At 43.4% G+C, this 144179-nt stretch overlaps 1 long non-coding RNA gene across 1 annotated transcript; it reads left to right on the top strand.

Annotated features, from left to right (window-relative positions):
• The first annotated feature begins 40146 nt into the window (after positions 1 to 40146).
• LOC130307342 (uncharacterized) lies at positions 40147 to 119885 on the top strand. Its single transcript, XR_008856533.1, has 3 exons — positions 40147 to 40323; positions 111609 to 111662; positions 119438 to 119885. It is a non-coding gene; the product is annotated as an uncharacterized LOC130307342 (long non-coding RNA).
• Positions 119886 to 144179: the final 24294 nt, after the last annotated feature.

Here is a 144179-nt window from a genome sequence, read left to right as displayed (position 1 = left end):
TGTCTTTCATAGCTGAGGTATACCTATGATGACAATTACAGGCCTCTCTCATCTTTTTAAGTGGGGGAACTTGCACAATTGGTGGCTGACTAAATACTTTTTTGCCCCACTGTATATGTGCCTGGCGGGAGCAATAAGTGAGTGACTACACAAGCTGGACAGTTTCAGACTCACTGTTGTGCAGAAATTTGGGAGAGGAGTCCCTGGGGTCTCCCCCGATTTCAGGAGTTGGCAAATGTGCTGTAATTTGTAAAAGTCTAGTAGGCAAGCACACTATGCCAAATATAAAGCACACTGTTATGGAAAGGCTTATACTTTTGTCTTTTACATCAAGGGACAAGGTTACCTTCTTTCCTAGCACAGAATTAACCTTATAAAGTCTGCATATGGTTAAGCTGTAATAATAGCATACACAGCAATTATATACATTGTGCTGTTGTAGAGTTAAAGGAGAGAAAGGAATTAAATCACCATTTTTCAAGCGATGTTACTTTAAGCAACACTCCCATAGTCTTAAGTGTAAAATTCAGCGTTGAAAAGCTGGGTGTAAGCGTAGTATTATTCTGTCCTTTTATTTTGTTTATGGAAACTAGATTGGCCCAATAAGTCTGCAGAGCTGATGGCTACGTTACAAGTTCTTTTTATGCATGTGTATTATCCGGCATTAAATGTAAACGCAATTTTCCCTCCTCTTTGTGTCAGTGATGTATGCATAGGGCTGAAATACTGTAAGTCACGTGAACAAGTGTGACTGCAAGGTGAAGGGGCATCTGAGGATCCCAGCTGTCAGAATGTAGTTATGGCATTGAAGAAAGCATGAAGCTTAAAGGAGACGGGGTTAGAAGGAGATTTGCTGAGGTGTTTTTGCAGCTTTCATACAGAACGGAGAATGCTAACCACCAAAAGACAAACTCTCAAAAAGTCTTGAGCATGAAAAGAACTGTTCTTCATTCTTCCTTTTGCTGTTTACAAAGCAGTTAGGTTTGATAGGATGTATTTATAGGGCCTTTTGTGTAGACATCATTTATGTTCAAATATTGTTTTACGGTAATCCACCATTCCACCTCAGCTATTTCATAGTACTGTGTAGCAAGTAAAGGCAGGTCCCTTCATCCCGCCAGCTATGCTGTACACTCAGTGCTCAGTCCAGCTGAATTATTTGTCATAGGAAATAGCTGTTGACGCTGTTAAAATAAAATCTGTCCAACACATGAATTCTATTAAAAAGGGGGGAGTCATTTACAGTAGTCCACTACATAAACACTACTAGACTAGTGGGATTCGACTCTTAGACTAGGTTCACAGGGGGACATGTATCATTAGGCGTCTATTGTAGACGCAGATCTACCCCTTTACACTGCTGTCTAATTTACACTCAAGATTTACTAAAGTTGTGCACGTCCTTGATGAATTTTGTGCAAATATAGAAACACCCCCCTCGCTCCACCGTGAACTCCTTCTCTACTGCTCACACTTCACAGAGCTGTGACATTTTCCCCAGTACACTGCTCACATAGCTAGAAGTGCCGGAGCAGCAGTGTGCGCCGAACAAAACTCTGCACAATAGTAAAATCATAAATCTTTATAAAGTACACAGAGGGGGAGTTTCTCAAAGAATTTTATGCCCCAAAAAAATAAAAAATTATTTTGACGAGAAAAGTATCAACCACATTTTCAAAGAGCTTTGTGCTGCAGTTTACACTGTTCGCGTCAGTTTTGTAAAAGTGGGCGTGTCCACGTATATTGTCTACTTTACATGAAATTTTCAAAGGGGTGAGAGTCCAGTTTACAGCAAAAATTTCACACCAGCTTTTTGATAGTGTAGAAATCACAGAAATGGTTGTAGTTTTATTGTTTTGGGTTTTTTGTTTTCTTTTTTTTTTGGGGGGGGGATGTGTTATGAAAGTAATTTTTAATATATATATATATATATATATATATATATATATATATATATGTAATTTTATTTTTTTTTCCTTGGTCACTGCACCTGCACTCACATTTAATCTCAGAAATGTTTTATTTATACAGTTATCGCTTGTCTGGACTCTAGTAACCATGGAATATATCGTGAGATGTTTCCACCAGAATCTTCTTGGATGTAAAAGTTGGCGTAAATATTTTTAATTTTGGCACCAAACTTGGCAATTTTGGCACAAAAAAAAAAAAAAAACAATATGGCTGCAAAAAAAAAATTTGGTGCAAAATTTTTTTTTTTAAAGTGGCATGAAAATGAAATGCAGCAAAAGAGACCTTTCAAAATGTGAGGCGAAAAAGAAATGGTGTGAATAATATTGCTGGAACAGAAATTACAGTCGTTTTTGAGAATCTCCCCCAGAATGTCTGGGTTTAAAAAATATGTCATTTTGCCAAGCAATCTGTCCCCTTACCTCTATATCAGTGCTTACCAACCAGAATGCCTTCAAGTGTTGCAAAACTTGGCATGCTGGGAGTTGCAGTTTTGCAAAAGCTGGAGGCACCCTGGTAGCAGAAATTAGTATGCGACATGGGTATGCAGCAGAGCTGAATGTGTGATTATGTGTAAGCATGACCACGCACACACTCTACCCTGCTACATACACCAGATCACACACTCAGTTCTGCTACATACACTTGATCACACTCTTAGCTCTGCTACATTTACCTGATCACTCACTCAACTCTGCTGCATACACACAATCACACATAAACAAAGACCTAACAGCTGTACCTCCTTCTCCCTCCCTGCACCTACAGTGGTATTTTCTTAGCTGTACGGTCACCCTGGTTACACTACACAGGTGCAATCTCCTGCTCTCATCAAGAACAGTGGGGAGTTTGAATTTTACACAGTTCGAAGTATGAACTGTGTCGGCAAGTATTTCACCCGCACTATAACCCAGTGTATTATCTCGGTGTATGGGGTTAGACTGCGGGTGAAGGGTGATCACAAGTGGTCCATAAACGTTGCATTGTTTTTAAAAGGTACATGGAAAGGTTTTAAGTATCCCAAAGATAATCTGACTGGTGGCAGAGGCATAGTAATCTCCTTGGAATCGATGATTTAGAGCATCTTGCTACGTGCAGTCCAAGATGGCAATATTTCTGCAGGTAAATGAAATGTAGGCAGTTAATAAATGTGTGCATACTAAATATGTCACTCCAAGGTACACCGAAACATACATATCTGAAGGAAATGCTCCACCAGAATGTATGCAAAAAAAGACGCAAAAAAACAGCTTGTGCAAAATTTTGTGCAAAAATTTTAACACAAAACAGGGGTAAAATCTTTGACAGAAAAAACTAAATGAAACAAAAATGTAGCCAGCACCTAGCCCAATACACGGGTGCACGCTGCTGTGGCAAGTACAAGACATGTAAAAAAAAGAAAAGAAAAGGGCAGCAGCACACTTGGTCAACAAAATGGAGGCTCTTAGTGCACTTTTTGATCAAAATGTATCCCCCATCCACCATGTGGAGGTGGCCTCATATAGGATGGGACCCTAACATTCACTCACCTCAGGAGGTGGTTTTGGGTTGTTCGTGGATCCAGCATGTCGCCCAGCCTGAGGTGAGTGAATGTTAGGGCCCCATCCTATATGAGGCCACCTCCACGTTGTGGATGGGGGACATGTTTTGATCAAAAAGTGCGCTAAGAGCCTCCATTTTGTTGACCAAGTGTGCTGCTGCCATTTTGTTTTTGTTTTTTACATGTCTTGTACTTGCCAAAGCAGCATGCACCCGTGTATTGGGCTAGGTGCTGGCTACATTTTTGTTTAATTTTGTTTTTTCTGTGCAATATGGGGGGAGTGGCTCCCTCTGTAGCCGTGCATCCCCTCCCCTATTTCACAGGAGGTGGTTTTTGGTTGTTAGTGGATCCAGCATGTCGCCCAGCCTGAGGTGAGTGAATGTTAGGGTCCCATCATATATGAGGCCACCTCCACATGGTGGATGGGGGACATGTTTTGATCAAAATGTGCCCTAAGAGCCTCCATTTTGTTGACCAAGTGTGTTGCTGCCATTTTCTTTTTTTTTTTTTACATGTCTTGTACTTGCCACAGCAGCGTGCACCCGTGTATTGGGCTAGGTGCTGGCTACATTTTCGTTTCATTTTGTTTTTTCTGTGCAATATGGGGGGAGTGGCTCCCTCTGTAGCCGTGCATCCCCTCCCCTATTTCACAGGAGGTGGTTTTTGGTTGTTAGTGGATCCAGCATGTCGACCAGCCTGAGGTGAGTGAATGTTAGGGTCCCATCTTATATGAGGCCACCTCCACTTGGTGGATGGGGGACACGTTTTGATCAAAAAGTACGCTAAAATCTTTGAGACATGTCCCCCACAGAGTGAATTTTCAGGGGTATTTTATTGTAAAAAAACAAATGCATCCATAACATTGTGTAAATTTTGTTGTCTGTGCACACACTATATGTAAAAAAACGGATGTAAGCGTCAATTTTTTTCATATATTGTGTGTATAGACAACCACTGTTCCATAGACTTACATACTGTAGATCACATTCATGTTAAAAACACTGACATAATTTTTCTGCAATTTAGCAGATGCATTTTTTTTTTTACAATTAAATACCCCTGAAAAAACACTGTATGAACATAGCCTGGATTTTAGTAAACTGTTACATTTTTTTTCTAAGGCTATGTTTACACAGTATATTTTTAAGCATATTTTATAACAACAAAAAAACGTGTACATAAACCCCCCCCCCCACCACCACCCTTTTCAACCTCTGCAGCAATGCTGACAGTTCTCATTTGTCTATTTTCCAAAGACAACCTCTAGATATGACGCTGAGCATGTGCACTCAACTCCTTTGGTCAACATGGCAAGGCCTGTTCTGAATGGAACCTGTCCTGTGAAACCTCTGTATGGTCTTGCCCACTATGCTGCAGCTCAGTTTTAATTGTATTTTTGTAATTTTAGAAGATTAACAACAGCAGTATATAACTTATCATCTATCCACAGGATAGGGGATAAGTGTTTGTTCACGGGGTGGTCTGACCGCTGTGACCCCCCGTGATCTCTGGCCTGGGACCCTGGCTCTCCCCATGCAGGAGGTGTGTCGGCCTCCTCCATGTATCTTTATGGGAAAGGCGGAGATGTAGCGTTCGTGCAGCCCCACCTCTCCCATAGAGCTGAATGGAGGGGGAGTGTCTGCCGACCTCAGTGAGTTTAACAACATAAGCACTAGCCGGCAGTGCTGGGTCCCCATATGGGAGATCGCGGGGGGTCCCAGCAGTCAGACCACCCCGTGATCAAACACTTATCCCCTATCCTGTGGATAGATGATAAGTTATATACTGCTGAAGATCTCCTTTAAGGGTGTACTCACTTTTGTTGCCAAGGTTTAGACAGTAATGTTGAGTTATTTTAACTCCTTAAGGACAATAAACAAAAATGTACATTCTGATGCGTTGGTACTTATCGCACCAGGACGTACATTTATGTCCTGTACATGACTCGAGCACCGGACCAGTGCTCGCATCATGCATGACAGGTCCCAACAGCTATTTGCAGCCAGGGACCCACCTGTAATGGCGAACATCAGCGATCGCATTGATATCCCCCATTAACCCCTCAGATGCCATAATCAATACAGATCATGACATCTGCGGCAATGCAGTTGTTTAAATGGATGATTGGCTCGCTTGCGGTGATGTCGCGAGGATCCGATCATCCAACTTGGTGGCTGGTGGTCCCCTTACCTGCGCCAGCCATCCTCCCGGGGTCTTCTGCTCTGGTCTGAGACCGAGCAGACCAGAGCAGAAGATCGCCAACAATACTGAGCAGTGTTATGCCTATGCACAGCACTGTTCAGTATATGCAATCTTAATGATTGTAATGAATAGTCTCCTATGGGGACTTTAAAAGTGTAACAAAAATAGTTTAAAAAAAAGTTTACATTTTTTTTTGAAAAAGCCCCTCCCCAATAAATATTTAAATGGCCCCTTTTTCTTATTTTATCCCAAAAAAGTGTATACAAATAATTAAGAAACATATTTGGTATCGCTGCATGTGTAATTGTCTGAACTATCAAAATATAACGGAAAACATCCCATACGGTGAACGGCGTAAACGTTTTATAAAAATAAATAAAAAGTGATCAAAAAATTTGCCCGCATACCGCCCCTTATACGGAGAAATTAGAAAAAGTTGTAGGTGGTCAAAATAGGGCAATTTCAAACATACTAATTTTTCTAAAAAAAGTTTGAGATTTTTTTAAAGCGGTGCAATAATAGAAAAGCATGTAACAATGGGTATCATTTTAATCGTATTGACCCATGGAATAAAGAAAACATGTGATTTTTACCATAAAGTATACAGAGTGAAAACAAAACCTTCCAAAATGTGCTAAATTGTGGTTTTATTTTCAATTTCCCCACATAAATAATATTTTTTGGTTGTGCCGTACATTTTATGGTGAAATGGATGATGTCATTACAAATTTAATTTGATTACAAAAAAAAAAAACAAGCCCTCATATGGGTCTGTGGATTGAAATATAAAAGAGTTATGATTTTTAGAAGGTGAGAAGGAAAAAACTAAAATGCAAAAATAAAATTGGCCTGGTCCTTAACCACTTAAGGACTCAGCGTTTTTCCGTTTTTGCATTTTCGTTTTTTCCTCCTTACCTTTAAAAAATCATAACTCTTTCAATTTTGCACCTAATAATCCATATGCTGGCTTATTTTTTGCGCCACCAATTCTACTTTGTAATTACATCAGTCATTTTACCCAAAAATGAATGGCAAAACGGAAAAAAAAATCATTGTGAGACAAAATTGAAAAAAACAACGCAATTTTGTCAATTTTGGGGGCTTCCGTTTCTACACAGTACATTTTTCGGTAAAACTGATACCTTATCTTTATTCTGTAGGTCCATACGATTAAAATGATACCCTACTTATATAGGTTTGATTTTGTCATACTTCTGGAAAAAATCATAACTACTTACAGGAAAATTTATACGTTTAAAATTGTCCTCTTCTGACCCCTATAACTTTTTTATTTTTATGCGTATGGGGCGGTATGAGGGCTCATTTTTTGTGCCGTGATCTGAAGTTTTTAGCGGTACCAATTTTGCATTGATAGGACTTATTGATAGGACTTTTTATTCATTTTTTCATGATATAAAAAGTGACCAAAAATGCACTATTTTGGACTTTGGAATTTTTTTGCACACACGCCATTGACCGTGCGGTTTAATTAACGATATATTTTTATAATTGGGACATTTCCGCATGCGGCGATACCACAAATGTTTATGACAGCAAGGAGGCAGGTAGTGACCCTCCGGCCCTCCTGTAAGCTGTTCAGGATGCCGCGATTTCACCGCGGCTATCCCGAACAGCTCCCTGAGCTAACCGGCATGCTTTCACTTTCACTTTAGACACGGCGTTCAGCTTTGAACGCCACGTCTAAAGGGTTAATAGCACGCGGCAGCGCGATCGATGCCGCGCGCTATTAGCCACGGGTCCCGGCCTCTATTAGCCGTGGCCCCGCGTTATAGATCGGGAGCGGACTCATGACGTACCGGTACGTCATGAGTCCTTAACGGGTTAAGGCCAAGCTCGACCTTAAGAGGTTAAGGGGACAGCTACACTAAACCATGTTATACAGGCTGTGCACTCACTACTTTACATTGTAGCAGAGTGTCATTTCTTTAGTGTTGTCATATGAAAAGATATAATAAAATATTTAAAAAAAATGTGAGGAGTGGATTTACTTATGTGTGATACTGTATATTCATTATGGGGGAGATTTATTAAAACCAGTGCAGAGGAAAAGTTGCCCATTTGCCCATAGCAACCAATCAGCTTACTTCTTTCATTTTTAACAAGGCCTCTGCAAAATGAAAGCAACTTTTCCTCTGGACAGGTTTTGATAAATCTCCCCCAATGTGTCTATGTGCATCACAACCTAGTGATAGTAATGCTAGCATGTTGCAATGTGATGAACTTGTTGGAATCATAAGAACCACAGAAGACAGTTGAGGGAATGAAGAAAAAAGTGTGTTAGGCTGCATTCACACCTCGTTTTTTACATACGGGTGTCGGATCAGGCTGGGGGAGGGGAAAACCGGGCACTCCTGTTCCCCAGCCGGATCAGCCTGTGACTCCATTTACTTTAATGAGCCGACCGGAGTCAAACGGTGACTCCGGTCGGCTCAGTTTTGACCCGTAGTATACTACGGTTTTAGGTTCGGTCCAAAAATAGATATGGGTCAAAACTGTCAAAACGGTCAAAACTGAGCCGATCGGAGTCACCGTTTGACTCCGGTCGGCTCATTAAAGTAAATGGAGTCATGGGCTGATCCGGCTGGGGTACGGGAGCGCCCAGTTCTCCCCTCCCCCAGCTGGATCCAACACCCGTATGTAAAAAACGAGGTGTGAATGCAGCCTAATTCTTAGCCTAGACACTCTACAAACTGAGAACATATGAACTAATATTATACAGCAGAAGTGTTACAGGTTACTGATAAATGTGCCTCTTTCCATTTTATTGGGAGCCTTGGTCCACAGTTGACCGGATATTTGTTGTCGTAAACAGTCTAATGTTAAAATGTAATAGTAAAGGGATACCGATAGGCCGACTGAATAATGTTTGCATTCAAATGGCCCAAATAAGAAAATAAGAAAAAAACAACTCCAAAAAAGCCAAATTAACAAAGAATATAATTATCTTAGCATCATAAAAACAAATACCATCTATCCTAATTAAACGAACCATAGTCCTTTGTGTAACCCCAGTGCCAATAAACAGTGTCATTTGTCATATTAATTACAGTCTGTTATTCAGGCCTTTTGGTGTGCAAACATTTTGTAACAGAGTAATCAGTTAGTAACTAAAAACTGGCAGGAGGATGCCTAGTTAAAATATATCACTGGCAGTGAGTTACACATAAGAAACACCAAATACATGTGCACTGCTGCCAACATTTGTATACAGTTTCCAGGGATACTTTGCTGATGGTAGCTTCATCTGTGCTCATTGCAGAGTTCCACAGCTTCCTTCAGACACAAACACCACCTTCAACTGCCCTCTCTTTTTTCTCCTCCATGATGCAGTTTTTGTGGTGTTTTTCCTTTCAAAATAGTGGCCCTTATTTACTAAGACTGCAGAGAAACTTGGAAAAAATACCCTTTGTAGATGGCGCTGCGGCTCCTTCAGAATGATGAAATTGGACCAGAGTAAGGTATAAGGTTCACAGTGGAACCATTTTTATTGGTAAGATAAAATAAAAACATGTGTTTTTTATGTTTTTTTTTATGTTTTTATTTTATCTTACCAATAAAAATGGTTGCACTGTGAACTCTATACCTTACTCTGGTCCAATTTCATCATTCTGAAGGAGCCGCAGCGCCATCTACAAAGGGTATTTTTCCAAATTTCTCTGCTGTCTTTCCAGGACAGTGCCACTGTTTCCTGTTATCCAGAAGGCCCGGCAGCGACTCCACACCTTTAGTACCCCATTATCACTGGGGATATATGCCTGTTACTTCATCTCTAAGGTGAGCGGCCATCTTTATGGTTCCTGTCCAGCTCTGGACCACTCTTGTTACCAAGGGTAATACACCAGGCGTCGGTACCGGTCTCTCCATTTTTTCTCCCTAACAGATTATTTGTGTTGTGTAGTTTTCTTTGTGGGTTTTAATTCCCTAAAATTCTTTTTTCATGGTATTTACTAAGGTTTTCCTACATTTTGCACTTTCCCTACATTTTGCTTTTTTACACATGCTCTGATCTGTAAAGTTTTCCTCAGCTGAAATCCACTACACTTTCTGTGGAAACCTTAGTAAATATGTAATTGTTTTGTGAATATGTCGGGAATTTGATGTTTTGATGTTGTTTAGTAGGTAGGGTCTTTCAATTGTTTTGCCACATATAACATATTCTTTCACTTCCTACTCACCCTCTCACACATTTTTCTTTTTTCCCTTCTTCTCTCCCATATTCAAAACATATATATTTTTTCATGTAAAACGTTAACAGTTTGTATCAGTTCAGTCCAAATGTACTGTATTGTTTTAAAGAAACCACATTTTATGTATTTAAAGGATTACTGTGGTGCAGGACAACTTATCCCCTAAGCAAAGGATAAGGGATTTGTGTCTAAACGAAGGGGGTCTGACCACTGGACCCCCCATGATCTCCTGCTAGGTGCCCGGCTCTCTGCACGAGCTTGTGACATTAGCGGTGTGCTTCTGACTTGTAGACATGCCCATCCTTGACGTCAGACATCATGTGTGTGGCAGTAATTGTTTGTGAATGGTCCCCTGTTTTACCTACCTGTATACCTGCTGCACTGATTCAGAGGACGATGTATGGCCGGAAGAAGGACTTGTTAGTGCGAAATGGAGCTTGTTGCCTTATCTGAACCTCCAGTCCAATATCCCTCACCCCAACATGCCATTTGAGTATTGTTTGCTAAATAAAGAAGCTTGAAGACGTGTCATGGTGAGTGGCCGGCTATCTTCTTTCTCAAGTTATGAACAGTGCTATGTTGACTCCAGCATGAAACGATGGAGCATTGCTGTATCCCCAGCTCTCAAATAGAAATACATTGAGGTGGTGTTTTGACCACTGCTTTGTGTGGGGGGGTCTACAGTCTCCTTTTACAATGCGAATATCGCTCCATACACGAGGAGAGCTGGGCAGCAGGCAGGAGATAGCGGGGTTGTCCCAAGTGGTCAGACCTTCTTCGGTCAGACACTTATCCCCTACCCTATGGATAGGGGAAAAGTTGTTATGCACCACAGAACTCCTTTAAGTCTTGAGGGTAAAACAAAAACTGATAAAAAAAAAATATATATAGCATAATTTATTTCAGTTTAAATAAATTACAGATTACATACAGAGTCAGCCAGTGTGGAAGATTCCCTGTTTAACTTTTAGGATAGGTTTACACCATTTTATTTTCTTGTATATTTCTGCTCCATCATAGGAGCAGAACAACAAAAAATAACCATGGTGCAGTATTCCCTGCATGCCAAACACAGACATCACCCAATGGATCACATTGATTTAATTGGGGTCAATTGAGTTTTTTTCATAGTTTCTGGAATTTTAGCTGTTCTGAATGACACCTTACCAATATTATAGGGGGACATTTATTAATGTTGTCTTTGGTACGTGATTTCTGAAGTCATTTATTTTTTGCTTTAGTTTTGTTTATGTGAAACATATTTATCATACTAACACAGGAGATTGATAAATTTGGAGCACATAAGCAAAGCACAAATGTCACAGTTGAGACTTGAGAAAGGCAATTTTGTAAGCCAGGTCAGACCAGGAGTTGACTTGTGACATTTTGAAGGGTTTGCAATATATATATATATATATATATATATATATATATATATATATATATATATATATATATTTTTTGCCTTCGTGTGACATTCGCACATCATGAATGTGCAACCACTGCAAAGTGAAAAAGGGAAGTTGCTTAGGTAAGGCTGTTTAAGACTTTATGCACACCCACAAAAGTCTCAAAACAGTGCTTAGGTGCACTTGTGACTTTTTGTGTGCCCAGAGTAAGCAAAATAAAGGCTCTAAATACCATGATAAATGTCCCCCATGGTGTTTTGAAAAGTGGTTCTTCAAAGTCAAGCATTATGCAACAGATTACCCTTCCACTTTTCTATTCTAGTTAACAGAGACATTGAAAAGAAGGGTGCCATTCCAGGTTTGCAACCTTTAAAGAATAGTATACACTTTTGTCTTTCTTGAATAAAAAAAACTTGAAACTTTTTGTAAAATGTCTCAAAATGTTTGCGTTATGCCAGTGTCCTGTCACGTTATTAGGTTGTCACTAGGATGGGCTGATCCGGCTGATGGCAGAATCCTGGTAAGTGCAGTCTGCTATCAAGCCCAGGACTTAAAGGGTTTAGTGCTTAGATTCTACCTGTTTCCATCAATTAGCCATCTGCATTTAATTAACATAATGCAATAGCTTCATTAAAACACAGGCAAAGTCATTCTGAATAAGTAATTTCTATCTTACATTCTGCAAAAAGCATTCTGATTATAATTGTTTGCTTTTCGCCATTTAAATATAGTAAAAAATCATTGTGAGAAGTTTTATTCAGTCCTTGGCCAGTTGTTTCTCAGCACATCGTTTTGCACTTTATTGCAACGTTATGAATTCATTGCATTGGCAGATTCTTATGGAAGAATCTATAAACACTGAACTAATTATAGAGTTTGGACTTTGCCATTTTTGAGGTAATGTCTTCTAACTTAAAAGCTGCTCCTAAAATATTAACTTTAAGCTTATGACAATATCTAGATATTCAATAGGACAAAACCTTGTGGTTGGAAACATTGTCTATGCCTGTATATTTCCTGGAAACCACTTTAACCCGATAACGACCATGGACGAGTATAGACGTCCAGGTTGGCGGGCGTTCCGAACCCTGGACGTCTATACTCGTGGGTGCTGCCCAGTGCACACACGAGATCGCGGCAGGGACTCGGCTGTATCACACAGCCGGGACCCTGCTGCACTGTCGGGACCGAAGTAAACTTCGGTCCCGGCAGTTTTAACCCTTACAGTCGCGGTCGGAAGTGACCACGGGCTGTAAGTGTTATGACAGAGGGAGGGAGCTCCCTCTGTCACCTCTGCAGCACCCCGCATCGCGATCGCGGGGCGCTGTGTGTGGCCACGGCTGGCCGGGGCTTGCCGCACTGCCGGGAGTAAAGTTCACTTCACTCCCGACAGTTTAACCCTTACAGCCGCGGTCAGAAGTGACAGCGTGCTGAATGGAGTTCTGACAGAGGGAGGGGGCTCCCTCTCTCTCTCCTGCAGCACCCTGCAGCATCGCGGGGTGCTGCTGCATACCTGGGCAGCCGGGGATCCTACAAAGACCCCCAGGTCTGCCCTGGGTATTGCCTGAAAGGACGTGCCAGAGGCACGTCCTAATATGCTGCCTGCTAGTGAAAACTGACAGGCAGCATATAACTGCAATGCTTTGGAATACTAAGTATTCCAAAGCATTAAAAAGTGTAAAAATAAATAAAATAAAAGTGTAAAAATAAATAAAAATGTAATAAAATATAAAAATGTAATAATAAATAAACGTGTAGAATCGCATTGGCGGACATCCGCAGCATGTAATATGCTGCGGATGTCCACCATGTGATCCTACACATTATGCAGCAGTCACGGTAATGAGCTCCCTGCTGCGGCTGGGTAGCTTTGTGTGTCCACTCACAGCGGCGGATTTCCCGCCGGCAGTCATGAGCGGACACACTGAGCTACCCAGCCGCAGCAGTAATGAATATATTCGCCATGAGCGGGTGCTTATTCCCACAACATGGCGGATATATCCATCAGGAGCCTTAACTGTCACAGACAGACGCGTTATACTGCTAGCCGACCAAGGACCAATCAGAGAGGGTGTAGGGGTGCAGTATATAAATGGGGTCACTTGTGGGGGTGGGGGTACTGTTCTGCCCTGAAAGCCAAATGGCGCTCCTCTCCTTCTGAGTCTTACCACGCGGCCAAGGAACCATATATGGCCTAAGCGGGGGTATTTCCGAACATGGGACAAGCAGCTAAATAAAATATAGGGTGTATTTCTTTCAATATCAGAAGTGATGTACAAAAAATACGCCCCCCAAATGATGCATTTGTGAAAAATTGCAAATTTTGAATTTTTTACACTGACTTTGTAATAATTCCTGCCAAAAAACTATGGTGTTAACCCCTTAAGGACGCAGGACGTAAATGTACGTCCTGGTGAGGTGGTACTTAACGCACCAGGACGTACATTTACGTCCTAAGCATAACCGCGGGCATCGGAGCGATGCCCGTGTCATGCGCGGCTGATCCCGGCTGCTGATCGCAGCCAGGGACCCGCCGGCAATGGCCGACGCCCGCGATCTCGCGGGCGCCGCCATTAACCCCTCAGGTGCCGGGATCAATACAGATCCCGGCATCTGCGGCAGTTCGCGATTAAAATGAACGATCGGATCGCCCGCAGCGCTGCTGCGGGGATCCGATCATTCATAACGCCGCACGGAGGTCCCCTCACCTTCCTCCGTGCGGCTCCCGGCGTCTCCTGCTCTGGTCTGTGATCGAGCAGACCAGAGCAGGAGATGACCGATAATACTGATCTGTTCTATGTCCTATGCATAGAACAGATCAGTATTAGCAATCATGGTATTGCTATGAATAGTCCCCTATGGGGACTATTCAAGTGTAAAAAAAAATGTAAAAAAATGTAAAAGTAAAAGTAAAAAAAAAGTGAAAAATCCCCTCCCCCAATAAAAAAGTAAAACGTCCGTTTTTTCCTATTTTACCCCCAAAAAGCGTAAAAAACATTTTTTATAGACATATTTGGTATCGCCGCGTGCGTAAATGTCCGAACTATTAAAATAAAATGTTAATGATCCCGTACGGTGAACGGCGTGAACGAAAAAAAATTAAAAAGTCCAAAATTCCTACTTTTTTAATACATTTTATTTAAAAAAAAATTATAAAAAATGTATTAAAAGTTTTTTATATGCAAATGTGGTATCAAAAAAAAGTACAGATCATGGCGCAAAAAATGAGCCCCCATACCGCCGCTTATACGGAAAAATAAAAAAGTTATAGGTCATCAAAATAAAGGGATTATAAACGTACTAATTTGGTTAAAAAGTTTGTGATTTTTTTAAGCGCAACAATAATATAAAAGTATATAATAATGGGTATCATTTTAATCGTATTGACCCTCAGAATAAAGAACACATGTCATTTTTACCAGAGATTGTACGGCGTGAAAACAAAACCTTCCAAAATTAGCAAAATTGCGTTTTTCGTTTTAATTTCCCCACAAAAATAGTGTTTTTTGGTTGCGCCATACATTTTATGATATAATGAGTGATGTCATTACAAAGGACAACTGGTCGCGCAAAAAACAAGCCCTCATACTAGTCTGAATGAAAATATAAAAGAGTTATGATTTTTAGAAGGCGAGGAGGAAAAAATAAAAACATAAAAATTAAATTGTCTGAGTCCTTAAGGCCAAAATGGGCTGAGTCCTTAAGGGGTTAAAATACTCACTGTACCCCCTAGCGAATACCTTGAGGGGTCTAGTTTTAAAAATGGGGTCATTTGGGGGGGGGGTCCTATGTTCTACTACCTTTTAATTTCTGCAAACCTTGCATAGCACATAAAAAAAGATGTACTTTTCAAATTTTCTAGTTAAATTGTTAGGCTTCTAACTAATTTAAAATGTTAATTAAAAACAAAAAAAATGACGTCAAAATAAAGTAGACATCTGGAAGTATAAGATTCATAAACTATTTGGTCAGTAAATATAAATATATGCAACCTATTAGTGTAAAAATTGCAAAAAATTGTAAATTTTTGGAAAAATTTCATGATTTTTTGCATTGTAAAGAAAAACTACAAATGATATCGGCTTACTTTTACTATGTACATTAAGGACAACTTGTGACAAAAAAACAATGTCAGAATTATCGTGATCGTGATTACATTTTTGCCAAGCATAATAAAAATGCATTTAGATTTAATCAATTAGATGTTCGGATGTCATGGGTTTCTTCTTTGGTCTATTATGTTTTACTTGGAGGTGGAGCAGCTCTTGTGACTAAGAGAGAAGTTGAGGGAGATTTATCAAAACCAGTGCAGAGGAAAAAATAGAGCAGTTGCATAGAGCAGCCAATCGGATTGTTTATTTTATTTTATTTTTTTAACCCCTTAAGGACACAGGGTTTTTCCGTTTTTGCATTTTCATTTTTTCCTCATCACCTTCTAAAAATCATAACGCTTTCAATTTTGCACATAATATTAACTATGATGGCTTATTTTTTGTGCCACCAATTCAACTTTGCAGTGACATTAGTCATTTTACCCAAAAATCCACGGCGAAACGGAAAAAAAATTCATTGTGCGACAAAATTTCATTTTGTAACTCTTGGGGGCTTCCGTTTCTACGCAGTGCATTTTTTGGTAAAAATAACACCTTATCTTTGTTCTGTAGGTCCATACGGTTAAAATGATACCCTCTTTATATAGGTTGGAAGTTGTCGTACTTCGTAAAAAAATCATAACCACATGCAGGAAAATTTATCTGTAAAAAATTCTCATCTTCTAACCCCTATAACGTTTTTATTTTTCTGCATACGGGCCGACATGAGGGCTAATTTTTTGCGCAGTGTTCTGAAGATTTTATCGGTACCATTTTTGTATTGATTGGACTTTTTGATCACTTTTTATTCATTTTTTCATGAAATAAAAGTGACCAAAAATACACCATTTTGGACTTTGGAATTTTTTTGCGCGCACACCATTGACCGTGAGATTTAATTAACGATAAATTTTTATAGTTAGGACATTTTCAAACGCGGCGATACCACATATGTTTATTTTTATTTACACAGGTTTTTTTTATGGGAAAAGGGGGGTGATTCAAACTTTTTATTAGGGAAGGGGTTAAATTGCCTTTGTTAACTTAGTTTTTTCCACTTTTTTTTTGCAGTGCTATAGCTCCCATAAGGACCTATAACACTGCACACACTGATCTCCTATGCTGATCCCTGCAAAGCAATAGCTTTGTATGGATCAGTCAGATAGGGGCTTGATTGTTCAAGCCTGTAGCTCAGGCTTGGAGCAATCAATCGACGACCGGACGCCACGGAGTCAGGTAAGGAGACCTCCGCCTGCGTCCCAGCTGATCGGAACATCGCGATTTTATCGCAATGTCCCGATCAGCCCGAATGAGCTGCTGAGAAGCGTTTACTTTCGTTTTCAGATGCGGCGGTCAACTTTGATCGCCACGTCTGAAGGGTTAACAGCGCGCGGCACAACGATCGATGCCGCACGCTGTTAGCCCAAGGTCCCGGCTATGATTAGCAGCCGGGACCGACCCCGTGTGATGCGAGGTCACGGCATGACCCCGTTTTAAACACTAGGACCGGGTGTACGTCCTTCAGGAGTTAAAGTAGCAATTGCATTGATTGCTATTACGAAATTCTTCACTTTTCCTCTGCACAGGTCTTGATAAATCTCCCACCATTGTAACTTTACCAACAAGACAAAGTTAGGAATGCCATATTGGACCAAATCGATAATTTCACTCCAGAATAACAAATTATTTAGAATAACGAATGATGTTGAAAAATGAAAGAGCTCAAACAAGAAATGCACTTACCAAAAAGAAACTAAACTTAACAAAAAATGTTGGCAGTCTAAATGATGGAAAGTTCAGAATATCGAATTAAGTAAAAAAAAAAAAAACAACAGAAAGAAAAAATGTGCTTAATGAAACTAATGCACAATGCACAAATTTGAATTGATGAAGGATTTTAATATGTAGTAATAAAAAAATTATTATAAAAAAATGTATGATGATAGATTTGGTAAATAAAAATTATATGTGAGCAAACATGTATGTTTATGAGTATGTGTTTTTGTACATGTGCACATGAGTTGATACATCTGTGAAGCTTGAAACTAAAATTTACATATTATACATACAAGCCAATAGATAATTACTATGTAGAGATTTGTCACTAGATGGTTTGGATTCTCCATTTATATTGACCTTTCATCAGCTTTTATCTGTGTTTCATTTCTGTCTGATAGACAGACAGATAGACAGATAGAAGGATAGATAGATAGATACACTGCTCAAAAAAAATAAAGGAAACACTTAAACAACACAATGTAACTTCCACTCAGGAAGCAACACTGATTGACAATCAATTTCACATACTGTTGTACAAATGGAACAGACAACAGGTAGAAATGATAGGTAATTAGCAAGTCAACCCCAATAAAGGAGTGGTTCTGCAGGTGGTGACCACGGACCACTTCTCAGTTCCTATGCTTCCTGGCTGATGTTTTGGTCACTTTCGAATGCTGGTGGTGCTTTCACTCTAGTGGTAGCATGAGACGGAGTCTACAACCCACACAAGTGGCTCAGGTAATGCTGCTCATCCAGGATGGCACATCAATGCGAGCTGTGGCAAGAAGGTTTGCTGTGTCTGTCAGCGTAGTGTCCAAAGCATCAAGGCGCTACCAGGAGACAGGCCAGTACATCAGGAGACATGGAGGAGGCCGTAGGAGGGCAACAACCCAGCAGCTGGTCAAGCCAATGAGAAGTTTTCATTTGTAATCAGAAAATGTCCTATTGTTTAAGGTTTTTATGTTATGTTCATATTTAAGAATGTTTAAGAATGTTTGATAGGGGGATAGGGTTTTTCTTCTTCATTATTCACTTCATTACTTAAATTTGGCTGTTTTTTTTAATATAGCTTCTAATCCTAATAATAGGTTGATACTTCTTGTTCTGCAGAGATCACTGTTCTTCACATTATCATAATATAGGATTACAAAGAAAGATAACACTGGTATATGAAAAACACTTGTCTCCAATCACAGCCCTCCTCCTCCCTCAAAACAGTTGAGGAGATTTATCCAAACCAGTGCAGAAAAAAAAGTTCACTAGTTGCCCGTAGCAACCAGATTGCTTCTTTTATTTCTCAGAGGCCTCTGATTGGTTGCTTTGGGGCAACTGCACCACTATTCCTCTACACAGGTTTTGATGAATCTCCCCCTAGTGACTTCTTCACAGGTGGCAGTGTATGCCAAGAAAACTCACCTACAGAAGTCATTGAATCGCTTCCAGGCTACAGATTCATTTGATCCTGTGGCTGCTGTAAAATATAACTCAAGATACTTGTGATCAGTGGCGTAGCTATAGAGGTCGCAACAGTCACCTTTACGACCCTTCCCCTTAGCCATCATGTGAATAAATAAGTATGACAGCCGCTGCTACCAGACCTGTCCTTCCAGCAGCAGCGGAGTCTGCATGAGGACCTGGGGCAGCGGGCAGCATCAGGACCAGGGGTAGACAGGGACAGTGCGGCGGCATCATCACGCTGTGGCTGTCCCACCCCTGCCTTGCCACTGTAGGTGGAGGAGGAACAGGACACATATGGTGCCAAGTCCAGGAATCCCTGCCCTTCCCTTTCTGCAGTGTAGCAGGTCTCTGCCCACCAGAGTGACCGCCCGTTCATCAACCTGATCAGCCTGCAGATGGTAAGATAGAAGCAATGCGCATAATACATGTATGGCGCTGCAACACGCAGTGCTGTTAGTTTACGGCATGACTATGTAGTGAGAGCACGAGCTCCTGTGCTCACTTCATAGTAGTTTTGCAAAGTGACATCCTCTGACCTCAGGAGCCAGTGTTTTCAAACCATGGTGCCTTCAACTGTTGTAAAACTTACAACTCTCAGCATGCCTGGACTGCCAAAGGTTGTTTGGGCATGCTGGAAGTTGTAGTTTTGCAACAGCAGGAGACACAAAACTATTACTCCCAGCATGCCCGGACAACCAAAGTCTGTCTCGGCATGCTGGGAGTTGTAGTTTTGCAACAGCTGGAGGCTCCATGGTTGGAAAACACTGACTTACTGTAAATGTCTTAACTTATAGAAAAAAAATACGTATTGTGGAAATCATAAATCATCTTGTACAGATTAACATTAGGCTGGGGTCGCACGTAACGGACAGCATATTTTACGCTGCGGATCTTCCGGTTACCATATCCTATAGTGTGCCTCCAGCTGTTTCCCCCCTGTGTGCTGCTCGCAGTAGCAATCCGCAGCTTTAAGCAGCCACACAGATTGCTGCTGCAAGCAGGACACCTAGGAAAACAGCTGTAGGCACACTAGAGGGTTGGGTCATGGGTGGATCCGCAGCATAACAAATGCTGCTAATCCGTTATGCGTGACCTCAATGGTATATTTTAATAGTTTGAACATTAAAGGGGTACTCCACCCCTAGACATCTTATCCCCTATCCAAAGGATAAGGGAGAAGATGTCTGACCGCGGGGGTCCCGATGCTGGGGACCCCCGTGATCTCGGCTGCGGCACCCCACTGTGATAGCTGCACAGAGCAAAGTTGCTCTGTGCATAATGACAGGTGATACAGGGGCCGGAGCATAGTGACTTCACCTTTGGATCGGGGATAAGATGTCTAGGGGCGGAGTACCCCTTTAATGCATGCAGCAACACTACATATGTTCATGTTTATAATTTTTTTATATAATTTTATTTAACTCCTTAAGGACCACAGGTTTTTTCATTTTTGAACTTTCGTTTTTTCCTCCTCACCTTTTAATAATCATAACGCTTTCAATTTTCCACCTACAGACCCATATGAGGGCTTGCTTTTTGCTCCACCAATTTTACCTTGTAATCACATTAATAATTTCACTACAATATCTACACCGAAACGTGAAAAAAAAATATTTGTGGGGCTAAATAATAAAAAATAAAATAAAAAAAATTGGCATTTTGCAACTTCTGGGGGATTTTGATCCTACTTGGCACTTCTTGGTAAAAATGACTCCTTATTTTTATTCTGTAGGTTCATATGATTAAATTATGATTTGTGCACAAAAAAACAGTTTTAAGAATGTCCTCCCCTGACCCCTATAACTTAAAAAAAAAATTCGTATACAGGGATGTGTGAGGGCAAATTTTTTGCCCTGTGGTCTGTAGTTTTTTTTCGGTACCATGCTTGTTTTCATGGGACTTTTTGATCGGTTTTTATAAAAAATTTTAGGGTATATAAATTGACCAAAAATACGTAATTGAGGACTTTGGTATTTTTTTACATATACGTCATTGACCATAAAGTTTAATTAACATTTAAATGTTATAGTTCGGACATTTACCCACACGGCAATACCACATATGTTTATTTTTTTTATGTTTACATATTTTTGGAATTTGGGCAAAGGGGATGATTTCAACTTTTAATATGAAAGGGGTTAATGTGTGGTTTTTTAAACTTGTATTAAACTTTTTTTTACAGTTTAGGGGACTTTGATATTCCTCATGTAGGTCAATGTAGTTCCATAGATCTCTATTGATCTGCGCTCGAGTGATAAAGCCTAGACCAGCCAAGCTCATCAGTCACAGAGCCACGGACCGCACTACAGGAGAGGTACCCTCTGGCTACCTCAGCAGTGGATCGCCCCCCCCCCCCCCCCAAAGGATGTGTATACACGTCCTTGGTCGTTAACCAGTAAAAAAAAACGGGAAAAGGGGGGTAGGGGGGCCCTGGATAATTTTTTGCATTGGGGCCCCGTGGTTTCTAGTTACGCCCCTGCTTGTGATACAGCCTCTTTAAAGAGGCTGTGCACATAAATTGAGATTTTACTATCATTAAACAGCTTAGGGTACCCTGATCACATGTTTGTTTAGTTTTATTTAGAATTATACAGTAAGGGGGTGTGAATGTGATACATAAAGGGGTGTGTATGCCTAATTTAATCCTGCCTATCACCTGATATTCCCTCCTGGTATTAAAAAGGAATTACACTAATGAGCTTACTTGCCCTTTGAATCTTAAAGCTTCGGCATGCGTGCACCCTAGGGGATGGGGACACACGAGCCAGAGCAGAGAGGCAGAGGCAGGAGAAACACCCGGAGAGTGACGGACTGGGGCTTGCATGTGGGTGCGTCCCGCGATGCGAGTCCCAGCCCCGTTGACAGCAGCAGGTAAGGGGACCATTCCCTCACATATCTCAGGAACAAGAGAATGTCAAGAAACTTTAAAAAAGGTGTGTTATCCGGGCACACTAAGCTATTTAATGATAATGCTATTTTGTTGGCTATTTTTTGGGACGGTGGCCAAGGGGTACTCCGGTGGAAAAACTATTTTTTTTTCTTTTTTAAATCAACTGGTGCCAGAAAGTTAAACATATTTGTAAATTACTTCTATTAAAAAATCTTAATCCTTCCTGTATTTATTAGCTGCTGAATACTACAGAGGAAATTCTTTTCTTTTTGGAATTCTCTCTGATGACATCACGAACACACTGCTCTCTGCTGACATTTTAATAATAATAAGTCTTTATTTATTGTTGTCCTTAGTGGGATTTGAACCCAAGGCCCCAGCACTGCAAGGCAGTAGTGCTAACCACTAAGCCATCATGCTGCCCTTAGCATACATCTACTATGCACGGTTGCTAAAATGGACAGAGATGTCAGCAGAGAGCACTGTGGTCGTGATGTCATCAGTGTTCCAAAAAGAAAGGAATTTCCTCTGTAGCATTCAGCAGCTAATAAGTACTGGAAGGATTAAGATTTTTTTAATAGAATTAATTTACAAATATGTTTAACTTTCTGGCACCAGTTGATTTGAAAAGGAAAAAAAAAATGTTTTTCCACTGGAGTACCCCTTTAAGGACATTTGAGTTGTCTTGCATAAATATCAGTCATTCTATTTATAATGTAGTGTTTTTTTTTATAATGGAGTGATGTGTTCTAAGAGTGACAACCCAGACTAAATGACCTTTAATGCAGTTAGATATTGACAATCTTTTTATGTTTTCTCAGGAGCATTTAGTATTTTTTTTCTTCAGTTCTGGGAACAATGATATTTGTTCTAGTATAACCAAAATAGGGAATTAGGCACTTTAAGGCTATGTTAACACAGAAAAATGTTTGCACGGAAAATCTCCAAGTGGACATTCCAGACACTGTGGGGCACCGGTATAATATGCTGGTGCTAGGACCGCACAGGAATGCGTCGTGTGTAGATAGCTATGCATTTCGTGCAGACTCTGCACAATGAATGAACGTGTTCATTCTTTGTGAGGACATTAAAAATTGAATTTCCATGCCGGAAACATCTGCCATGGAAATTCCGCCATGTGCACAGCAGTATCCCATTAACTCTGCTGCAGCAGAATCTCTGTGCCGTATTCCAATGTGGAATCCAGCATGGAAAATCTGCCATATGAACATGGCCTAAGGCTATGTTCACCGGCTGGAATGTCAGCACGGAGAATCTTCATGCAAACATTCTGGACACTGTGGGGAGCCGGCATGATATGCCGGTGCTAGGACAGGACAAGAATATGCTATCTCATAGACGGTTATGCATTCCGTGCGGACTCCACACAAAGAATTAATGTGGTCATTCTTTGTACAGACATGGAAAATGGAATTTCTGTGCCGGAAACATCTGGCATGGAAATTCTGCCGTGTGCACAGAGCAGCAGAATCCTAATGAATTCAACGGGACTCTGCTGCAGCAGAATCTCCATGCCGGATTCCAGTGCGGAATCCGTCACAAAAATTCTGCCGTGTGTACATCGCCTCACATATCAACCTTATGTTCTGATAGGCCAAATAGAAGGTAGATACAAGAAGATCTCAAAATCCGAAATCTGTTATCCCAGATCGCCACTTTTTTTTTATTTTTTATGAAATACTTCGAAACCGTTTACTATTGCATACAGAGTTCTGTTATTTAGATTCGAGAAACCATCATTGATTTGAATGTCCTTCAACAATATTAGATAGTAACCAAATCCCCTAAGGCATGTGGTATTAATAGTCCAAGATAATAGGCTTCACTATTAGAATCTTCTCACATGTATCTCTTACATTTTTAAGACCATTTAGATTGGATTTCCCCCAGTCTTCTATGAAATAAGGACAAAATACAAAGAAAATAAAACTTTTCAGCAACATTTTCCTCTTAGAGTTAAATGTGATATACAAGAATGTTATAAAAAGAATTTGCTCATATAAAATGTGCTATAACATTTTGTGTTCTTTGGCTCACTGTGTGTTTCAAGGCCCATAACTCATAAGCCTGGATTCATCAAGTGCCAATACATCCTGCACTCCTAATAACTGCCATTGATTAGAATAGCAATTGCTGCTGGTGTAAAATGCTGTAGCCTATAAACTCACTCATACCATGTTTAAAATGGCAATATGAGTAAAGTCCTTATTGTAAAAGGAGTCTGTTTTTTCATTTTGTTCTAATTAAAATTACAAAGACATAAGCACTAACCCATTTTAACATTCCTGTAATTGTTCATATGTCAACAATACAATTTCAGCTCGAGCAGGATGTTTAAAGAGGGAACATAGAACATGTATACTCCCCCCCAATCATATATGAAGAATGACCATATAAAGTATAAAAACATACACACTCAGTTTTTTTTTTTTCCTTCAGTTTTTCTTTGGCAAACTCATGTACTTCATGTCTAAAAAAAAAAAAGAAAAGACAGACTGTTACATTTTTCAGTGTGGGAAAGAATTATTAATGTAGACAATAGAATAGCATATTGTAACAATGAATATAAAGATCACAAAGCCCTTGCATTGTGATAGATAAAAGCTCATATAACTACTTCACATAACTGCTGTATAGTGTTCAGGATGCATGAAAGCAACCAATATTACAGTTACTTTAGCAAAACTGCAAATTCATTCACAGTCATTATAATTTTTTATTTTTTTTCCGTTAAAAGAAAGTAGATATTATCACAATTGGAAACGTTTTTAAGAAGGCCTTCGCTATTATTTAGGTCATGATAAGCAATTATTATATGGAACTGTACTGATTAAACCCTTAAATGGGCACTGTCAGATACAAAAACTTTTGATATGTTGTAAAGCATGCAAAACCAATTAGAAGATTTTCAGTATTTCAAACTGAAAAAGCCAGTCAAACAACTGCCCCCCCCCTGCCTGCTTGGACACATACTAGTCCTGTTGTGTCCATGCATCACCACCTATGTCATGGACACACCTCCTTGATTGACAGCTGTGAGGACTTGGCTCACAGCTGGAGGAAAATTCCTCCCACTGTCAGCTTGTGTCCCGCAACTGTCAGTGAGGACAAGCTGGGAGTTGTAGTTTTGCTAATGCTAGGGGAGATGTGAGCAGACAGCATACTGAAGGAGGGGGCGGAGACCTGCACAGTGCGGCCACATCCCCTCCCTTTGAGAGGAATTCAGACTAGTGAGCTAAATTAAAAGTGTAATAAAAAAAAAATAAAGGTGCTAGACACATAAAAATTAGATGTACATGGTCAGGATTATGTAATGAGTGATATCTTTAAAAAAAAAATTTGTTGGATCTGATGGGTACGCTTTAAGGACACAGCAGATTTTTGCCTTGAGGACTCAATTTAAATTTTAGCATTTTCAGTTTTTCCCTGCATTCTAGGAGCCATAAGTCTTTTATTTTTCCATCCATAGAGCCATATGATTTGCTTGACACCTTTCATTTTACCATAAAATGTATGACAAAACAAAAAACAGGAAATGGGAAAATAATTTTGTACTTCATTAAAAAAAAACATTTTTGTCAAAATCAGTATGCAAAAAATTGTCCTCTAATATTTTTTTTTCCTGTATGCAGGCCTGTTTGTGGGCTCATTTTTCCATATACTGGGTTGTATGAGGGGTAATTTTGACTATCAGTAGCATTAATATTACCAAAAATACAGTTATTATTTAACTAGCTTAAACAAATACACTGCTCAAAAAAATAAAATAAAGGGACCTCTAAGATAACACATCCTAAATCTGAATGAATGAACTAATCGTATGAAATACTTTCGTCTTTACATAGTTGAATCTGCTGACAACCAAATCACACAAAAATTATCAATGGAAATCAAATTTATCAACCCATGGAGGTCTGGATATAGAGTCACACTCAAAATCAAAGTGGAAAACCACACTACAGGCTGATCCAACGTTGATGTAATGTCCTTAAAACAAGTCAAAATGAGGCTCAATAGTGTGTGTGTGTGTGTGTGTGGCCTCCACGTTCCTGTATGACCTCCCTACAATGCCTGGGAATGCTCCTGATGAGGTGGCGGATGGTCTCCTGAGGGATGTCCTCCTGGTCCTGGACTGAAGCATCCGACAACTCCTGGACAGTCTGCGATGCAATGTGTCGTTGGTGGATGGAGCGAGACATGATGTCCCAGATGTGCTCAATCGGATTCAGGTCTGGGGAAAGGCCAGTCCATAGCATCAATGCCTTCCTCTTGCAGGAACCGCTGGCACACTCCAGCCACATGAGGTTTTGCATTGTCTTGCATTAGGAGGAACCCAGGGCCAACTGCACCAGCATATGGTCTCACAAGGGGTCTGAGGATCTCATCTCGGTACCTTTGGCAAGGCTACCTTTGGCAAGCACATGGAGGGCTGTGCAGCCCCCCAAAGAAATGTCACTCCACACCATTACTGACCTACCGCCAAACCGGTCATGCTGGAGGATGTTGCAGGCACCAGAATGTTCTCCCTGGCGACTCCAGACTCTGTCACATCTGTCACATGTGCTCATTGAGAACCTGCTTTCATCTGTGAAGAGCACAGGGAGCCAGTGGCGAATCTGCCAATCTTCGTGTTCTCTGGCAAATGCCAAATGTCCTGCATGGTGTTGGGCTGTAAGCACAACCCACACCTGTGGACGTCGGGCCCTCATACCACCCTCATGGAGTCTGTTTCTGATCATTTGAGTGGACACATGCACATTTATGGCCTGCTGGAGGTCATTTTGCAGGGCTCTGGCAGTGCTCCTCTTGCTCCTCCTTGCACAAAGGCGGAGATAGCGGTCCTGCTGCTGGGTTGTGTCCCTCCTACAGCCTCCTCCACGTCTCTTGATGTACTGGCCTGTCTCCTGGTAGTGCCTCCATGCTCTGGACACTAAGGTGACAGACACATCAAACCTTCTTGCCACAGCTCGCATTGATGTGCCATCCTACCTGAGCCACTTGTGAGGTTGTAGACTCTGTATCATGCTACCACTAGAGTGAAAGCACCGCCAGCATTGAAAAATGACCAAAACATCAGCCAGGAAGCATAGGAACTGAGAATTGGTCTGTGGTCACCGCCTACAGAACCACTCCTTTATTGGGGGTGTCTTGCTAAGTGCCTACAATTTCCACCTGTTGTCTGTTCCATTTGTACAACAGCATGTGAAATTGATTGTGAATCAGTGTTGCTTCCTGAGTGGACAGTGTGATTTCACAGAAGTGTGATTGGCTTAGAGTTACATTGTGTTGTTTAAGTGTTCCTTTTTTTTTTTTTTGAGCAGTGTACACTGCTTAGCTATAAAGGGTTAATTAAATATAGGACTTAATAAATGATATCCTACTTTTGCAATTTAGTGGCATTTACCTATCCATGACAGAACCTATCTATACCCTACTAGGTAGTGTTTTAAGCCAAATGCAGAAACTCTTCGTTCCCAATGTTTGTGTTGTGCAGTTGTTTTCTCTTTAAATTCATTTAGTTGATACTAAGTAATAAACATATTCACACAATTTGATAGCCCAGTTCTAGTATAATTGTAATTCCAAACATTGTATATTTGTTTCCAACTCTTTTTCTGCTTGATAAAAGGCTGCTCATATTCTTTCTGTTACAGCTCCCATTCCCCTGCCTGACTGGATTGTATGCCTGTCAGCTAACTGGCTTGAAATTCCCTGCCAGGTGGACAGCTTTGATGGCTAAGAGGTGGCGTTATGCCCAGTAAAGCAGCTTTCAAGCCTCGAGCCATGAGGATGAGCTCTCAGTCCCTCTTATGCTCCAGCCTAGTTTAATATGTTAACAGCAGATACCGTCAAACATTGCATTTCATTACATGGAAAGTTTTCAACATCAGACCATATCTCGAGCCCAAGTTTTACCATTGCAATGTTTGCTACCGCTCTAAGATGTAGTCATGTTTGAAGACAACTGTATATATATATATATATATATATATATATATATATAGCATTTGCTGTATTCCACACCACTAATTTGTCATGATTTCAATAATATCTCCTGTTCTGACAGCTGTGACAAGCATGTTTATTTATAAAGAGCAGATGAGTGGTCCCCTCTGAGGCCATTGTCAATGTTAATCTGAGATCAGGAAGCCCTATACACAATCAGGCAAGGCAAGCACACTCTTACATGGCTTTTTTCCTTGTTTTGAGTTTGTGCGACCACAAAAAAATTGTATAAAGTTTGAAAGTAAAGAGAAAAACACAGGCACAAAAAGCATCATCTATATAGTTATCAAGTCTCTTTTTATTGAAGGAATAACAAATATACAATAGAAAATAAACAGTGCGAACCCACAGATATTAACTTACACAGATTATCAAAAGTGTAACAGATCAAATACAAATCAGTAATAAAGGAAATCAAGATGCATAGATGGAAGGGGGGAGGGGCACAGGCCAATAACAGAAATGATCTCAGTATAGTTATACTTAGAAAGATCTTAGAAGGCCCTCCATGGGCCCCCATTTTCTGAAACTTTACATATTAACCTTACAAGTCAATTGTTAAAGGGGTACTCCGGCCCTGAGACATCCAAAGGATAGGGGATAAGATGTCTGACTGGGGACCCCCGCAATCTTGCATTCAGCACCCACCTCGGGGAGCTGCAGGCTGTGCTGTTAGCTCTGAATCTGCCATGTGACGACCAGAGGGCTGGAGTATCGTAACGTCACGACTCCGGCCCCGTGTGACATCACGCTCCACCCCCGCTATGCAAGTCTATGGGAGGGGATGTGATGGGCCAAAGTACCCCTTTAACTTGCGATGCCTTCCAGTCTGTAAACTTAGTCCACCCTTACTGTCCATTGAGCATGAGGGAAAGTTGAGTAGTATGCCATCCTAGTAGTATTAACTGTTTAGCAGTTGTAATAAGGTGGGTAGAAAGGCATGAAGAATAAGGTAGAATTGTCCTGAGGGGGCTCACAGAAAATTTAGCTCAGTTGTCAGATGGATCACACTTTTTGTTTTTATCAGAGATAGCAGACCAAAAACTACTGAGAAGTGGACAGAACCACCATAGATAGAAGAGAGCACCTCTATGGGAATGACACCTCTAACAAATAGAAGAGTGGTTAAAGAGAAAAACTGGAAACTGGCATGCAAAACTATCTGGTATATATACCATTACCAATATCAGTCATTTTATTTTCTTTTTTTACACTCTGTATTGTTTGATTGTTTTTTTTTTTTTTTTTCATTTCATTTTAAAATGTAATTATGAGGGCAGTCATCTTGCCTGAAATGTTTCTAACAGCATTTTGAGATATGCTTTACAGCAGGCCCTATGCACATAGGCAACAATAGACAGGACTTTGTGACCTGTGACCTTTGCAAAGGTCACATGTTGCACTGATCACTTTCTGGTCAGAACCGGACATCTCAGCTTAATTTTATGTTTGGTGTCCAGAGGATTAATTTATAATATAGATAGAAAAATAGAGCATTAGGAAGAACATGTTTAACATAAAAACTTTATTCAAACAATAGTTCATTTTCTGATGACACATTGGCCGATATTTATCAATCAGCCTGAAACTCTAATTGTCTGTTTATTCCCATAACAACCAATCACAGCTCAGCTTTCACTTTTCAAGAGCTTGTTAAGATATGAAAGTTGAGCTGTGATTGGTACTTGTGGGAAAAAACAGACAACTAGGGTTTCATGCTGATTGATAAATCTCCGCCATTCTCTTTAAAGTCTTTAAGGAATACAATTGCAGTGTTAAATAGAAAAAAAGGCAATTTACTATTCTACAGTTTTTTTTCTTTTGTTATACATTTTTTTATTCAAATCAAAGATAATCAATGTTACAATCTAATCTGCTACTATGAATGGAATGACAACAGCTATGTAACATTGTTTAAAAAAAATCTAAGCAATAAACAGTTTGTCATAAAATATATGGATAAAAAAAAGATTTTTTTTTATTTTCAAAAACTGAAAAAGCTAAAAACAATAATATTTAAATATAATAATTGCAAATGATTTACCTGGGATAAATGTTTTATCCTATTTACATGCCAGGTAATTGTTTACAAACAAAATATCCATGCAAGTAAAAAGTAAACTTACTCTTATGTAAAAATCTTCTTCTTCTTCCTTCTTCTTTCTTTCTTCTTCTTTCTTCTTCCTTCTTTCTTCTTCTTCCTTCTTTCTTCTTCTATCTTCTTCTTTCTTCTTCTTCTTCTTTCTTCTTCTTCTTCCCTCCTTCTTCTTTCTTCTTTGATCTTCTTCTTCCTTCTTCCTTCTTCCTTCTTCCTCTTCTTCTTCTTCTTCTTCTTCTTCTTCTTCTTCTTCTTCTTCTTCTTCTTTCTTCTTTCTTCTTCTTCTTATTCTTCCTTCTTCTTATTCTTCCTTCTTATTCTTCCTTCTTATTCTTCATTTTCATAAAACGAAGTCAAAATGCATTTATGAGATTATGCAAAAGGCTGGCTTCTGCCCAGGAATAACAATTCTTATTGCAACTCATGCTCATCTACCTAATCATGATTAAGGATGCCTTGGTGCCAGAAACGCATCAGTTGTTGACGGATATGCTGCAATATGTAATTTAAAAAAACATGAGGATAAAGTCTGAAGTTTTGAACTGGATCTGCTGAGTTATTTTGCTTTTCTGCCACAAGAGTGTATTCGTGTCTAGGATCAAAGACAAAGGGGGAGATTATCAAAATCTGCTGTATTTGTACGTTGTGCTGTATATGTTCCTATATTTTCAATTGGTTTTTGTCTCTCTGAAAATACCTTATTTTTTTTTGCGGAAATTTCTTTTCTCGCCAAAATGTTTAATTCTTGCACCCAAATTGCTGAGTTTTCCGCCACTTTTTAAAGCACGTTGGAAAATAGGTGTGGCCACTGGAGGGGTCTGTAAAGTGTGGCCCTCCAGATGCTGCAAAACTCCCATGCTGGGAGCTGAAGGGAAAGTTGTTGCAGAACTACAACTTCCAGCATGCCTGGACTGTCTGGGCATGCTGCGAGTTGTAGTTTTGCATCATCTGGAGGGCCACAGTTTACAGACCACTATACAGGGGTCTCCAAATTGTGAACCTCCAGATGTTGCAAAACTACAATTTCCAGCATGCCCAGACAGCCAACAGATGCCTGGGCATGGTGGGAGTTGTAGTTTTGTAACATCAGAAAGGCCACAGTGTGCGCCCGCTCTGCTGATCACCGCCTGACCTGAGCACCGCCTGCTGCATATATATGTGCAGAATATGTAACATGAAATCTCAGCAGGCTTTCTTATTGCTTGCAAATAAGCTTTATCCTGAAAGGAGTAGTCGGGCACGCACTTTTTTCATTTTATCCCGTCCGGGCTGCAAAATAAAAGAAAACACACTTTCTCTTACCTGTCAATGAGCCCCCGGAGCTCCGGTACAGGTGTTCAGTCCCCAGGCTGCATTCTTCTTACTTCCTGTTAGCCCGCACGTCACACGGAGCTTCAGCCTATCACCGACCGAGGCGGGACATCGCTGCGGCTGGTGATAGGCTGAAGCTCCGTGTGACGTGCCGGGCTAACAGGAAGTAAGAAGAATGCAGCCTGTCGACCGATCACCTGTACCGGAGCTCCGGGGGCTCGTTGACAGGTAAGAGAAAGTGTGTTTTCTTTTATTTGCAGCCCGGATGGGATAAAATGAAACAAGTGTGCGCCGGACTACTCCTTGAAATGCTGCAGTTTATAGAGTTAACTTAAAGGGGTTATTCACCATAAGGTGATTTTAGTACGTACCTGCCAGACAGTAATGGACATGCTTAGGAAAGATCTGCGCTTGTCTTGGGGCTAAATGGCCATGTTGTGAGATTACCATAATACTGTAGCTAGCTATTTGTGAACTGGTATTTCCTTTTTGAGTTTTCTTCTTTGCCTACAAATCCCATAATTCCATTTTCCTCTCTCCAACACATCAGCCACCCCACCTATTGAAACATAAATGAGCTTCATCCATTCAAAAGACCCGTGGTTTTCAATCAGGGTGCCTATAGCTGTTGCAGATTGATCTCTCTCCCACCAAGCAATCCCTCCACCCATTGAAGCAGACAGGCTTCCTGTCATCAGCCTACTAGTGAGTCAGGTCTTGGCCGCATTGCAACGTGGGAAAAATCTGAGACAACAGTCATTTTGTATGCTGTTAAAAATAAATATTGGGGTGTAAATCACATACATCACTCGTGAGAAAACCGTCACACACAGGTACAGACACTATATTATAAACTACACTAACTTTATAGACCCTGTAGCAAAGTAAAATAAAAAAAATACTGGAATACCCCTTTAAGATTAAAGGTATGGTCACACATGCCATATTTTGCTGCATATTTTCTGCTGTGTATTTGCTGCTGTGTATTTTCCTACCGATTGAGGTCAATGGGTAGCAAAGTACACAGCAGCAAATATGCAGCAAAGCACAGCATGTGTGACCCTACACTAACACTGAGCCATGACACAGAAGAAGTGTCTGGAAGCCGATCTACCCAGCTTCTCACTGTATGGATAGGCTGACTAATAGGTATCTCCTGGCTTTGTGTATAGGGAAATACCAGTCATTAAAGCTGTACTGGTTGTGGAAAGACAGGGAGATTATCTCCAAGAAACAAGGTGCTGGGCTTAGTTTTAAAATAAGTTTGAATTGTGGGTTTCAGAAAGAGACTTTGTTGCTATCAGTGAGGGATTTCATGCCACCTATGGTTCTGACAACACTAAATGGGTTTTCCAGTCAAAAGTTATTGATGGCCAAAAATAGATGATTGGCGAAGTGTTGAAGCCTGACCAACCCCCCTTCCCGAAAACACACACACACACAGACCATCTGACTGCATCACCACATCATTTTTTAAATTAAACAATTTACATGAGCCATAAGTGTTACGCCGAGCGCTCCGGGTCCCCGCTCCTCCCCGGAGCGCTCGCTACACTCTCCTCACTGCAGCGCTCCGGTCAGATCCACTGACCCGGGGCGCTGCGATACCGCCTCCAGCCGGGATGCGATTCGCGATGCGGGTAGCGCCCGCTCGCGATGCGCACCCCGGCTCCCGTACCTGACTCGCTCCCCGTCGGTCCTGTCCCGGCGCGCGCGGCCCCGCTCCTTAGGGCGCGCGCGCGCCGGGTCTTTGCGATTTAAAGGGCCACTGCGCCGCTGATTGGCGCAGTGGTTCCAATTAGTCTGATCACCTGTGCACTTCCCTATATCACCTCACTTCCCCTGCACTTCCTTGCCGGATCTTGTTGCCATCGTGCCAGTGAAAGCGTTTCCTTGTGTGTTCCTAGCCTGTGTTCCAGACCTCCTGCCGTTGCCCCTGACTACGATCCTTGCTGCCTGCCCCGACCTTCTGCTACGTCCGACCTTGCTTCTGTCTACTCCCTTGTACCGCGCCTATCTTCAGCAGCCAGAGAGGTGAGCCGTTGCTAGTGGATACGACCTGGTCACTACCGCCGCAGCAAGACCATCCCGCTTTGCGGCGGGCTCTGGTGAAAACCAGTAGTGACTTAGAACCGGTCCACTAGCACGGTCCTCGCCATCCCTCTCTGGCACAGAGGATCCACCTCCTGCCAGCCGGCATCATGACAGTAGATCCGGCCATGGATCCCGCTGAAGTTCCTCTGCCAGTTGTCACTGACCTCACCACGGTGGTCGCCCAGCAGTCACAACAGATAGCGCAACAAGGCCAACAGCTGTCTCAACTGACCGTTATGCTACAGCAGTTACTACCACAGCTTCAGCAATCATCTCCTCCGCCAGCTCCTGCACCTCCTCCGCAGCGAGTGGCCGCTTCTGGTTTACGCCTATCCTTGCCGGATAAATTTGATGGGGACTCTAAGTTTTGCCGTGGCTTTCTTTCCCAATGCTCCCTGCACTTGGAGATGATGTCGGACCAGTTTCCCACTGAAAGGTCTAAGGTGGCTTTCGTAGTCAGCCTTCTGTCTGGAAAAGCCCTGTCTTGGGCCACACCGCTCTGGGACCGCAATGACCCCGTCACTGCCTCTGTACACTCCTTCTTCTCGGAAATCCGAAGTGTCTTTGAGGAACCTGCCCGAGCCTCTTCTGCTGAGACTGCCCTGTTGAACCTGGTCCAGGGTAATTCTTCCGTTGGCGAGTATGCCGTACAATTCCGTACTCTTGCTTCAGAATTATCCTGGAATAATGAGGCCCTCTGCGCGACCTTTAAAAAAGGCCTATCCAGCAACATTAAAGATGTTCTGGCCGCACGAGAAATCCCTGCTAATCTACATGAACTCATTCACCTAGCCACTCGCATTGACATGCGTTTTTCCGAAAGGCGTCAGGAGCTCCGCCAGGATATGGACTCTGTTCGCACGAGGCGTTTCTTCTCCTCGGCTCCTCTCTCCTCTGGTCCCCTGCAATCCGTTCCTGTGCCTCCCGCCGTGGAGACTATGCAGGTCGACCGGTCTCGCCTGACACCTCAAGAGAGGACACGACGCCGCATGGAGAACCTCTGCCTGTACTGTGCTAGTACCGAACACTTCCTGAAGGATTGTCCTATCCGTCCTCCCCGCCTGGAAAGACGTACGCTGACTCCGCACAAAGGTGAGACAGTCCTTGATGTCTACTCTGCTTCTCCACGTCTTACTGTGCCTGTGCGGATGTCTGCCTCTGCCTTCTCCTTCTCTACTATGGCCTTCTTGGACTCCGGATCTGCAGGAAATTTTATTTTGGCCTCTCTCGTCAACAGGTTCAACATCCCAGTGACCAGTCTCGCCAGACCCCTCTACATCAATTGTGTAAACAATGAAAGATTGGACTGTACCATACGTTTCCGCACGGAGCCCCTTCTAATGTGCATCGGATCTCACCACGAGAGGATTGAACTTTTGGTCCTCCCCAATTGCACTTCTGAAATTCTCCTTGGACTTCCCTGGCTTCAACTTCATTCCCCAACCCTGGATTGGTCCACTGGGGAGATCAAGAGTTGGGGGCCCTCTTGTTCCAAGGACTGCCTAAAACCGGTTCCCAGTAACCCTTGCCGTGACTCTGTGGTTCCTCCTGTGACCGGTCTCCCTAAGGCCTATATGGACTTTGCGGATGTTTTTTGCAAAAAACAAGCTGAGACTCTACCTCCTCACAGGCCTTATGATTGTCCTATCGACCTCCTCCCGGGCACTACTCCACCCCGGGGCAGAATTTATCCTCTATCCGCCCCAGAGACTCTTGCCATGTCTGAATACGTCCAGGAAAATTTAAAAAAGGGCTTTATCCGTAAATCCTCCTCTCCTGCCGGAGCCGGATTTTTCTTTGTGTCCAAAAAAGATGGCACCCTACGTCCTTGCATTGACTACCGCGGTCTTAATAAAATCACGGTTAAGAACCGCTACCCCCTACCCCTCATCTCTGAACTCTTTGATCGCCTCCAAGGTGCCCACATCTTTACCAAACTGGACTTAAGAGGTGCTTATAATCTCATCCGCATCAGAGAGGGGGATGAGTGGAAAACGGCATTTAACACCAGAGATGGACACTTTGAGTATCTGGTCATGCCCTTTGGCCTGTGCAACGCCCCTGCCGTCTTCCAAGACTTTGTTAATGAAATTTTTCGTGATCTTTTATACTCCTGTGTCGTTGTATATCTGGACGATATCCTGATTTTTTCTGCCAATCTAGAAGAACACCGCCAGCATGTCCGTATGGTTCTTCAGAGACTTCGTGACAATCAACTCTATGCCAAAATAGAGAAATGTCTGTTTGAATGCCAATCTCTTCCTTTCCTAGGATACTTGGTCTCTGGCCAGGGACTACAAATGGATCCAGACAAACTCTCTGCCGTCTTAGATTGGCCACGCCCCTCCGGACTCCGTGCTATTCAACGCTTTTTGGGGTTCGCCAATTATTACAGGCAATTTATTCCACATTTTTCTACCGTTGTGGCTCCTATCGTGGCTTTAATCAAAAAAAATGCCGATCCCAAGTCTTGGCCTCCTCAAGCGGAAGACGCCTTTAAACGACTCAAGTCTGCCTTTTCTTCGGCTCCCGTGCTCTCCAGACCTGACCCTTCCAAACCCTTCCTATTGGAGGTTGATGCCTCCTCAGTGGGAGCTGGAGCTGTCCTTCTACAAAAAAATTCTTCCGGGCATGCTGTTACTTGTGGTTTTTTTTCTAGGACCTTCTCTCCGGCGGAGAGGAACTACTCCATCGGGGATCGAGAGCTTCTAGCCATTAAATTAGCACTTGAGGAATGGAGGCATCTGCTGGAGGGATCAAGATTTCCAGTTATTATTTACACCGATCACAAGAACCTCTCCTACCTCCAGTCTGCCCAACGGCTGAATCCTCGCCAGGCCAGGTGGTCTCTGTTCTTTGCCCGATTTAATTTTGAAATTCACTTTCGGCCTGCCGATAAGAACATTAGGGCCGATGCTCTCTCTCGTTCCTCGGATGCTTCTGAAGTTGAACTCTCTCCGCAACACATCATTCCTCCTGACTGCCTGATTTCCACTTCTCCAGCCTCCATCAGGCAAACTCCTCCAGGAAAGACCTTTGTTTCTCCACGCCAACGCCTCGGAATCCTCAAATGGGGTCACTCCTCCCATCTCGCAGGTCATGCGGGCATCAAGAAATCTGTGCAACTCATCTCTCGCTTCTATTGGTGGCCGACTCTGGAGACGGATGTTGTGGACTTTGTGCGAGCCTGCACTATCTGTGCCCGGGATAAGACTCCTCGCCAGAAGCCCGCTGGTTTTCTTCATCCTCTGCCTGTCCCCGAACAGCCTTGGTCTCTGATTGGTATGGATTTTATTACTGATTTACCCCCTTCCCGTGGCAACACTGTTATTTGGGTGGTCGTTGATCGATTCTCCAAAATGGCACATTTCATCCCTCTTCCTGGTCTTCCTTCAGCGCCTCAGTTGGCTAAACAATTTTTTGTACACATTTTTCGTCTTCACGGGTTGCCTACGCAGATCGTCTCGGATAGAGGCGTCCAATTCGTGTCTAAATTCTGGAGGGCTCTCTGTAAACAACTCAAGATTAAATTAAATTTTTCTTCTGCATATCATCCTCAATCCAATGGACAAGTAGAAAGAGTTAACCAGGTCTTGGGTGATTATTTACGACATTTTGTTTCCTCCCGCCAGGATGACTGGGCAGATCTTCTTCCATGGGCCGAATTCTCGTATAACTTCAGAGTCTCTGAATCTTCCTCCAAATCCCCATTTTTCGTGGTGTACGGCCGTCACCCTCTTCCCCCCCTCCCTACCCCGTTGCCCTCTGGTCTGCCCGCTGTGGATGAAATTTCTCGTGACCTTTCCATCATATGGAGAGAGACCCAAAATTCTCTCTTACAGGCTTCATCACGCATGAAGAAGTTCGCGGATAAGAAAAGAAGAGCTCCTCCCATTTTTTCCCCTGGAGACAAGGTATGGCTCTCCGCTAAATATGTCCGCTTCCGTGTCCCTAGCTACAAGTTGGGACCACGCTATCTTGGTCCTTTCAAAATTTTGTGCCAGATTAATCCTGTCTCTTACAAACTTCTTCTTCCTCCTTCTCTTCGTATTCCTAATGCCTTTCACGTTTCTCTTCTTAAACCACTTATCATCAACCGTTTCTCTCCCAAATCTGTTCCTCCCACTCCTGTTTCCGGCTCCTCGGACATCTTCTCCGTCAAAGAAATTCTGGCATCCAAAAAGGTCAGAGGGAAAACCTTTTTTTTAGTGGATTGGGAGGGTTGTGGTCCAGAAGAGAGATCCTGGGAACCTGAGGACAATATCCTAGACAAAAGTCTGCTCCTCAGGTTCTCAGCCTCTAAGAAGAGGGGGAGACCCAAGGGGGGGGGTACTGTTACGCCGAGCGCTCCGGGTCCCCGCTCCTCCCCGGAGCGCTCGCTACACTCTCCTCACTGCAGCGCTCCGGTCAGATCCACTGACCCGGTGCGCTGCGATACCGCCTCCAGCCGGGATGCGATTCGCGATGCGGGTAGCGCCCGCTCGCGATGCGCACCCCGGCTCCCGTACCTGACTCGCTCCCCGTCGGTCCTGTCCCGGCGCGCGCGGCCCCGCTCCTTAGGGCGCGCGCGCGCCGGGTCTTTGCGATTTAAAGGGCCACTGCGCCGCTGATTGGCGCAGTGGTTCCAATTAGTCTGATCACCTGTGCACTTCCCTATATCACCTCACTTCCCCTGCACTTCCTTGCCGGATCTTGTTGCCATCGTGCCAGTGAAAGCGTTTCCTTGTGTGTTCCTAGCCTGTGTTCCAGACCTCCTGCCGTTGCCCCTGACTACGATCCTTGCTGCCTGCCCCGACCTTCTGCTACGTCCGACCTTGCTTCTGTCTACTCCCTTGTACCGCGCCTATCTTCAGCAGCCAGAGAGGTGAGCCGTTGCTAGTGGATACGACCTGGTCACTACCGCCGCAGCAAGACCATCCCGCTTTGCGGCGGGCTCTGGTGAAAACCAGTAGTGACTTAGAACCGGTCCACTAGCACGGTCCTCGCCATCCCTCTCTGGCACAGAGGATCCACCTCCTGCCAGCCGGCATCGTGACAATAAGCCTCTGTCCCATAAATTGTCTGTGGTGGTGGGGCTAGGTTACTGGAGTTTTGCCCAGAAAACCCATTTTATCTACTGAAAGGCTCCCTTTAAATAGGTATAAGCCATAATATCACAATAGACATTGAAAAATGTGCAGCTTGTTAATCTACAAAGTCAGGTTGCTGTAAAATACAGTAAACTGTTTCTGTGTGTAAATGGGAATTTGCTGTCTATAAAACAAATTTTTGGAACAATCTACTGTGCCTATGTTCTTTATCTAAACCAGGGGTCCTCTAACTACGGCCCACGGGCCACATGCGGCCTGCCGAGGACATTTATCCGGCCTGCCGCTGCCTAAGGACATCCCTGTGTCCCGAAAGATGTTTTCGGGACACAGGGATGCGCTCTCGGCGGCCCCACATTTACTTTAAAAACGCAGGGGCCACCAGGAAGGTGGCGCACGCAGGGATGTCACTGACGTCCCGTGCGTGCGCCCATAGCAACAGAGCACGGAGGAGCGGAGCATAGATGAGTACGTGCGCTGGCCAGCTTGGTAAGTGTTACCAGTGGCACGTCAGCTTCGGTGCTCCGACCACCGCTCCTCCAGTCCCGGGACTTACTTCTATGGCCAGACCGGAGGAGCAGTGGTCGGAGCACTGAAGTGGGGCAGTACACAGGCATACAGCCTCCAGCCATACACTGTATAGCTGGAGGCTGTATGTCTGTGTGGGGGAACATACTGCACCTAATGTCGGGAGCTATACTGCACCTAATGTGGGGAGCTATACTGCACCTAATGTGGGGGAACTATACTGCACCTAAAGTGGGAGAACTGTACTTCACCTAATGTGGGGGAACTATACTGCACCTAATGTGGGGGAACTATACTGCACCTAATGTGGGGGAGCTATACTGCACCTAATGTGCGGGAACTATACTGCACCTAACGTGGGGGAACTATACTGCACCTAATGTGGGGGAACTGTACTGCACCTAATGTGAGGGAACTAAACTGCACCTAATGTGGGGGAACTAAACTGCACCTAATGTGAGGGAACTATACTGCACCTAATGTGGGGAGCTATACTGCACCTAATATGTCGAACATACTGCACCTAATGTGGGGGAACTATACTGCACCTAATGTGGGGGAACTGTACTGCACCTAATGTGGGGAACTGTACTGCACCTAATGTGGGGGAACTGTATTGTACCTAATATGGGGGAACTGTACTGCACCTAATGTGGGGGAACTGTACTGCACCTAATGTGGGGGAACTGTTCTGCACCTAATGTGTGGGAACTGTACTGCTCCTAATGTGGGGGAACTGTACTACCAAACCTAATGTGGGGGAACTGTACTGCCAACCCTAATGTGGGGGAACTGTACTGCCAACCCTAATGTGGGGGAACTACAACCTAATGTGGGGGGATCTATACTGCCAACCTAATGTGGAGGGAACTGTGCTGCGCACTTAAAGGGGTAGTCCACTAATAAGATATATGAGTGTGCATAGGAATTTGTTCATTTTTAAAAAAATCTATAGTCCGGCCCTCCAACAGTCTGAGGGACCGTGAACTGGCCCCCCGTTTAAAAAGTTTGAGGACCCCTGGCGTAGAATGTAACTGTTAACTGTAGCGCTAAAATATCATCAATGTATGTTAACTACTCTGTCAATTGTTTGCTATACTCCAGAGCCCATGGACAATACAGATGTGATCAGGCCATGTGACCAAATGGGGCTTTGGAAATGGCAGTTTTAATATTTTTTATTTATGGCCACTGGTTTTTGGCAGAAATGGCTAAAGACAGCATTTATAGGGAACATTATGGCAGAATTGTTACAGAAATGTCTGCAACTGGCTTCTTCACCTGAATAAAGTTTGCAGATAAATATCGGGGAGATTTATCAAAATCTGTCCAGAGGAAAAGTTGCTGTGTTGCCCATAGCAACCAATCAGATCGCTTCTTTCATTTTTGAAAAGGCCTCCGAAAAATGAAAGAAGCATTCTGATTGGTTGCTATGGGCAACTCAGCAACTTTTCCCCTGGACAGGTTTTGTTAAATCTCCCCCAATATAGAACCGATTTTCAGAATTAGAGATGTTTGCCATAAGTTTTTACATATGAATATACCATAAGGCAGTGTTTCCTAACTAGTGTGCCTTCAGCTGTTGTAAAACTACAACTCCCAGCATACCTGGACAGCCTTTGGCAATACTACTGTAAGTTGTTTAATGATTTTCTAAACTGGCTTAAATGATAGGCAAACTTAAAAATATGCTTCTTGTTTCCTTTTTACCTGTGGTGTCAGTGTAAAACTAGCATGTATTCTAATCCTAAACAAAACTGTGTTTTGGCAACCTGTTGGAAACTTTGGATTTGCATCAAGGCAGGGGTTTTCTGGGGTGAGAGTTCCCTCTCTCTGCGAGCCACTTATGAGCCATGATGTCCACTATCGATCATAACATCTATGGGGTTAAATGGCTGGGATCAGAGGTTTCTTCGATCCTGCCAATTAGAGAAGGAGCTTAGGTTTTTGCAGACACCCAAGGGCCTGCTCCACACTTGTGCAGGACCTATGCTGCAATGCCATAAAAACACAACACTGTGGCATAAAGCTGCTATCCACAGTATAGGGAATAACAAGCTAATTGAAGGGGGTCTGAGCACTGGAACCCCCACCGATCGTAAGAAGGGAACACAACTGTCATAGGAACGATACCCACCAAATTCCAGCCTACATGTGGTGGGTATCGTTCCTATGACAACGCCAAGAAAAATGCCAAGAAAAACGCCAAGAAAATGCCAATTCTGCCGCATGGCGTTTTTTCTGTGGCAAGATGTTAGCTGTAAATCAATGATAATTCGCAAAATTCTTTTTACACTTGGTGTTTTTCAGTTTGGCGTTTTTTTGCTCTTTTTTGGCATTTTTCAGCTCCTTGGCAGTCTTGCAAAATCACAGCATGTTGAGCCTATGGCATTTTTTTCCCTGAAATCGTGGTGTTTTTCTCCCATAGAAGTCTATGGGACTAAATAAAACGGCAAGAAAAACGCCATGTGGGTTTTAAGTTTGGTGTTTTTTCAGGCTGTTTTTAATCTCTTTTGGACTATAGCAATCCCAAAAAGTGATGGAGATACCTTTTTTAATAAAATTTCGTAGGGTACCATTATAAAAAATAAAAAAGATACAGTAGTGATCGAAAAAATGGTATTTAACAAAATGTATCTTTTTTATAACAAAATTTTTATTAATTTTTAAACTGGGATCAATTTATGTGTGCAGACAGGGCACTAAAAATTTAGCCGACAATAATAGAAATGTGGTGTGTGTGTTTTTCACTTTTTTTTCTTAATTTTTTAGGTGGTACTACTACTCCCAGCATGGAACACACACTGTTTCATGATGGGAGTAGTAGTTCCTGTACTAATTGACAGATCACCCCGGGTTCCGTTGCGATTCTTCTGTATAATTAATAGATGTGGCTGGCCGCTCTTCTATGGTCCCCTGCACTGTCGTATGTAGAGATGAGCGAACTTACAGTAAATTCGGTTCGTCACGAACTTCTCGGCTCGACAGTTGATGACTTTTCCTACATAAATTAGTTCAGCTTTCAGGTGCTCCGATGGGCTGGAAAAGGTGGATACAGTCCTAGGAGACTCTTTCCTAGGAATGTATCCCCCTTTTCCAGCCCACCGGAGCACCTGAAGGCTGAACTAATTTATGCAGGATAAGTCATCAACTGCCGAGCCGAGAAGTTCGTGACGAACCGAATTTACTGTAAGTTCGCTCATCTCTAGTCGTATGTATACACTGGTGATCACATGACCTCATCACCTACTAGATCTCCTCCTACTAGTTCCCAGACCCCTCTCCACCAAGATCTGTATACTCCTGCAATCTCTATGGTATAAGGGCAGCATGGTGATTTGCAGCGCTGTGGTCCCATTTTCCAATCCTACTTAGGGACATCTGCTAATGAGTTTGTGTGGGATTCCTCCATGTACTCTTGTTTTCTCTCACTCTCTAAGAAAACATACTGATGGATGAATTTAGATTGTGAGCCCCAAAGTCGACAGGGGTTGATTTGAGTGATGTAAAAGCGCTGTGGAATATGTTGTCACTATATTTGGCCGATTCGCCAAATTTTTCGAAAAAGTTTGGTTCGATCCGAATTCATTCGTGGTGAATCTATATTAAAAACATCTATTTCTGGCCTACAGAGAGCCTCAATGGGGGGTGTAGAACATTTTGCTGTGTTCTAACACGCATATGGAGTGTGCTGGGGTAGTGAAACAATACTGTTATTCAGTATGACATGCAGATTACAGGCATTGCTTTTAGAATCACTGCCGCAGGGCGGCACAATGACAGAGCCTGGAGGTGGCATCAGCATGAGGAGACCATATAGTGGCTGAATGACACAGCATGGAGGTGTTGGCAGCATGAGGAGACCATATAGTGGCTGAATGACACAGCATGGAGGTGTTGGCAGCATGAGCAGACCATATAGTGGCTGTATGACACAGCCTGGAGCTGGCAGCAGAATGAATAGACATTAGGGCTTCACAATCCCTAAGATCAAAAGATGAATTCTGCCTGAAGCATGAGGAGACCATATATTGGCTGAATGACACCGCCTGGAGTTGGCTGAAGCAAGAGGAGATCATATAGTGTCGTACACAGCGACTGTGTGCTGCAGCACTGGTGTATACAACAACTGAAAAGCTAATAGTAGCCAGCTCGTTAGGGTGAGCAGAGCATTAAAGCATATTTTCCTCTATTAAGTGTAACCTGTGTGTACATCTAAGTGGTGTACTATTTTGTTCCTGTTAAAGTCTTAAGGGCCTAGATACTGTGAAAGGTGAGGCAAAAATACACAACTGCTGGTGTTGCAGACAAATACTATTTTAAGTGTACTGGAGCGCATTGTCCTTCCCTCATAAGTGCATACCACATGCGTACATCTAAGTGGTGTACCATTTTGTTCCTGTTAACCCCTTAAGGTCCCGCGGTTTTTCCGTTTTTGCACTTTCGGTTTTTCCTCCTTACATTTTAAAAATCATAACTCTTTAAATTTTGCACCTAAAAATCCATATGATGATTTATTTTTTGCGCCACCAATTCTACTTTGTAATGACGTCAGTAATTTTACCCAAATATCTACATCAAAACGGAAAGAAAAATCATTGTGAGATAAAATTGAAAAAAAAAAAAAAATTTTGTAACTTCCGGGGGCTTCCGTTTCTACACAGTAAATTTTTCGGTAAAAATGACAACTTCTCTTTATTCTGTAGGTCCATACGATTAAAATTATACCCTAATTATGTAGGTTTGATTTTGTCGTACTTCAGGAAAAAAAGCATAACTACATGCAGGAAAATTTATACATTTAAAATTGTCATCTTCTGACCCTTATAACTTTTTTTTTTCCACATATGGGGCAGCATAAGGGCTCATTTTTTGCACCGTGATCTGAAGTTTTTAGCAGTACCATTTTTGCATTTATAGGACTTAATCATCGCTTTTTATTCATTTTTTCATGATATAAAAAGTGACCAAAAATGTACTATTATGGAATTTGGAATTTTGCGCAGATGCCAGTGACTGTGCGGTTTAATTAACGATATATTTTTATAATTCGGACATTTCCGCACGCTGCGATACCACATATGTTTATTTTTATTTACAGAGTTTTTTTTTATGGGAAAAGGGGGGTGATTCAAACTTTTATTAGGGAAGGTGTTAAATGATCTTTATTCACTTTGCTTTTCCACTTTTTTTTGCAATGTTTTAGCTCCCATACTCTGAAAAGCCAGCCAAAAGTACACACCTGCTGGTGTTGTAGACAAATACTGTTTTAAGCAAACTGGAGCGCATTGTCCTCCCCCTCATAATTGCATACCACATATGTACATCTAAGTGGTGTACCATTTTGTTTCTGTTAAAATCTTAAGGGCCTGGATACTGTGAAAGGCAAGGCAAAAGAACCCAACTGGTGTTGTAGACAAATAGTGTAGTGGAGCGTATTGTACCACATATACGCACTAAGTATGTCAGGCAGAGAAGTGCCAGGACATGCACAGAGGCGTGGCAGAGGCCTAAATTCATCAGGCAGAGGTTGCAGAAGACTAGTAGCGAGTGGCAGCAGGAGTCGAAGCGAGCGGCCTGAGCTCCCAGTATCAACTAGCGGTCATGTCTCGACCAGCAACCCATCTGCCATCATCGATTGGTTAACACAGTCATCCACTTCATCACAAGTGACATCTGACACCCCCTGTCAACAGTCGGTGGCTTCCTCAGACACAACCCTCAGTAGGCATGACCTCAGAGCAGTCTCTGTCCCCCCATTGCCTATGTCCTCTGCTGTTCCCTCCCCCACAGAAGTATATTTTGCCGTGGGTTAAGCTCCACTATTTAGTGACGACAGTATACTAGAGGACAGTCAGCAGCTACTGTCCAGCCAAGAAGGGGAGGAGACATCGGCCGTAGTGTTGAGCGGCATAGGCCATATTCGAATTTGTGATATTTTGTGAATATATGGACGAATATTCGTCATATATTCGCTAAATTCGCATATTCGTAATAATCGCGTTTTATTTTCGAATATGCGAAAATTCGCATATGCGAAAATTCGCATATGCTGAAATTTACATATACAAAAACTAGCATAAGCGGAAATTTGCATATGCAAATTTTCGCACATGCAAAAATTCACACACCAGTCTCGCACAGTAGTATTAGAGCCTTCTTACACCACACAAGCTGGAAGCAGAGAGGGATGATCACTGTGATGTGTACTGTGAAAAATAAAATTAAATTAAAATAAAAACGAATATTCGTAATTATGAATATATAGTGCTATATTCGCGAATATTCGCGAATTCGCGAATATGCGATATTCACGAATAAAATTTGCATTGCGAATATTCGCGAGCAACACTAATCGGCCGCTTCCTCCGCTAGGTGGGCAAGTAGCGATGAGGAGAGTGGCATGGGAGGCAGTGTTGTGAGTGTTCAAACTCCCGAAGCAGACACTGTTGAGGAACCTGAGGAGGACATCAGTGACGTGCAGGCACAATTCGATGATGATGAAGCCGATCGTACTTGGGAGCCGCGTGCAGAAGGGGCTTCATCATCACCAGGAGAAGAGGGTTGCAGGTTGCCCGTGAGCAGCTGAGCCAGCAAGTTGGTAGCATGGTTGGCTGTCAGCATGGTGGCAGAAGTAAAAAAGTCTGGAGCCAAAGGTGACTGGGGTAGACCACCTGCTTAGCGGCAGCCTACCTTCCTGGGAGGTAGTGGAACAGGGGTTCCTTGAGTCAGCAGCAGTAGCAGTCAATCATTGCGGACTGTTGGTAGGAAAATCAGCTACTCGGCGGTGTGGCAGTTTTTCATCAAGCATCTGGAGGTTGTTAACCTTGCCACATGCAAGATGTGTTGGCAGAAGGTGTAGCATGGCCAAGGTTCCAATGTTGGCACCACGGTCCTGCGTCAACATATACAGCATCACAATGAAGTGGCCTGGGAAAACTGTGACTCCGATATGGTGGTCAAGCCTGCTGCATCACCCAGTATCACGCCACTCCCTGTTACAGCCAGCCAAGGCTCCACCACCTCAGCTGAAGGTAGTTGTGTGTCATACCCATCTTCTGTCGCTCCAGATGCTCCTGTTCTTCCAACTTCGAGTCAGTCATTCCGCCAGCAATCCTTTGGTGAAACCATGTCCACGAGACAACAGTATGTGCCCACTTATCCAACGGCGCAGAAGCTGAATGTGCTCCTGTCCAAGTTGCTGGTGCTGCAGTCCCTCCCTTTTCAAGAAGTGGACTCTGCACCTTTCAGAGAATTGATGGCTTGTGCCGAGCCGAGGTGGAGAGTCCCAAGCTGTCATTTCTTTGCGAAGAAGGCAGTACCAACCCTGCACAATTTTGTGGAAGAGAAGGTTGGCCAGTCCATGAGCCTGTCGGTGTGTAACAAAGTGCACGGCAGCGAAGACATGTGGAGCTGTAACTACGGTCAGGGAAAATATATGTCCTTTATGGCTCACTGGGTAAATGTGGTTCCTGCAAAGCCACAGCAGCAACTTGGACCGGTCACGTCGCTTCCGCCTCAACACTCTCAGGCCATTGGTCCTGTGACAGTGTGTGGCTCCGCCTCCTCATCCTCCACCGTGTCCTCAGCCTCCACTGCACGGACAAGTCTCAGTGCCCCTCCAGCATACCATGTGTGCAGGGCACGGCAGTGTCACGCTGTTCTTCACATGATTTGCTTTGGCAAACAGAGTCATACAGGGGAGGAACTGCTAAAAGTCCTTCATCAAGAAATCGAATAATGGCTTAATCCACGAAAACTGGAAATGGGAACCATGGTGACTGACAATGAGAAGAACATCTATTTTGCGATGCTATAAGGAAGCCTGAGACATGCGCCCTGCATGGCACATGTATTCAGTCTAGTTGCCAAGCGGTTCCTGAAGTGTTTCCCCCATCTGCAAAACATCCTAACAATGGGAAGGAAACTTTGCATGCACTTCAGCCACTCGTACACTGCAAAGCACACCCTTGAGCTGCAGCATCAGAACAGTATCCCCCAACATAGTCTGATTTGCGACGTTTCCATACATTGAAATTCCACTCTCCATATGTTGGACTGACTATATGAACAGAAAAAAGCCATCACCGGTTTCTTGATGATCCAAGCGGATAGGGGGACACCCCTGTGCAACTTCAATGTCAACCAGTGGCAGCTCATACGTGACACCTGCCATTTGCTCAGGCCCTTTGGGGAAGCCACCTTATTAGTCAGTCGCCAGGATTATAGGATGAACAATTTCATTCCACTGCTTCATTTACTACAACACCTGTTGGAAACGATGGCTGGTCAGGGCACTGGAGACGTGGTGCCTACATCTCATGGCCACATGAGCCTTGTGGGGGCTGAAATGGAGGAGGAGGAGGGGCAAAGTGGAGCACAGTTTATGTTTCGTAATATGGGCAGTTTTTCCAGTCATCTGACAGGAGAGGAGGAGCAGGAGCAGCCAGAGGAGCTAGAGGGTTATGACTAAGGCGGGACAGAAGACCCAGACACGCCGTGGCAATATGCAGTGGAGATGGAAGCAGGGAGTCCCTCAGAGTCACTTGCACAAATGGCACGATGCATGCTCACTTGCTTGCGTAGCGACCGCCGAATTGTCACCATTCCGCAGCAGGATGACTTCTGGCTCTCTACCTTATTGGACCCTCACTACCGGCACAAAATGGGGGCCTTATTTACACCCACTGAAAGGGAGGACAAACGAACCTACTACAGAGACATCCTATGTAGTTAGTTGGCCGATGCCTATCTGCTCCATCGTCCATCCTCTCACAGGTCTTACTCGAGGGGCCCTCTGCGCTCACCTTCCACTGCTGTGGCTGCTGGGGGAGGGAATGGGTGGCAGGAGCAGTACCAGCTCCATCAGCAGCAGCCTGAGTCTACGGTTGCTGATGAGTAGCTTTTTTCACCCGCATAGTGAAGCAACTCATCAGGAGCAGGACCTGAACCAGCAGGTGGTGACATACCTTGACATGCTCATACCAATACACCTTGAAGATCCGCTGGACTTCTGGGCAGCCAAACTTGATTTGTGGCCGCAACAAATATGTTTTAACCCCTTAAGGACCACGGGTTTTTCCGTTTTTGCACTTCCGTTTTTTCCTCCTTACCTTTTAAAAATCATAACCCTTTCAATTTTGCCCCTAAAAATCCATATAATGGCTTATTTTTTGCACCACCAATTCTACGTTGCAGTGACATCAGTCATTTTACCCAAAAATCTATGGCGAACTGGAAAAAAAAATCATTGTGCAACAAAAAACAAGAAAAAACGCAATTTTGTAAATTTTGGGAGCTTCCGTTTCTACGCAGTAAATTTTTTTGGTAACAATGACAGCTTATCTTTATTCTCTAGGTCCATATGATTAAAATGATACCCTACTTATATAGGTTTGATTTTGTCGTACTTCTGGAAAAAATCATAACTACATGCGGGAAAATTTTATACGTTTAAAATTGTCATCTTCTGACCCCTATAACTTTTTTCTTTTTCTGCGTATGGGGCGGTATGAGGGCTAATTTTTTGCGCCATGATCTATCGGTACCATTTTTGTATTGATTGGACTTTTTGATCGCTTTTTATTCATTTTTTCATGATATAAAAAGTGACCAAAAATACGCTATTTTGGACTTTGGAATTTTTTTGCGCGTATGCCATTAACCCTGTGGTTTAATTAATTATATTTTTTTATATTTCGGACATTTACGCATGCGGTGATACCACATATGTTTATATTTATTTTTAATTTACATGGTTTTTTTTAAATGGGAAAAGGGGGGTGATTTGGACTTTTATTAGGCAAAGGGTTAAATCACATTTATTAACAATTTTTTTTATACTTTTTTTTTCGCAATTTTAAAGCCCCCATAGGGGGCTATAACATTGCATACACTGATTGCCAGCACTGTTCACTGCAAAGCCATAGCTTTGCATTAATCAGTGTTATCGGCGGTCGATTGCTCAAGCCTGGATCGCAGGCTTGGAGCAATCAATGGACGATCGGACATGCCGGAGGAAGGTTAGTGACCCTCCGCTCGCGTCCTAGCTGATCAGGACACTGCATTTTCACTGCGGTGGTCCCAATCAGCCCCACTGAGCAGTTGGGAAACTTTCACTTTAGTTTTAGACGAGGCATTCAACTTTGAACGCCGCGTCCAAAGGGTTAATAGCGTGCGGCACCGTGATCGCTGCCGCGCGCTATTAGTCCCGGGTTCAGGCTTCAGTTACATGCCGGGACCGACCCGATATATCGCTGGAGCCGCCATGGACGTAAATATACGTCCGTGGTCGTTAAGGGGTTAAACTTCAAAATTGTGTCACTATAACAAAAATATATACATTCATAAAAAGGATAATTTCATAAAAGGACAATATTAGGAAGGCATTGTATTATTAATATATTAAAATAGTATGTTGGAGGGGTGTCCCTGTCATATATACATTTTGTATGTTCCCATTTTAGCAGCACTACAATGAACATCAATTATTCACATTCCAGCAGTGGATCATTTTGAACTGTTTGGGGATAGACGTGTGCAGATCTAGTGAAGACTGGAAGTGCCGGTGAGCTGAAAGGGGTATTCCAGGAATTTATTTTATTTGACTATGCTACAGGGGCTGTAAAGTTAGTGTAGTTCTTAATATAGTGTCTGTACCTGTGTGTGACAGTTTTCTCACAATTCTTCTGTGATTTTCACCCCACTATTTATCTTTTACCACCATACAAAATGACTGTTGTCTCGGATTTTTCCCAGCTTGCAATGTGGCCGAGACCTGACTCACTACAGGGTGGCAATTAACTCAGTTCAAAGGTAGTATGTGTGAATAGTTCCACCCATTTTCGGAGACTCCACTTTTCTCCTTATAACAAACATCATTTAAGTAATATGGGTATAGTGTATGCACAGCTTTACTTCATTCAATTCAAAAGAAGATTCACTTACTACTATGTAGCTTCAAAGCATGTTTCTTTATTTTTTGCAAGTTTTTTCCTCTTACTTCGCACGGCTTCGATGTTACAAGCTGACCGGCTGGCAGAGATCTTACACACCACTGATCGGATCCAGAGGTCTTACGCTACGTTCCGGGGTACGCACCCTTAGTCATGCGTCCCCTTAGTCACTACAGGGTGGGCCATTTATATGAATACACCTTAATAAAATGGGAATGGTTGGTGATATTAACTTCCTGTTTGTGGCACATTAGTATAGCAACACTGCAGGAGAAATGCTAGCACAGGCTTCCAGTATCCGTAGTTTCAGGTGCTGCAGAATGGGCAAAACAAAAATTGGAACAGGACCCTCAGTTTACGCAGAAGATTTTGTTCATAGATGAGGCAAACTTTTATGTGAATGGTGAAGTTAACAAACAAAACCACCGCTATTGGTCTGACACTAACCCACATTGGATAGATCCCTCCAAGACTGTTGGAACACAAAAATTGATGGTATGGTGTGGTATATGAGGTACAAAGATAGTGGGGGCAGTCTTCATCAATGGAAACCTCAAGGCCACTGGATATGCAAAATTGCTACATGATGATGTGTTCCCCTCTTTATGCACTGAAGCTGGCACATTCCCTGAGTTTTTTCAGCAAGATGGTGCACCACCACATTATGGGTGTCAGGTCCGAGCATTCCTAGATGAACAGCTTCCTGGAAAGTGGATTGGTCGTCGTGGGCCAGTTGAATGGGCCATTCAACCAAGGCTTACCGATCTGACCCCCCTAGACTTTTATCTTTGGAGTCATCTGAAGGCAATTGTCCATGCTGTGAAGATGATGAGATGTGCAGCACCTGAAACTACGAATACTGGAAGCCTGTGCTAGCATTTCTCCTGCGGTGTTGCTATCAGTGTGTGAAGAGTGAGAGAAGAGGGTTGCATTGACAATCCAACACAATGGGTAGCACATTGTGGAATTGTGGGATTTGTAGTAAAAAAAAAAAATTCAAACAGGAAATACACAAAAAGCTAGCCCCAGTGTTATGGTAATCTCACAACATAGCCATTTAGCCCCAAAACAAGTGCAGATCCTTCCTAAGCATGTCCATTGCTGTCTGCCAGGTACGTACTAAAATCACCTTATGGTGGATAACCTCTTTAATGCTTTCTTTTTTCATTTAAGATAAGAATGAGCCCAATACTTCAACAAGGGACAATGGTGTAACCAGAATCTGGGATTTTTGGCTTGGGACCTAGGATCACTGGGTGACTACCACTGCATCTGAGTTCGTCAGATATAGATACTGTTAAATTCTGCAGCTTATTAGATGTGGAAACACAGATCACCATATTTGAACCTGGTCTTGTTAATATCTAAAGACCTTTGTTTATTATTCTACATACTTATATTTTCTTTACTGTCAAATATCTGTTTTAACCCCTTAAGGACCAAGGACGTTCTGGAGCGTCCCCGCACCCTGGGCTTTAAGGACCAAGGATGTTCCAGAACCTCCTGGTGTTTCTCTGGTCTCTGCCGCGCGCTGGGCAGAGATCAGAACGGCATGTCTGCTGTAATCGTTCAGTAGGCATGCCGTGCAAATGCCTAGGGGGGTCCCGGGACGCCCGCATGTCGGCGATCGCCGGAGATCACTTGCAAAATCGCGCAAGCGATCTTCGGCGATTCGGGTCATTCGGGTCACTTGTGACCCGATGACCCGGTAATAAATGGTGATCGGCGGTGTACAATTCACCGCCAATCACCTGCCGTTGCTGGGGAGCGGTGACAATACTGTCACCGCCCCAGCAGTGCTGCTATTGGCCGGCGATTGTCCAGCCAATAGCAGTGCGACAGAGGAGGGGTTAACGGTCCCTTCCCGCTGCTGCACCCGCTTTCTGTGTTCAGTCAGCGGGTGCAGCAGTGAGGAGAAGACCGTGGATCCCCCCTCAGAGCTCCGGAGCCCCCTCAGGAGCCTTAGAATAGGGACAGCGGATTGCAGGGACAGGTAGGATTTAATAAAGTAAAAAAAGTTTTTTAAAAAAAAAGTCCCCCCCGCCGACCCCCTCATAGGTCCCCAAGTGTCCTATTAGGGTCTGATCCCTGACCCTGGGTCCTATTAGGGGTTCAGGGAGCTGCGTGTGCCATCCATTTTTTGGGGGGGGGCCCTAGCTTTTTTTTTCTTTTTTTCTTTTAATAAAAAAAAATCCCCCACCGACCCCCAGGGTCCGATTAGGGTCTGATCCCTTACCCCGGGTACTATTAGGGGTTCAGGGAGCTGCGTTTGCCACCCCTTTTCTTTTTGGCCGCAGCTTTTTTTATTTTTTTTTCTATTACTGTTATTACACTTTTTACACCAAGCATCACACACTACATACTTCCCCGCCTTCCCCACACACACCCCCTCCCCCCCCGCCACTGCCCCCCCCCCCCGCCACCATAGAAAAAAGGCGATGGACCGCCGGGCATTTTACGCTTTTTTAGCCTCTGAATCTGCCAGGAGGACGAGGAAGATCCTAAATTTTTGTGTTCTTCCTCGCCCTCCTCATCATCTAGTAGTGATGATGAGTCCCCTGTACGGCGGCGGAGACGCCGCCAGGCGAGGCCACGCACCCCCCATGAGAGTGACCCAGTGGCCGACACTAGTACGAGTGGCAATGCCACTTGTAATAGGAGTCAGGCACCCCAGACATATGCACCGGAGCCCCCTTCCGGTGACCCTGTCTGGAGCCCCCCAGAGGGTTATCAGCCACGGATTCCTGAGTTTGTTGACGACTCAGGAATCCGGATTGACCATGCTGGCTTCACTGATCTGGACTTTTCAAAGTTTTTTTTCATTGACAGCCTGGTCAATCACATGGTGGAGCAAACGAACTTGTATGCCCAGCAGTTCATTGCCCACCACCCCGATTCGCTTTTGGCCAGGCCCAATGAATGGCGCGCCATTGATGCAGCGGAAATTAGGACATTTTGGGGCCTCATACTGCATATGGGCCTGGACAAAAAACCAAGTGCTCGTCATTACTGGAGCGGGGGCGTCCTCTATCAGACCCCGCTTTACAGTATGGCGATGACACAGAGGCGGTTTGAGGCCATTCGGAAATGCCTGCATTATGCAGATAATGCGGCATGTCTGCCCCGAGGTGATCCCGCCCATGACCGGCTTTACAAAGTGAGGCCGGTCATCGATCACTTTGGGGCCAAATTTTTGGAGGCCTACGTACCGCTCAGGGTCCTCTTGGTAGATGAGTCTCTCATCAGTTTTAAGGGGAGACTCATCTTCCGCCAGTATATTAACTCGAAGCGGGCGTGGTATGGCGTGAAACTCTACAAACTTTGCGAGAGTACCTCCAGGTACACTTGCAAGTTTAGAGTATATGAGGGACGAGATTCCCGTATTGAACCCCCAGAATGTCCCCCCACTCTGGGTGTTAGCGGGAAAATCGATTGGGACCTTGTGCACCCATTGCTGGATAAGGGTTTCCACGTATACGTGGATAACTTTTATACCAGCATCCCTCTGTTCAAATCCCTTTCCGCCAGATCCACGTCCGCTTGTGGGACCGTGCGGAAGAACCAGAGAGGCCTCCCTCTAAATTTTGCTAAGACGCCTATCCCCAAGGGTGAGTACCGTGCCCTCACCCATGATAACCTGTTGTTGGTGAAGTATAAGGATAAGAGGGATGTCCTTATACTCACCACTATTTATGGGAACGGCAGCACCCCTGTCCCTGTGCGAGGGACCGTGGGACCGGTCCTCAAGCCCGATTGTATTCTGGACTACAATCGGTATATGGGGGGAGTTGATCTCTCAGATCAAGTCCTCAAGCCATACAAGCCATGCGGAAAACACAGGCATGGTACAAAAAAGTTGCGGTCTACTTGGTACAGGTTGCCATGTACAACGCTTTTGTACTATCCCAGTACGCTGGCAACACAGGGACATTCCTCCAGTACCAAGAAGAAGTCCTAAGGTTCCTGATCTTTGCTGACTGGGAAAGATCAGGCCGGACTTCCCAAGGGTCTGGAGTTATAGGCGCCAGGATCGTCCCAGGCCAACACTTTCCCGGAGAGGTGTCCCCCCCCCCCAGTGGAAAGAAGGGACTATCCCAGAAAAAATGCAGAGTGTGTTACAGGAAGGGGAGACGGAAGGACACCACCATTCAGTGTGACACTTGCCCAGATAATCCGGGCCTCTGCATAGGCTGCTTCAGGGAGTATCACACTTCCATGGAGCCCTAAATTTTCCCTTTTTATTTGAATTTTCCATAATTTGATCAATGTACCAAATCCAGAGTACATTCCAAAATATAACCCCCATAAATCACTAAATTGCCCGAAAAAACCTTTAAAAAAAAAAAAAAAAAAAAAAAAAAACTGATAAGACCTCTGGGGGTGTTTTGTCAAAAATGGGTCATAGGTCACTGAGTCACTATCATCGGGGACTTTTTTATGTTGCCTCAAATGTGCAGCGCTCTCTCTCCACCTGAGCGAGTGCGCATTTGAGGCAACAGGTTAGGGACGGCCACACACATCACATTTCCAGAATGATGATTCAGAGCATAGGGTTTGGGGTGGGCATATTTTTTTAGTTTTGGCTATGCTCTGGGTCATCATTCTGGGAACATATCCTGTTTTATTATGTTTTATAAATTTCTGGCCCACTGTACCCCATATTACGGGCCTCTGTACCCCACCTGTCTATCCCAGTTACGGCCCGTTGTGCCCCATAGTGTTCCCCTATTTTAGGGCTCATTGCTCCCCCATTAACGCTCCTTGAGGGGGGGTCCCACATCCTGGCTCCATATCAAGCTCAAGGTCCCTGACTGTGCTCCCACTCAAGCAAGACCTGCTGTGCACCCGGCAAGCCTAAATCATCAAAAAATAAGGTATGTCCTTACTCCAAAGAAATGTATTTACAAATTGTGGGGTGTCTTTTCTGCTATTAACCCTTGTAAAAATGAAAAATTTGGGGGGGAAACACAAATTTTAGTGAAAATTATTTTTTTTTTTTTACATATGCAAAAGTTGTGAAACCTCTGTGGGGTATTAAGGCTTACTTTACCCCTTCTTACATTCCTCAAGGGGTCTACTTTCCATAAAGGTATGCCATGTGGGGGGTATTTTGCTGTCCTGGCACCATAGGGGCTTCCTAAATGCGACATTTCCCCCCCATTTCAGCAAAGTTTGCAAATGTGACTCCTTCTCTTCTGAGCATTGTAGTTCGCTCGTAGTGTATTTGATGTCCACTTATGGGGTACCTCTATACTCAGAAGAGATGGGGTTACACATTTTGGGGGGTCTTTTCTACTATTAACCCTTGCAAAAATGGGAAATTTGTGGGGAAACCCACATTTTAGTGAAAAAAATAATATTTTTTTTTTACATATGCAAAAGTCATGAAATCCCTGTGGGGTATTAAGGTTCACTTTACCCCAAGGGGTCCAGTTTCCAAAATATAATGCCATGTGGCTTTTTTTTTATTGTCCTGGCACCCTCTTCTGAGACCTGTAGTGCGCCAGCAGAGCACTTTTCACCCCCACATGGGGTGTTTTCTGAATAGGGAGAAATTGGGCTTCAAATTTTGGGGGGGATTTTCTGCTTTAACCCTTTGCAAAAATGAAACATTTTTGGGAAACCAAGCATGTTCGGTAACATTTTTTTTTTTACGTTTGCAAAAGTCATGAAACACCTGTGGGGTATTAAGGCTCACTTAATTCCTTGTTACGTTCCCCGAGGGGTCTAGTTTCCAATATGGTATGCCATGTTTTATTTTTATTTTTTTTGCTGTTTTGGCACCCTAGGGGCTTCCTAAAGGTGGCATGCCCCCCAAAAACCATTTCAGAAAAATGTTCTCTCCAAAATCCCCTTGTCGCTCCTTCCATTCTGAGCCCTCTACTGTGCCCGTCTAACAATTTACATAGCCATATGAGGTATGTGCTTACCCGAGAGAAATTGGGCTACAAATACCATTAACATTTTTCTCCTTTTACCCCTTGCAAAAATGCAAAAATTGGGTCTACAAGAACATGCGAGTGTAAAAAATGAAGATTTTGAATTTTCTCCTTCACTTTGCTGCTATTCCTGTGAAACACCTAAAGGGTTAAAACACTTACTGAATGTCGTTTTTAATACTTTGGGGGTGTAGTTTTTATAATGGGGTCATTTATGGGGTATTTCTAAGATGAAGACCCTTCAAATCCACTTCAAAACTGAACTGGCCACTGAAAAATAGTGAGTTTGAAAATTTTGTGAAAAATTTTAAAATTGCTGCTGAACTTTGAAGCTCTCTGGTGTCTTCCAAAAGTAAAAACTCATCAATTTTATGATGCAAACATAAAGTAGACATATTGTATATGTGATTCAAATTTTTTTTTAATTTGAATATCCATTTTCCTTACAAGCAGAGAGCTTCAAAGTTAGAAAAATGCAACATTTTCATTTCTTTTCATCAAATTTGGGGATTTTTCACCATGAAAGGATGCAAGTTGCCACAAAATTTTACCACTATATTAAAATAGAATATGTCACGAAAAAACTATCTGGGAATCAGAATGATAACTAAAAGCATTCCAGAGTTATTAATGTTTAAAGTGACAGTGGTCAGATGTTCAAAAAACGCTCTGGTCCTAAGGTGTAAAATGGCCTGGTCCTTAAGGGGTTAAAGAAAAATTCTATAATAAAAAAAACTGTTGAAAAAAAAAGTGGAAACAGGATCCATGCAGAGGCCAGGGTGATGCAGAGACATTGCCGCACCTCATAGTCTGCAAACTTTAATAGACTGAGCAGCTCCACCTGTGGGAATTAGGTTAGATGAATTTTAGTTGTTTTCTTTTATTTATTTGGAAACAATAGGGAATACTAATGGAGGTGCCATTTCTAAATGGGATTTTAGTACTGAGTGGGGGGCACCATTACTACATTAGTAAGTGAACGGGCACTAAGGGGGGCACTGGTACTAAGAGTGAGTCACGAAGTGGGGCACACATACTGAGTGGGGGGCACTAAAAGGCATTATTACTAAGCAGTTCTACTAAAGGGGGCAACAATACTAAGTAAAAGGGAGCTAAAGGTCATTATTACTGACTGGTCCCCCAATTGTGACTAGAATTGGGTCTCCTACTGAGGACCTTTCCAGCTACCTTGAATGGTTGGTTGCCTCTCTTTTGGAGGGGATTCCTATCCTCTTTAAGGAAACAGGTGATCTGCTCACTGTGTTTTAAGATTTTACATGGCAGGACTGGTATAGGTTGGTATCCATAAACGTGGAAAGCCTTTACACCTGCATCCCTCATGATGTGGGTGTACAGGCAATGCACATGTTCCGTTCTGGTGCTGGTAGGTCAGCGGACTTTGTAGATTTTGTGTGGGAGTTCCTTCTTTTTGTTTTAACACATAACACCTTTTTGCATGACGGGCAGTGGTACAGGCAGGCCCATGGCACTGCCATGGGCACACCTTTATCATGCACTTATGCCAACATCTTCCATGCCATGCTTGAGCAAGAGTACGTGTTTTCCAGCAGTAACCCATACATCAACTGTATAAAGTATTATCTTAAGTGCATAGACGTCATTCTAATAGTCTTGGAGGGGTCCAAGGTGGAATTTATTTAGTTCATAAGAGAACAACTCTGTGAATGGGATGTTTGCTAGTCTTTTCAGAGGCTCATCCCTTTACTTTTAGAATGTCAGATTGGAGATAAAACATGGTTCTCTTTGTACTGCTGGACAACAAAAAGGATTGCAAAAAAACCTCTTTATTGCACTATTAGAGTTCTCATCCCACTTATGTTACGTATAATATCCCTTATAGACAGTTTCTTAGGTTAAAAAGGGTTAACAGTGAGCATAAGATCATCTTGGAACAAACCAGAGAGCTTAATGATCTTCTAAGATCTAAAGTAAGAAGCAATAAGATATATAGGAATAATAAACATTTAATAATAAAGTTTTCTCCTGTGCAAACTCATCCATTAATGATTTAGCGAAAAAAAGTATTTTTTATAATTATTTTTTCTTTGAACACAATGAGTATTTGGGAGATATTACAAAGGAAAAACCTGAATCCAGAACAATAGGGGCTTAGGGCTCGTTCACACAGCCGTCTGCCCCTATAAATTTATGCCCGTTCTGCAATCCGTTTGATATTTTTTTAATGGGTTGCAAACAGCTGTAAAATAATCCCATTGATGTCAATTGGATTTTTTTTCCAATCCTTTATCACCCGTTTGCACTCGTTTTCTTCCTGTTACTTTTTTTTTTTTTTTTACAGGGAAAAGACGTTGCATGCAGTATTTTTCCTCCCTTCAAAAATAACAGAAAAGAAAAGGTTATTAAAAATGTAACATTGAGGTCTATGGCAGGGGCGTACCTAGAGCATTTGGCACCCGGGGAGGACCCTTTGTTTGGCACCCCCCCCCCACACACACACACACCCTCCCTCCCCTCCCCCCAGGGGCGGACTGACAACACTCGGGGCCCCCGGACCAAAAAAAAGGCAAGGGCCCCTGCTAGGCTCTGCAGCTCGTCAATCTTCTGCCACGCTCCTATTCCAACCAAATCCCACACACAATAAATTAAAATTTATATATGTAAGAAACACTTTAACATAGGTAAATTTCCATGACCAATAATACTGGTATACAAGGAGCAAATATATACCACCACACAATAACTGGATAATACCGCCATAATGTACTGAATAAAGCCACTATACACAGACCAGTATACTATAAAGAATCTGTATACAATATAAGTGATTATATACAGGACCATATGGCGGTAGATATCAGCTGTACCCAGGATGTGTATACCATATAAGTGATTACAGTTACATTTTGGGACTCACAATTACGTCTTTTCTGATCAGCGGCGTCCTCTTTCTTTTTCTTCTCTGTCCGGATAAGACCGCCATGTGGATCTCTTAACATCTGCAGGACAAACATGTTAGACTCTGCATTTTTTCAGTGCCCTCCCCTCCTCTACAATCTTTCCATCTATAGGCCCACAAACTGTAATAATGCCCTCCTTGGTGTCCTGCACAGTAAAAGGGCAGGTAGGTAGGTAGCCAGGTAACCCCCTCTTTCCCATAGGTATATGCAGAGTTACACCCCCCTCTTTCCCATAGGTACATGCAGAGATACCCCCCTCTTTTCTATAGGTATATGCAGAGTTACACTCCCCCCCCCCTCTTTCCAATAGGTATATGCAGACCTACAACCCCCATCTTTCCCATAGGTATATGCAGGGTTACCCCCCTCTCTTTCCCATAGGTATATGCAGAGCTACCCCCCCCCTCTTTCCCATAAGTATATGCAGAGCTACACCCTCCCTCTTTCCCATATGTATATGCGTAGCTACACCCCCCCCTTCCCCATAGGTCATATACCTATGGGGAAGGGGGAGGGTGTAGCTCTGCATATGCCTATGGGGAAGAGGGGGGGGGGGTGTAGCTCTCCATATACCTATGCAGAGCTACACCCCCCCTCTTCCCCATAGGTATATGCAGAGCTACACCCCACCCTCTATACATCTATATAATAATAAAATAATAAATGTAAAAAAAGTGGTTCTGTTTCACAGTGATCTCACCAGCAGAATAGTGAGTACAGCTCTGGAGTATAATACAATACTCTGGGTCCTAAGGCAGTGTTTGCCAACCCAGGCGCCTCCAGCTATTGCAAAACTACAACTCCCAGCATGCCTAGACAGCCAAAGGCTCTCCGGGCATGCTGGCAGTTGTAGTTTTGCAAAAGCTGGAGGCTCCCTGGTTGGGAAACACTGGGTTAGGCCTTAAGGCAGTGTTTGCCAACCCGGGCGCCTCCAGCTGTTGCAAAACTACAACTGCTAGCATGCCTGGAGAGCCTTTGGCTGTCCGGGCATGCTGGCAGTTGTAGTTTTGCAACAGCTGGAGGTACCCTGGTTGGGAAACACTGAGTTAGGCCTTAAGGCAGTGTTTGCCAACCCGGGCGCCTCCAGCTGTTGCAAAACTACAACTGCCAGCATGCCTGGAGAGCCTTTGGCTGTCCGGGCAAGCTGGCAGTTGTAGCTTTGCAACAGCTGCAGGTACCCTGGTTAGGAAACACTTGGTTAGGCCCTAAGGCAGTGTTTGCCAATTTGGGTGCCTCCAGCTGTTTCAAAACTACAACTTCCAGCATGCCCAGACAACCAAAGGCTCTCCGGGCATACTGGCAGTTGTAATTTTGAAACAGCTGGAGGCACCCGGGTTGGGAAACACTGGGTTAGGCCCTAAGGTAGTGTTTGTCAACCCGGGCGCCTCCAGCTGTTGCAAAACTACAACTCACAGTATGCCCGGACAGCCAAAGGGGTTGAAGGGGGAGGTAAAAGGGGGGCAGGGAGGTGGGGGGGTTACCTATATGGTGGTGGGTGATGGGAGGGAGGCCATGCAGGTGGGGAGAGGGGGGGGGGATTACCTGTACGGCCACAGTAGCGGGAGGCCTAGCGCTGCAACATTCTGCGGGAACAGACAAAACTGCTGGAGGGCGCATGCTCATCTCCAGCGCGCTCCTCTCTGCCGGCACCACCTCTCATGCATCATCACTAACGTGATGATGCTTCTCCTAGGCAGCCACAGCGGTTCTGTAGGGCCGCACGCCTCAGGCTGCCCAGGAGGTAAGGAAAGGGGGGGGGGCGTGGGGGTTGGGGTCACGGCTCTGGGGGGGTGTTTGCGGGCGGACACAGAGCGCGGACGGCTGCACAGAGTAAAAAAAAACTAAAAAACTTAAATTTTGCGGCAGCGGGTCAGTCCTCCCTTGAGAGTGGCACCCGGGGCGGACCGCACCCCCCCCCCCCGCACCCCCCCTTAGGTACGCCACTGGTCTATGGCAAATGGATGAGCATATAATGTCATCCGTTTGCACTCAGTTTTTAATATCAATTTTTAAACCGTTATTACTTCTGAGCATGCTCAGGAGGAGTGAAATCAGCAAACTCTTGCTGTGCTGCAGGATTACTAGTACTCCCATCATCGAACAGACTTGTTTCCTTGATGGGAGTAGTAGTTTCCAGGTTGTGGGCGTCTGGGGAGGCTAGATTTATGCTTGTACTACTACCCCCATCATGGAACAGAGTCTGTTCCATGCTGGGGGTAGTAGTACAGGGGCTGAGGGATTGATCGCACTGGGTCTCACGTCTGAGACCCAATGCAATCAAAAGTTATTAACCAGGGGAGTGGACGGCATGTTCCGCTAATAGATTGTGTTTGTGTGTTTTACTTTCATTTTCAAATTCCCCGCCGGGAGCCCTGAATGGCCGGCACCGAGGGGCCATTCAGGGCTCCCGGCGGGGTTTTTAAGGTCATTAGCGAGGATTGTAATGTTGCACTATACTGGCGGCAGGGGAAGCATTGCGCTGCGTTCCCCGGCTGCCCTGATGCGCTACAGGATGGCAAGATCTATAGGTAGTGCAGCAGTGGGCAATATACATAGCTAGCACAGTGGGGGCCCAGACATACAGTGCAAAATATCTGGCTAAAAGCATACTATTCACAGATAGTGCTGCGAGGGACATATGTGTATAGAAGCGTTGCAGTGGGGACAGATATATATCACTATATATCTGTCCCCCTGCAGCGCTTCTATATACATACGTCCCTCGCAGCGCTATCTGTGAATAGTATGCTATCAGCAGCGCATCTGCTGGCCTGGAAGCAGGCGGCATTGCACTGCCTTCCTTGGCCAGCAGCATGATGTACTGCTGATAGCATACTATTCACAGAGAGCGCTGCAAGGGAGTTATGGGGGGACATATGTAACCGCTTTAGAGGGCATTACACATAGCTAGTGCAGCGTGGGCATTATACATAGCTAGCAGGGGGCATTACACATAGCTAGCGCAGCGGGGGGGCCAGACATTTAGCGATATTTAGTCTGGCCCCCCACTGCGCTAGCTATGTATATTGCCCACTGCTGCGCTACCTATAGCTCTTGCCCTCCTGCAGCGCCAGTGTAGTGCAACATTACAATCCTCACTAATGACTTTAAAAACCCCGCTGTGAGCCTTGAATGGCCCCTTGGTGCCGCCCATTCAGTGCTCCCGGTGGGGTATTTAAAAAAGAAAGTAAAACACACATGATCTACATCGCAGGGTTGCGGCGCATGCCACCCGCACCCTTAGTTAACTTCTGATCGCATAGGGTCTCAGAAGTGATCAATCCCTTAGCCCCTGTACTACTACCCCCAACATGGAACAGACTTTGTTCTATTTTGGAGGGGTGTAGTAGTACAAGCACTAATCTAGCCTCCCAGCCACCTGCAGACTCCCACAGCCAGGGAACTACTACTCCCATCATGAAAAGAAGTCTGTTCCATGATGGGAGTAGTAGTAGTCTCGGGTGCAGGAGTCTGTAGACAGCTCATACTAACGGATGAAAAACTGATGCAAACGGATTCCCGTAAATAGCATCCCTTTGCATCAGTTTGCACCCATTAATAGAATGGTCCATTTAGGAGGCAATAACAGATAAAATCTAGATGGGGACAACTGCTGTGTGAACGTAGCCTTATATCAATAAGGAAAAGAAACGTACTTAAGATGAGGGTGATAATCGGTTTAAAAAGTCTTAACCTAAAGGAAATTATCCATGCAGAAATTACATTTGTCAATTCAATATGGCTGAAAGGAATTTCATTCTGCACAATGTGTCCATGCAAGTTTTTAAAACTATGTATATGTATGAGGGAACATTTCTACTCTCTCCAGAAAGACAAGGGTGCTCCTCGTTTTGTTTCTCACATGACCGAATATCACAGCAATAATCCAGCCTGTTTGAAATTTGCTGGCCTGAAGAGAGGTGAGCACTATAGACTCCTGCCTACACCATACTATTAAAAATGTACATTTAAAATGGTAGCTATACTTGCAGTATAAACAATATAACCTATCTGCACCGTAGGGCAATAAAAATTGTTATGGACCATTTTCTTCCATGCAGAAAAACTCTAAATGAATATGTATGGCCTTTTTATTTTTTGTTACAAAATAACTACAGAACAAATTAGAAGAGAAACCATAGGCAGTATCTATAGGAATGCAAAATAAGAGCAAATATTGCACTCCTTATACACATGTGTATGTTACAGCGAGTGTACAGGTATTATCATTTAAAACTTAATACAACGTATATGCTGGTTTATTTATATTTCACTAAAAGCTTTAAACAACTGTTCCACATTTTCTCAGCAATAGAAGCAACATTTCCAGTTTGAAGCTATATCTGGGCTGGTTTCATCTTTTTCTGAGACAGAGCCCAATTTTTAACCAATTGCACTCTTAACATAGCATGATATAAATCCCAATGCATCATCCTTTGAACTTCTGTAGCTCATTAATTTGAGGGAATAAAAAAATATCTTATCCCCAAAGTAGAAGGGAAAAAATTCTTATTCGGAGCAGAGGAACCCTGTGGAGGAGTCCTCCCATCTGGTTGCTTCATTCTCAAAGACTACCAGAAGGTGCTTTAATGAGTCTTTTGTACCAAAGGCCACCTGCCACCAAAACCGAGGGTCTGTTAGAAAATCACTGCTAGTATCCTAATGCACAAATCACAGAGGGTCGGTGTTAAAATCCATTTGTTGGGTCTGGGAAAATACTAATTGCATAAATGCTAATTAACAAATTTCACCCAAAGCCTGGGAAAATGTTTTAGATAAACTTTCCAGGAATCCTTTTACTACAATTCTTAATTGTTTTTGGGAAGCAAAAATGTGATGTTTTTATAGATTGTGCTCAAACATTAAACCCATGCTAATTGACATTTTTGGCATAATTCTATTACTATTTCATATTGAGTTCAACCATTTTTTATCCCGGTTAATTCCATTTTTCATTCCAGTCATATTTGTATTTTATTAGTGACTCAATGTATAAACTAATATAGTTAATATAGATTGTGCACTTTAATTTAATTAATAATTTTAATCATTGCAATAGGTCAGGGACACATCTCAAAAGCAGGTAAAGGTCAAGGGAAATTCAAAATGATTTATACTGAAGAAATCTGTGCTATTGAATTTCTTAGATATTGCATATTAGGAAATACTATTAACATTAATACCCTAAAGAGACAGAAAGAGGCAAAATAGTAAAACAAACCATATTAACCCCTTAAGGACCAAGCCCATTTTGACCTTAAAGCGTACCCGTCAGATCCAACAAAAAAAAAATGTTTTTAATATATCACTCAGTTCCTGACCATGTACATCTAATATTTATTACACTTTTAATTTAACCCACTAGTCTGAATTCCTCTCAAAGGGAGGGGGCGTGGCCTCACTGTGAAGGTCTCCGCCCCCTCGCTCAGTTTGCTTTCTGCTCACACCTCCCCTAGCATTAGCAAAACTACAACTCCCAGCTTGTCCTCACTGACAGTAGCGGGACACAAGCTGACGGTGGGAGGATTTTTCCTCCAGCTGTGAGCCCTGCGCTCATAGCTGTCAATCAAGGAAGTGTGTCCATGACATGGTGATGATGCATGGACACAGCAGGACTAGTATGTGTCCAAGCAGGCAGGGGGTGGGGGGGCAGTTCTTTGACTGGCTTTTTCAGTATGAAATACTGATAATTTTCTAACGAAAGCAATTGCAAAACCTATTGGTTTTGCATGCTTTACAGCATATCAAAAGTTTTTGTATCTGACAGTGCCCATTTAAGCACCAGGCTAATTTAATTTTTGCGTTTTCGTTTTTTCCCCCTTGTTTTTTGTGTGACCAATTGTACTTTGTAATAACACCTCTCATTTTACCATAAAATTTACGGCGAATGCCAAAAATTTATTTTTTTAGTGAGGAAATTTAAATGAAAATTACTATTTTGCTCAGTTAAGAGGGTTTTGTTTTCAAGCTGTACACTTTACAGGTAAAAATTACATGTTTTTCTATTCCACCTATTATACAAAATACATTCTCTTCACCCACCAACAAATATTGTGCATTTACTGCGGCTCCCAGCATGCCTGGACGGCTATCGGCTGTCCGGGCATGCTGGGAGTTGTGGTTTTGGGACATCTGGAGGTCCGCAGGTTGAGGGCCACTGATCTATTCCACCTATTATACAAAATACATTCTCTTCACCCACCAACAAAAATGACATGTTTTCTTTATTCTGTGGGTCAATACAATTAAGATGATACCCATCTTTACATATTTTTCAATTATTGCACTGCTTTTAAAGAATATGTTTAAAATCACCCTATTTTGACCAACTGTAACTTTTTCATTTTTCCGTAAATGCCACTGTATGAGGGCTAATTTTTGGCGCCATGATCTTTTTATCAGTACCACATTTGCGTATATGAAACTTCTAAATCACTTTTTATAAATTTTTTTGGAAAAAAATTTGACAAAATAGCAGCAATTTTTATTTTTTTATGTTTACACCTTTCACCATACAGGATCATTAAAATTATATTTTGATAGTTCGGACAAATACGCATGCGGAGATACCAAATATGTTTATGAATTTTTATTTTGCGCTGCGGGCGATCCAATCATCTATTTAACCCCTTAAGGACTCAGGGTTTTTCAGTTTTTGCACTTTCGTTTTTTCCTCCTTACATTTTAAAAATCATAACCCTTTCAATTTTCCACCTAAAAATCCATATTATGGCTTATTTTTTGCGTTGCTAATTCTACTTTGCAGTGACATTAGTAATTTTACCCAACAATGCACGGCGAAACGGGAAAAAAAATCATTGTGCGACAAAATCGAAGAAAAAACCCCATTTTGTAACTTTTGGGGGCTTCCGTTTCTACGCAGTGCATATTTAGGTAAAAATTACACCTTATAATTATTCTGTAGGTCCATACGGTTAAAATGATACCCTACTTATATAGGTTTGATTTTGTCGCACTTCTGGAAAAAATCATAACTAGATGCAGGAAAATTTATACGTTTAAAAATGTAATCTTCTGACCCCTATAACTTTTTTATTTTTCCACGTACAGGGCGGTATAGGAATCATTTTTTGCGCCGTGATCTGAAGTTTTTATCGGTATGATTTTTGTTTTAATCGGACTTTTTGATCACTTTTTATTAATTTTTTAATGGTATAAAAAGTGACCAAAAATGCGCTTTTTTTGACTTTGGAATTTTTTTGCGCGTACGCCATTGACCATGCGGTTTAATTAATGATATAATTTAATATTTTGGACATTCACGCACGCGGCGATACCACATATGTTTATTTTTATTTTTTTTTACACTGTTTTATTTTTTTTTATGGGAAAAGGGGGGTGATTCAAACTTTTATTAGGGAAGGGGTGAAATGACCTTTATTAACACTTTTTTAACTTTTTTTTTGCAGTGTTATAGGTCCCATAGGGACCTATAACACTGCACACACTGATCTTTTGCACAGATCACAGGCGTGTATTAACACGCCTGTGATCAGTGTTATCGGCGCTTGACTGCTCCTGCTTGGATCTCAGGCACGGAGCAGTCATTCGCCGATCGGACACCAAGGAGGCAGGTAAGGGCCCTCCCGGTGTCCTGCAAGCTGTTTTTTCACTTTCACTTTAGAAGCGGTGGTCAGCTTTGACCGCCGCTTCTAAAGGGTTAATACCACACATCGCCGCGATCGGGACCGACGCGATATGATGCGGGATCGCGGCGTGACCCCGCTTCATATCGCGGGAGCTGGCGCAGGACGTAAATATACGTCCTGCGTCGTTAAGGGGTTAAACACCCACATTGCTGCAGATGCTGTGATCTGTATTAATCACAGCATCTGAGGGGTTAATGGCGGACACCAGCGTGATCCCTGATGTCCGCCAGCAGACGGAGACCCGCCGGTAATATCAGCAGTGCATAATATGAGCACCATTCCGATGCTTGCGGTCATGTACAGGATGTAAAGGTAGGTCCTGGTGCATGAAGTACCTCCGAACCAGAATGTACATTTACGTCCTTGGTCGTTAAAGGGTTAGTTAACTAGCTTTTTAAACTGCTCAAATCTCTTTATCGGCCATGATATCATACCTGACAGAGACACCTGAGCTGTAAATTCCTTTAAAGTTGTAAAGTCATAAAAAGTATCATATCTGCAAGATTGCTATGTTTGCCACAACCTATGAGATCACACTTTGTTTTTGTTTTTAATAGGTACAGAAATAGACAAGTCACCTATACATATTTCCTCTTCATCATTTAGAAAGTACAGATACAGTTTATCCCCTGCCATCTGTGAGCTGGCAGTGTAAATACTATGGGGACATTTATCGAGGTATTTAGAACCTTTATTTTTTGCTTACAAAAGTCCCACAAAAAGTCTCACATGTGCCTAAGCACTTTTTTGTGCGACTTTTGTGAGTAAGGAAACAGTTACAGACAGCCATACCTAAACAAATTTCAGTTTTCACTTTGCAGTGGTCAGGTATTTATGATGTGCAAAAGTCATACGTAAGCAAAAAAAAAAATGAAAAACCCTTAGAAGTCTGCTCCTGGTCTGACCTGGAGTACAAAACTCCTATATGTGAGCAAATTTAAAAAGTCACAAAAAAGTCTCACTAAAGTCTCAGCTGCGACTTTTTTGTTTTGCTTATGTGCTCCAAATGTATCACCCCCCTGTGATAGTATGTAAATATGTAGCACATAAGCAAAAGCAAAATAAAAATGACCTCAGAACTTGCTTACCAAACCAAACAATGATAAATGTCCCCCTATATATATTGTGATGACTCGCTCTTGCAAACAGGTGCAGTTGCAGTATAGAAGCCAGGAAGCAGTATTTTCCAAATCAAAGTTCAGTGTTTTATTCACACTTGTCACACAGCAAACAGTCTTTAAATCCAGAACAAAAGAAAACATAACAAAAAGTCCACCTGTATTCGTTAGGTGCTTGTTCACACCTCAGACTATGCCATGCGGCATCAGGCAAGTCTTTTCCAGGCCTCCAGGCAGGCTGCTCACCAGCTTCCAACCTTGGAGCAAACGCAGACAAGAATTCCACATTCAGCTCTCTCTGGCAGTGTGAGCTGCAACTAGCAAATCCCTCTCAGCTGGAGAAAACAGGTTGCCTTTAAGGCCAACAAAATGCGGCCTGGATTGTGGGGAATGGCCCCCACCCTACACTTGGTCATTCCCAGTAAGAGCCATCCCGGACTGGACTTCCAGCCATACTACAGCCATAGTGTCAGTCTGCATCGCAGCACAGACGCTGAATGAATACCGGCTCTTACTTCACCAAAGCCAGGAGCCTTGGTTACACATATCGGCCATATACCACAATACCTTTCACCTTCTCACAATATATATTACTACACCGACAATATCTAGCTTCTTGAGTAAGCTGATGAACATCTTGATGATTGTTCCGCTGTCCTGCATGCATTTACTTTACCCGATTAAAACAGCACATGCAGGGCTGGGCTGCGTCTAAAAAGCAGCCCTGGCATATAAACTTTACCAGCCAACAAATATGAAGTACCCTCCCCCCTTCATATCACAAAAATGCAAAGGTGTACAAGAAACCTTCTGGTATATTTCCTGGTTAACCTCTTGTTTTTTTTATTTAGTACTGCTTTGCCTGTGTGTTGCTGACCTGTTTAATTCTGACTTCTCTAATGCCCTTGCACTCTGGTCAGGGTAGGGACTGTCCCCCAGTTGGAAGCTGCCATTTAAAGTTTATCCTCTAAGTAGCTAGGAATAGTGGTTGGGGCCAGATCAAGGTTGCAAGTTATTTATTTATTTTTTTGCAGAGTTTTAATTGCCGGTCACCTCGCCATTTATAGTCTAATGTGTACTAAATGACTGACATGGAAAAGTACTTAGGAGTTTTAGATGACAGTAAATTTAACTGTAAAAGCCAGTGTCAGGCAGCTTCTGCTAAGGCAAATAAAATCATGGGGTGCATAAAAAGGGCAATGATGCCCACTAAACAGAAATAATTATCCCACTGTACAAATCCCTAGTCACACCACTCATGGAATACTGTGTACAGTACTGGGCACCAGTGTACTAGAAAGATATAGTGGGGCTGGAGAGGGTTCAAAGACGGACAACCAGGGTAATACGGAGAATGGGAGGACTACTGTACCCAGAAAGATTATCAGAATTAGGGTTATTCAGTTTAGAAAAAAGAAGGCTTAAGGGCGACCTAATAACTATGTATAAATATATCAAGGGACCGTACAGAGATCTTTCCCATGATCTATTTATACCCAGGACTGTATCTATAACAAGGGGGCATCCTCTGCGTTTAGATGGGGATTCTTTACTGTAAGAGCAGTGAGATTATGGAACTCTGTGCCAAAGGAAGTGGCCATGGTGAACTCAGTAAAAGTAGAAGTCTAGATGCATTTCTTAAGAATAAAAGCATTACAGGTTATGGATACTAGATCTATAAAGACAGAATGTTTATCCAGGGATTTATTCTGATTGCTATATTGGAGTCAGGAAGCAATCCTTCCCCTGGTATGGGGCTATTGGCATAAGCTTCATAAGAGGTTTTTTTCCGTCTTCTGGATGAACACAGAATGTTAAGGACACATCTATTTTTAGCCTTACAAACTATGTTACTTAATATAAACCAAAATCAACTAAACTACTAGAAGATTAACCCCTTAAGGACACAGTCCGTTTTGGCTTTAAGGATGCAGCTAATTTTTTTTTTTGCATTATCGTTTTTTCCTCCTCGCCTTCTAATCATAACTCTTTCATATTTCCATCCACAGACTAGTATGAGGGCTTGTTTTTTGCGCGACCAGTAATGACATCACTCACTTTACCATAAAATGTATGGCAACATTTTAAAAAATACTACACTGCTCAAAAAAATAAAGGGAACACTTAAACAACACATTGTAACTCCAAGTCAATCACTCTTCTGTGAAATCACACTCTCCCCTCAGGAAGCAACACTGATTGACAATCAATTTCACATGCTGTTGTGCAAATGGAACAAACAACCGGTGGAAATTATAGGTAATTAGCAAGACACCCCCAATATAGGAGTGGTTCAGCAGGTGGTGACCACAGACCACTTCTCAGTTTCTATACTTCATGGCTGATGTTTTGGTCACTTTTGATGCTGGCGGTGCTTTCACTCTAGTGGTAGCATGAGACGGAGTCTACAACCCACACAAGTTTCTCAGGTAGTGCAGCTCATCCAGGATGACACATCAATGCGAGCTGTGAGGTCATGCAGCCACCTGCAGCTCTACCTACTTCCTACTTACAAATTGAGCTCTACTTTCTAGTGATACTGCTGGGCTTGGGCCTTAAATTCTTTGATGATAGCACGAGGTAACATACCTCTTCAATAGAGATTTTTAGCATTGATCTTTCAATCTTAGGGGTTATGAAACCCTCTTGAGTACTGCTACTGCCTGCTCCTGACTGTGTCTTTCAGGAACTACTTTGCTTACTGATGCTGGTGGGCTTGGACCTTACATTTTTGGATTTTAGCACTAGCTTACATATATGCTTAATTGAGATTTCAACATTGATCTTTCAATGTAAGGGGTTATGAAATCTTCTTGTGTACTCCTGCTGCTGACTGCTCCTGTCTGTGTCATTCAGTAACTACAGTAAGCTATGTGCAAAGGTTATTAGGATGTTTAAACTGTCTAGGACCTTCCTAAGGGCATGTGATATGGTCCTGTGTTATGTGATCACCTGATACTCAGAGTTCCAGAGGCACAGGTAACCACAGGCAACCAGCTAACAATTGGCTTTAGTCCAACCCCCTGATATATAAAGGGCTGTAGTCTCACACTAGGTCTTTTTTTTTTCACTTCCTGGACAGTAAGCAAGCACAAGTCCTGTACAAGTTCAGTCCAGTACAGCTAGGCCAAAGCCTGCAAGTCTGCAGCCAAATTAAATCTGTAAGTCTTCTATGTCTACAAGTTAAGTCTCTGATATCCCTACCAAAGTCATAACAGTAGCACAGTGGTCTGCATCATCAATATTACCATTAAAAGTCCAAGCAAGCCTGAGAGGTTCCCTGTGTCCCGGTCACCTCTGTGAAAGTTGGCTATCTGTAAAGACTGTTATACTGCCTTCTTCAGAAAAGTTCCAGTTGTATCAAAACCTGCTGTTACGCCGAGCGCTCTGGGTCCCCGCTCCTCCCCGGAGCGCTCGCAGCATCCTCGCATTCGCAGCGCCCCGGTCAGACCTGCTGACCGGGTGCGCTGCAATATCTCTCTCAGCCGGGCTGCGATTCGCGATGCGGGAGGCGCCCGCTCGCAATGCGCATCCCGGCTCCCGTACCTGACTCGTTCCTCGTCTGTCTTGGCCCGGCGCGCGCGGCCCCGCTCCTTAGGGCGCGCGCGCCGGGTCTCTGCAATTTAAAGGGCCACTGCGCCACTGATTGGCGCAGCAGGCTTAATCAGTGTATTCACCTGTGCACTCCCTACTTATACCTCACTTCCCCTGCACTCCCTCGCCGGATCTTGTTGCCATTGTGCCAGTGAAAGCGTTTCCTTGTGTGTTCCTAGCCTGTGTTCCAGACCTCCTGCCGTTGCCCCTGACTACGATCCTTGCTGCCTGCCCTGACCTTCTGCTACGTCCGACCTTGCTCTTGTCTACTACCTTGTACCGCGCCTATCTTCAGCAGTCAGAGAGGTTGAGCCATTGCTGGTGGATACGACCTGGTTGCTACCGCCGCTGCAAGACCATCCCGCTTTGCGGCGGGCTCTGGTGAATACCAGTAGCAACTTAGAACCGGTCCACCAACACGGTCCACGCCAATCCCTCTCTGGCACAGAGGATCCACCTCCAGCCAGCCGAATCGTGACAGTGACACCTGCTTTGGACTCTCATTTGATATATGCCATTTCTGGGTTTGTTGTCGGCGGTGCCCTACACCAAACAACTACATCCAGGCGTCACGAACACTAAGGGTTAACAACATCTTGCTCCAGTAGTTTATACCATCTGGCCCCACCATCTACACTGCTACACCCTGTGGTCCCGCCATACACCGTGGGTCACCACAGATGGTACTACACTTACACCTGTCATAAAATTATTATTTTTAGAGGCATTTATCGGGAGCCTTGCAAATAAGTTTACTTTTCCTATACCAACTGTGTATAGGACCACTGTGAGTCATTTGTCTTGATAATCAGATTATAGTATACATTTAATGAAAGTGAATGATCATTTTTTGGAACAGGATTCTTGTCTTCAAAAAAGTAATAGTAAATCAACTTACAAACCTGAACATTTTTAGAAAGAGCTAGAATGCCTTTATTTGTCATTGACAAATAAAAAACAAGGTGCTCAACATGTCAGTTGAGTAGCACTGTCTGGAGTGCCACCTCACATAACCAGTTTCTGTTTGATGGGCATTTTTATCTGAACTAAATGTAAGTAACTTACTGTGAGGTGTTCATACAATATCTAACCTTAACTCCTTAAGGACATAGGGCGTACCTGTACACCTTTTCCCGGTGTTTAAAACGGGGTCACGCCATAACCCCGCTTCCCCCTGGGTCGGTCCCGGACGCTAATCATTGCAAAGTTGACCGCCGCATCTGAAAACAAAAGTAAACGCTTCCCGGCAGCTCAGTCGGGCTGCTTGGGACATTGCGATAAAATCGCGATGTTCCGATCAGCTGGGACGCAGGCGGAGGTCTCCTTACCTGACTCTGCGGCGTCCGATCGTCGTTTCATTGCTCCTAGCCTGAGCTACAGGCTTGGGCAATCAAGCCCCTATCTCACTGATCCGCGCAAAGCTATGGCTTTGCAGGGATCAGCATAGGAGATCAGTGTGTGCAGTGTTATAGGTCCCTATGAGAGCTATAACACTGCAAAAAAAAGTGAAAAAAAAGTTAACAAAGGTCATTTAACCCCTTCCCTAATAAAAGTTTGAATCACCCCCCTTTTCCCATTAAAAAAAACTGTGTAAATAAAAATAAACATTTGTGGTACCGCCACGTGCGGAAATGTCCGAACTAAAAAAATATATCGTTAATTAAATCGCACGGTCAATGGCGTGCACGCAAAAAAATTCCAAAGTCCAAAATAGTGTATTTTTGGTCACTTTTTATATCATGAAAAAATGAATAAAAAGCCATCATATGGAATTTTATGTGCAAAATTGAAAGCGTTATGATTTTTAGAAGGTGATGAGGAAAAAATGAAAATGCAAAAAATGGAAAAACCCTGCGTCCTTAAGGGGTTAACAAATCTAAGCTGTAACCAAGCCTGATGTTTTACTATTATGCATCTTACATCATTAACTCATTTGCTTGAGGTTTTGGTGTAAAATTAGAAGGCACACATTCACTATAGGCCGTACAAATTTGTCCCTGTATTTGTTAGAACATCTTAAGACATATAATTAACTTGCACACAAGTTTCTGGATTCATTTCAAACTCCACAGTAAAAGTTTCAGTTATTGCTCGCTGATGATTAAAATTCTAAAAGACATTAAATAAATTGTTCCATACTTCTCTCTCCATGCATAATTCACTCACAGTATTATCCTCATATTTTTCCATACATTACAGTAGTAATTAAACTTAATGGATTGTTTGCAATATGTGTAACAACGCAGAATTTTCCAGCTGCTTCAAGGAAATGTGCAATCCTTGTATTTGTGTTCAAAAATTCCAGTGATCTCTGAGAATATAACCAAAATATAAATAGTCACATTGACTATTTTTGGTCACCGGTAGCCTGACAGGCTGCAAGATAAATACATACAGTACAGGCTGCTTTCCCTGCATTACAGTTATATTATAGATCACTATACAGTCATGGCCGTAAATGTTGGCACCCCTAATATTTATCAAGAAAATGAAGTATTTCTCCCAGAAAAGGATTGCAGTTAGTCTGGGTTCACACCACGTTTTTGCAATACAGTTCCCATATACGTTGTCAATTTGAAAATTGTACAGAACTGCATTGAAAACCGTATGCATTGACCCTCCATTAACCGTATGCCAAAAGATGCATCAGGTTGTGTCCGTTTTCCTGGACCCAAAACCATAGCCTACCATGGTTTTTAGTCCGGGTGAAATACCATATTGAAACGTATACTTTTTTTTAAACATGGGAGTCAATGGTAGCCGTACAGAACCATATGTGCATACAGTTCAATCCAGTTTTCACCATACAGTTTTTGACTTTGCACAGTTTGTTTCTTGGAATTTCAATCAAACAAGTGAAACTTTATTTATAATGGAGTGAAAAGTTAAAAACTTATACTTTTTTATCTTAAAAAACGGATGCAACCGGACATCATTCTTCAAACCATATACGGTTTTCTACCGTATACGGATTAAAATTTGTACACACGTTTTGATAGTTTAGTCAGGTTTTGAGGAATCCATTTTTTTAATTAAAAACATGGAACTGTATTGCAAAAACGTGGTGTGAACCCAGCCTAACACATGTTTTGCTATACACGTTTATTCCCTTTGTGTGTATTGGAACTAAACCAAAAAAGGGAGGGGAAAAAAGTTAATTGGACATAATGTCACACCAAACTCCAAAAATGGTCTGGACAAAATTATTGGCACCCTTAACTTAATATTTGGTTGCAGACCCTTTAGAAAAAATAACTGAAATCAGTAGCTTCCTATAACCATCAATAAGCTTCTTACACCTCTCAGCCGGAATGTTGGACCACTCTTCCTTTGCAAACTGCTCCAGGTCTCTCTTATTGGAAGCAATTTTAAGATCTCTCCACAGGTGTTTAATGGGATTTAGATCTGGACTCATTGCTGGCCACTTCAGAACTCTCCAGCTCTTTCTTGAGATCCATTTCTGGGGGCTTTTTGACATATGTTTGGGGTCATTGCCCTGCTGGAAGACCCAAGATCTCGGACGCAAACCCAGCTTTCTGACACTGGGCTGTACAGTGGGACCCAAAATATGTTGGTAATCCTCAGATTTCATGATACCGTGCACACATTCAAGGCACCCAGTGCCAGAGGCAGCAAAACAACCCCAAATTATAATTTTCACTGTAGGTACTGAGTTTTTTCTTTGTAGGCCTCATTCCGTTTTCGGTAAACAGTAGAATGATGTGCTTTACCAAGAAGCTCTATCTTGGTCTCATCTGTCCAGAAAACGTTTTCCCAGAAGGATTTTGGCTTACTCAAGTTCATTTTGGCAAAATATAGTCTTGCTTTTTTATGTCTCTGTGTCAGCAGTGGGGTCTTCCTGGGTCTCCTGCCATAGCGTTTCATTTCATTTAAATGTCGACGGATAGTTCGCGTTGACACTGACACTGAGCCTGCAAGACAGCTTGAATATCTTTGGTACTTGTTTGGGGCTGCTTATCCACATTTGGACTATCCAGCGTTGACACCTTTCTTCAATTTTTCTCTTCTGTCCATGCCCAGGGAGATTAACTACAGTGCCATGGGTTGCAAGCTTCTTGATAATGTTACGCACTGTGGACAAAGTCAGATCTAGATCTCTGGAGATGGACTTGTAACCTTGAGATTGTTGATATTTTTCCACAATGTTGGTTCTCAAGTCCTCAGACAGTTCTCTTCTCCTCTTTCTGCTGTCCATGTTTAGTGTGGCACACACAGACAAACAATGCAAATGCTAAGTAATCTCCTCTCCTTAGCTCCTTTATCTGCTTTCAGGTGTGATTTTTATATTGCCCACACCCTGTTACTTGCCCCAGGTGAGTTTAAAGGAGCATCACATGCTTGAAACAATCTTATTTTTCCACAATTTTGAAAGGGTGCCAATAATTTTGTCTGGCCATTTTTGGAGTTTGGCATGACGTTATGTCCAATTTGCTTTTTTCCCTCCCTTTTTTGGTTTAGTTCCAATATACAAAAAGGAAATAAACATGTGTATAGCAAAACATGTGTTACAGCAATCCTTTTCTGTGAGAAATTCTTCATTTTCTTGAAAAATTTCAGGGGTGCCAACATTTACGGCCATGACTGTAGATTCTATGGTAATATTTTGAAAACAAATAAAGTATATTTTGAAATAATGATAAAATAAACAATAGGTTCTTTAAAAAAATGTTTTAACTAGTTAGAAAACCTTTGTTCCTTGGTTACACAATCCAGCAATTGTTTCTGCCGCCTACCCAAATGATAGTTAAAGGGGTACTCTGCCCCTAGACATCTTTTCCCCTATCCAAAGAATAGAGGATAAGATGTCTGATCGCAGGTGTCCCGCCGCTGGGAACCCCCACGATCTCTCCTGAGTACCCTGTGTCATCTGCTGCAATGAGGGAACTTCACTCCGTGCCTGATGATGGGCGATACAGTGACCGGAGTATCATGATTTCACGGCCTTGCCCCCTCCCATAGACTTGCATTGAGGGGACGTGGCGTCAAGATACTCCGGCCCCTGTATCGCCCATCATCAGGCATGGATCGAAGTTTGCTCCATGCAGCAGATGACACAGTGAGCTGCAGGAGAGATTGCGGGGGTTCCCAGCAGTGGGACCCCCGTGATCAGACATCTTATCCTCTATCCTTTGGATAGGGGATAAGATGTCTAGTCGCAGAGTACCCCTTTAATCTGTTGGGGATGGAGGGCGTATTTCCAATCACCACCACTCGCCGGGCGGTGATCAGACTGGGATGACTACTGATATCTATCAGCAGGCATCCCTTCCAAATGTCTGGGGGGATCCTGAATGTCATTTCAGACCGTCAATTTGTGTCGATTCCGGGCAAAACGGGTCACAAGTGACCCTATCAACTGGAAAATAAGAGTGTTCAGAGCTGTGCCACCTCCTTCTATCCCCTGCCATTGGTCGATCAGGACTGACCGACCAATGGAAGTTGGGGGCGGGGGGAGTTAAAGTTCATTTAACCCTGCTCTGCACACCAATTGAAGTCCGGACAGAGTGGGGGGGGCAGGGGCATGGGAATACATGAGGGAGCGGGGGTGGCATGGGAGCGGCGGTGGTAGCTGGAGGAGGCATGCTGGAAAGTGCGGTGGAGGAGGCTGCAGTGAAGATCGCTGGTAAGTGATCTTCACTGTGGTCTTCTAAAAATTGGTAAACTACGACTCCCAGCATTCCCAAACAGCCTTTGGCTGTCTGGGCATGCTGAGAGTTGTAGTTTTGCAACATCTGGAAGGCCACAGTTTGGAGACCCCTATGTAGTGGTCTCCAAACTGTGGTCCTCCAGATGTTGAAAACTTATAACTCCCAGCATGCCCAGACAGTCAGTGTATGCTGAAAGTTGTAGTTTTGTAACATCTGGAAGACCACAGTTTGGAAACCACTACACAGTGGTCTAAACTGTGGCCCTACAGATGTTGCAAAACTACAACTTCCAGCATGCCTGGACAGTCTGGGCATGCTTGGAGTTGTAGTTTTGCAACATCTGGATTGCTACAGTTTGGAGACCACTACTTAGCAGGCTCCAAACTGTTCTTCCCCAGTTGTTGCATAACTACAACTCCTAGCATGCCTTTTGGCTGTCAGTGAATGCTGGGAGTTGTAGTTTTGCAACAGCTGGAGGCACACTGGTTGGGAAACACTGAGCTACAGTCTGTTCCGTAACTCAGTGATTCCAACATGTGTGCCTCCAGCTGTTGCAAAATTACAACTCCCAGAATGAGCTGACAGACCGTACATGCTAGGAGTTGTAGTTTTGCAACAGCTGGAGGCACATGGGTTGGAATCACTGAGCTAGAGTCTGTTTCCTAACTCAGTGGTTCCCCACCTGAAGGTTTTGGGTGCCCCCCCCCCCCCGGGTTTACAGTTGGTTTCCTTCTACAAGTTGGATCTGCTGCAGCTCAAACTCCCAGCGGAAAACTCACTGTGAACCCCTGCCTGTGTGAATGTACCCTAAAAACACTACACTACACTAACACAAAATAAAAAGTAAAACACTGCATATATACCCTTACACATCCCCCCCACCCCCCACCCCAATAAAAATGAGAAACTTCTCATACGGCAGTGTTTCCTAAACGGAGCCTCCAGCTGTTGCAAAACAACAACTCCCAATATTGCCGGACAGGCATTGGCAGCCAATACGGAAATAACCCAAATGTGGACGTAAAATGCTATGCGGACGCCACATCAGGGCTCAGGAGTGAGAGAGTGCCATGTACATTTGAGGCCTAAATTGGTGATTTACACAGGGGTGGCTGATGGTTACAGCAGTTTTGACATGAACGCAAAAAAAAAACACCCACATGTGACCCCATTTTTGAAACTATACCCCTCAAGGAACATAACAAGGGGTATAGTGAGCTTTGAGTATGGAAATACCCCGTATGCGGATGTAAAGTGCTCTGCTGGTGCACTACAGGGCTTAGAAGAGAAGGAGCGCCATTGGGCTTTTGGAGAGAGAATATGTCTGGAATTGAAGGCCATGTGAATTTACAAAGCCCACATGGTGCCAGAACAGTGGACCCCCACATGTGACCCCATTTTGGAAACTACACCCCTCATGGAATGTAACAAGGGGTGCAGTGAGCATTTACACCCCACAGGTGTCTGACAGATTTTTTGAACAGTCGTCCGTAAAAATGAAAAAATTTAATTTTTCAATTGCACAGCCCACTGTTTTAAAGATCTGTCAAACTTCAGTGGGTATAAATTCTGTGAGGGGTGTAGTTTCAAAAATCGGGTCACATGGAGGGGGGGGGTCCACTTTTCTGGCACCATGGGGGACTTTGTAAATGCACATGGCCCCCGACTTCCCTTCCAACCATATTCTCTCTCCAAATGCCCAGTGGTGCTCCCTCTTCTAAGTATTGTAGTCCACTTTTCTGGCACCATGGGGGACTTTGTAAATGCACATGGCCCCCGACTTCCCTTCCAACCATATTCTCTCTCCAAATGCCCAGTGGCGCTCCCTCTTCTAAGTATTGTAGTTTGCTCGCAGAGCACTGCACATCCACATATGAGGTATTTCCATACTCAGAAGAAATGGGGTTATACATTTTTGGGGGCATTTTCTCCTATTATCCCTTGTAAAAATGAAAAATTTGGGGTAACACCAGCATTTTATTGAAAAAAATAATTTCTTTAATTTTTACGTCCCACTTTAACTAAAGTTTGTTAATCACCTGTACTGTGTTAAGGCTCACTTTCTTTTACTGTTCTGGCATCATGGGGGCTTCCTAAATGCGACATGCCCACCAAAAACCATTTCAGCAAAATTTGCTCTCCAAAAGCCAAATGTCGCTCCTTCCGTTCTGCACCACAGAACGCTTTACATACACATATGAGGTATTTTGTTACTCGAGAGAAATAGGATTCCAAATTTTGGGGTGCATTTTCTCCTATAACTCTAAAAATAAAAGTTTGGGGTAACAGCAGCATTTTAGTGTTAAAAATCAAATTTTTCATTTTCACGTCCCACTTTAACAAACGTTCGTCAATCACCTGAGGTGTATAAAGACTCAATTTACCCCCTTGTAACGTTCCTTGAGGGGTGCAGTTTCCAAAATAGTTGGCCATGTGGGGTATAATCTGGCATAATGGGGGCTTCCTAAATGCGACATGTCCCCCAAAAACCATTTCAGCACAATTTGCACTCCAAAATGCCATTGAGCAGCCACAGAGCACTTTACATCCACATTTGAGGTATTTCCTTACTCGAGAGAAAATGAATTACAAGTGGGGGCCTTTTTACCTTTTACCTCTTGTAAAAATGAAAAAAAAATTGCGCTACAACAACATGTTAGTGTAAAAATGGAGATTTAGATTTTTCTCCTCCATTTTGCTGCTATTACTGTGAAACGCCTAAAGAGTTAACAAACTTTTTGAATGTAATTTTGAACACTTTGAGGGGTGCAGTTTTAATAATGGGGTCCATTATAGGCGATTTCCAACAGAAAGACCCTCAAATTCACTTCAATACTTAACTGGTCCCTGAAAAAGTCAGATTTTGAAATTTTTGTGAAAAATTTGAAAATTGCTGCTATACTTTGAGGCCCTCTGTAAAAACATGTCCACTTTATGATGCAAACATAAAGTTAACATATTGTATATGTGAATCAATATGTAATTTATTTGTCCCTTTTCCTTACAAGCAGAGTACTTCAAAGTTAGAAAAATGCTAAATTTTCTTATTTTTCCAGAAATTTTAGAATTTTTCACCAAGAAATGATGCAAGTATCGACGAAAATTTACCACTAACATAAAGTAGAATATATCACGAAAAAACTATCTCGGAATCTAATTTATAAGTAAAAGCATCCAAGAGTTATTAATTCATAAAGTGATAGAGGTCAGATGTGCAAAAAATTCTCCCGTCCTTAGGGTCATAATGGGCTCCATCCCTAAGAATTGTCTATCTACTTGAACAGCATTTGTATTAAGTAGCAATCTACCCATCTAATACCACCCTAAGTTTAAATTGGTAATAAGGGAGACTTTTGCTTGCTCCTGGTGCTTCACTTCTGCCTCTATTTCATCTCTGAAGTCTAACTTCCGAAACAAGGGTCACTATAGCTCACTTGTCAGCTTTGCTGTGTAGACTTGGAAAAGATGAGCTGTTATCAGAGGTTTAGGTAGGCAGGATAACTAATCTCTACACTATACACAAGTTCTATATGCATCTCTTAGATGGAGAACACTGTGCTTCATCACTCATACTTTATGATATTTTACAGTCACTTTACATCTTTTAATTTCAGTTACTTTAACCCCTTAAGGACCAAGCCCATTTTGGCCTTAAGGACCAGACCAATTTTATTTTTGCATTTTTGCTTTTTCCTCCTCGCCTTCTAAAAATCATAACTCTCTTATATTTCCATCCACAGACCCATATGAAAGCTTGTTTTTTGCGTCACCAATTGTACTTTGTAATGACATCACTTATTTTACCAGAAAATGTATGGCGCAACCAAACAAATATTATTTATGTGGGAAAATTGAAAAGAAAACCGCAATTTAGCAAATTTTGGAAGGTTTTGTTTTCACGCTGTACAGTTTCCGGTAAAAATGACATGTTTTCTTTATTCTGTGGGCCAATACGATTAAAATGATACCCATGATTATATGCTTTTATATAATTGTACCGCTTAAAAAAAATCTCAAACCATTTTAACAAAATTTGTATGTTTGAAATTGCCATATTTTGAGCACCAATAACTTTCTCATTTTTCCGTATATGGGGTGATATGAGGGCTCATTTTTTGCGCCATGATCTGATTTTTATCAGTACCTCTTTTGCTTAGGTTTTACTTTTTATTAATTTTTTATAATTTTTTTGGGAATAAAATGTGACAAAAAAGCAGCAATTTTGGACTTTGTTAAATTTTTTTACATTTACGCCGTTCACCGTATGGGATAATTAACAATATATTTTAATAGTTCATACGTTTACGCATGTGGCGATACCAAATATGTGTATTAATTTTTTTAAGCTTTTTGGGGGGTAAAATGGGGAAAAACGGACGTTTTACTTTTTATTGGGGGAGGGGATTTTTCAAATTTTTTTACTTTTTTATTTTATATTTTTTTACTTTTTTTTTTACACTTTTTATGTCACCATAGGGGACTATTCATTGCAATCAGTTGATTGCTAATACTGTGCAGTGCTATGTATAGGACACAGCACTGCTCAGTATTATCGGTGATCTTCTGCTCTGGTCTGCTCGATCTCAGACCAGAGCAGAAGACCACGGGAGATGGCCGGAGCAAGGTAAGGGGACCTCCGGCCGCCATGCTGGATGATTGGATCCCAGCGGCTGCGCTGTGGGCGATCCGATCGTCCATTCAAACTACCACAATGCCGCAGATGCCGTGATCTGTATTGATCACGGCATCGGAGGGGTTAATGGCGGACATCCGCGCAATATGATATCAGCCGGGACCTGCCGGGCATGACGCGAGTACCGCTCCGGTGCTCGCGATTATGTCGGCGCGTAAATGTACGTCATGGTGCGCTAAGTACCACATCCATTGTCGTTAAGGGGTTAAAACACACTTACCAAGTTATACAAAAAAAGAATGTATATAGCTGCACTTTCACTTTAGTTATCTTCTACGGATATTCATCTAATAAACTAAAATGTAAAACAAGAGACATTGCCTTCAAAGCATGTATACTTGTAACCAAGTTTTTATGAATTCTACTAGTAGTAAACAGTAAAGTCCATGATACCATTAGCTACATTAAAGGGGTTTTCCAGGACTTAAAGTAATTCATCAATATAAGATGAGTGGTGGTCCAACTCATTGCACTCCCACCGATCAACTGATTGAAGGAGCCACAGTGCTGCACAAGTGCTTTGGCTTCTTGATTGAGTAGCAGGCACAGCTATTATGTAGTGGCCGTGCTGGGTACTGCAGCTCAATATAACTACAGCAGCACACTGCTAGCACTAAGATATATGTGTTTTTTTGTTTTTGTTTTTTTATTTCACATATAAATAATATAAAATAATATACAATATAATACATATGATAATATCAATCTCAACATTTCACAAATTTTTTGCTCCCCCCTTTCAACCCCCCTGACTTTACGTCAGTAGAGAACAAAAAAAGAGAAAAAAAATAATTATGACTCCACTTGTTCCAGTTCTTTTCTAGTCTCTTGTATACCTTGCTTTCTTTGCATCCTAATAATTCAAATTTCTTCACTCTACCTACAAATTTCAACCATTTCAGAAACTGTGGGGGAAAAGGAGAAAATCATACCCTTAGTATAATCAGTCTGACCAACACTGGCAGGCATCTACCAACACCCAGTGATAACTTATTCTGCTTTATTTTGGTGTGAATTAGCCAAAAAAAATGGTCAAGCAGTAATAGTTACCATAGGTTTCTGTATGTCGCCATAACTGAGCCTTAAAAACACTTTAAAACTACTTGAATGCATTCCTAAGGGGTTTAGAGCTGTTAGGCAGTGTTATAAACGTGTTAAGGGGCTTTTTTCATTGCTGGTTCAAGTCGAGCCGAGCTGAACCGAACACGTGATTTCCAAAAAGTTTAGCAAGTCAATAGGGAGTATAACACTGCACACACTGATTTTATACACTGATCACTGTGTATAACACTGATCAGTGTTAGGCTGGGTTCACACTACGTTTTGTCCCATACGGGAGCGCATACGGCAGGGGGGAGCTAAAAGCTCGCGCTCCCGTATGTCACCGTATGCGCTCCCGTATGTCATTCATTTCAATGAGCCGACCGGAGTGAAACGTTCGGTCCGGTCGGCTCATTTTTGCGCCGTATGCGCTTTTACAACCGGACCTAAAACTGTGGTCAACCACGGTTTTAGGTCCGGTTGTAAAAGCGCATACGGCGCAAAAATGAGCCGACCGGACCGAACGTTTCACTCCGGTCGGCTCATTGAAATGAATGACATACGGGAGCGCATACGGTGACATACGGGAGCGCGAGCTTTTAGCTCCCCCCTGCCGTATGCGCTCCCGTATGGGACAAAACGTAGTGTGAACCCACCCTTATTGGCGGTCGATTGCTCAAGCCTGCATCTCAGGCTTGGAGCAATCAATCGCCGAACGGACACACCAGAGGAAGGTAAGAGTACCTACGCTCGTGTCCTAGCTGATCGAGACACCGCATTTTCACTGAGGTGGTCCCGATCAGCCCCACTGAACAGCCGGGAAGCTTTCACTCTCGTTTTAGACGCGGCATTCAACTTTGAACACCGCATCTAAAGGGTTAATAGCGCGCGGCACCGCGATCGCTGCTGTGCACTATTAGCCCCGGGTCCCGGCATGAGTTACATGCCGGGACCAACCCGATATGACACAAGGTCACTACGTGACCCCGCGTTATATCGCGGGAGCCAGCCAAGGATGTAAATATACGTCCTTGTTGTTAAGGGGTTGAGGACCAGAGCGTTTTTTGCACATCTGACCACTGTCATTTTAAGCATTAATAACTCTGGAATGCTTTTACTTTTCATTCTGATTCTGAGATAGTTTTTTTGTGACATATTCAACTTTATGTTAGTGGTAAATTTTTTTCAGTACTTGCATAATTTCTTGGTTGAAAATTACAAAATTTGATTAAAAAATTGAAAATTTTCAAAATTTGAAAGTCTCTGCATGTAAGGCAAATAGACATTCCAAAAAATTATATTTTGATTCACAAATACAATATGTCTACCTTATGTTTGCATCATAAAGTTGAAATGTTTTTACTTTTGGAAGACATCAGAGGGCTTAAAATTTCAGCAGCAATTTTTCAAAAAAGCTAATTTTCACAGAGCTCAGTGCTGGTTTAAAAGACATACAAAAAGAGTGCAAGACAGTTCTGTCCTCCCCATCTCCTGTTTTACCTCCTCTGTCTCATCTCGGAAATATGGAGGCATATCGCAAGCAGTCCAAGCCTGCACTGGAGCTAATGTGCCAAGAAAAGGACATCCCTACTGCAGGAAAGAACAAGAAACAACTTATTGCTGATCTTGTGGAGTATGATGCCCGTGCAGAAAAGCTGAGTGACATGAGGCAAAGTCCTACAGCTGGAACTGCCATCCAAGGACTGATATCTCCTGGGGAATACAACATTACTCCCCATCAGGACAGTACTCCACATGAGGCCTTGGACTCTTATATGCCGACTGCCTTACAACACCTTGGGAATGTGGATGCCAATATGAAACTCCAACTACTTCCCCAGTACCAAACTTCTGAGAGAGAGGCACGAGCGGCAGAGAGAGAGGCTCAGGCACAAGCCGCAGAAAGAGAGGCCCAGCGAAGGCATGAACTGGAGGTTTTGAGGCTTAGAGGGGATGCTTCATCCGCACGGAGTGATGTGCAGGATCAAGGAGACCACAAACCCTGCTTGGAACATTTCCCCATGTTGGAGAAAGATGGTGATCTGGATGTGTTCCTCAGGGGATTTGAAAAGCTTTGCCGGCAGTTCCATCTACCTAAGGAACAGCGGCGACGATATCTAACCCCACGGAAAGCTCTGGATGTGTTTGCTTCTCTTTCCTCTGAGAGTGACCAGGAATATGAGGCAATAAAAACTGCCCTGCTCAAAAGTTTTAATCTGACTCCAGAGACTTATCGGAAAAAGTTTCGGACTTTGCAAGAAAGTGCCACAGAAAGTTGCACTGAACATACAGGTCAGCTAAGGACTGCATTCAGACAATGGACTGGGGGCCTACAAGTCACTACCTATGGGGCCCTGGAGGACTTGATGATCCTGGATCAGTTTCTCCAAACACGGAGCTTTGAAGCCAGAGAGTGGATTTTGGACCGCAAGCCCAAGACAGCCATGGAAGCAGCACAACTAGGAGATGACTTTGCCAACAACCGGGTGCCAGCAGCAAAGCGTGGATCTGCACAAGCTGGAGCAAGTACCTGGAGGGGAGCCACACAACCACAAAGCACCACCAGGTCAGCCGGGAAATTCTTGCCATCATTACCAAAAGCAACAGGAGCCACATTGGGTCAGGGGGACACCCGCCGATGTTACAGATTCAACAATATTGGGCACCTGAGTGCCACTTGCCCCAACAAAAATAATTCTCCACCAGTAGCTGAAGGACACACAGCCGTTCTTCTGGTGTCCGGAGCGGTGGAGAAAAGAGCGGATAACCTGCAGAGTGTAACTGTGGGTGACCGGGTGACAGTGGGTTTGTGAGATTCTGGAGCCTCCTTTACCTTGGTGCGGCTTGAAGTGGTGGATACAGAGGACATCATCCCTGGAAGAACCATGGCTTTAAAAGGAATTGGATGTTTGCGGCCTGCTGTGCCCATGGCCCGTGTGTACCTGGATTGGGGTACAGGCCAAGGTTTGTGGGAGGTGGGGGTCTCTGAGGACATCCCTGTTAATGTTCTGCTGGGGAATGATTTTGGTTGAATGCTCTGTCATTATGCTCCAGAGGACACTACCTGCACGCCGGATGGGCTAGGAGAGAGCCCTGTTCATTCTGAGGTACTGTGCGAGACTTTGGGAGACACTGCAAAATGTGGTAACTGGGAGGGAGTGCAGGGGATTAATAAATGTTTACCTGTGACTGAACCAGTAATGTTTTCCAAAAGTGAAATGGGGTGTATTGTGACATGTGGAGACAATGCATTGCCAATGCCAAAACCTAGAGGAGATGGGCTAGGGGAAGGGGTTGGTGTGCCCTTGGTGACATTTAAGGATGAGGGACCAGCAGTGAGTGATATGTCCCAATCCAGTGAGCCTAAGGAGGAGGAGGGAAGGAGTGATAGCCCTGTGTATGATGCCTGTAACATTGTTATGTCTGGAACTGAGGGAGAGGAAGGTGGAGATGCTAGTTCACCTGGGGGACATATGCTCCCTGATGCCCAAAGATGGGGGGAGGGAAATGAGCATTTCCGGGAAGCTCTGCGCAGTGCCCCTTCCCTTGAAGGGCTGAGACAACGTGCTGAGCATACAGATGTTGACACAGAGGGGCATTGGGTATATTGGGAAAATGATATCTTGTACTGGGAGTCCCTTTCCAAAGGCATGCTAGGGGACCAGGAGGGAGAAAGGCCGTTAGTGGTTCCTAGGCAGTACAGGAAAGAGCTGCTGAGGTTGGCCCTTGAGACCCCCCTGGCAGGACATTTGGGAGTGGCCTATGTGGTCATAGAGAAGGAATGTCTAGCTGTGGTCTGGGCTTTGCAAAAATTACAGCCATACCTGTATGGCAGGGAATTTACTGTCATAACTGATCACAACCCTCTACATTGGTTGGACAGAGTGTCCCGTAACAATGGCACCTTGAAACAAATGCTAATAACATTTGTAGAATCGGAGGACAGAGACTGGGAAAAGTATTTACCCCATCTGTTATTTGCTTACAGGGAGGTATCCCAAGAGCCTACAGGTTTCTCGCTCTTTGAGTTATTATATGGTCACAAAGTGCGGGGACCCCGAGATTTAGTTAGAGAAGAATGGGAAGGGGGGCTACCTGCCCCTGAGACTTCTGTGGTGGAGTATGTTCTGAGATTCAGGGACAGGATGCAGGCATTGACTGGGCTGGTACAGGACAACCTCATAGCAGCACAGTCCAGGCAGAAGTACTGGTATGTTCACAATGCAAGGGACCGGGTCTATGAAGTGGGACAGAAGGTAATGGTTCTGAACCCCATCAGGCAGAATAAGTTGCAGGCTGCCTGGGAGGGTCCCTTCCCCATTTTGCAGTGCCTAGAACCCACTACATATGTAGTTGCCCTTGATAAGAAAGGTCAGAGGCAGAGACAGTACCACATTAATATGGAATACTATGACCCTGAGAAGGTGGTACTCAGTGTATGTAGTGCACCAGAGGAAGGGCTGGGTAGTGATCCCCTACTAGACTTAGTGGAGGAAGCTAAGAGCCAGGAATCCCTTCAGAATGTAGAGATCAATCCACAGCTCTTAGCTGCAAAGAAAAGGCAGCTAAATGAGGAAATAGGCCCCTTCAGTGCCATCTTTGCCTGGGAATGCAGGGCCTATGGTGTCAAGAAAAGAAATAGACGGTTAATGGAGACAGATCTATCAGCCTGGAGAGGCCAGATCTCTCTGTCCCCATCTTAAGGGGGAGGTGTCAGGCCCAAGGCCTGATTATTAAAATCCTATATGTATATTATAATTATAACTGTGTGTGATGTATTATCCAAGACATGGGTGAGAGGTCATTCAGACGGTGTATCCTTTTTGTGTATTGCATTTTATTGGGGGTCTGGCTGTTTGTTTACATCTCCTTTGAAGTTAAAGGCTCTTTTGAAGCAGCAGGATGTAAGGGGCACTCTGGTCCCATCATATAATCAAACAGATAAGGGGTCAGGAAGAGAGATGCCCCACCTGGTGGTATCAGAGGGGAGGGGGGGGGGATGGAGTTTCCCTCCAAAGAAGCAGATAAGACTTAAAATGCTGGATTCAACTGTGTTCAAGGCTGTGCCCAAAGCTGACAAGAGCTGGACTCTCACTCACAAAGGACGGCTATACCATCATGCTGTAAGAACTTCATTTTTGTTTTCTGAACTTGTCTTGCAAAAACTCTTTTATATATTTTTGTAACTGTATGTCATTTGTTCCTGTATTTTTATATATTTAGCACTGTGATACCTTTTATCAGATTAAATGTTTAATTAATCAGCTCTGGTTTTTGATCTCTAAATATATGAGCTCACCTTTCTGAAGGAGGCTCTGGTAAAACACGTTTATCTAAGGGTTAATTTGGTGACTTGCTGGGACTAGTAGCGTATACCCAGAGGTCTGGTGGCCTTAACTTTTGCACCATCACACTCTCTCTAATGTCTTGGCTGGACCGATAGGGTGTGATTGTGACAGGGGGGGTACCCTCTTTCCAACAGTCTTATCTTCAGGTCCTCGGTTTGTTCTTTATATCTTTCGGGATTGCTGTTGATCCTTTTGAGCCTGATGAATTGGCTGAAAGGAATGCCCTTCTTGGTATGCATGGGATGCGAGCTGCAATAGTGAAGGAGAGAGTTTCTGGCAATGCTTTTTCCAAACCCTTCAGTAACAACTCCTTCTGGTGTAACTGATAGTTTAATATCCAGAAATTCAATCTGAGAGCAATCCCGAAAGATATAAAGAGCAAGCCGAGGACCTGAAGATAAAACTGTTGGAAAGATGGTACCCCCCGTCCTTAATCGAGTCAGCCTATAATAAAGTCAACAGAATGGAACGGAAAGATATGTTATATGGAAATCAAAAAAGGAACCAAGACAAAAAAATCATCTTCTTCAAGAACACCCAAATGAACCAACAAATCAATAATGCAATAAGACGCCATCGTTACATCTTGGAGAACGATTGCGATATCAAAGATGTAGCCATTAAGCAACCTGTAACAACATACAGAAGAAACAAAACAGTCTCTGATTACATTAAATGTAAGAAAGGCAAAACATCTACAATATAATCCAGTAATTGGCTCACCGACAGAAGATTGATCGGAAATAGAAAATGTGGAACTTGCAATTTTTGTCAGTTCAATACATGTGCAGATTACTGTATTTTAGGTGGCGTTTCCCATAGAATTGCACCTTTGTAGTTTACCTCATTGTGTGCCCGTGTAATAGATTTTACATATAGAAAACTAAGCGCCAGCTCTGCACTCGTTTTCGCGAACACATATATGCCCTAAAAACAGGGAACGGGATTCCAAGGCTAGCAGAACACCTCTCTATCTGTCATGCTAATGATTGGAATGTCCTGAAATTTGGAGGTCTTGAATGCGTGACACAATCATATTTGGGAGGTGACAGACTCTCTCTGCTTTTGTGGAGAGAGAATCAATGGATTATCAAATGCAATGCCCATGGTCCACTGGGCTTTAATGATCATACCGATATGTCCCCGTTTTTACACAAAATGTAAATTCTCATTTGTCATAGTACACTTAATAATCTCTATTGCTTTCTAATATTGCATTATTCCTTGTTCTTACCTCTACATGCTTCACACAGTATTTACCTATATTCCATTTCTTAAGCCGAGCATCATTGTTTACTCGCTACTATGGTTACCCTTGTAGTCACATGACATAAAAGACCCAGCGCAATGATGTAGATAGAGAGGCTGGAAGAAGCGCGCATAGTCGCATGAAACAACTGGCGTAGCCTTTGAGTGCTTCGGCACTCCGGACGCCTAGACACATTTTCTGCAGTGAGTGCATGCTATTGTTCTTTACGTGCCATTACTTGTTACTGCAGCTCTATTGCATGCACCCCACAGGTGTAATTGATTTAGCTGGACCTTCATCTACTTCCGCACACATATCCTTCATATTTTACAGCAAAAACAAAAAGAAACAAAAATGTTTTAGTGGTATTTATTTGATAGTGCTCTCCTCTACATTTCCTTGCTACATTGTGCATCTAAAAGCATGTGTGCTTGGTGTAGCTTTAGATATAACGGTGTGTGATATCAAATCACACACCATTATATGGGGACAAAATATGCTGCGGCCCCCCCCCCCCAAATGTGGCAAATCGCAGCACCCTGAAACCCTAATAGGGCCAGGGCCATGCCGCAAAATATGCGGCGGACCCTTGAGGACCAATTAGGGGGTCGGGGGGAATGACAGTTTTTAAAAATAGAAAAAAATCCTACTTTTCCCTCACAGACAAACTCACCCTGACTACAGGTGGCAGAAGGCCACTTCTTCTGCCCTGAGGGTCTCCGATCTTCACAGAGGGGGTCCCTGGCTATTTCTTGCAGCTCTGCCCACTGACTGAATGCGGTGGGCAAGCAGAGCTGCGAGAAGGGGGACAATAACCCCTCCCCTGCTGGCTGCTATTAAATGGACGATCGTCCGGCCAATAGAAGCGCTCCTGGTGGGGTGACAAAATCGCCACCCCCCATAGATACAGTAGGTGATTGGGGGTGTATTCTACGTGAATCACACGTGACCCATATGACCTGAATCGTTGTGGATCACCAGTGTGGGGGGTCTCAGGACCCCCTCGGCGTTGTCACAGGATGTCTGCTGAATAATTTAAGCAGGCATCCCGGTCTGGTCCCCGCCTAGCGCACGGTGGGGACTGAAATACGCCCTTGGTCCTTAAGTACCAGGGCATCAGGGCGTACCTCTACGCCCTTGGTCCTTAAGGGGTTAAAAAGTTCTACTTTCCAACAATTTCTTGTAAAATGTTTCCACTTTCTTATCCTTCCCCATGTCTCCTTCTAACATTTTAAACACCACATGACTCCCAGTCACCCATCTTAAATTCTCTTTATCCTTGTGAAATGTATTGTGTAATTGTATATATGCAAATTTGTGATTATTCCCTATCTGATACAGTAATTTCATTTCTTCTCAACTCAATAATTTCTTGTCCCTCATTACTTGATGAACATACACCCAGTTTTTCCCATCCCACATCATTTTGACATTTAATAAGTACAGAAAAAAATGTGTTCCCCCATAAAGGTATCCAATTAAAACTAGCTGTGAACCCAACCATTTTTCTCACCAATACCCAAATTTCACAAAGTACCATTGGAAAGTGGATTGATCTCTGCCCTTCCTTATTGCATTTCCCATTTCCAACCATACCAAGATATTACTTTCATGGTCGCACATTCTAAGGCATATGTCTCTCATCAGACCATCTTTTTGCCCTAATAATTCCAACGCAGATGCTACATAGTTCAAGCGAAAGTTTGGAATTCCCAAACCCCCTCTGCTACCGGTAAGCTTAGATAGCTTCATCCAGACGTGCGAATGTCCCCAAATTAATTTATCTTATGTTCAATTTCCTTAAAAATTGTGTCTGGTATCCAGACTGGGGCTACTCTCAGATTAGCAAAATTAGTGGTAGTAAAACTACTTTAATCCAATTCTATCGGCCATAGTGAGTGGTAATTTATTCAAAATCCTGACTTTCTCTTCTACCTAATATTCAATGTCCCATAATCCTTTGCTTCTGCTGTTATTTTCACTCCCAGATAACAATTCCTTCTCATTCTCCTACCTCCTTTAACACACCAACCCTATCCCCTATAGTGGCCCCCAATGGTAGTAATGAAGACTTTGACCAATTAATACTCAATCCCAAATAAGTACCAAATTATTTAAATAAGCTAATGAATTCAGGTATTTTGCTGTTTGGATCTTATACGAACAGAACAATATCATCTTAGCTTACCATTTGGCCAAATAGTGTGTACCATCCCATCATGATAAGGGGATTTCTATTTTTCTCTATAGCAGAATTACAACGAAAAAAGTATTATATTACACATATATCTTAGCGCTAACAGTGTGCTTCTGTAATTATTGTGTTTGTACTTGTAGTATAGCCACAGTAGCTTGCACCTGTGTACTTGATATATACACTGCTCAAAAAAAAATAAAGGCAACACTTAAACAACACAATGTAACTCCAAGTCAATCACACTTCTGTGAAATCACACTGTCCAATCAGGAAGCAACACTGATTGACTATCAATTTCACATGCTGTTGTGCAAATGGAATAGACTACAGGTGGAAATTATATTTAATTAGCAAGACAACCCCAATAAAGGAGTGGTTCGGCAGGTGGTGACCACAGACCACTTCACAGTTCCTATGCTTCCTGGCTGATGTTTTGGTCCCTTTTGAATGCTGGCGGTGCTTTCCCTCTAATGGTAGCATGAGACAGAGTCTACAACCCACACAAGGTAGTGCAGCTCAGGTAGTGCAGCTCATCCAGGATGGCACATCAATGCGAGCTGTGGCAAGAAGGTTTGCTGTGTCTGTCAGTGTAGTGTCCAGAGCATGGAGGCGCTACCAGGAGACAGGCCAGTACATCAGGAGACGTGGAGGAGGGCAACAACCCAGCAGCAGGACCGTTACCTCTGCCTTTGTGCAAGGAGGAGTAGGAGGAGCACTGCCAGAGCCCTGCAAAATTACCTTCAGTAGGCCACAGATGTGTATGTTTCCACTCAAACGGTCAGAAACAGACTCCATGAGGCTGGTATGAGGGCCCGACATCCACAGGTGGGAGTTGTGCTTACAGCCCAACACCGTGCAGGACGTTTGGCATTTGCCAGAGAACATTAAAATTGGCAAATTTGTCAATGGTGCCCAGTGCTCTTCACAGATGAAAGAAGGTACATACTGAGCAGATGTGACAGACGTGACAGAGTCTGGAGACGCTGTGGAGAACGTTCTGCTGCCTGCAACATCCTCCAGCATGACTGGTTTGGCAGTGGGTCAGTAATGGTGTGGGGTGGCATTTCTTTGGGGGGCAGCACAGCCTTCCATGTGCTTGCCAGAGGTAGCCTAACTGCCATTAGGTACCGAGATGAGATCCTCAGACCCCTTGTGAGACCATGTGCTTGTGCAGTTGGCACTGGATTCCTTCTAATGCAAGACAATGCTAGACCTCATGTTGCTGGAGTTTGTCAGCGGTTCCTGCAAGAGGAAGGCATTTATGCTATGGACTGGCCCACCCATTCCCCAGACCTGAATCCGATTGAGCACATCTGGGACATCATTAGTGATGAACGGCATTTGCCATATTCGAATTTGCCATATTTTGCGAATATATGTACAAATATTCGTCCTATATTCACAAAATTTGCATATTCGCGGTTACTTTAGCTTTGCGCAAATGTGCATGCGCTTATTCGCATGCGTGTATGCACATGCGGATAACTATCTATCTATATTATCTATCTCATATCTATCTATCCATGTATCCATCTATCTATCTCCTACTTTTTGGTCTATTCTTGGTCTATACCGAAGTGATAATGGGTCTATGACATTTTTCATTTTGAATATTGTCATGTCATATTCGCCAATATCGTCATTATCTATCTACCTATCTAATTTTAGTGACGATATTTGCGAATATGAGGATATCCGCGTATATTCCCATATTCTCATATTCGCGAATATTCGTTCTCCAGTCTAATACAGTAAATAGTATAGGAGCCTTCTTTAGACCACAAGCTGGAAGCAGGGAGGGATGAGATCACTGTGATGTGTACTGTATAAAAAAAATTACGAATATTCGTAATTATGAATATATAGCGCTATATTCGCCATATTCGCGAATATGCAAAATTCCTGATAAATATTCGAATTGTGAATATTCGCGCTTAACACTAGACATCATGTCTCGCTCCTTCCACCGTTGCACCACAGACTGTCCAGGACTTAGTGGATGCTTTAGTCCAGGTCTGGGAGGACATCCCTCAGGAGACCATCCACCACCTCTTCAGGAGAATGCCCAGGCATTGTAGGGAGGTCATACAGGCACATGGAGACCACACACACTACTGAGCCTCATTTTGACTTGTTTTAAGAGCATTACATCAAAGCTGGATCAGCCTGTCGTGTGGTTTTCCACTTTGATTTTGAGTGTGACTCCATATCCAATGATAAATTTGATTTCCATTGATAATTTTTGTGTGATTTGGTTGTCAGCACATTCAACTATGTAAAGACGAAAGTATTTCATACAATTAGTTCATTCATTCAGATCTAGGATGTGTTATCTTAGTGTTCCCTTTATTTTTTGAGCAGTGTATAATAGTAGTGCGGGACGTGCTGACCAATTTCTGCTTTTTTTTTATTGTCTGTCACAATTTTTTCACAATTGTGAGGAGACACAGGAACAGTCTTATAATTTTCTAGTCTTTTAAAATCTGCCTTTAGTTAATATACTATCTCAACAGAAAGAAGAAAAATACAATACAATACAATATACAACAATTACCAAGATGAAGACAATTTGCATTTGTTTCTAAGGCTTTGCTTCAGAAGCATGAAATATTTCGATTTATTTCTGAAAAACAAAACAATGTGCAAGAATCATTAACCTTCTAGTTACCCCTCACATATTTTAAGGCTTGCATTAGAACTCCTCCTTGATCTCATATTGCATTTATAAAATGGCTCATTCTTTGCCCCCAGAGGAATTCTGAATCATTTTGCAGAGCATTTTTACACTTTTCATGCACTTAGGGCTCAGCACGGTTGATTTAAGCCGGGATTTTAAATATTTTAATTTGAATTGTATTTCAGGTTTCCATAAATCACATTTATCATCTTTAATCAGTAGGTTTGCTTTACAGTGATGGCAGCTGTGTTCACTCATATGGAGTTATTGTCTTTGCTCACATAAAGTAGTCCACATGTGTTATCTTGCATGGAATTCTGCTCAATGTCCCAGTCCTGTCCTGTAGAGGGCAGTGTGTAATCTGTTTCCCGGGATGCTTGTGTCGTATTCACCCTGGCATTAATGAGGGCCTTTCAGGGTAGTAAACATTCTGGAGCAATACTGGAAACCTGACACTGCAGACAGGTACATATTGCTTGCTGTGAGAGACCATTAGAGAACTAATAAAACTTTTCGCTGCTGGTGAAGCAATGGGAATCATTAGCACATTTCTGCTAGTAGCAATATTATGGTATTCAAATCTTTCCTTGCCTCTGGTCATATTGAAACATTATTAACCCTTCTGTTTTCTGCTCCCCAAGCTACCTAACCCTGCGTTTTGCAGTGAAGGTACATATTTAGGAAACAGAGCTACATTTATATGTAAGGCTTAAGTAGATGTTTATCAGCATACACAGTATAATTGGACTATAAAGATCTAGTGCATGTGGTTAAACATGCCATAAAAACATATTTGTCAGACTAGATTTATGCAATTAAGGCTGTGATATGAAAGCAAGCATAATACATGTTTTATACCGAAAATGAAATGATCTCGCCTCCACTTTTTCCTACATGGTCTCCAACAATGGGTCCATTTTAATCACTTTCTGCCCTATGTGCTGCATATATTATAATCTATTGAAAATAAAAACTCCTCCTTCTGGGCCACAAGAATCCAAGCTACTTTGCATAAAGGTCAAGGTTCATTTACACTATCTATTGACCTCAGCTATCGATGAACGCCGTTCACTATCATAATGTAATCTCATATGTTACAATCATTTTTCTACTTCATGTATAAAAACTAGATTTCTTACATTAAAATGCAGGACTGATGTATGCGGAGTGCCAAGTGCAAGGGCAGTGCATGACAGGGAATTTCTCTTTTTAAATCCCTGTGTCATGAAATGCACCTTCAGGTCTTGCACACAATGTAACAAAGTCCAAAGGATTTCCCCCAATTTTTGCTTAAAGCAATAGTCAGCCCATGTTAAAGTCCTTTAACCCCTTCAGGACCAAGCCCATTTTGGCCTTAAGGACCAGAGCGTTTTTTGCACATCTGACCACTGTCACTTTAAACATTAATAACTCTGGAATGCTTTTAGTTATCATTCTGATTCCGAGATTGTTTTTTCGTGACATATTCTACTTTAACGTAGTGGTAACATTTTTTGGTAACTTGCATCCTTTCCTTGTGAAAAATCCTAAAATTTGATGAAAAATTTGAAAATTTTGCATTTTTCTAACTTTGAAGCTCTCTGCTTGTAAGGAAAATGTATATTACAAATTAAAAAAAAAATTATTCACATAAACAATATGTCTACTTTATGTTTGCATCATAAAAGTGACGAGTTTTTACTTTTGGAAGACACCAGAGGGCTTCAAAGTTCAGCAGCAATTTTCCAATTTTTCACAAAATTTTCAAACTCACTATTTTTCAGGGACCAGTTCAGGTTTGAAGTGGATTTGAAGGGTCTTCTTATTAGAAATACCCCACAAAAGACCCCATTATAAAAACTGCACCCCCGAAAGTATTCAAAATGACATTCAGTCATCATTTTAACCCTTTAGGTGTTTCACAGGAATAGAAGCAAAGTGAAGGAGAAAATTCACAATCTTCATTTTTTACACTCGCATGTTCTTGTAGACCCAATTTTTAAATTTTTACAAGGGGTAAAAGGAGAAAATGTATACTTGTATTTGTAGACCAATTTCTCTCGAGTAAGCACATACCTCATATGTCTATGTAAAGTGTTCGGCGGGCGCAGTAGAGGGCTCAGAAGGGAAAGAGCGACAAGGGGATTTTGGAGAGTACGTTTTTCTGAAATGGTTTTTGGGGGGCATGTTGCATTTAGGAAGCCCCTATGGTGCCAGAACAGCAAAAATCCCCCACATGGCATACCATTTTGGAAACTAGACCCCTTGAGGTACGTAACAAGGAATAAAGTGAGCCTTAATACCCCACAGGTGTTTCACGACTTTTGCATATGTAAAAAAAAATTATTTTTTTTCACTAAAATGTGTGTTTCCCCCCAAATTTCACATTTTTCCAAGGGTTAATAGCAGGAAATACCCCCCAATATTTGTAACCCCTTCTCTTCTGAGTATGGAGGTACCCCATAAGTTGACCTGAAGTGCACTATGGGCGAACTACAATGCTCAGAAGAGAAGGAGTCATATTTGGCTTTTTGAGAGCAAATTTTGCTCGGGGGGCATGTCGCATTTAGGAAGCCCCTATGGTGCCAGAACAGCAAAAAATACCCACATGGCATACCATTTTGGAAACTAGACCCCTTGAGGAATGTAATAAGGAATAAAGTGAGCCTTATTACCCCACAGGTGTTTCACGACTTTTGCATATGTAAAAAAATAAATAAAAAATTTCCACTAAAATGTGTGTTTCCCCCCTAATTTCACCTTTTTGCAAGGGTTAATAGCAGAAAATACCCCCCAAAATTTGTAACCCCATCTCTTCTGAGTATGGAGGTACCCCATAAGTTGACCTGAAGTGCACTATGGGCGAACTACAATGCTCAGAAGAGAAGGAGTCATATTTGGCTTTTTGAGAGCAAATTTTGCTCGGGGAGCATGTCGCATTTAGGAAGCCCCTAAGGTGTCAGAACAGCAAAAAAAAACACACATGGCATACCATTTTGGAAACTAGACCCCTTGAGGAACGTAACAAGGGGTACAGTGAGCATTTGCCCCCCACTGGTGTCTGACAGATCTTTGGAACAGTGGGCTGTACAAGTTTTCATTTTCATGGACCACTGTTCCAAAGATCCGTCAGACATCTTTGGGGGGTAAATTCTCACTGCACCCCTCATTACATTCCGTGAGGGGTGTCGTTTCCGAAATGGGGTCACATGTGGGGTTTTTTTTTTTTTGCGTTTGTCAAAACCGCTGTAACAATCAGCCACCCCTGTGCAAATCACCTCAAATGTACATGGTGCACTCTCCCTTCTGGGCCTTGTTGTGCGCCCCCAGAGCACTTTGCGCCCACATATGGGGTATCTCTGTAGTCGGGAGAAATTGCGTTACAAATTTTGGGGGGCTTTTTTCCCTTTTACCTCTTGTGAAAATGTAAAGTATAGGGCAACATCAGCATGTTAGTGTAAAAAATAAAAAAATTTTACACTAACATTCTGGTGTAGACCCCAACATTTCCTTTTCATGAAGGGTTAAAGAAGAAAAAGCCCCCCAAACCTTGTAACGCAATTTCTCCCGAGTACAGCGATACCCCATATGTGACCCTAAACTGTTGCCCTGAAATACGACAGGGCTCCAAAGTGAGAGCGCCATGTGCATTTGAGGCCTAAATTAGGGATTTGCATAGGGGTGGACATAGGGGTATTCTACGCCAGTGATTCCCAAACAGGGTGCCTCCAGCTGTTGCAAAACTCCCAGCATGCCTGGACAGTCAACGGCTGTCCGACAATACTGGGAGTTGTTGTTTTTCAACAGCTGGAGGCTCTGCTTTGGAAACAGTGGTGTACCGGACGTTCTTATTGGGGGAGGGGGGCTGTGTAGGGATATGTGTATATGTAGTGTTTTTAACTTTTTATTTTATTTTGTGTTAGTGTAGTGTAGTGTTTTTAGGGTACAGTCACATGGGCGGGGGTTACAGCGAGTTTCCCAGCGCAAAATTTGCTGCATCTCAAGATGCGAGAAACCCACTGTAAAAGCCTCGCCCATGTGAATGTACCCTGTACATTCACGGGGGTGGCGGGGCGGGGGGGGCTTGCATCAGCTGTTGCAAAACCACAACTCCCAGCATGCATGGTCTGTTAGTGCATGCTGGGAGTCATAGTTTTGCAACAGCTGGAGGCACACAGGTTAGGAAACACTGAGTTAGAAACAGACAATGTTTCCCAACCAGTGTGTCTCCAGTTGTTGCAAAACTACAACTCCCAGCATGCCCAGACAGCTGAAGGGCATGCTGGGAGTTGTAGTTCGGCAACATCTGAAGGGCCAGATGTTGCTGAACTAAAACTCCCAGCATGCCTGGACAGTCAGTGCATACTGGGAGTTGTAGTTTTGCAACAGCTGGAAGAGCACAGATTGGAGACCATTATACAATGGTCTCCAAACTGGGGCCCTCCAGATGTTGCAAAACTACAACTCCCAGCATGCATGGTCTTTTAGTGCATGCTGGGAGTTATAGTTTTGCAACAGCTGGAGGCACACAGGTTAGGAAACATTGAGTTAGAAACAATGTTTCCCAACCAGTGTGTCTCCAGCTGTTGCAAAACTACAACTCCCAGCATGCCCAGACAGCTGAAGGGCATGCTGGGAGTTGTAGTTCGGCAACATCTGAAGGGCCAGATGTTGCTTAACTAAAACTCCCAGCATGCCTGGACAGTCAGTGCATGCTGGGAGTTGTAGTTTTGCAACAGCTGGAAGAGCACAGATTGGAGACCATTATACAATGGTCTCCAAACTGGGGCCCTCCAAATGTTGCAAAACTACAACTCCCAGCATGCCCGGACAGCCAAAGGCTGTCTAGGCATGCTGGGAGTTGTAGTTTTCAGACTCCTAGAAGCAGCAGTGAAGAGCTTCACTGCTGCCTCTGAGGACCACATACTTACCAGTCGCTGCTCGTCCACGTGGCCGGTCCCGCGCTGCTCCTCGGTCCCGCCGCTGGATCAGGTAAGTCCGCCGGTCCCCACGTGTTCCCCCCGAATGCCGCAGGTCCCCGCGAGCCCCCGCAGCCATCGTCCCCCGTTCTGCCCGACTTCCAGGGGCGGGCAGTGCGGGGGATCTGAACTTTCACCCCAGATCACTGTGATTGGTCCACAGGGACCAATCACAGTGATCGCTGACCAGGACCATCAATTGATGGTCCTGGGGGTGAAGCAGAAGTTGTCCCCTGCTGGAAACAGCAGGACTTCTGCCAGTTAACCCGTGCGATGCTGCGCATCGCCGGATTAACTGCATGTCATTTATAAACGCCGGGATGCGCGAACGCACTGCACAACCCGGCGTTTATATATGACATTCTGCGGGAAGGGGTTAAAGGGGTACTCCGGTGGAAAACTTTTTTTTTTTTTTTTTATTGAACAAGTGCCAGAAAGTTAAACAGATTTGTAAATTACATCTATTTAAAAATCTTAATCCTTTCAGTACTTATTAGCAGCTGTATGCTACAGAGGAAATTCTATTCCTTTTGAATTTATTTTTTGTCTTGGCCACAGTGCTCTCTGCTGACACCTCTGTCCATGTCAGGAACTGTCCAGAGCAGCATAGGTTTGCTATGGGGATTTTTTCCTGCTCAGGACAGTTCCTGATATGGGCATCAGGTGTCAGCAGAGAGCACTGTGGACAAGACAAAAAAGAAATTCAAAAAGAAAATAATTTCCTCTGTAGCATACAGCTGCTAAGAAGTACTGGAATATTAAAGATTTTTTAATAGAAGTAATTTACTAATCTGTTTAACTTTCTGCACCAATTGATTCAAAAAAATGTTTTCCACCAGAGTACCCCTTCAAGTGTTCACCAACTGTTATACCAAAACAAAACTGCATCCATTTGAACTCATAGAACTGAAGTCATAGAACTTCAAGAAATGCTAAATGCTGCTGTATCTTATACTAAAGTCGCCTGAACCCACCAACTTCAATGGGTTCAGTCCACTGTCTAAGATGTATGGCGACCCCTTGACTGTCCACTGACAGATTATGTTGGTTGAGAGAAGGGTCGGAGGTGTTGGATTTTTAGTGCCTGACCCTTTTGATCTGGGAGGGATAAGTCAGCTTCATAGCAGTTTGGCAGTGGCTTACCCCTTTCTATAGGCTAAACATAAACATTTGACCTCACCAAACGCTTATACAGCTATCAACCAAATTGACATTTGTCCAACAGTTACTGGAAGTGTATGGCCAGCTTTACAGGTATACAAGTCAAAATGGCACAAGGTGATCAGTTCTTTTTGCAGGAATTATTATGGGTCAAAAGAATCAGCTGTGACTGAAATATTATGTTTCTGTCTATTATTTTAATAGTTATTAAGAAAATAACATTCAAGATTTAAGAATATAGGAAAAGCCAGACACTGATGTACTAGAGTCTTATAGTTAATTTAGTGTATTTGGGTTGTCCTGTACCCAGTAATACAAATTACAATACTTTAGCTTGTTTTCAACATCAGTGGTCCTTGTTTCAGGTATTAAAGCCTAACACTGAACTGGACTAAACTGTGAAGTAGCTATATGGTTCATAGCCATTGCAATTGTGGCTAACTAGGAGACAGTTGGTGTCCCCACTCACACTGGCTGATTGACAGCTTGTCTTCACATACAATCAAATAGGGAAAGCTGTCAAGTAGTCTGTGTTATTCTGGGTTATTCCTGTCAATCCAAGAAGTCCTGTTCGGATTTACTCAGATTTTTACTCAGAAATCCTGTATACTGAGTAGCCCAGAAGCCCAGAGATAAGTGGCAATGCAGTATCCCAGCTTCCACTCACTACATTAACTAGGCTGGACTCTGCACTCAGCTCAGACACTCAGTGTAGTGTACAGGAGTAGGGAATCCTACCTTCAACAAGAGTCCCTGCTCCTATACATGCTTTTTTTATTTTTTTTTTGGGGGGGGGGGGGTATAATCGGGGGTCTTCCAAACTTGAATCATGATCCGAAATAAGTCAGATTCACATATTTTCTGCCATAGACCACCAGCCAAACAGGCATGAACTCCTACACTGCCCTAGACCTCTGGGTTGTGCAAAAAGTACACAAGTACACAACATTACTCCTACAGTAAGACCACCAGTAATAATTATTGTGAACTCTTTACAGTCATGGATTACCAGGGATGCTGACACTAATACATTTATTGCTATAGGCCACCAGACAAACAACACACATTATAGGGGTTATCCAGGATTAGAAAAACCTTTCTACCTTCTTCTAAAAACAACTCCTCACCTGTTCTCAGGTTAGGCTGGGTTCACACTACGTTTTGTCCCATACGGGAGCGCATACGGCAGGGGGGAGGTAAAAGCTCGCGCTCCCGTATGTGACCGTATGCGCTCCCGTATGTCATTCATTTCAATGAGCCGGCCGGAGTGAAACGTTCGGTCCGGTCGGCTCATTTTTGCGCCGTATGCGCTTTTACAACCGGACCTAAAACTGTGGTCAACCACGGTTTTAGGTCCGGTTGTAAAAGCGCATACGGCGCAAAAATGAGCCGACCGGACCGAACGTTTCACTCCGGCCGGCTCATTGAAATGAATGACATACGGGAGCGCATACGGTCACATACGGGAGCGCGAGCTTTTAGCTCCCCCCTGCCGTATGCGCTCCCGTATGGGACAAAACGTAGTGTGAACACAGCCTTATGTGTGTTATTATAACACAGCTCTGTTCACTTCAGCTGAGCTGCAACGCCACATTAAAACTGAGAACAAGATTGGCACTGTTTCCGGAAGAAAAAAACTATGTTTTTCAATCCTGGATAACTTCTTTAACGTCTGCACTGTCCTAGACCACTACATTCTCTGCATTACACCTTGTTGCTATTTAAATGGGCCCTTTCATTTGCAAAAAATGTACATAACATTATATGTATATTTGTAGTAAACATAATGAACATTAATAAACATAAAAAAGTGTATATTTTTGGGTGAAAAAAAATATTGTCTTGTCCCTGCAGTTATTGCCAGTGTGTCTTGGCAGGGGCAGGAACAAAATACAGGAAGTGAGGGTGAACAAGCAGGGCTCTGTACACTTAGGACAAGCAGGGCTCTGTACACTGAGGACAAGCAGGGCTCTGCACACTGAGGACAGGCAGGACTCTGTACACTGAGGACAAGCAGGGTTCTGTACACTGAGGACAAGCAGGGCTCAGAAAAGCAGGGCTCTGTACACTGAGGACAAGCAAGGCTCTGTACACTGAGGACAAGCAGGGCTCTGTGTTCTGAGGACAAGCAGGGCTCTGCGCAAAGAGGACAAGCATGGCTCTATACACTGAGGACAAGCAGGGCTCTGTACACTGAGGACAAGCATGGCTCTGTGCACTGAAGACAAGCAGGGCTCTGTACACTGAGGACAAGGAGGGCTCTGTACACTGAGGACAAGGAGGGCTCTGTACACTGAGGACAAGCAGGGCTCTGTACACTGAGGACAAGCAGGGCTCTGTGCAGTGAGGACAAGGAGGACTCTGTACACTGAGGACAAGGAGGGCTCTGTACACTGAGGACAAGCAGGGCTCTGTACACTGAAGACAAGCAGGGCTCTGTGCAGTGAAGCTCTGTGACATAATCCAAGCTCACACAAGCCAGAAGCCACAGAGCCCTGCTTGCCCGCCAACACTTCCTGTAGTTTGTCCCGGTCAAGACACACAGACAGACATGACAGTGGTCTGGACAGTAAAGGGACACCTAATGGTAAGACATATAAACCATTTGTTTACCCAAAAAAATACAAATTTTTTAACCGTTGTATCTTAAAAATATGCATATAATTTTATTATTTACATTATATAAAACATTAAAACATTTTTGCAAATGACAGTGCCCATTTAGATGTATTCTCATAGGACTATTTTTCAGGGGATATTGGGGGATCATGTAACTATTGCCGGAATATGAGTACCACAGATGGTCTACTACTAGTATACAGTTTAAAAATAAGCTCAATTCCGTAGTCCCTTTTGCATGAGAAAAAATGTTGTTTTTCTTTTTATAATAAATTTGTGTTAAATTCATATGTAAGTGGTGACACAGCATAAGTTTATGTTAGTGCATTGCTTTTTTTTTTTTCAAATTTGTGTTGTTTTTTTAATATCAACTGTAATGGCCACAAAGCCACCGCCAAACATTTACATGTTTGCAATGTGTCATATTTAAGTGGTTAGGATTATAGAGCTTGTGTGAAAGGTTAGTAATTTAACAAGCAACATTCTTTATACGCAAGTCAGGTTCTCTCTGTCAGAATATATATGAAATCTAATCCAACCATGAACATGTATGAGAAATGATGGCTTGGCTTCTACCTATATAATATTAGTGTACAATTAGATTAAACATATTTTCAAAGCGTTGACCACTTCTTATGAAAGTTAACTGCAAATAGATCATATGGGCTGGCCATATTGGAGACATTCTTTTTCCTCCTTTATTTCTTGTATACTCAGTACAGCATGGTGCATGCACCTTGTAACAGCTCAAATTCATGCATCATTTGACAAAAACTTAGTAGATTTGCAGTCTTTAGGAATCGAGGGAGTACAGTTTCCTTCGCAAGAGACCACCATCTTGCATAAGGAGCATTATGTAGGTGTATAATTTCCCTATCTTTTCATGCTAGTACAACTGAGCTTCTATTAAAGAGGATCTGTGGTTAGTCCAAAAAACAAACAAAACAAAAAAAAAACTTTTTCATTTAGTTTTTAAGCTTTGGCTCCGATAACAATGCTGTTTTTACTTTCTTTGCCAAGCTCCCCCATTTGTTTGACTATTTGTACTTTTAACCCCTTAAGGACTCGTTTTTCCATTTTCGTTTTTTCCTGTTAGTCAGAACACCGGAAGCTATAAAATGACACTAAAGAACTCTTTTTTCCCCATTGAATGAGCCAATGAACATTCCCTCAAACAGTATTTCCTGATTATTGCCCAGCATATGTTCAGTGTGTTCATACGGTGTTCAGCTGACAAATGAGAAAATACATGTTTTATGTGAATATTAAATTTATTAGGAACAATTGCACTCTCCATGGAGCGAAGATCTCCCAACACTTACGGACACAGCATAAGTAAAATATAGGAACTTTAATTTATCTTCATTAAAAACATTGGGGAATACTGGTAAAAACATCGGGGAATATAATGGTAAAGCAGAGACCAATGCATTTCGGCTTAGGAGCCTTTAAATTTATTGTTTGATGAAAACACATCTTCCAGGGAATGTTCTGCCATAAACAATGTCTATCTATGAAAGGAGAGATTTAACACCTTAAATGGGCACTGTCAGGTACAAAAACTTTTTATATGTTGTACATCTTGGCAAAACATTAACTTTTCTAATATAGTTCATCAGAAAATTTTATTAAATCTTTATAGAAATCATGGCTTGAAAAACCGGCCTCCAGGGGTCCCCATACCTGCTGGGACACCAACGAATCTAGAGGCAGCATCATGATGATGCGTAAACACTCTTGACACTGTTCTGCTACCTTTGCTCCTGGCCTGTCACTCTGCCTGCAGGAAGGCACAGTCGCTGGGAGCAAGCACAGGGTAAGTAAAGACCTGCAGGAGTTTTCCCCACATGGAGCTCCACATCAGCTGACATCAGCTGTTTTTTCCCCAGAGCGGATGATGCAGATCTCCCAGATCTGTTTTCACAGATCTGAATGAATGAACTAATCGTATGAAATACTTCCGACTTTACATAGTTGAACGTGCTGACAACAAAATCACAAAAAATTATCAATGAAAATCTAATTTATCAACCCATGGAGGTCTGGATATGGAGTCACACTCAAAATCATAGTGGAAAACCACACTACAGGCTGATCCAACTGTGATGTAATGTCCTTAAAACAAGTCAAAATGAGGCTCAGTAGTGTGTCTGGCCTCCACAGGCCCACATGACCTCCCTACATTGCATGGCATGATCCCTATGAGATGGTCTCCTGAGGGATGTCCTCCCAGACCTGGACTAAAGAATCCGCCAACTCCTGGACAGTCTGTGGTGCAACGTGACGTTGGTGGATGGAGCGAGACATGATGTCCCAGATGTGCTCAACCAGAATCAGGTCTGGGGAACAGATGGGCCAGTCCATAGCATCAATGACTTCCTCTTGCAGGAACTGCTGACACACTCCAGCCACATGAGGTCTAGCATTCTCTTGCATTAAGAGGAATCCAGGGCCAACCGCACCAGCAAATGATCTCACAAGGGGTCTGAGGATCTCATCTTGGTACCTTATGGCAGTTAGGCTACCTCTGGCAAACACATGGAGGGCTGTGCAGCACCCAAAGAAATGCCACCCAACACCATTAATGGCCCACCGCCAAACCAGTCATGCTGGAGGATGTTGCAGGCAGCAGAACATTTTCCACAGTGTCTCCAGACTCTGTCATGTCTGTCACATGTGCTCAGTCAGTGTGAACTTGCTTTCATCTGTGAAGAGCACCGGGCACCAGTGGCAAATTTGCCAATCTTGGTGTTCTCTGGCAAATGCCAAACATACTGCACGGTATTGAGCGGTAAGCACAACCCTAACCTGTGGACATCGGGCCCTCATACCACCCTCATGGAGTCTCTTTCTGACCGTTTGTGTGGAAACATGCACATTTGTGGCCTAATGGAGGTAATTTTGCAGGGCTCTGGCAGTGCTCCTCCTTGCACAAAGGCGGAGGTAGCGATCCTCCTGCTGGGTTGTTGCCCTCCTACGGCCTCCTCCACTTCTCCTGATGTACTGGCCTGTCTCCTGGTAGTGCCTCCATGCTCTGGACAGTACACTGACAGACACAGCAAACCTTCTTGCCACAGCTCGCATTGATGTGCCATCCTGGATGAGCTGCACTACCTGAGCCACTTGTGTGGGTTGTAGACTCCGTCTCATCCTACCACTAGAGTGAAAGCACCACCAGCATTGAAAAGTGACCAAAACATCAGCCAGGAAGCATAGGAACTGAGAAGTGGTCTGTGGTCACCCCCTGCAGAGCCACTCCTTTATTGGGGGTGTCTTGCTAATTGCCTATAATTTCTACCTGTTGTCTGTTCCATTTGCACAACAGCAAGTGAAATTGATTGTCAATCAGTGTTGCTTCCTGAGTGGACAGTGTGATTTCACAGAAGTGTGATTGACTTGGAGTTACATTGTGTTGTTAAGTTCCCTTTAGTTTTTTTGAGCAGTGTACATATATATGAGCCCCCGCTACTGCCGCCGCTCACTTATCCGGCTGCCGCGGTGTGTATATATATATATATATATATATATAATATATGAGCCCTCGCTACTGCCGTCGCTCACATATCCAGCCGCTGCCATGTGTATATACATATATATATGAGCCCCCGCTACTGACGCCGCTAGCTTATCTGGCTGCCACCACCGCCGCTTACATGTCCACCTGCCCGGCGCTTACATGTCCGCCAGGTGTAGTGAGGCCGCCTCTGACTTTACTGCAACTCACTTCTCTGCCCGCCTGCCACTCACATCTGCCCTAGGGTTAGCAATACTACAACTCCCAGCATGTCCTCATTGTCATGGCATGCTGAATGTTGTAATATTGCTAACCCTAGGGGAGATGTGAGCAGACAGAATACTGAAGGAGGGGGTGGAGGCTTACACAGTGAGGCAACTTCCCCTGCCTTTGAGAGAAGTTCAAGTAAGTGAGCTACAGTAAATTTGTAATAATAAAAAATAAAGGTGCCAGACACATAAAAATCCTGCTAATGGTCAGGATTAGGTACTGAGTATTATTATTATTTTAATTTTTTGGGGATCTGACAGGTATGCTTTAAGGACATAGGACATAAATGTACATCCTGGTAAATAACGCACCAGGACGTACATTTACTGCGCTCGTTCGGCTGCTTTCAGCAGTTAGGGACCTGCCGGTAATGGTAGACATCAGCAATCGCTCTTATGTCCATCCTTAACCCCTAAGATGCAATGATCAATACAGATCTGCCATGCTGCCATTCTAGTGGTGTGTTGGGTTGTCAGCAGCCCAGCCGTGGGAATCCAGTCACCCCAGACGGAGGTCCCATCACCACCACTCTTCCAGCGCCTTCATTTCTGGTCTGCCTTCTAGCAGACCAGAGAAGGAGATCACCGATAATACTGTGGTGGCCCAGTACAGGAGTTGTACTTCTGTACCCTTGCTGGCATGTCAGGCAGCCTCCCTGCAGTGTCCCCTGCCCCCCCCCCCCCCTCCCCTGCATCTGTTCCCCTTGTACAATTATTATTATGCTGTAACTTTAAGAACAGTTGTCATGTGGTTAAACATCTGTCGTGATTGTAACCCAGCGAGGTGTCAGTGACCATGTGACCCAAGGATGACCTATTGGACCTCACCAGAGTCTCCCATATATAAGCCCTGGGAGGAGTCTCTTCACTCTCTTGGAGCTCTTCTCTTAGTCTTTGCTGAACTACAGTGCAGTCAAGTCCTAAGAGGCCTAAAGTTTGTAAAGCAGCCACAAATCTACAAGTCCACTACCTACAGGTCTCAGTAAGAGCTGGTAAGCTACAAAAGGGGTATAGTCAGTCTCAGTCAAAGTCAACCTGTCTTCCGTCAGCGTGGCCTGCATCACAATTGTCCCAGTCCACTGCAAGTCCCAGCAAGCCCCAAGGTCTCTGAAGTCACTGGTCACCTCCGTGGGCCTGGCTAAACTGTATAGACTAGTCCACCTAGCCCAGGATCCAGCGGTATACCTTTGGGTGGTATTGAGTATGAGCCACGCCCTGGCATCACGAATATAAGGGGTTAATGCCATCTGCCCCTAGGGTAATTCCTTCTGCCCTGCATCACACCCTCTACCGCAACTTTTGGCATCACGAACAGGATAGGGGTGTGCGCCTTGTGCCTAAAGTACCTCCCGGCTGAACTTTGTCCAGCTTTGCAGAGTAAAACCCGAGCGACAAAAATTGTGCCAGAAAGTGTACAGGACTTTGTCTGTGAAAAGTTTATGTCAAGAGGCACTTGTGAAATAGAGGTGGAGGTGAAGGAAGAAAAGATTGTTTGCTGCCATTGTGAAATGTAGAGAGTCTGTACCTGAAAGGGTTAACTTGGTCTGGTGTTTCCCGCAAGCACGTGCAGTCGCAGCTTGGCCCCATCAGTCCCCAGTGGTGACGCCTCTTCAGTACAGCAAGGAGGAACCAAAGAGCCACCCTGTGTTGCACAGGGGAAGATTTTGCCGACCGGACCAAAACCGTAAGTTCCCTGGGTGCAGCCATATTGGAAGCTCCGGCTGCTGCACTCGTCTCCGCTGTCCTCTGTCAAGCACCCGCTGCAGCTCAAATTCTGCAAACACCAACGATTGTTAGTATCAAGTCTCCGGTCCCCATAGCCATCAGTGTTACCACGTTGCTGCCTGCAAGTCTGGTCGCAAGACTTTCCATCACCGGGTGAATGCAAAATAGAGGGGTAGTATCCATTACAGTACCCCCATTGGTCAAGTCATAGCCGCTGCAGCGCTCCAGCAAGCATCTTAAAGGGGAACACACCTTATTTCTCTTAAAGCGACAGCGCACTCAAACATCAACAGAATGTCAGAGCCCAGCACTACAGATCAACCGGGCACCAGCCCCCCATCCCCTCCAGCAGCGAGGTTGTCATCTGCTTCAGTAGCCAGGACCTTGTCTCCCCCGCCTGCAGTCAGCATCAACAGCCCTGGTGTTCCAGCGTCTGCACCGGTGTTCATGGGAAACACTGTCCTCCCTACCTACAATGGAGACCGCTTCACCTTGAGGGATTTCAAAGAGAGGATCCAGAGTTTGTTAGTCTTTTACTATTTCCCTCCTAACAAACAGGTGCAATTGCTCACATGACAACTCCAGGGACCGGAGCAAGAGGAAGTCCGTACCTAGCCAGCCAGCAGAAGTTTGCCAAAAAGTAAGGTGAAATCTGCAGAGTATAAGTTCAAGACATCAGGCCGGTGACCTTACAACCCAATACGAAGACCATCATCTGGTGTCCCAGAGTCAAGAATAGGGACTATCAGGCCTTGCTGGAACCTATGCAATTAGAAGATCCTCCTCTTGTCCGAGCTGCAAGAAGCCTTGACACTGTCACCAACGGGAGAGTCCCGGTGCGGTTAGTGAACCTGTCTGATTCTGCTACTGTCTTACCCAAATAATATACTCCAGTAGCTCAGTTGTACCTCCTACAGTCGAAGGACGTTGTAGCAGAACATCTGGTGGCCTGACAGCATGCAGCCCAAGTGGCTGAATGATCCGGTGCGAGCCCACCAGAGCCCTGGTGAGCACAAATCCAGGTGGGAGAGGACATTACCCCAAGGGACCAAGTCAATGGTACCATGGGGCTCTCAACAAACACCCCACAGAATCCGGGCATACTTCCATGATCCAGCACCGAATCCTTACCGGCGACAGTCCGCCTATCAAAGAAAGGCACCGTCCAGTCGCGCCAGGCAGGTACCAGACTGTCAAGAAGATGCTGGCCGACATGAAAGAGGCGGATGTGATCCAATAAAGTCAGAGCCCCCGGGCGGCACCACTTGTCCTGGTCAAGAAGAAAGACGGAACCATTCGCTTCTGTGTCGACTCCAGGAAAATGAACACGTCAAGAACTGTCCAGAGCAGTAGCAAATCCCCATAGAAACCTATCCAGCTCTGGACAGTTCCTGACATGGACAGAGGTGTCAGCAGAGAGCACTGTGGTCAGACCGAAAAGAAATTCAAAATGAAAAGAACTTCCTCTGTAGCATAGAGCATCTGATAAGTACTGGAAAGATTTTTAAATAAAAGTAATTTACAAATCTGTTTAACTTTCTGGCAGCAATTTTTTTTGTCCTTTTTTTTTTTTTTTTCCTCCTCCCCTTTCCAAAAATCATAACACTTTCAATTTTGCACCTACAGACCCATAAAATGGCCTGTTTTTTGCATCACCAATTGTACTTTGTAATGCCTTTAATCATTTCATAACATAATATACGGCTAGGGATGTCCCGATACCAAGTACGAGTACTTTTATTTTAAAGGGAATCTGACCCCAGGGTGACCTGGTCTCTGGAGCTGCTTACCGTGCTGATATGTGGGTTCCTTGTTGTGTGCAATGGAGACGGCTGCTGTAGTATAGATAGTTGCAGACATTAGTAGCAGCCCCCCTGTAGACCACAGCCCCACCCCTGTAGACCGCAGCCCTCCACCTGTAGACAGCACCCCCCCCTCTTGTAGACAACACCCCCTCTTGTCCCCCTTGTAGACAGCGCCCCCCCCCCATGCCCCCCTTGTAGACAACAGGCCCCCCCTTGTAGACAGTGCTGCCTCTTGTCCCCCTTATAGACAGCAGGCCCCCCGCTTTATAGACAGCAGGCCCTGCCTTAAAGACAGTGCTCACCTGCGGCTGTCCTTGGGTGTTGCCGCTCCACTGTCCCGTTCTCCCATTCGCATCACGGCGTCCTACGGAGTAGCATGTGACATACACATCCCTCTGCTTCCTCCGTAGCATTACGCTGGGCGCAGGGGAGGAGGAGGAGTGACGTGTGTGTCACATGCTCCTCCATAGGACGCCATGATGGGATCGGGAGAACGGGACAGCAGAGCGGGGCCGCGCAGCAGCAGGTATCGGACATGGTATCGGGGACATTAAACAAGTCCCCGATATCATGCAAATGCTTAGTATCCGCCCAGATACCGATACTAGTATCGGTACCTGGACATCCCTATCTATGGCAAAACAAAAAATTTGTACAGTGAAATTTGAAAAAAAAAACATGATTTTGTAACTTTTTAGGGCTTATGTTTCTGTGCAGTGCACTTTTCGGTAAAAACGACACCTTCTCTTTATTCTGTAGGTACATACTATTACAACGATACTTAATTTATGTAGGTTTTATTTTATTTAACTACTATTATAGTTGTTATAACTACATACACCAAAATTTGTGTATTTAAAACTATCATCTTCTGACCCCTATAACTTTTTAATTTTTCCACACACAAGGCTATATGGGGACATTCAAGCAAGCGGTGGTGCCACATATGATTATGTTTCTTTTTGTTTACATTATTTTACTTAATAAAATGAGAAAAAGGGGGAGATTCAAACTTTTATTAGGGAAGGGGTTAATTCACTTATTAACTCTTTTTTTTTGAGTCAGTGTTTTGATCAGTGTTATCGGTGCTCTGCTGTTCTAGCCTGCAGAGCCTGGCCAGAGCTTGAGAGCACCGATCGTATGGGGAGGAGGTAGGTAAGGGCCCTCTTGCTATCCACTCAGCTGATCGGGACCTGCGATTTTGCCACAGATGTCCCGATCAGCTGCCCAACTGGCGCAATTTGATTGCGGCGTCTATAGAGTTAGTGCCGGGCATTGGCCCGATTGGCAAAGCCCGGCATTAAACGTGGGTTCTGGCTGCTGATAGCAACCGGGACTCACTTGGTATGAAGCATGATCAGCTCGTGAGCATGCTTAAAACCCCATTAACGGCCCAGGGCATACAAGTACACCATTGATCCTTGAGTACCAGGATGCAAGGGCATACCTGTACGCTTTTCGCCCTTAAGGGTTTATACATACAGCAAAGCATGCATCTGCAAAATTGAACTGACATGTGATGACAACCAGTGTACAGTTCTGTAAAACATGTTATATGTACAAGTGTGAAGAACAATTAAATAAATAAAAAAATTATTTTACATCATAAACACACAGACTTGGAATTTCCTCTTACAGTTGCAGCTGTCATGAATCCTCTCTATTTTCTCTTTAATGTATCTTTATGGACTTGTTCATAGCACATTACACTTATGTACACCGCTGTGCATGAGATGCGGGCTGCAGGCTGACCACATAATATTGTATCTCCTTCACAGATTTACTACTTCCTGTGCATACCAGTGCTACTATATACAAGATTAATCAACCATGTGAGTATAGTTCTTCAAATATTAACAGTCCCTATTTCCCTTGTTATTTTGGTGTGTAGTATAAATGAATAAAAAAAAAACTTCTCATAAAACCTCACATATGTGCAAAGCAGATGTGCCGTATGTATATTATACAGTCTACTATGAAGAACCTTCTATTTTAAGAATGAGTGTAGAATTTTTACAAGATGCCCAGTTTGGTACGTAGATGTAGTGTTTATTTAAACATGTTGCTGCATTTGTGAGGGTTCAGTTCTTCCTTTCACACGCTTTTACTAAAATATTTAGTTAATGTCATATGGTAGTAATAAGAACAAAGGAGCTTTGTTTTAGACTGGAATTTTTCCAGAATGTACAGTATTTTAAATACAGTGAACTGTCAACAAAACATTTGAGCACCACACGGTTTTACAAGAACCAGCTACTGTCCTTGTATGATTCGTCTGTCTGGTTGGCAGAACATTTAAATATGTTCGTAAAATTCACCTTGTTAAATTCGGATGACATTTCCCTTTCACATATCTCCATGTGACTTTTTCTAGCAGATTACATACACTGCTTTAAAGTAAATGCCATATTGAAAATGTCTGATAGATATGGGATTCACTTAAACTAGCCAGAAATGATGGTCTTGTGACCCCCATTCACATATTACAAGCTACTACATTCTCCATAAATAATGCCTGTGTAGAACAGGATCCTTCAAACAGCCTTGCCAGCCAGCAAACAGACTCAAACAGACAGATATCACAGTTCTGTCATCTTGGGATCAATACATCACTGTAATGGTAGAGTCACATGTGCCGTATTTTGCTGCATGTTTTCTGAAGCTGGTTTTGCTACCCATTGACTTCAATGAGTAGTAAAATGTGCAGCAGCAAATACGTAGCAAAATATGGCACATATGACCCTAAGAGGTGTATTTGTTTATTAGCAAAGTTTGTGGTGACTGTGACAACGCCCTGACCTATCCTGTCTTGTGTTACTCTGGCCAATGAGGTATCGCTTTTATTTCCACATCTTGCTAGCTCTGCTTATTGAAGTCTGCAGTGTTCTGGATCTGTGACTTCAGCACTGATATTTGGTTAACACTTTGCTGTACGATTTGGTACTTCTGTTGTCCTCTTGGCTTTTTGCTCCGGCTTGCTGACTATCCAATTTATGTTTGTCTCCCTCTGAGATTATTATTCTGTGCATGTTAACCCACAGTATTCTGACTGCTCCCCCTGACCTTTACTGTATTGTGTATTGTTTGTTGTTTTGACCTGAGACGTCCCTGCACTTAGTTCAGAGTAGGAACCATCTTCTAGTTGTGGAGTCACCGTCACGGGGGATTACGCAGTAGGCAGGGACAGTGGTTGGGGGTGAGTAAAGGAGTGCACTGATTACCTGCCCATGCATGACAATCACATACAACAATGAGTTCTACTTGCAGAATGCAGTATATCAGGTTTAGTATTGCAACACCACACCGAACTGGTGTATGGTTGTAGCTTTATGGCCAGAACCTTTAGTTACTCCCAAAATCCAGACCCAAACTCCAGTCTTATCACACTGAATGAAGAAACGTCAGTAATACATATCTCCCATCCACTGTTTTACCAGCTACTTCCTTACACCTCATACTGATGCATTGCATTTTTCTTATCTGTTCTTATTTTCCAATTGTAAACCATCTTGCCTGAGATGCTTTAAATAGCATTTAATTATGTGCTTTAAAGCATCTATATGGACAGGAGCTTTTCATTGGTGTCTAAGGGAGACTTTTCTATGGATGTTCTGTGACCTATAAATAAGTCATTGTACAGAGAAGGATATAAGTGAATTTAATACCATCAGCTTCTAGAAATGGCATGGTCACTGGTGCTAGACTAGGTAGGGCCAAGATATTCAAGACTGCCAACCTCAAGAGTATATCAGTTATGGTTTGATCAAAGAAAACATACAGTAGTCCCGTTACCGGGGTTTAAAGCAAGCTCACTATTCAAATCCCGTGGGTCCCGACACCTATCAGCAGCCAGGACCCAGGGTTAATGCCGGGCACCGCCGATCGGGACGATGCCCTGCATTAACCCCTTAGACACCGCAATCAAAATTGATCGCGGCTTCTAAAGTGAAAGTAAAACTGTCCCAGCAGTTTAGCGGAGCTGATCGGGACTATCGTGACAGAATCGCAATGTCCCGATCAGCTTACTGAGTGACATGAGGGTCCTCACCTGCCTCCTGGTCATCCGATCGGCGATCTACTGCTCCAAGCTGGCCCAGCGGGCAGGAGGAGCAGAGCACCGAGAACACTGTTCAATGTTATGCTATGGCATAACATTGATCAGTGTATGCAATCAAAAGATTGCATGGTATAGACACCACGTACGTAAATGTCCGAACTAATAAAATATAAGGTTAACTAAACCGCACAATTGATGGCGTACACGTTAAAAAAAAAGTCAAAAATTTTGAATTTTTGGTCACTTTATATACCATAAAAATATTAATAAAAAGCAATCAAAAAATCCCATCAAAACAAAAATGGTACCGGTAAAAACTACAGACCAATGCGCAAAAAATTTGCCCTAATACAGCCCTATACGTGGAAAAATGAAAAAGTTATAGGGGTTAGATGACAATTTTAACCCCTTAATGACGAAGGACGTATATTTAAGTCCTGCGTCGGCTCCCGCGATATGCCGCAGGGTCAAAAATAAAAAAGTTATAGGGGTCAGAAGAGGACATTTTTGAACGTATACATTTTCCTGCATGTAGTTATGATTTTTTCCAGAAGTACGACAAAATTAAACCTATATAAGTAGGGTACCAATTAAATCGTATGGACCTACAGAATAATGAAAAGGTGTCATTTTTACCGAAATATGCACTGTGTAGAAACGGAAGCCCCAAAATGGCGTTTTTTCTTCGATTTTGTCGCACAATGATTTTTTTTTCCGTTTCGACGTGGATTTTTGGGTAAAATTACTAATGTCACTGCAAAATAGAATTGGTGATGCAAAAAATAAGCTGTAATATGGATTTTTAGGTGGAAAATTGAAAGGGTTATGATTTTTAAAAGGTAAGGAGGAAAAAGCGAAAATGCAAAAACTGAAAAACTCTGCGTAGTTATAATATTTTTAAAGTAGTAAAATAAATAAAATACTGGTAAAATATGGGTAAATTGGGTATCTATGCAACCATATGGACCTACAGAATAAAGATAAGGTATCATTTTTACCAAAAAGTGCACTGCGTAGAAATAGAAGCCCTGAAAAGTAGCAAAATTGCATTTTTTTATTTCACCCCACAAATAATATCTTTTGTTCCGCTGCAGTATACAGTTATGGCCGTAAATGTTGGCACTCATGAAGTATTTCTCACACAAAAGAATTGCAGTAACACATGTTTTGCTATACACATGTTTATTCCATTTGTGTGTATTAGAACTAAACCAAAAAAGGTAGGAAAAAATGGAAATTGGACATAATGTCACACCAAACTCCAAAAATGGTCTGGACAAAATTATTGGCACCCTTTCAAAATTGTGGATAAATAAGATTGTTTCAAGCATGTGATGCTCCTTTAAACTCACCTGGGGGCAAGGAACAGGTATGGGCAACATAAAAATCACATCTGAAAGCAGATATAAAGGAGAGAAGTTCACTTAGTATTTGCATTGTTTGTCTGTGTGTTTGTCCTGTTTGTCTGTGTGTTTGCATTGTTTGTCTGTGTGTTTGTCTGTGTGTGCCACACTAAGCATGGACAACAGAAAGAGAAGAGAACTGTCTTGAGAACCAAAATTGTGGGAAAATATCAACAATTTCAAGGTTACAAGTCCATCTCCAGAGATTTAGATTTGCCTTGGTCCACAGTGCACAACATAATCAAGAAGTTTGCAATTCATGGCACTGTAGCTAATCTCCCTGGGATTGGACGGAAGAGAAAAATTGATGAAAGGTGTGAACTCAGGATAGTCCGGATGGTAGATAAGCTGCCCCAAACAAGTTCCAAAGATATTTAAGCTGTCCTGCAGGCTCAGGTAGCATCAGTGTCAGCGCAAACTATCCGTTAATATTTAAATGAAATTAAACGCTATAGCAGGAGACCCAGGAGGACCCCACTGCTGACACAGAGACATAAAAGCAAGACTACATTTTGCCAAAATGAACTTGAGTAAGCCAAAATCCTTCTGGGAAAATGTCTTGTGGAAAGATGATACCAATATAGAGCTTTTTGGTAAAGCACATCACTCTACTGTTTACTGAAAATGGAATACAAAGAAAAGAACACAGTACCTACAGTGAAATATGGTGGAGGTTCAATGATGTTTTGGGGTTGTTTTGCTGCCTCTGGCACTGGGTGCTTTGAATGTGTGCAAGGCATCATGAAATCTGAGGATTACCAATGGATTTTGGATCACACTGAACAGCCCAGTGTCAGAAAGCTGGATTTGCATCCGGGATCTTGGGTCTTACAGCAGGACAATGACTCTAAACATACGTCAAAAAGCACCCAGAAATGGATGGCAACAAATCGCTGGGGAGTTCTGAAGTGGCCAGCAATGAGTCCAGATCTAAATCCCATTGAACACCTGTGGAGAGATCTTAAAATTGCTGTTGAGAAAAGGCGCCCTTCCAATAAGAGAGACCTGGAGCAGTTTGCAAAGGAAGAGTGGTCCAACATTCCGGCTGAGAGGTGTAAGAAGCTTATTGATGGTTATAGGAAGCGACTGATTTCAGTTATTTTTTCCAAAGGGTGTGCAACCAAATATTAAGTTAAGGGTGCCAATAATTTTGTCCAGCCCATTTTTTAAGTATGGTATGACATTATATCCAATTAACTTTTTTTCCTGCCTTTTTTTGTTTAGTTCCAATACACACAAAGGGAATAAAGATGTGTATAGCAAATCCTTTTCTGTGAGAAATACTTAATTTTCTTGAAAAATTTCAAGGGTGCCAACATTTACAGCCATGACTGTATGTTATAAAATAAGTAATGTCATTACAAAGTATAATTGGTGATGCAAATAACAAGCCCTTATATATGGGTCTGTAGGTGCAAAATTGAACACATTATGATTTTTAGAAGGTGAGGAGGAATAAAGAAAAGTGCAAACATTGTTTTGAATCCTTAAGGTGAAAATGGGGTGAGTCCCTAAGGGGTTAAAGGGTTATTCCAGGGGAAAAAAATATTTTTAACATCACCTGGCTCCAGAAAGTTAAACAGATTTGTAAATTACTTCTATTAAAAAAATCTTAATCCTTCCAATAATTATCAGCTGCTGAAGTTGAGTTGTTGTTTTCTATCTGGCAACAGTGCTCTCTGCTGACATCTCTGCTTGTCTCAGGAACTGCACAGAGTAGAAGAGGTTTGCTATGGGAATTTGCTTCTACTCTGGACAGTTCCCGAAACAGGTGTCATCCAAGGGCACTTAGACAGAAAGAACAACTCAGCTTCAGCAGCTCATAAGTACTGAAAGGATTTAAAAATTTTTACAGAAGTAACTTACAAATCTGTATAACTTTCGGGAGCCAGTTGATATATTAAAAAAAAGTTTTTCCCTGAATAACCCCTTTAACAGCCAAAAGACCAATATTCCAGCTGAACAACTTAATCACTCAGTGGACTTTATGCCTTGACAAATTTTTACAGTTCTGTAAGCCAAAGGAGGTCCAATGTGTTACTAGTTAGGTGCGTTTTTTTTATGAAGTGCCAAGTAAATACCGTTTTTACCTTTTATTGGAATCCTACCTGAGATGATCAGTGCAGAACAGAAATTGTAAAAAAAAATATGTTAAAGGGAATCTGTCATCAGTATTCCTTGCACTAACCTATTGGCATAGGCTTGTAGTGCGGATGATACTTTAGTTATGCTGATATTCTTGATATGTTAATTAGGAGCTTGGTGGATGTGAGGCGTTTCCAAGCCCCCTGTGCATCGTGACATCCGTTTTCAATCTTCATAGGAAGCACTTCCTTTTTACTCTGCCGCATACTACCTCTGCTCCGCATGAGCAACCTGCCGCAGGTTCTGGTGATACAGAGGAGGAGAGGCAATATGCTGCAGAGTGGAGCATCCTTCAGCAGTATAGAAACCTCAGCACAGGGGCAGGAATCTTTTCCTATGAAGATGACACGCCCACTATGTACCAAGCTCCCCATTGTCCTATCAAGAAAAAGAATAATATTAAGAATATTGCCATAACAGAGTAGTTAGGAGTAGCCGTAACAGAGGCATGGATCGGGGATCTGTAAGTATAGCCTTAATTAGTGTAACCAGCACTACAAACCTTTACCAATAGGTTAGTACAGGTGATACTGATGACAGATTTCAATAAGAGGGGACAACTGTTTTCTGGACTTAAAGGGGTTATATAGGATTATAAAACCATAGCTGTTTTCTTCCAGAAACATCACCAGTCTCGTACTCAGTTTGTGTGAGGAATTGTAACTAAATTCAATTAAAGCTAATGAAACTAAGTTATAATATCACAGGTGTCTCTGTTTCTGAAAGAAAGCAGCTATTCTTTTCTATTCCTGAATAACCCCTTTAAATCCACAAAACAGTTGTCACTCAGTTTACCATTAGTGGTGCACATGCCTGTGATACAGTGTAAAAGAAATCCATGTACTTGCAGATGGTTATCTTAGATTATTTTATTTCATATATAGCTATGGCTGTATACAATTGAATAAAAGAAGCTCAGCAAAGCATCTATGAGTGCCTGGATTTCTTTTGAACTGCATCACATAAACCTCAACAAAGTGGTAGCCAAGCTTGCAGGAGACTCTATCCATTAAGGTTGAAGGGAGTTCCATAAATAGCCAAGCAGATAGCATTACTGGGTGATTCCCAACTTGCAGGCTCCCCTGCCGTTCCCATTAGTGCATGGGATTACCAAATTTTTCGCCCTATAAGACGCACCGGCGTATAAGACGCACCCAATTTATAGGTGCAAAATCTAAAAAAATAAAGATTTTGAACCCAATAGTGGTCTTCAACCTGCGGACCTCCAGATGTTGCAAAACTACAACTCCCAGCATGCCCGGACAGCCGTTGGCTGTCCGGGCATGCTGGAAGTTGTAGTTTTGCAACATCTGGAGGTCCGCAGATTGAAGACCACTGGATAGGAGGTAATACTCACGTGTCCCCGCCGCTGCGGACCCGTCACCGCCGCCCTGGATGTTGCTCCATCGCTGTCGCCGTGTCACCGTCGCTCCGGAACGTCTCTGCTGCCGGCCGGGTATCCTCGCTCTCCGTCTCTGCCATCACGTCGTTACGCACGCCGATGCACATACGTGACGACGTGATGACGAGGAAGGAGAGCGCCGGCCATACAGGGGATCCCTGAACGGAGAAGACACTGAGGAGGCAGGTAAGGTCCCTCCCGTTGTCCTGTAAGCACTAACCCGGCTATTCAGTCAGGCTGTTCGGGAGCCGCGGCGGTCCCGAACAGTCCGACTGAACAGCCGGGTTAGTGTCACTTTCCCTTCAGACGCGGCGGTCAGTTTTGATCGCCGCGTTTGAAGGGTTAATACAGGGCATCACCGCGATCGATGATGTCCTGTATTAGCCGCGGGTCCCGGCCATTGATGGCCGCAGGGACTGCCGCGATAGGGGTGTATTCGCCGTATAAGACGCACTGACTTTTTCCCCCAGTTTTGGGGAAGAAAAAGTGCGTCTTATACGGCGAAAAATACGGTACTATGGAGAGGATGTCTTAGTTTGGAGAACCAACTGCATCCATTTATTCAATGAATTTATTATCGTCTAATGTTATTTTTTGCAGGGCAAATCTGCCTCCAGCACTGGGCTTTCCTAGCAATAAATGTTGGTGACTCCAAGTGCCAATATCCCTTGAAGTTTGGATAGTCTTCAGAGGACCAATGAAAAGAAGAAAAAGGCTATAGCAAGTTAGGCTTATAAGGAGCCATGTGAGAGCTCTGCAAGAGACCACTGAGCCTCTCAGGGAACGCTCCCAGCCTGGGCAGAGGACATGCATGTTGAGGCCTGTGGGAACCAAAAGAGAGAACCAAGACTAGTATGAAACACATATGTTGTTTAGTTAAAGGCCAGATGGTCAGGATTTATTTTTAAACTATGTGAAATATGCACTGTTTGCTGTGTTTTTAAAGACAAAAGCTGGTTTTGGCTATGCTGAAGTACATAAGGTCATACATAAGGTTGTACATAAAAGTCCCCAAAGTACTGCTGCATTAATAACCAAAAACCAGGAAACCAACAAAACAATGAGCTTCATGGCATTGACTTTCATGGCCGAGCAGCTGCATGCAAGCCTTACACCACTAAGCACAATGCCAAGAGTTGGATGGAGTTATGTAAAGCACTCCACCACTGAACTCTGGAGTAGTGTTGAGTGGCATAGGCCATATTCGAATTCGCGATATTTGGTGAATATATGGACGAATATTCGTCATATATTCGCTAAATTCGCATATTCGTAATATTTGCATTTTATTTTCGCATATGCGGTAATTCGCATATGCGAATATTAACATAAGTGGAAATTTGCATATGCGAAAATTAGCATGTGCGAAATTAGCACAAGCGAAAATTCGCATATGCGAAAATTAGCATATGCAAAAATTTGTACGCCAGTCTCACACAGTAGTATTAGAGCCTTCTTTACACCACACAAGCTGAAAGCAGAGAGGGGTGATCACTGTGATGTGTAGTGTGAAGAAAAAAAACTGCTACTCAACACTACTCTCGAGGGATGGAAACACGTTCTTTGAAGTGAAATTTCTTTGTCTGACAGTCTGATAGACCAGTACGGTTTTGTTGAATGCCAGGAAAACAGAACCTTTCTGAATTCACTGTGTCAACAAGGAGGGGTAATGCATGGGGTTGTTTTTAGGTTGTTGGTCCAGGCCTCCCTAGTTCTAGTGATGTGAAATCCTAATGATTCAGCATACCAAGATATTTTGGACAACTCTATCCTTCAAACCTTGGCAGAACAGTTTGGGAAAGACCCTTTTTGTTCCAGGATGACTGTGGGCCATAAAGGCATGGTTGGGTGACTTATAGAAAAACTTTACCAGCTCTCACAGAGCCCTGAGTCAATCCCATCAAACACCTTTGGGATGAAATAAAACTTAGATTTAGTGCCAGGCACACTCGTTCAACATGTGTGTCTGACTTTGGGCCAAATAATATAAAAAAAAAAAACTGAAAAACATGAAAAACTTTTCTTGCTCTTACTTAAATTGTAAGGTTGTTTTGCTTGTTTTTTTCATTTATTTCTATTTTACAGTCATGTGACTAGCTCTGTATATGAAGCAGCTCCCTATACCCAGGTCTGGCTCTAGCTATAGACAGAGTAGCCTGCTGTCTAGAGAGCACCCTTGATAAGGGCGCCACTCTAGCTGTAAGTATAACAACAGTGGTTCTGCGCTCCTCTATCTGTCTGCCATTAGGAGCGCAGCACTGTCACAACACATACACAATAATTATTATAATCATGTGACAGTGCTGCGCTCCTGATGGCAGGCAGCCAGATAGAGGAGTCAGCACCACCTCTCGGCATGACTATTTAGGACTCGAGTGCTTCAGGGTCCACCCTAAAAGTAGGTTTACCCCTCCCTCCGCCTCCTCCCCATACCGGTCTTCAAGAGGGTGTTGGTGAAGGACCTTTAATGATGTCTCCATCATGTGAAGATTAAGGATGGATACACCCGAAGCGCGTCACATAACTTCTGTTTGATCTTACCTGATGTCTGCTTTTATTCCAATAAAGAACTGAGAACATATGCATGGCTCCGAGCTGCAATCTTTTTCTTTGTTTGTTCATGCTTTGGGTGCCGTCCCAGCACCATCCATGCTCTGGAAAAACTTTGACATTGAGCTGGACATACATTGTGCTTATATTTAGGTGAATGCATTGATTTTTAGGTGCAAACACTTCTGCAGCAAATCTGTCAGATAAGAATTTACTCTTGCTTTTTATGTGGGTAATATGCATTTCCCTTACGTCCTAACCAGCAGCACAAGTGGGGTGTTCTGCCCCTGTGAAGCTGGCAGGACGGTGGAATTTTTAATTCCGCCCAAGCAATTTAAATTAATTAGCCCCCCCCCATAAAAGGCCTCCTCCCCTAGGCCATCTCGCTTTTTTTTCTGTCCTGTGTAAGGACAGCAGGACGGTGCAGGCTCCTTTGGAGCCTGCCTGGATGTCTCCCCTGTATTGGGGAGATATTTTTTGGGGCGCAGTACCTTTTCCAACTGCCCCCTGTTTTTTTCTTTTTATATTATCTGGGCCTCCGGCCTGGTTTATCTTAAAACTATTTGTTTGACTATTTTATGTTGCTAGAGGGATCCGGTGATCCCTCATAGCATTAGGGATGCCGCCGCGGGTTTTTTTCTTACCCACCTGGCGTCCCACGTGTCCCGGAGCACGCTCGCCTCCATTACACTGTGCGAGCCGTGGACCGGAAGTACGTCATCTGACGACTTCCGGTCCCGGCCTCACTTTCTTCAGCGCTTTGCGCTGCCTTTTAAGTTTCATATTTAGGTGAAAATTCAGGCGTGAGCCCTTTCCTAGTTAGGGGAGGGCTCAGTGGATAATTTTTATTAAAATTCCCTTCCGGGTGTTTCAGCCTATTGCAGGCTGGTCTTTCTCTGAAGGGGAAGGGGCCCGGAAGCCCCTAGCATTAGTGGTTAGAGCTCCTATCTGCATTATTGGTATCTCTCCCTCTCTATTTGGCGTTAGGGCGATAATAATTTTATTTATTATCCCTAACTTATTTTCTTTCTTTCCAGAGTCATGTCTACTCCTTCCTCTAGTGACCCACACTCTGGTGGTCGTAAGGCTAGCGCCAAAAAACGCCATCTAACTTGCGTCAATTGCGGCACTCCGCTTCCGGACGCTTACGAATATAACAGGTGTCCCGGTTGCCGTCCACCCTCTAATCCAGCTGAACCTACTGTCCAGGACATGTTCATCTGGATGAAGGAGTTTATGGGAAATTCCATATCTGAAATTAAGAGTGCTCTTGTTCCCAAAAGAGCTAGAACTGAATCCACTCCTCCTTCTGTGGCGGAAGAATCCGTTATGTCGGTCGATGTATTGGACCAGAGGTCATCTGTACAGTCTGAACAGCCTGTTGAGGTGAAGATGTTTCCGCCTCTTTTCCCTGCGGAAAAAACGCAGAGATTACTTAGGTCCATCCGGTCAAGGGACCAGGATGTTGACCAAGGGGAAGCCTCTGCATCCACCTCTAGAGAACCTTGGGTTTTCAAGGTGAATGATGCACGCAAAAAGATGATGAAGGCTGAGTGGAAGCTCCCAGATAAACCTGCGCTTGTCACTCGTACCTTCAAATTGATGTACCCTCTCTCGGACGCGGAATCTGATTCCTGGATGCCACCTCCTAAGGTTGATATGGCAGTAAATAAACTGTCCAAGAGAGTCTTGGTTCCCGCGGATGATGGAAGCAACCTCCAGGACCCGCTTGATAGGAAGGTGGATTCCCTTCTCAGACGCACACATTCGGCAGCATCAGCGTCTGCCTCTGTGGCTATTGCCTCGGGAGAAGTGTCTGACTTCGTGAAGGAGCGTGTGGAGCGCATACAGACCGAGATTGACAACAATGTCCCCAGGGAAGACATCTTGGACAACTTCAAGACACTCCTCCTTGGTATAGACTTCCTCTGCGAGGCCTCCCAGCAACACCTTAAGCTAGCTGCCAAGTCCATGGCACTCGCTTCTGCTAGCAGACGTCCCTTGTGGTTACGCCCTTGGGTAGCGGACAACACTTCCAAGTTTAACTTGTGTGGGATGCCTTTCGAGCCTACTTGGCTATTTGGTTCTGAACTGGATCGCATAATGGAAGGTTATGCTGACAAAAAAGGCAGGTGCCTTCCTGTTCAGGCCTTTCGGGGTAAAGGTAGAGCAAGAGGGGGGAAGTCCCAGGGCCCTCCTAGATCCCAGAGACGTCAGTCCTTTCAAAAACGTGGTGGAGGTCGCGGCCGCGGTAAAGACCGGAAGGCCGAGCTATGACTCTCCACTGACATCCACCAACGTTTTCCCTCTCCCTTCCCCTCAAGTGTTTGTTGCAGAGAATCTATCTGCCCATCCTCCTCCAGTAGGAGGACGTTTAAGTTTATTCCTTACAACCTGGATGCAAGAAATCCAGGATCCCTGGGTTCTGAAGGTTATTCAGTCGGGGTACAGGATAGAATTTACCTCCCCTCCCCCAAGGAAGTTTGTCTTAACAAAGTTACTTCCTCAGCCAAAACAGGCTGTCATAGAAACCTCAGTTCTCCAATACTTGGAAAAGCAAGCTTTGGAAGAAGTTCCCCCAGATCAAAGAGGATCTGGCGTCTACTCCCCGATATTTTTGGTTCCCAAACCAAATGGCGACTGGCGCATGATAATAGACCTGCGCTACCTAAACCGATTTATAAGGAAAAGGCGGTTCAGAATAGAAACCATTCGCTCGGTGGTCAGTATCCTGAACCCACAAGATCTCATGGTCACTATAGACTTGAAGGATGCATACCTTCATGTCCCTATATTTCCTGCCCACAGGAAGTTCTTAAGAATCGCAGTCACCATAAAAGGTATGGTAAGGCATTTCCAATTTGCTGTTCTACCGTTCGGCATTACCTCCGCTCCCCACACCTTCACAAAGGTGGTAGCTCCAGTTGTCTCTGCTCTAAGACTAAAAGGCCTAGAGATTGTTCCTTATCTAGACGACTGGCTTTTAAAAGCCGCGACTCTAGACATTCTTCAAGCTCATCTTCAACTGACCCTGGATTTTCTTCAACACCTAGGGTGGCTCATAAATTGGGAAAAATCCGAGATCATTCCATCTACCTCAAGAAGGTTCCTGGGGTTTGTCCTAGACTCCTCTCGGATGACGCTGTCTCTCACCCCAGAAAGGAGAGAGCGCGTCTTAAGAGCCGCAGAGTTTTTGTCGGTACCTCGCAGAGTGCCCATCAGAACTCTAATGAAGATGTTGGGCCACATGTCAGCGTCTGCAGAAGCAGTCCCCTGGGCCCTGTGGCACCTCCGACCTCTCCAAGATCAGGTCTTGACTGTCTGGAATCGCAACCCCAGTGGGTTGGACAAAAAAATGCACCCTGTCGTCCGAAGTCCGTGCCTCTCTCAGGTGGTGGACGAACCTGACAGATGGGAAGTCCTTGATTCAACCTCTGTGGATCACTCTGACCACGGACGCCTCCCTTCTAGGGTGGGGAGCCCATCTGGACGACCATCCGGTTCAGGGTACCTGGACCCCTCAGGAAAGGTTACTCTCATCCAACATGAGAGAACTGAGAGCAGTTCGTCTTGCGCTCCTCCACTTTGCTCCCCATATCTTAGGGAAAGCAATAAGAGTCCGGTCAGACAACACCACTGTAGTGGCTTATATCAACAGACAGGGTGGCACAAAGTCCCATGTGCTCCTCAGGGAGACCGGACTTATTCTATCGTGGGCAGAGCTCAACCTATCCCACCTTGTTGCAGTCCACATCAAGGGGGATCTCAACGTAGTGGCAGATCGTCTAAGTCGCGGGCTTGCAGTCCAGGGAGAATGGTCTCTCAACGAGAAGATCTTCAGGAGGATAACCCTGAAGTGGGGTACACCAGAAATAGACCTCATGGCAACCCGGCTGAATGCCAAAGTGAGCAAGTTTTGTTCCCTTTACAAGGAGGACAATCCGGTGGCGATAGATGCTCTGTCCATCCCATGGAGGTTCAGGCTGGCCTACATATTCCCTCCACTTTCCATGATACCCAGGGTATTGATGAAAGTCAGGCAAGACCAGACCTCAGTGATTGCCATCATCCCATTCTGGCCGAAGAGGTCTTGGTTCACCCAACTCATGAGGATGAGTCAGGGGTGTTATTGGAGGCTTCCCCACGTGCAGAACCTTGTGTCCCACAACACAGGCTCCTGCCTAGATCTGAGGAGACTCAATCTGACAGCCTGGAGATTGACAGGACCCTACTAAGGAGTGGGCTTCCTGCGGAGGTCTTGAGAACTATTGCACACTCTAGAGCAGAGTCTACAAACAAGGTTTACTCCAGGATAAAGAGGATGATGAAAAGGATTTTCCTTCAATGGTGTGCAACGAAAGAGGTAGTTACCTCAGATCCTCCTCTTTCTGCAATACTGCGTTTTCTCCAGGATGGCCTTGACAAGGGTCTTAGCCCATCCACCTTAAAGGTTCAGGTCGCAGCACTCTCTGCCTTCCTAGGCAGGTCTCTATCACAAGAATCCCTGGTTAGAAGATTCCTCAAAGGGGCTGAAAGACTTAAACCTACAGTTCTCAGACCTATTCCCAGTTGGGATTTAACCACTGTTCTCAGGGGGTTATACGTTCCCCCCTTTGAACCTCTGGAAGAAGTAGACTTTAGGTATTTATCCCTTAAAGTCACTTTTTTATTGGCCATAACCTCAGCCAAGAGAGTGGGAGAGCTTCAGGCCCTTTCGGCTTTCGAGCCTTATACTGTTTTTCTACAGGACAGAGTCCTGTTGAGGTTTTTACCTACCTTCCTTCCTAAGGTTCCGACTTTCTCCAATACCAACCAGGTTATTTCTCTTCCAGTTCTACTGCCTAATCCATCCGCTCCTGAAGAAGCGGTTGACCACACTCTGGACATCTCTAGAGCTCTCAGAGTCTATATCTCAAGAACTGGAGAATTCAGAAAGTCGGAACACCTCCTTGTTTCTTTTTCTGGAAAGAACAAGGGCTGGAAAGCCTCTAAACCTACCCTAAGTAGGTGGATTAAGGAGGCAATCCGAGAGACCTTCATAGTCCAGGAGCTAACTCCTCCTGCCTTTGTCACTGCCCATTCCACTAGGGAAGTCTCTACTTCCTTTGCTGAGAAAAGGTCTGTTCCTCTGGAACAGATTTGTGCTGCTGCTTCTTGGAGCACCCACAATACTTTTTTGAGTCATTACAGGGTTAATGCCAAACGATCGGAAGAGTTGGCCTTTGGGCAGTCAATCCTAAGTGCCACTCTGCCGTAGTCCCTCCCTATTTGTGTTGTTACTCGCTAAGTCCCCACTTGTGCTGCTGGTTAGGACGTAAGGGAAGCGTTAATTTTTAACGTAAATTTGTTTTCCCTTAGTCCTAACAGCAGCACACAAATTTCCCGCCCTAAACTTTTTTGTTACTTGTTATTAAGCGAGATGGCCTAGGGGAGGAGGCCTTTTATGGGGGGGGGCTAATTAATTTAAATTGCTTGGGCGGAATTAAAAATTCCACCGTCCTGCCAGCTTCACAGGGGCAGAACACCCCACTTGTGCTGCTGTTAGGACTAAGGGAAAACAAATTTACGTTAAAAATTAACGCATATAATATGTAAAAACTGTAATTATTTATGTATTTATTTTTTTTATTTTTTTTTTATTTTTTTTTTATTTTTTGCTGTCATTTCATTTGTACTATGTTAAATCTCAGCTATTAAACTAATAGAAAGTAGATGTGTGGGTGACATCTCCTGGCTAATATATTTATGGTTATTAAATGTATCTAAGCTCAAATACAGACTCATTAAATCATTGAGAACACATAGCCTCACTAATAGTTAAATGTACATTGAATCATCTTTGTGCCTATTATAAGGCAACATGATTTATGTCCTTGTAGAGGTGTATCAAGGGAACCAATTCCAGTTTGCCTTGGAACTCTGCACTGATTTCTTGTGAGGCCTGCAGATTAGAAGGTCTGAGTTGTTTTTGTCTCAGTCCCATATTAATTCCAACCATTTGTGCCCTGACTACGATTTAATCGAGTGTTTTGAGGTCTGGCATGACTCCCTAGTTCTTCCAAATACATTACTTACAGCTGCTGAAATGCCTCTGTTGAATAGTCATAACAGTGAAAAATGTCATGCAAATGTTATTATGCTACTCTACGAGTAAGGAGGAGCAAATGAGGATACCCAGACCGCATTGTAGGCTGTGATATAAGAATTCAGCAGCCAAAATGGTGAACAGACTCTCACACTTAACACTACATTTTAATCCACATGACCTTTCTTTATTTGCTAGGTGGCTAAAACTCACACACTCTTCCTCCACAATAAATCTAACAACAAAATGGAATAAAGTATAAAAGATGCTTTCATCAGCCATTGTTGATCCAAGCCCAGTAGAAATTTGACCTTTACAAACCTTTTAAAGGGTTCGGTGGAAAATAATTTTTTTTAAAGGGGTTATCCAGGAAAAAACTTTTTTTTTTTTTTATCTATCAACTGGTTCCAGAAAATTAAACAGATTTGTAAATTTCTTCTATTAAAAAATCTTAATCCTTTCAGTACTTATGACCTGCTGAAGATGAGTGGTTCTTTTCTGTGTAAGTGCTCTCTGATGACATGTGTCCCAGTTTAGAAGAAAATCTCCATAGCAAACCTCTTCTACCATGTGCAGTTCCCGAGACAAGCAGAGATGTCAGCAGAGAGCACTGTTGCCAGACAGAAAACAACAACTCAACTTCAGCAGCTGATAATTATTGAATGGATTAAGATTTTTTTAATAGAAGTCATTTACAAATCTGTTTAACTTTCTGGAACAAGTTTTTTCCTGGAATACCCCTTTAAATCAACTGGTGCCAAAAAGTTGAACAGACTTGTAAATTATATAAAGGAGTTGGAGAGGCTCTTGTCCAACTACCCACCAAATAAACCCGGGCTACCTAATTAGACACCTATACCCGAGGTGTCAAAAAGTAGTTTGTCTGTAGAAATATATATATTAGGGCCAACATACCAGCATACTCACCTGTAGAACCACTGCAGTACCACCACCCGGAACCCACTGTCCTCCAGCATCACCACTGTGGGAGACGGCCGAGTCTCCGGTGATGCTGTCTCATGCCACGAGAGCCACTCAGTGTTAACACACTGCGGGATTCCATAGCATAACTGGAGGAGATCGCAGCATCCCCATGAAGTCCAGCGCATCAGTGCCCGGGAGTGGTGAGATACAAAGTATCCTAAAAATATGCATGCATACTAACAGAGACTGTACACAAGCATATACGTTGAACATTGTCTGCAAATAGCAAGTATATTATCTGCTAAGGTGTTTAATTGTGAACCACTACTATAGCCGGACACATTTAAGTGGTTGCTATGGGTTACTAACCTTATGGTTGCTATTGGTTACAAAAATACTGGAATCTGCCTATACTTGCAGTACTTTTCAAGAGAGGAGAGAATTGACGATTGTGGATGGACTAAGACTCTCCCACCCAGATTCCTCTCCCTATATATATTTATGGTGGTCTCAATTTGTTTAATAATTTTTATAATAATTTTTTATATTTTAGACATTATGATATACATATATTATAATTTTTAATAGTTGGTGCTGCGCCTACACAAGGGTCCTCTGAGACGCAGTCGCTACTATTTGCATTTATTTTATACTCTATTGTCACATTGCATATTATTAATAAATTGAATTACTATCTGTCCAGTTGTCTCAAACCCTGAGCCCTAATATATATATTTCTACAGACTTGTAAATTACTTCTATTTAAAAATCTTAATTCTTCCAGTACTTATCAGCTGCTGTATGCTCCAGAGGAAGTTATTTTCTTTTTGAATTTCTTTTCTGTCTGACCACAGTGCTCTCAGCTGAAACCTCTGTCCATGTCAGGAACTGCCCGGAGCCCGAGAGGTTTGCAATGGGGATTTGCTCCTGCTCTGCCCCTAGACATCCTATCCCCTATCCAAAGCATAGGGGATATGATGTCTGATTACCGGGGTCCCACCTCTAGGGACCCCCACCATCCCCCGTCGGTACCCGGTGTCAATGTAGAGTGTCAGGTGCAGCGCTGGAGGTCCATGATGTCACGGTCACACCCAGCTTGGGACGTCACGTCCACGCCCCCTCAATGCAAGTCTATGGGAGGGGACATGATGGAAGTCATGCCCCCTCCCATAGACTTGCATTGAGTGTGTGTGGCCGTGACGTCATGAGTGGGGCATGATCATGTCTTTACGAACCTCCACCCTGCAACGCCAGTCATCCGGCACGGAGTGAAGTACCGCAACCGAGATTTCGGGAGTCCCCAGTGGGGGGACCCCCGCGATCAGACATCTTATCCCCTAACCTTTAGATAGGTGATAAAATGTTTAGGGGCAGAGTACCCCTTTAAATATTTCAGGCTAGAATTATCCTAATTCCCAGATAAGGGAAAGATATATACATCTCTCGAAATGATGAAACACTCTCTTTCCTTAGTAATGACGCAAAATTATTTTAATAATTAACCTGTTGGGGACGGAGGGCGTACCTGTACGCCCTCCACCCACTCCCTTTCTATAACACGGGCCACGCAGGTCGGGCCCGGCCTCTAACAACGGGTGGGACCCGCGGTGCCGCACGCTATTAACCCTTTAGACGCGGCATTCAAAGTTGAACGTCGCGTCTAAAATGAAAGTAAACTGCTCCCGGCTAGCTCAGTGGGCTGTTCGGGATCGACGCGGCGAAATCGCGGCATCCCAAACAGCTGTAGGACAGCAGGAGGGTCCCTTCCCCCTCGCTGTCCGATTTCTGAATGACTGCTCAGTGCCTGAGATCCAGGCATGAGCAGTCAAGCGGCAGCATCATTGATCTATGGTTTCCTATGAGAAACCATTGATCAATGTAAGAGATCAGTGTGTGCAGTGCTATAGCCCCCTATGGGAGCTATAACACTGCAAAAAAAAAAGTGAATAAAGATCAGTTAACCCCTTCCCTAATAAAAGTTTGAATGACCCCCCTTTTCCCATTTAAAAAAAAGTGTGTAAATAAAAATAAACATATGTGGTATTGCCACGTGCGGAAATGTCCGAGTTATAAAAATATATAATTAATTAAACTGCACGGCCAATGGCAAATGCGCAAAAAAATTCAAAAGTCCAAAATAGCGTATTTTTGGTCACTTTTTATATCATGAAAAGATGAATAAAAAGCGATCAAAATGTCTGATTAATACAAAAATGGTACCGCTATAAACTTCAGATCACGGCACAAAAGGAGCCCTCCTGCATGTAGTTATGATTTTTGCCAGAAGTATGACAAAATCAAACCTATATGAGTAGGGTATCATTTTAATCGTATAGACCTACAGAATAAAGATAAGGTATCATTTTTACCGAAAAATATACTGCGTAGAACGGGAGCCCCCAAAAGTTACAAAATTGCATTATTCTTCAATTTTGTCGCACAATGATTTTTTTTTCTGTTTCGCCCTAGATTTTTGGGTAAAATTACTAATGTAATTACAAAGTAAAAATGGTGGCGCAAAAAATAAGCCAACATATGGATTTTTAGGTACAAAATTGAAAGGGTTATGATTTTTAAAAGGTAAGGAGGAAAAAAATTAAAGTGCAAAAACCGAAAAAAAACTCCGTCCCCAAATGGTTAAATAGAGCCCAACAAACAAGTAGACTTTATTCTTGGGCTAGAATGAAAGGATGTTTTTATCATCTAATACTTCCAATACAATAGGCTACATTTAAAGACATTCTGTTACTCCTGTAATATTAAAGGCATTTTATAGGATCAATTGGATTTTTCCAAAACATACCTTAATACCTTTTGCTATTCCACCCCAAATATGTTCAGCTATACTTTCTCTGCATAGTTACCTCAAAGTTTTTGTAAATGGTATTCTGTAAGCGCCACTCATAAGTTTTTTTTAAACTACTGCTTTCGTTTAACTTACTTTTTATCAAGTTTTCACACAAAATACAGAACAAAGTAAAAAAGAAAACATTGTGCCAGGCACAAAAATCCAATTAGGCATATTATTTATTTATGCAACAATCGTTTCTTAACCTAAGAAGTAAATGAGGGATTGGCATATTATATTTTCAGGTATATTACTACACTATATCATGCCCAAGAACATTATACTGGCTTTGCGTGAATCAGATATGCTAAGATGGAGCAAAAGACGTCTTCATAGTTGTCCTTCATATCTATATAAAGACTTAAATGGGCATTGCCAGATTCAAAAACCTTTTATATGTTGCAAATTTTGGCAAAACATTAACCTTTCTCATATACTACAGAGCAGACAACAGTTACTGGATGAAGAGACCCAGCACTGTACATCAGACTCACGGGGAACGTTGAGTCATGAGTGAGGGACAGATATGGCCCCTCCAAAACACAGGATAAATAACCAAATGAGCAACAGAATGAAGGTGCTAGACATATAATATATATGTACATCAGGATTAGGAACTGAATGACAAAGATTTTTTTTGTGAGATATGACAAGCACTCTTTAAAAGTATAAATACATAATTTTGTGACAAAACGACCTAACAGGCCTGGTTCCCCAAACTTTGTTCATTATAAGTCCATTTCCTCTCATCCCTGTGCCAAGATAAATATATTTAAGAAACCCTCAAGATTGGTATAAGAAAAAGTAAAATATGTCTTGCTGACTCAAACACCAGTTTTTGGTTTAACTGTTTACAAACTAACAGACTGAGGGGAATTCTCTATGATTCTCTGTGACAGCGCAGAGTGGTAAATCTGCAAAATTTTAGCAACATTTTGAAGAAACAGTCAATGCACAGTCAAGGAAATTGCAGTCAAATGCAATTCTTGTGCTCCAACTAACAATACAGAATTAACAACTTATCATTGCTCAGATGGGCTATGGGCAGTTCATATGCTAATGCAGTTAAAAAAATAAAATAAACACAAGACTCCCGTGGGTAAAAGAGAGCAACATTGGACTCCAAGCAGTAAAAAAACATTGCCCAGTCAGATGACCTTGCTTGCTTCACCTTCAGGGTGCGTTCACACACTATTACTAGCAGCGGGTTTCCCGCTGCCGGAATCCTGCTGCGAGATACGCTACCATTGATTTAAATTGGTCCCCAGACAGTCTTCAATAGTGTCAGATTTTCGGACTGTCCGCGGACCCATTCAAATTAATGGTAGGGTAACTCGCAGTGGGTTTCCCGCTGCTAGTTACTAGTGTGTGAATTCACTCTTAAAGTCCTCCAAGATCTTATTCCCATAGAACACTTCCTGGGATGGCCTAGAATAGGCTGTTCTGACCATGGCAGCAACTGTGAGCAACTATCCTATCCACATGAGTAAAAACAAATTACTTCAGCCCTGAAGAACAAAGTAGGTCCATCATGCTACTCGATACCCATGTAGTAGTGTGCTGGACCTACTTTGTTCTTCAGAACGCCAATAAATTGTTCTGTCAGAATAAATTGGGCATTCAGTGTATAGTACAGCTTATGCATCTTTTATCAAATTAGAATGTTTTTAAGGTCAAGACACACAATAACTTGAAGCATTGCATGCTCTTCCTTAATGGAGTAAAAATAAATTGACTCTGGAATTTAGCAGTTTGTTTAACTAATGACAACATTAAAAATAAGGTTACTCAATGAAGATTCCATGGTAAAGAGATTTTTGTATTCTGTCAGATTTTGTTTCTTACAGAACTGTCTCTGCCATTTTTTTACTTATTGGTCCTCATTTACTATTGCAAACCCGACATGTTTTCTCGGGTTGTGCGCCAGATTCTGTTGCAGTGCGCCAGAAATTCTGTCTGCGCCAGAAAATGCGCCAGAATTTTGCCAGAATTGAAAAAAAACCCCGACTAGCTTTACATTTTGCTAAAATAAAAACGAAAAAATTGCGTGGCCGCCACGTAAAGGGGGCGTGGTCTCCAAAAAAGTGCGTGTTCACACAAAAAAACAACGTATTGGCCCTCATTTACTAAGAGTGTCGGGTTTATCTCTGAGTGTTTCTTCATTTACTCCCTGTATTTTTCTCCCTGATTTACTAATGTGTCACACGGATTGTGGCACACGGGTTAGAAATTGTGTTGCACAGTAAATTTTATGTATGCCCCCGGCACAGAGCAATCATATGATCCCAGGTGTGCATGTATATATATATATATATATATATATATATATATATATGCCCCCCGCACAGCGCAAACATATGCCCCCAGCAGCGCATGTATATACAATATATATGCCCCCCGCACAGCGCAAACATATGCCCCCGGCGCATCTATATACATATGCCTCAAGCGCTATCAAGGACAAGCATTTTATTAGCAGAGCATCACTCTGGGAAGCCGCTGCACGATGCTCTGCTAATGCTCCGCTTGTCAATCATAACGCTTAAGAGGCATATGTGTATAGAAGTGAAGTGGGGAGCAGACATATAGCCTTATCTGGTCCCCACTTCGCTTCTATACACAATCCTCAGCAAACACCACAGCTGCCCCATCGCCTCCCCCATCCCTGGTGTTATAATTACCTGTTCCCGTGGCCCGCGCTTCTTCTGGCTCCAGCGCTGTGGCTGTGCGCTGCGATGCGCAATGAATGATCAATTCAATCACCAAACGCGACGTCACCGTAAGTGCGTACAGTGACAGCGCCGGAGCCAGAAGAAGCGCGGGCCATGGGAACAGATAATTATAACACCAGGGATGGGGGAGACGATGGGGCAGCTGAGGTGTTTGCTGAGGATTGTGTATAGAAGCCAAGTGTGGACCAGATACGGCTATATGTCTGCTCCCCACTTCACTTCTATACACATATGCCTCTGAAGCGCTATGATTGACAAGCGGAGCATTAGCAGAGCATCGTGCAGCGGCTTCCCAGAGTGATGCTCTGCTAATAAAATGCTTGTCCTTGATAGCCCTTGAGGCATATGTATATAGATGCGCTGGGGGCATATGTTTGCGCTGTGTGGGGGGCATATATACTGTATATACATGCGCTGCTGGGGGCATATGATTGCGCTGTGCTGGGGGCATATATACTGTATATACATGCGCTGTTGGGGGCATATGTTTGCGCTGTGCGGTGGGCAAATATATATATCTCTTAACATAAAAAACTACTTTTTACAAACGTGAACATGTTTTTTACAACAGCTTGCAGCTGTTGGGGAAAAAAAAGGACAAAACCCGAGTAATGTGGTCGGAAAAATTGGTAAATCTGTGTGAAAGTAAGGTTTTGGTCGGGAAACGCCCCTTTTTCGGCTTTTCAGCAAGCTGAGTCCGGTGGTTCGGGAATTAGTCTCGCAACATGGCGCACATTGTCTGCGCCATGGCGCAGACAATGTGCGACAACATAAACCCGACAAATGTTGTCGGTTTGGTGATAGTAAATGAGGGCCATTTACTAAGGTTTCCACAGAAAATGTGGTGGATTTCAGCTGAGGAAAACCAGACAGATCAGAGCATGTGTAAAAAAAAAAAAGCAAAGTGTAGGGAAAGTGGAAAATGTAGGGAAACCTTAGTAAATACTGTGGAAAATAAAATGTAGGGAATTAAAATCCACAAAGTAACCTATACTCCACTCTTAGTAAATGAGGGCCAATGTGTTCCTCAGGAAGAGAGTAGATTCAACAGCAAACAGCTGATAAAGTTGTGACTGCGGTACTCTCTTATGAAGCATTACATAACATACTTTTATGAAAATGTCTATTAGATGTAATTTGTAATTTGTATACAGTGTATGTGTAATTTGAATAGAATGTGTCTCTTAACCCCTTAAGGACACATGCTGCAAATGTACGGTGCAGCAGCGAGTAACTTTGTACACAGTGCCATACATTTATGGTGCAGCTATGAAGCGAGCGCAGGAGCAGTAGTCGCTACATAGCATGTGAGCTTCAGCTGCCGAGGACTCACCTATAATGGCGAACATCACTGATGCCCACCATTAACCCTTCAGATGCCATGATCAATGCTGAAGTATCTGAAGTATTTGATTAGACCACCTGTGGTGCAATCATACCAGAGAAGCAGATCGCAGATAACACTGATCAGTGCCATGCCTATGCATCAGTATTTGCAATCTAAAGATTGCTATAAATAGTCCCCTGTGTAAAGAGCGTGTAAAGACAGGTATCATTTTAATCGTATTGACCCACAGAAAAAAGAAAACATGTCAGTTTTCCCATTAAGTCTATGCATAAAAACAAAACCTCCACAAAGTTGCAAAACTGCGGCATTCTTTTTAATTTCCAACCATAAATAGTTATTTTTTTTATTGTGCCATACATTTTAGGATTGAATTAAAGGTGACGATACAAAGTACAATTGGTTGTACACAAAAAAAGCCTTCATATGGGTCTGTGGATGGAAAAATAAAAGAGTTATGCCTCTTAGAAGGGGGGTGGAATGAAAACGCAAAAATGAAAATTTCCTGCATCCTTAGGTCCTAAGGGTCCATTAGGAGTTAAAAGAGTATTCCTACTTAGTGCCTGAATGGGGGGGATGCAACAACTGGGACTCCCTGAAATCTTGAGAATAACACTGCTTGATTGATGTACAGGGCTCAGTTTGGAAACTAAGCAGCGAGGGGTGGGGGAGGGAGCATGCCTGCTGCAGTTCAGCACTGTTCAATGGCAAATTAGCTTGGAAGTAATCCATCAGGTAGTAAACAGGTATTATTTGTTACCTCTCTTTTAGCTATCTGCAGCTCTGAGCATGATATAAAGCTGACAGATTCTGTTAAACTTTTGTTGTAATCTTGACTGTAATGATAATGAAGAGACTGAGGAGAAATTAAAAACTGCTAAATATTTGGGCTTATTTTTTAACCCCTTAAAGGCCTTCTAAAAATCATAACTCTCTTATATTTTCATCCACAGACTAGTATCAGGGCTTGTTTTTTGCGAGACCAATTGTCCTTTGTAACGACATCACTCATTTTACCATAAAATGTATGGCGCAACAACAAAAAAATACTGTTTGTGTAGGGAAATTGATAAGAAAACCGCAATTTAGCAAATTTTGGAAAGTTTTGTTTTCCCGATGTACACTTAACGGTAAAAAAAAAGACCTGTTTTCTTTATTCTGTCGGTCAATATGATTAAAATGATACCCATGATTACATACTTTTCTATTATTATACAGACTTTTTAACTAAATGAGTGCGTTTAAAATCCACCTAATTTGCTGACCTATAACTTTGTCATTTTTCTGTATAAGCGGCGGCATAAGGACTCATTTTTTGCGCTGTGATCTTTACTTTTTTTATACCTCATTTACATATATAAAGCTTTTAATACATTTTTTTATCTAACATTTCTATCAATCATTTACAATAAAATGTTATAAAAAAACACTTTTTGGGGGTAAAATGGGGGAAAACTGACAATATACATTTTTATTGGGGAGGGGATTTTTCAAAATTTTTTTTTACTTCTTTTACTTTTTTTTTTACACTTTAATAGTCCCCATAGGGGACTATTTATAGCAATCATTCGATTGCTAATGCTGTTCAGTGCTAAGCATAGGGCATGGCACTGATCAGTATTATCGGTCATCTTCTGCTCTGGTCTGCTCGATCTCAGACCAGAGCAGAAGACCCATGGAAGGCAGCAGAGGAAGGTGAGGGGACCTCCGTCTGCCGTTCTGGATGATCAGATCGCCGCGGCAGCGCTGCGGGCGATCTGATCATCCATTTTAGTGACCACAGCACTACAGATGCCGTGATCTGTATTGATCATGGCATCTGAGGGGTTAATGGTGGACATCCGCACGATCGCGGATGTTGGCCATTACCGGTGGGTCCCTGGCTGCTATCAGCAGCCGGGACCTGCCACGCATGACCCGGGCATCGCTCCGATGCTCGCGGTTATGTATAGGATGTACCAGAACGTACATTTACCTACTGCGTCGTTTAGGGGTTAAAGATAGTGATGTGGAGAATAATAAAATGACCAAAATTATTATTAATATAATTTTTAGAAGAATTTGATTTAATAGGTTATTTCAATTGTATAACTCCCAGCTTCCCCACAGATTGTCAGGATCATTGACCATTACAAAGCAAACAACAATAGGGCCATAAAGTTATATAAATAAATTCCATTCTATTATATCTCTTCATTTTTGAAAACTCTGAATTCCTAATTTATTATAGAAGTTCTTTGAATAAATTTACATCAGACAAAAAAAAAAAAAAAAGATAATTTACTCTATTTTGGAAATGTTACTTCTTTCCTACAAGCAAACATCTTTAATAACACTGAATAAGGAAAATGTTGTCATTCAATTTACAAATATACCCCCAACAGATTTAGGTTGGGGCTACATAGTAACTGGTCACGACAAACATCTCATGGCCACAAATTGCAGTGCCATACTGCCTGCTTCACAGTGCATTGCAGTTGATGAAAGTGGAGGTGGTAGCTTTGCGGCACCTACCTCTACCTGACAGTCAGCAAAAATCCACCTAGAATAGATTTGTGGTTACAACAAACGTGCCAAATTGTTTGCCGAATTTTATGCGTGGCAAATTCCCAAATTCATTACATTTGTTTTCATTACCCAACAAGCACTGCATTGCAGGTAACACAACACTACAATCTCTGGCCTGAGACATGTGTTGCACATTCACTGTGTAGCCCTAGGCTTATTGTTAAATATGTATAGGTCACATATAAACACGCCGCTTCAAAATAAGTATAGGCTTTCAGGTGATACTGTTACGCCGAGCGCTCCGGGTCCCCGCTCCTCCCCGGAGCGCTCGCTACACTCCTCTCACTGCAGCGCTCCGGTCGGTTCCACGGACCCGGGGCGCTGCGATACCGCCTCTGGCCGGGATGCGATTCGCGATGCGGGTAGCGCCCGCTCGCGATGCGCACCCCGGCTCCCGTACCTGACTCGCTCTCCGTCAGTTCTGTCCCGGCGCGCGCGGCCCCGCTCCCTAGGGCGCGCGCGCGCCGGGTCTTTGCGATTTAAAGGGCCACTGCGCCGCTGATTGGCGCAGTGGTTCCAATTAGTGTTTACACCTGTGCACTTCCCTATATCACCTCACTTCCCCTTCACTCCCTCGCCGGATCTTGTTGCCTTAGTGCCAGTGAAAGCGTTTCCTTGTGTGTTCCTAGCCTGTGTTCCAGACCTCCTGCCGTTGCCCCTGACTACGATCCTTGCTGCCTGCCCCGACCTTCTGCTACGTCCGACCTTGCTTCTGTCTACTCCCTTGTACCGCGCCTATCTTCAGCAGCCAGAGAGGTTGAGCCGTTGCTAGGGGATACGACCTGGTCACTACCGCCGCAGCAAGACCATCCCGCTTTGCGGCGGGCTCTGGTGAAAACCAGTAGTGACTTAGAACCGATCCTCTAGCACGGTCCACGCCAATCCCTCTCTGGCACAGAGGATCCACTACCTGCCAGCCGGCATCGTGACAGTAGATCCGGCCATGGATCCCGCTGAAGTTCCTCTGCCAGTTGTCGCTGACCTCACCACGGTGGTCGCCCAGCAGTCACAACAGATTGCGCAACAAGGCCAACAGCTGTCTCAACTGACTGTTATGCTACAACAGTTACTACCACAGCTCCAGCAACCATCTCCTCCGCCAGCTCCTGTACCTCCCCCGCAGCGAGTGGCCGCTTCTGGACTACGACTATCCTTGCCGGATAAATTTGATGGGGACTCTAAGTTTTGCCGTGGCTTCCTTTCCCAATGTTCATTACACTTGGAGATGATGTCGGACCAGTTCCCCACTGAAAGGTCTAAGGTGGCTTTCGTAGTCAGCCTGCTGTCTGGAAAAGCCCTGGCTTGGGCCACACCGCTCTGGGACCGCAATGACCCCGTCACTGCCTCTGTACACTCCTTCTTCTCGGAAATTCGAAGTGTCTTTGAGGAACCTGCCCGAGCCTCTTCTGCTGAGACTGCCCTGTTGAACCTGGTCCAGGGTAATTCTTCCGTTGGCGAGTATGCCGTACAATTCCGTACTCTTGCTTCTGAATTATCCTGGAACAATGAGGCCCTCTGCGCGACTTTTAAAAAAGGCCTATCCAGCAACATTAAAGATGTTCTGGCCGCACGAGAAATGCCTGCTAATCTTCATGAACTTATTCACCTAGCCACTCGCATTGACATGCGTTTTTCCGAAAGGCGTCAGGAGCTCCGCCAAGATATGGACTCTGTTCGCACGAGGCGTTTCTTCTCCTCGGCTCCTCTCTCCTCTGGTTCCCTGCAATCTGTTCCTGTGCCTCCCGCCGTGGAGGCTATGCAGGTCGACCGGTCTCGCCTGACATCTCAAGAGAGGACACGACGCCGCATGGAGAACCTCTGCCTGTACTGTGCTAGTACCGAACACTTCCTGAGGGATTGTCCTATCCGCCCTCCCCGCCTGGAAAGACGTACCCTGACTCCGCACAAAGGTGAGACAATCCTTGATGTCCACTCTGCTTCTCCACGTCTTACTGTGCCTGTGCAGATGTCTGCCTCTGCCTTCTCCTTCTCTTCTGTGGCCTTCTTGGACTCTGGATCTGCAGGAAATTTTATTTTGGCCTCTCTCGTCAACAGGTTCAACATCCCAGTGACCAGTCTCACCAGACCCCTTTACATCAATTGTATAAACAATGAAAGATTGGACTGTTCCATACGTTTCCGCACGGAGCCCCTTCTAATGAGCATCGGATCTCATCACGAGAGGATTGAACTTTTGGTCCTCCCCAATTGCACCTCGGAAATTCTCCTTGGACTTCCCTGGCTTCAACTTCATTCCCCAACCCTGGATTGGTCCACTGGGGAGATCAAGAGTTGGGGGCCCTCTTGTTCCAGGGACTGTCTAAAACCGGTTCCCAGTAACCCTTGCCGTAACTCTCTGCTTCCTCCAGTAACCGGTCTCCCTAAGGCCTATATGGACTTCGCGGATGTTTTCTGCAAAAAACAAGCGGAGACTCTACCTCCTCACAGGCCTTATGATTGTCCTATCGACCTCCTCCCGGGCACTACTCCACCCCGGGGCAGAATTTATCCTCTCTCTGCCCCAGAGACTCTTGCCATGTCTGAATACGTCCAGGAGAATCTAAAAAAGGGCTTTATCCGTAAATCCTCCTCTCCTGCCGGAGCCGGATTTTTCTTTGTGTCCAAAAAAGATGGCTCTCTACGTCCTTGCATTGACTACCGCGGACTTAATAAAATCACGGTTAAGAACCGCTACCCCTTACCCCTCATCTCTGAACTCTTTGATCGCCTCCAAGGTGCCCACATCTTTACTAAATTGGACTTAAGAGGCGCCTATAACCTCATCCGCATCAGAGAGGGGGATGAGTGGAAAACAGCATTTAACACCAGAGATGGACACTTTGAGTATCTGGTCATGCCCTTTGGCCTGTGCAACGCCCCTGCTGTCTTCCAAGACTTTGTTAATGAAATTTTTCGTGATCTGTTATACTCCTGTGTTGTTGTATATCTTGATGATATCCTAATTTTTTCGGCCAATCTAGAAGAACACCGCCAGCATGTCCGTATGGTTCTTCAGAGACTTCGTGACAATCAACTCTATGCTAAAATTGAGAAATGTCTGTTTGAATGCCAATCTCTTCCTTTTCTAGGATACTTGGTCTCTGGCCAGGGACTACAAATGGATCCAGATAAACTCTCTGCCGTCTTAGATTGGCCACGCCCCTCCGGACTCCGTGCCATCCAACGTTTTTTGGGGTTCGCCAATTATTACAGGCAATTTATTCCACATTTTTCTACCATTGTGGCTCCTATTGTGGCTTTAACCAAAAAAAATGCCGATCCCAAGTCTTGGCCTCCTCAAGCGGAAGACGCCTTTAAACGACTCAAGTCTGCCTTCTCTTCGGCTCCCGTGCTCTCCAGACCTGACCCATCTAAACCCTTCCTATTGGAGGTTGATGCCTCCTCAGTGGGAGCTGGAGCTGTCCTTCTACAAAAAAACTCTTCCGGGCATGCTGTTACTTGTGGGTTTTTTTTCTAGGACCTTCTCTCCGGCGGAGAGGAACTACTCCATCGGGGATCGAGAGCTTCTAGCCATTAAATTAGCACTTGAGGAATGGAGGCATCTGCTGGAGGGATCAAGATTTCCAGTTATTATTTACACCGATCACAAGAACCTCTCATACCTCGAGTCTGCCCAACGGCTGAATCCTCGTCAGGCCAGGTGGTCTCTGTTCTTTGCCCGATTTAATTTTGAAATTCACTTTCGGCCTGCTGATAAGAACATTAGGGCCGATGCTCTCTCTCGTTCCTTAGATGCTTCTGAAATTGAACTCTCCCCTCAACACATCATTCCTCCTGACTGCCTGATTTCCACTTCTCCAGCCTCCATCAGGCAAACTCCTCCAGGAAAGACCTTTGTTTCTCCACGCCAACGCCTCGGAATCCTCAAATGGGGTCACTCCTCCCATCTCGCAGGTCATGCGGGCATCAAGAAATCTGTGCAACTCATCTCTCGCTTCTATTGGTGGCCGACTCTAGAGACTGATGTGGTGGACTTTGTGCGAGCCTGCACTATCTGTGCCCGGGATAAGACTCCTCGCCAGAAGCCCGCTGGTTTTCTTCTTCCTCTGCCTGTTCCCGAACAACCTTGGTCTCTGATTGGTATGGATTTTATTACTGACTTACCCCCATCCCATGGCAACACTGTTATTTGGGTGGTCGTTGATCGATTCTCCAAAATGGCACATTTCATCCCTCTTCCTGGTCTTCCTTCAGCGCCTCAGTTGGCTAAACAATTTTTTGTACACATTTTTCGTCTTCACGGGTTGCCTACGCAGATCGTCTCGGATAGAGGCGTCCAATTTGTGTCTAAATTCTGGAGGGCTCTCTGTAAACAACTCAAGATTAAATTAAATTTTTCTTCTGCATACCATCCTCAATCCAATGGACAAGTAGAAAGAATTAACCAGATCTTGGGTGACTATTTACGACATTTTGTTTCCTCCCGCCAGGATGACTGGGCAGATCTTCTACCTTGGGCCGAATTCTCGTATAATTTCAGAATCTCTGAATCTTCCTCCAAATCCCCGTTTTTCGTGGTGTACGGCCGTCACCCTCTTCCCCCCCTCCCTACCCCCTTGCCCTCTGGTCTGCCCGCTGTGGATGAAATTTCTCGTGATCTTTCCATCATATGGAGAGAGACCCAAAATTCTCTCTTACAGGCTTCTTCACGCATGAAGAGATTCGCGGATAAGAAAAGAAGAGCTCCTCCCATTTTTTCCCCTGGAGACAAGGTATGGCTCTCCGCCAAATATGTCCGCTTCCGTGTCCCTAGCTATAAGTTGGGACCACGCTATCTTGGTCCTTTCAAGATTTTGCGCCAGATTAATCCTGTCTCTTACAAACTTCTTCTTCCTCCTTCTCTTCGTATTCCTAATGCCTTTCATGTTTCTCTTCTTAAACCACTTATCATTAACCGTTTCTCTCCCAAATCTGTTCCCCCCACTCCTGTCTCCGGCTCCTCGGACATCTTCTCCGTCAAAGAAATTTTAGCATCTAAAAAGGTCAGAGGGAAAACCTTCTTTTTAGTGGATTGGGAGGGTTGTGGTCCTGAAGAGAGGTCCTGGGAACCTGAGGACAATATCCTGGACAAAAGTCTGGTCCTCAGGTTCTCAGGCTCCAAGAAGAGGGGGAGACCCAAGGGGGGGGGTACTGTTACGCCGAGCGCTCCGGGTCCCCGCTCCTCCCCGGAGCGCTCGCTACACTCCTCTCACTGCAGCGCTCCGGTCGGTTCCACGGACCCGGGGCGCTGCGATACCGCCTCTGGCCGGGATGCGATTCGCGATGCGGGTAGCGCCCGCTCGCGATGCGCACCCCGGCTCCCGTACCTGACTCGCTCTCCGTCAGTTCTGTCCCGGCGCGCGCGGCCCCGCTCCCTAGGGCGCGCGCGCGCCGGGTCTTTGCGATTTAAAGGGCCACTGCGCCGCTGATTGGCGCAGTGGTTCCAATTAGTGTTTACACCTGTGCACTTCCCTATATCACCTCACTTCCCCTTCACTCCCTCGCCGGATCTTGTTGCCTTAGTGCCAGTGAAAGCGTTTCCTTGTGTGTTCCTAGCCTGTGTTCCAGACCTCCTGCCGTTGCCCCTGACTACGATCCTTGCTGCCTGCCCCGACCTTCTGCTACGTCCGACCTTGCTTCTGTCTACTCCCTTGTACCGCGCCTATCTTCAGCAGCCAGAGAGGTTGAGCCGTTGCTAGGGGATACGACCTGGTCACTACCGCCGCAGCAAGACCATCCCGCTTTGCGGCGGGCTCTGGTGAAAACCAGTAGTGACTTAGAACCGATCCTCTAGCACGGTCCACGCCAATCCCTCTCTGGCACAGAGGATCCACTACCTGCCAGCCGGCATCGTGACAGATACAATGATATGACCACACAATTTGCTACCTCTGAAAGGCACATGGACAGTAAAATTGTATATAACCCAAGTGATTAATGTGGTTGTGTCATTGTGACCACATCACAATCCCCATAGTGTGTATACATGTGCTCTATGTGTGTGGACCATGTAGCTTTTATGTTTTGTTTTATTAATTTTAAACAGAAAGTACATACAAAGCCAGAGTAGATTTTCGGATATTGTTACATAGAGAAAGTATAATAAAACTAACACAAATACAATGAACTTGTAGTTTAAGATATATTCTATTCAGGTATGTCTAAGTGTACTGAGTAAGTATTAGAAGTGAAGTTATCAACTATTTGGATATTTAAAAAATATATTTCGGTATTGGAGGCTATAGAGCAATGCTTTTCAAACTTTCCATTTTGGTGATTCCCTTTTTAGA

Source organism: Hyla sarda, chromosome 1, assembly GCF_029499605.1.
Source record: "Hyla sarda isolate aHylSar1 chromosome 1, aHylSar1.hap1, whole genome shotgun sequence".
NCBI lineage: Eukaryota > Metazoa > Chordata > Amphibia > Anura > Hylidae > Hyla > Hyla sarda.
The sequence above is the reverse complement of the archived record's forward strand: the minus strand, read 5'-3'. Positions and strand labels throughout refer to the sequence as shown.